We start from the raw sequence: 144,179 nt of genomic DNA on the forward strand, positions 1-144,179 counted from the left end.
ACTACTTATTTTCATAATCTGACATTTTCTAGTTAAAAAACCAGTATGTGATAGACAGGGTACGGTGAGTCTAGTTTAGTCTATCCTTTGTTGTCAATGGAAAAGTCAATTTGTATTTTAAAATTATTTAAGGAAGATAAAGCAGTTAGGAGTTTAAAGATTCTTCTTTAAATATTAGATGCAATTCAATCTTCTGTGTTTTAATTTTTAACTTTTATTAATATTTTTTGCTTTTATATCACCTTCATTTTCATTTATATCTCTCCTCTGTAAGGTTTCCCCTTGTACTAATAAAAAAGAAAAAAGGAAAAGAAAAAGCTAAAGCATTTCTGTAAAACTAACTAACCTAACTTAACTGAAAGTGACAATTTATGTGCACATCCATTTTCTACCATTTCTGAAAAGTACATAGAGAGGTGCATTTTTTACTTTCTTGTCTCAGGCCAAGTTTGATCATTATAAATGACAAATTTTATCATTAATCATAAAATAAATAAATAAAATAAAAATACATTATAAATAAACAAATACATACATTGTTCACTTTTGGGTTTGTTATTTTTCTTCTTATTTTTTTCCATTTACATTCTTCTACTATTTACATTGTAGATATTGTTTTCCTGGTTCTGCTCATTCTGCATGTCAGTTCACATAAGACCTTGCACGACTTTCTGAATTCTTCATACTTATTATTTCTTCTTTCTCTATTTTGAAAATGAATTGAATGATGCATTCACAAAACTATATTCAATATACTAGAACTGTTGAAGAGAGCACCATCCTTTCCCTTGCCCAATTTGCAACATTGGGGTCATCCTTGACTCCTCTCTTACATCACATATTTAATTAATTGCCACATTTTGTCAGTTCTTTCTCTACAACATCTCTTGCATATGTCTCCTTTTCATGAATATAACCAGTAATCTAGTTCAAGACTTCACCACTTTTCTCTTCAACTATTGCAAAAGTCTCCTAATTTGTTTCTATGTTTCAATTCTCTCCTTATTCCAATCCATTTTCCAGTCAGCTACCAAAGTGATTTTCCTAAAATATATGTCTGAATGCATCATCTGTCCTGCCTAATACACTCTAGAGCCTCCATGGTACCTCCAGGCTTGAATATAAAATCTTTTTCTCTTGAAAAATTTTTACAACTTGCCATCTTTCTACCTTTGTAATATTTTTACATTTTACTCCCCTCTATGCACTCTACAATACATCCATATAGATCTTCTTGCTCTTCCTCACACAGGATGCTCCTCTCACTATGTTTTTGGATTGTTGCTCCCATTCCTACAATGCTCTCCTGTTCTACTTCCATATCTTGGAATCCCTGGCTTCTAGTGCCATGCTTCTAAGATTACCTTCTATCTAGTCTGTATTTATGTATTTTATCTTCTTCCATTAGAATATAAGTCCTTAAATGCACGAATGGGTTTTATATTTTATTTTGTTTATATATCTCAGAACTTAGCACAGTGCCTGGCACATAGTAAGTGTTTAATTAATGCTTGTTGGCTGATTGTTTAAAGTAAATTTTTCTTATTAACTTATCTATTTTTTTTCAGAAACATGAAAAATTCCATGGAATCTGATCTATGACATTTTATATGTCATATCTCCTAACTTGTATAAAATTGGTCCCTGTTTTCTTCCCTAACTTTTGTATCATTCAAAATGTCCAGAATATAGCATTCTACATATACTTAGAGCTTAATAATTGTTAAATTGAACTGCTAATTCCTCTTAATGGTATATCAGTAACTCAAATCATTATTTTTTAAACCTATATAAAATAATACATATTATTTAGGGAATGGCATCAATGAATTTTAATTTTTGCAATGGGTCTTTAAATTCAAGGAGAAAAAAAAATTACATTAATGGTTCCTGAACTTTTGCTAATAAATGTCAACACAATGGATTTATTTTATATGGCAGTTTAAAGGGAATTTTAAAAAGTATGAATCACAAATATGTTTTGATTTAATATGATTATAGAAGAAAGTCTGAGATTTTACCATCAAAATGCTGGTATTGTGTAGAACTAGTTTTCAATGCAAATAGGAAAATGAGAAGAATGACAAAGTTCATTTTTTCATATTCCCTTTTCTATCTGTTAGGGACATGATTCTTATCAAGGCCTCTATAATCTATCAGGATAAAAATAAAACACCAGGGATTAATTTACCTGACAATTTGATCTGAAATTGAATACATCTTTCTGAATTCATTAGAATACTATGTAATTCAGTATGTTTTGGAATGCTAATAACTGTTAAGTCAATCTCTCTTTAAATCTCTTTGTTAATGGGGAAAAAAAGGATTTAAAAGGGTGGCTTTTAAACAAATTATGAATTCCATGTATAAGTTACATGCTGGTAAATAATTTTCAACAATAAAAACCAGATTTTTTTTTAAACCATTACTTTTTTTTTTTTTTTTTTTTATTTGAGGCTCTGTATTTTATGAGCATTGAGTAATGTATATTTCTGAGAGTAAAATAATTCAATTCAAGAAACATTCAGTGAGTGCTAATTATGTGCTAGAAACTTAACCTGGCCTTGGGAGGCAAAGACAAACAAGAAACATTGCTTGCCCTCAAGGAACTTACATTCCACCTTTATTCCTTTATTAAAAAAAAAAAAAAAATCAACCTTTTTTTGGAAATAATACCTTTTTGTCTTTGTATCTTTAAGGCTTATCCAACAGCTATGAGCCAGGCCTATCCAGTCTGACATATTAATTGCTTAATAAATACTTGTTGATTGATGTATAAGAGAGGGAAAGTCATGCTATCAAAATGAAAACAGTTAGATAAAAAGTTAATATCTTTTCAAATTTACATTCATTTTTAGCTAATTAAAAGCTTTTGAGAATAGATGAAATGAGTATATGCATGCTATCATATCATACCCCACCCTAATCCCCTGGAGAGAAATGGACACACCTCAAATTTCAAAAGAAGAATTAGAATGACAAGATTTCTTGACTTGAAGTCTGAATAAATACTTGGAGTCTTCCCACGCTTAATATTCAATGATCTTTCTATTTTAAAAATAAATGTAATTATTAAGGAGTGCAAAAAATTTTTTCCCAATGAGAAATCTTATTCACTTTCAGGTGAATAATGGTAAACACATTCTCAGGGGAGTCACTCATTACCTTGGATTCATAGTACTCAGTCTGAAAAAGTGAGGTACATTTTTGGGGGAGAGGGTTCATAAAGACAATGACAGTTCCTATATAGTTTACTCTGTAGAAAAATTGTTTATATTTCAATCAGTCAATAAACATTTATTGTGTACTATGTACCAGGCACTGTCCAAGTGCTGAAGATCCAAAAAAGAGGTAATAGATAGTCCCTATCCTCAAGAAGCTTACATTTTAATACCATTAAGTTGTCATTTCACTAGTTAGTAGGAATAATAAATAAAGTGACAATAATATGGGTGCCTTGAATTGTCATTTTCCCTACAAAGACCTAAGTGAATCATGCATAACATAATCTCATTGAACTTGAGAACAATCTTGTGAGATAGGATGAATAGGTTCTGGAAATGGGAAAGTGAAACACAGAAGTAATTAGGTGGTCAGTTGACCACAGAGCCAGACATGAAAAGAACAAAATAAAACAATATTCACTTGATTTTTCTATCCTTGCTATAGTTGTCTTATAACTTCTGTATTTTGTAGCTAAACACCTCGAGAACACCATCCCCAATAGGGACCTCCATTCTCTCTTCTCTCATTGTCTTCTCAACCTCATAGAATCTGACTTCTGACTTTATCATTTTGCTAAAAATGCTATTTCCAAATTTAGTGATGACTTTTATTAAGGATTTTTTCCTAATTCTCATTCTCTTTGTCCTTTCTTTGAGTTTTGCATTGCTGGCCACCCTTTCCCCATTGATCTTTTTTCTTTAGGTTTGCAGAACACCACTGTCTCCTGGTTCTCCTCCTACCTATCTTCTCAGTCTTATTTGCTGGATCCTCATCAGATCATACCTTATAACTTAAAGGTCATACAAGAACCCTTTTGTCTCCCCCTTTTATATTCTATTATACATCATATCATTATTACTTTACTTAGTAGTTTCATCAGCTACTTGGATTTAATTACCATTTCTATGCTGATAATTCTTAAATCTACTTATCATGCATCTCCCAAACTCCAACCTCACATCTCCAATCACCTTTCAGACATTCAGTACTGGATGTCTAGTAGATATCTGAAACTCAGCATGTCCTGAAACAGGTCCCATTTCCCCCTAAATGCTCCCCTCCTTCTAATTTCTCAATAACTTTCCAAGGTATTACTTCAATTTTATAACCTATTAGTCTTTCTTGATACATACTTTCTCTTAATCCCTCACATCCATATCCAATCTATTGGAAATTGACAAGCCTGTCAATTTCATCTTCATGATATTTCTTGACTATACTCCATTCTCTCCTCTGACAATACCACCATTCTGGTGAAGACCCTCATTACCCCTTGTCTGGATTATTGACTCAAGACTCTATTTCAGTTCATCTTTTATTCAATCATGCACTTGATTTTCCTAAAATGCATATCAGACCCTGTCACCTCACTCTCCCCAACTCAAAAAACTTTATTGGCTTCCTATTGCATCTGAGATTAAATAGAAAAACTCTATTTGAAATTTAAATCCCTTCAAAACCTAGCTTCCTTCTATCTGTCTATTTTTCTTTCTTTTTTTTTTTAAGTTGGCATTTATTAATGTTAATAACAGTGGTGAAAGTAATCATTAGGTTTGGTTATTTCAAAAGTTGAAATCAGTAAAATTTGATGCTTTAATATATATCTGTCACAGACAACTGAGCTTGTCCATTTTTCTTAAACTTTATTCCTTGCCATATACTGTTTTGATCCAGTGACAATGGTCTCCTGGCTGTTTCATGAGCAAGCCTCTACTTCTTGATTCTGGACATTTCCTTTGGCTGTCCTTTGCTCTGACTATTAACCTCTTTGGCTTCCTTTAAGTCTCAACTAAAATCCTGCCTTTTACAAGAAGCCTATCATAATCCCTTAATTCTTTGGTTAATTGTTTCCTATTTATCTTACATATATGTATATATATATATTTTTTTCATACATATTTATTTACATGTTGTCTCCCCTATTAGATTATAAGATCCTTGAAGGCAGGAACTGTCTTCTGCTCTTAGAACAGTGTTTGACAAACAGTAGACATTTAATAAATTTTTAATAATTGATTGAGGTGAATAAGAGAGAGAAGACAGAATATCTAATTATTTCTCTTCCTCTTATCATTTGAGGTGCTTTTTACCACATGGCTTTTGTGACACATTTTAATCTTTCTAAATCTCTTATAGGAACAACTTGTTTCCAAGGCTCTTCCCCCCTCCCTCTTTTTAAAAGGCTATAAAGCAAAAGAGGATGAATGAAAACAAAGATTTATTTGGATTCATGTAACTTATATTAGCTCAGCTATTCTCAGTGTGATTTTGTTCTGGTAAATCTCAAACAAGGATGGTAAATCTTTTTTAGCGATTACTTACAGGAAAATCAAGCAATTGCTTTGGGTATCAGAGATAATGCCATGTTGGGAACAGAGTTGGGCTGCCTAACTGGGACAGAGAAAAGCTCTGTAAAAAAGGAGGGGTGTTAGAAAATGATAGGAAAGAGCTGTATCTAGGATAACAAATCTGGAACATGAGCAACCCTCATTAACTTCCTTGCCTGATGCAACAGCTCCCCATGTGGAGGATGCTAAAGATTGGCTTCTGGGAGAACTGTGATAATGCAGAAGAGAAATGTCTTGGGAAGACCATGGACCATGTGTCGATATTCTGTAAATAGCTTTGGTTGTCTAACCATGTAGTTCAGAGAGGCATTTTTCAATTAGTTGTATAATTGGAATGATTGTCATTTTCAAAAAAGTCTAAGACAGTTCTGAATTCCTCCTTTTAGGAATTTAGAGAGAATTCCTCTGAATCTGTGTCAGAGTTGATAACTCCTCACACTGTGTTTTTGAGAGATTGTAAGGGAAAGAGCTTTAGGGCTTTCTTGAGGCCATGTAATCTCAGAGAAAAGGATGTGATCCTTGTGGTTCTTTGTAGATGAAAGAAAGAAAGTCTTTGACCTTGGGCTCCCAGATTTGGAAATTTTGTTCTATAGTAAATTTTTACTTAAGGCCAACCTTAACCAAACCCAAACATCAGTTTCTCTGGTTTCAGGATCAGGGAACATTGGCTTGGCAAGTACCTGTACCTTTAAGATAGGGGAATGGTACTAGTGGTCCAGCTTAGCCAGGATTCACAAACTGAACTTACTGGCATTTGAGATCTTTTTCTTCTCCCTCATTCCACCATATTCTTGAGCTATGGTCTCATCCAAAATTCCAGTTTTTCTGACATCAACTTGAAAGCTGAAATTCACTTTACTGGCTGAGATATATCAATGGTATAGGGCCTGCCAAAGGGAAGCCCCAGGGAGCGAGCCAGCTTTAAGACAAAGAACTGGGTAGCCAGTATACTCAGCTGAAATGTACTCCTTTGTCACTGATAGTCAATGCATCCTTCCTGCTGTCATTTCTCTTTTTTCACTCCCTTTAGCATTCACACAGAGAATTCATAGCATTGCATTTTTAGAGCTGGAAGACTACTGAGTTCAACGCCCCCTTCCCTCCCCCCCTCCCTTTTTTTTTTTTTTTTTTTTTTTAACAGATGAAGAAGTTGACAGAATTTAGGTGACTTATCCAGGACCACATAGCTATTAAATATCTGAGGCAGAATTCAAAATCAAGTCTTTCTAATTCCCTGCCCAGTGCTTTATCTACTGTGCTTCCTAGCTGGGGGCCTTGCCTCTGGCCAAAACACAAGTGAAGCTTGAGTTTCTAGTTTTTTATCATGAATAATAAACATCCAAGTCAGGGCTGAAGTTGAGAAAATATAGAAAGTAAAAGGAGTGTAAGGAAAGGAAGACTTTTGTAAGACTTTGCAGTTAATTGAACACTCATGCTGATCCAATCAAGCACCAGTGATCTCTGGCTGACTCTGAAAAGAAGACAAATGGCAAGATAAAGCAATTAGGGAAAGGAAACAAAGGTGAAACTGAGATACTAATTTCCAAGCTGATAGTCTGGTCCCAGTGTATAATTCCATTAGTATCATGCCAACTATATTACATGATTTAGCAGTATTCATCAATCATTGATGTTTAGGCCTTGATACAAACTAAGGAAACACATCATACCAACTACAAAGTTCTTTACCTGTAATACAGACAATACTTAAAGGAAAAATGAATGGAGAAATAGAATGGCCAATCTAGGATATCAAATAAAAACCTGAGGCTAAACATCCACAATGAAAAGTCATGAGTATACAAGCATATTGTTAAATATCTATAGCTATTTAGTAAGCACCTTGAAAGTAGCCAATATAACTTAAATCTCCATTAGGTGTTTAAATCCTTTCATCTCAACTTACTTTCTCAGTTGTATTATTTGTTACTGATTTTTATGCATTTTATCATCAGCCTGATTGCTCTTTTGCTCTGTGTTTTTAAGGTACTCCATCTTTAACTCTGATGCTTATAATCTCTGGTTTCCTTCAAAGCTCAGGTCAAATCGCACCTTCCAAAAGAAAGACTAACCCATAGTTGTTGCCCCACTGATTGTCTATATAAATGGCACACATTTTGTATCTACTTAGATGTGTTTGTTTCCCTCTCTCCTTCCATAGAATGTAAGCATTTTGAGAGCAGTAATTATTTCATTTGTCTTTGTATCCCCAATGCCTAGCATAGAGTCTTGCACATAGTAATTTGTCAATTAATTTTGATCGATGAAATGATTGATTTATTTGTTGTATTCCTCAGGAGCCTAACATAGGTTTTTGACATACTCAATAGATCCTTAACAGATATTTGTTACTTTGGTACTGGGATGAAGCTATAATTTCATTGATATGACAAACTCCTACATAGAGGATCTGTAGAACTTCTGAATCCTGTGTGACTCAGTATTTGTGCTCTTTGATAAGATGAGTCAAACCCTTTATTGGTGTTGGAAGTGCTTATGATTTGATGGAACTTTAAAAAAGAGAGTGACTCCACTTTTGCATCTATTCTTCCTTTTTCTCTAGCACATCAAGTAACTCTTTTTCCCCCCCAGATTTCCCAAGAAAGGGTGAAATGGCGATCTTTCTCCCAACCTAGCAGAAATAGCAAAAATTGATGAGCATTTTGGCAGCTAAAACACGATTTACCTTGGGGAGATTGGATCTCAGAATCCTGGTTTTTTCCTCTGCTTCCTCCTGCCCCCTGATTCTGGGTAACCAAACATAGATCTGGAGATAGATGCATTAGGGGTAACCTTGTGAATTGGGGTGGGGAGGTCTGGAAGTTCTTTCTGGTAGCATTTCAGAAATCAACCCCTGCAACCATACCAGTATTGTTAGAGAAGATTACTACCAGCTGGAGAATGAACCCATTTATTAGCCTAGATTTGCCAGAAATTATTAACTTTCCAGGCTAAAGCTGAGATGAAATGTAAAGATGTCTATCCTTTAGTCCCCCAAACTGCCTTTCTGATAAGATTAAAATATGACCTTTTCAGGAGAGTATAAAAGTTATTACTAAATATCATTTTGTTTTTCTATCAATGTATACTTTGTGAATTTTAAACATAATAATATCTTTTTATTTTTAAAAATATATGTAAAGACAGTTTTCAACATTCACCTTTGCAAAATCTTATGTTCCCAGTTTCCTCCCATCCCTTCTACCCTAGACAGCAAGCAAACCAATATAGGTCAACCATGTTCAATTCTTCTAATTTGTGAATGTTTTGTACTTAGTATTGTTTGTGTGTAAGTAAAAAATACTGTAACATATTGTACATTGAGTATATTTCTACTGTTATTTGGAAAGAACTGCGTCAAAATCCAGGCTTTAGAGAAATCAGTGTCACAGACTTACAGTGAGTTGGAAAAAGCCAAAAGCTTTTAGGAAATGGAGCCTAACCCATTTTGTTAGAGACCAAGTTTCTTTCAGACTCAACCTCATCCCTACTAAGTGTATAGTTTCAGAGCAGAAGAGCACTTTGTGGAAACAGAGAAATTGTCCTGGAATTCCAAGTCCACCATCAATTCTAATGTTCATCATGCCCCCTGATTTTCATTGCAGCAAGACACTCCTCTTCTTCCTCCCTAATTGATTCCTCATTCTACTCACTACAATGGTTGTTCCACACTTTCCCATCTCTTTTCAAACTTCCCATGCCATTGACTTCCTACCTCCAGCCCCTCCCTCATCATAACTTAGGATATTCACTCTTACTTCAAGGAAAAAGAGCTTTAACAGACTCTTTCCTTTTTTCCTCATCTCACATATCTCTGACAAAATTCCTTATTATTCTTTTTTCACTTCAGTCTCTGATGAAGAGGTGTTCCTTCCTTATGTCAAGACAAAAGCATTTACATATACCCTTGACCCATAGTTGTGCTAGAGCTACTTATTAAATTTTCAAGGTGAACATTTATTCCATGGAAATCAACAACCTCTAAAAATCAGGGCTTGATTTATTATTTTGGCAATTTTGTAGACTTAAAAAAATGAGGAAAATGTCAACAATGCTGATGAAATTTAAAAAAATGTGTTAAGTACATTTTTCTTTCTGAAGCCAGTTGTTAAACATTTATAATCATACCTCTCTTCATCTCATTCTCATTGGCCTTCTCCAGGAGATTGCGCTTATAATCAGACCTTTTCCTGTTTCTCATATCCTTCTCCTCTAATAACCTCCCTCTGAAGTTACTGTTTATCTACATCTTATATATCTGGTAAGTACTTAGCTGTTTATAGATTGTCCCTCTCATATGAATGAGAATTTCTTGAGGTCAGAGTCGTTGTTCTTGTTTTTTATTTATTTTAACTATTCCAATAATTAGCACAATATCTAGCATTTTTACTAAATACTTCCTGAGCAACCATCTTTCTTATCTTCCTGCTCCATCTCCTGATTCCTTCTCCACTGCTTATTGATAAGACCATATTTCTCCTATCTTTATAAAACCTCTCACTAGATATCATCATGCAGGCTACTTATTATCTTTTTTCCCCTTTTCTTCTTATTTTGCTTTTATCTTTATTTGTTTTTAATTTGTTTTTCTTGTTTTTCTTCTTTTTTCCTGTTCTACCACTTGGTGCATACACATTTAGTATCATTTTACTTCATTATTTACAGTACCTTCATAAAGATGTACCTTCTTTACTTATCTCTTTTTAATAAGATCTGTTTTTTACTTTTGCTTTATTCACCCTGCTTTTTTTACTTTTGCCAAAGCATAATAAATTCTGTTCTAGCTTTTACCTTTACTCTTTATGTATTTCTCTGTGTCATATGTGTTGCCTGTTAAACACCATATTATAGGATTCTGTTTTTTAATCCACTAAATTATTTATGTTTTTTACATTTACATTAACAGTTATGATTACCAGCTCTGTATTTCCCTTTATCCCATTTTCTCCCCTGTATATATGTTTGTTCTCTCTTTCCATATTGTCCTCAGTGACGTGTTTTTTCCTCCATCCCACCCACTTCCTTATCTCCTATCAACCCTTCCCTGCTTCTCTTACCTTTTTTCCCCAGTATTTCTGCCCTCTCTTCTCTCCTGTCCCTACCTTTTCTTTCCTTCTTTCTTCTAGTTGTTTATAGGGTTAGCTAAATTTCTATGCCTAACTGAATGATTAAATAATCCCCTCTTAAAGCTAAAACAGATGAGATCAAGCTTCAGACAATGCTCATTCCTCCTCCCTTTTTTCCCTGGATTGCAATAGTTCTTTGCACTAATGTGAACTAATTTCCCCATTATACCTCCCCTTTCCCTCTTTTTCTAGTACAGACATTTTTCTACCCCTTAATGTCTTTTTCTTTGAAGTTATCACATCAGAGGCCATTCACCATCAACACCCTCACTCCCTGTGATGCTCTCCTTTGTCTGCCCCAGTGACAGATACAGTTCTCAAGAGTTACTGATATCGTTTTCCCATCTAGGGATGTAAGTTTTACCTTTAAATAATATATATTTTCCCTGTTTACCTTTCTATGCTTCTCTTGAGTTCTGTGTTTGTAGATTAAAATTTCTGTTTAGTTCTGTTTTTTTTTCTTTTCAGTAGAAATAATTGAAAGTTTCTTACTTCATTGAAGCTCCTTTGCCTCCCTGAAAGATGATGCTGAATCTTGCTTCATTCTTGGTTTGTACCTAGAATTACCTTCCAGAAATATGGTATTCCAGACACTAGAATCCTTTTTTTGTGGAAGCTGCCAGATCCTGAGTAATCCTGACTGTTGCTCCTTGATATTTGAATTGTTTTTAATCTGGCAGCTTGCAGTATTTTTTTCTTTGAGATTATAGTTTTGGAGTTTTCTCACAATGATCTTTGGGGTTTTCCTTGTGAGATCTTTCCAAAGGGTGATGGATTATTTCAATCAGTATTTCCCCCTCTGTTTCTAGAATATTGGGGCAATTTTCCTTAATGATCTCTTGTAGAATGCTGTTCAGTCTCTTTTTTTTGGGCATAGCTTTCAGGCAGGTCAATAAGGTTTAAAGAGACTGGAGGCTGTCCCCTTGCTGTGCTCCTCTCCTGAGCCAGGACAGAGGATCTTAATTGCTGATGTGCTGTGATTAAGTCTATTTGCCCACTTTCCCTAAATGTATTTGATCTGGGCTGAACACTCTTCTTGCTCCAGTGAGACTGACCTTTCTTGGATTTTTCCATTCTATCTTGAGCTGAAAGAAGCTTCATTCCATCAGACTGTTCAGAAGCTTGATCTCATATGGTTTTAAAGGGAAACAGGGAGGGTTCAAGAAGCTTCCTGACTTTACTCTGCCCACCCCTGGCAGTCTTGCTACTTCTCTTCTCAGAAAGAAAACACTATTGGCACCTCCACTTATTTTCCCCTCACTCCATAACAAATCTGAATTCCAACCTCATTATTTAACCTAAAGTGTTCACCTAAAATTACTAACCACGGTAGGCCTTCACCCAATCCTGGTGAAATCCCCACTGAGAATCCATTACTATTTATAGCACTAAGTGCCTTAAGGACAATGGGCTTAGGTTTTTAGTAAGGGAGAAAGCAAGATGTGAAATGAGAGGTTTGGGATTGGGAAAGAATCAGGAAAAAAACAAGGTTGTAAAATATAAAATAGACATACTTCAAGTCAAATAGCCCCTCTGTGACTGAACAACAGGTCCAAAGAGTCAGCTTAAAAGCAATAGCTTTGATTTCTGACTTGGAGATACGGTGCTAGGGACATGGGACAAGTTTCTTTTGGGGGAAGGAGAACACTTCATTGATTATAGTGGTTATTGGGTCTGATCTTGTATATAGTGATGAATGATTAGATTTCTACAAGTGAAGTCAGTCTATCTGTCTATGTTCCTATCCTTCTATCATCATCATCATCATCATCATCATCATCATCATCATCATCATCATTATCATCATCATCATCACCTCTCTCTTTCTCTCTCTCTTTCTCTCTCTCTCTCTCTCTCTCTCTCTCTCTCTCTCTCTCTCTCTCTCTCACCTTTTTTTCTATTTTTCTACCTTCCTTGATGTCATGTTTTTTTTTGAGGACAAAGGACAAACAGCACCACTACTACCACCAACAATAACAACCTACACATCTCTTTATCCCTTATCTCCTTCTCTCCTTCCCTTCTTCCCTCCCTCTCTCTCTCTCCTTCCTTCTCTCTTTCCTTCCCTCCTTCCTTCCTGCCCTCCCTCCCTCCCTCCTTCCTTCCTGCCCTCCTCCCTCCCTCCCTCCCTCCATTTCTTCCTTCCTCCCTCCCTCCCTTCCTCCTTCCCTCCCTCTCTTCCTTCCTTCCTTTCTTCCTTCCTTTTTCCCTCCTCCCTCTCTCCCCTCCATCTTCTGTTTCTCTTCTCTATTTTTCCTTTCTTTCCTTCCTTACTTCCTTTGTTTCAAACCAATTTCTTTTTCCTTCCTTCCTTCCTTCCTTCCTTCCTTCCTTCCTTCCTTCCTTCCTTCCTTCCTTCCTTCCTTCCTTCCTTCCTTCCTTCCTTCCTTCCTTCCTTCCTTCCTTCCTTCTTTCCTTCCTTGCTTCCATTCCTTCCTTCCTAATGGTTAGTGACTTGCCAATGATCATACAGTGAGTATGTGTAAGAGATGAAACTTGAACATGAGTCTTCTTGATTCTGAGGCCAGTTTTTATTCACTGCGCTAGAGAAAGGAATTTCTTTTTTACCCCTCCTTTTATCAAAACCATACCAGTGCAAAGCATTGATTCTTTGCCAGTGTCATTAATCTGACTTAAAAGTTGCATGAGTAAGAGATCACAAGGCATCTCTTTTTAATTGTAATTAATATTTTGTTGTTTGTGGAGCCCCAGGCTTTCAGGCTCTTTTTTTACCCTCCATTTCCACCACTTCCCATAGAAATGCCATAAGTTATCATCTTATTCAAAAACTGGTTTTGGGTCTAGTCAATAATGATGTGATTTATTTTTTAATGATAAATTCTTCTAATTGCTTTAGCTAATAAAACACCACTGAACTGATAAGCATGAGCAATACTGCTTAATTGCATTTGCTGAAGATAGAGTTGTATAGCATTAGTTATAGTCCTTTTAACTTTGAAGCAGCCACAATAAAAATGACTAGAGTACAGGGTGGGGAAATGATTTTAAGAAACTCATTTAGAAGAGACTACATTTTTACCCTTCTTCAATTGACTGGGAAAAACTATACAAACCGAAACACAATTTTCTGGGATGCTTCCCATAAGTCCATAATAGTCCATTTTCCCCAAAGACAGTAGAGAGGATCTATTTTTAAATTCCTGTTGCCTTTATTTGTTTTGTTTCAGAATCACCTTGGGACCTTCCAAGGAGTCAGATACTTTTGCTTATTAACTGTGGGAACTGACTTTGATACTGTTAAACAGAAATATTTCCCCCTATAGTTTTCTCTATAACCAGAATTACTTGAATTCATTTCAACCTACTTTATTTTTATGGTAATTGCCAGTAATTAACAATTTTGTGACAGCCCTAGCTTGCTGTAACTTCTAATCCTGTTCCTTTTAAACTAATCATTCAAATTGACTATCTAATCTGTTTTTTTTTTTTCTAAATAGTTCTAAAAGTTATTTTAATTCTTTTAGAAGTTTAATGAAAACTTCCAGTCTACTGGATCCAACAAACTCTATGGACATTGCTACTTTAAATGCTATTAGCACCGCTTGTCCCTTCCAGCTTCGTGAAGACAGTTTCCACATCTGAAAAATCCCTAATTTGAGGAAAGGTAGGGTCCTGCTATCTCTGTAGCATAGGCCCAGGGAATTTCTACTATTCCAGATATTGAATTTGAACTTTAAATCCTTCTATCTTCATTAAAAAGTTCTAGGGAGCAGACCGGACACAAATGTGGACATAAATATAGATCTGAAGGTCATGTGGAATTAGTAAGAGGAAAACTAAATATATTCACTGTAGTGATGAAGAAGTGACTTGTAGCCTGTATCTTTTTTTCATGCTGTTGTTTTAGAGTAGGGGAGAGTTTCCCAGCCTGAGGTAAAAGTGGATCTAAATACTGAGGTCTTCACTGATAACCTTGGCCCAGGTGGGAGAAAAGCTGTGATAAGGAGAATAGCCAGGTCTAAGGCAATATGATGAGTAGAGAGTCCCTATCAATGTATCAGAGGATGGATCCACTTTATTTGATCTTAAATACTTTTCTTTCCCTAATATAATATAACTTTGTGAGTAGGGACCTTTTTATTCATTATATTTGTATCGTTATCTCCTAGAACATGGTAAGTATTTAATAAGTGCTTGTTGATCGAATAATTGATAACATAACAATGAGAGATTCTCCCATATCCACATGGGGTACGCTCTTCCATTGCCACTGATTACCATATTACTAGTGGAAGCAGGACATACGTGAAGGCCCATATATAAAGAACATACATAATATATAGGTGAGACCTGGGCAGCTCACACCATGAGTGCTGTAGAACTGCCTGTGTGGCTTTGGAAGGTATGTCTACAATAGGCTAGTTGTTGGAATGGGGTACAGTGATTTTGGAATAAGGAAACATGGTCAAATATTAGTATTACTATTTACTGCTTGTAGAATCCTAAACAAATCATTTAATTTTTTTGAGACTCAGTTTTTATATCTATTAAATGCAAGGGTGGGACTGGATGATCTCTAGGGTCCTTTGCGCCTCTAAATCTATCATCCTGAAATTGTCTCATGAAATAGTTCTTTGGGTAAAAGCCCAAGTGCCTCTAGGCTAATCCAACCCTCATTAGGGGAGACTTTTTTTTTTTTTTTTAATAAACATGCTTAGAACATAATTTTCCTGTTAGGACTAAGAAAGGTTCATGTTGCTTTTAATAGGAGCCATATTCAAAAGCAATAGCTAACTTTCAGCAGTATCTCTCTACCCACCCATTCCTCTTTTTTTACTTTAATCTGTCATCTTGCCTTGCTTGTCCTATGGAACCAAGTGACATGATCAGGCCTTTCCTAGCATAATGCTTCACACAATGCTTGGCACTTAATAAATGCTTGTTGACTTGATTTGAACAAAATGTTTTACTGAATTAGGGCCCACTGAGATGCTTCCCATAATGATACAAGTATATATAATATTTGCTAAATTGCATTCATATGCAATTATTGGATTCATAGCAATCTCATGAGGAGAGAGCAGATATTATCATAATTTTATATGTGAAAAAAATTTAGATTCAAAGAAATCCAATGGCAACTCTAGGTCACTCAACAGTCCCAGAAATGAAATGAGAATCCATGTCATTGGAATTCACATTGGTTTTGCTATCTAAGCAGGGACAATCAATCAATCAACAGCCATCAAACATTTATTGTTTACTATGTGTCAGATACTGTGCTAAAGAAAAAAAGCAAAAGTAGTTCCTGCTTTATGGAGCTTATAGCCCAATGGAGAAGATATGTGTATAAATAGGTATATTCAAGATACATACATTGTCGATAGAAGGTAATCTGAGATAGAAGGCATTGGTAACTGGGAATTTGGAAGGATCTATAGCAGAAAGTAGTGCTTGAGTTGAGCCTTGGAAGAAGCGTAAAGTTTTCAACTCTAATGTTTATTTACACAGAAATAGTTTCTACTCAATTTACTTTAAGGACTAATTTGTAAATTCTGAATATTCAAAAAGGAAACTGGAAATCTTTCAAAGAAAAACTTTATTACAAAGGAATCCAATCATAAATAACCTTCCTATCTTCAGAGGAAGTTCTCTGCTAAATCACATAGTCTTTATTAGGATGGGGTCCTGAATTAAAGACTATCTCCTCATCTGTGGAGGAAAAATTGGCACAGGAATGACTGTATTGGTGCTACCTATGTAGAGACAGCTTAAAAGCTGATAAGCATGGGTGCAAAAGAAATGAATTTCAACTCTAGCTTTTAGGCTTTTAGCTTAAATGAAAAGAAATCTTTCCTAAACGTTGCCTGTGAGACCAGTTCCAATGGTCTTGTGATGAAGCTTTCTTTCTATCTGCACCCAGAGAGAGGACAGTGGGAACTGAATATAGTCACAACACAGAATTTTCACTCTTTTTGTTGTTGTTTGCTTGCATTTTGTTTTCTTTCTCATTTTTTTTTCATTTTTGATCTGTTTTTTTCTTGTGCAGCATGATAATTGTGGAAATATGTATAGAAGAATTGCATGTTTTACATATATTGAATCTGACTGGGGGGGAAGGAGGGAAAAAATAGAACACAGAGTTTTGTAGGGGTGAAAGTTGAAAATTATTCATGTACATATTTTGAAAATAAAAAAGCTTTAATTAAAAAAATTAAAAAGCTTTAATTAAAAAAAAAGTTTTTTTTCCTGAGGCTATGAAGGGAAGTTGTTAGGAATGCATTCTGTTTCTAAAAGTTTCCTAAGTTTTAACAAAAACAAAACTTTTGCTCCCTGAAGCATCTCTCACATTTTCCCCTTCTTTGCATTCATTGGTTACTAGTCTGGTTGAAGTTTTTATGACTTCTCAATTTACTATATAGTAATAACTTCCTAATTACTCTTTCTGCCTTCAATTTCTCCCTTTTCCAATCTATTCTTGGAATGGCTGTTATAGGCTAGGCTTGACTAAAATGGGATGCTGGTTGGGTAGAAATAATCATGCAACAAGATACTTGTAAGTCATCTAATGGCTAATAGATCAATAAGTCAATAAGTGTTTATGAAACTCTTACTGCATGTCAAGCATTGCACTAAGTACTAGAATACAAAGAAGGCAAAAAATTGAATCTTGCTCTCTAGGAATTTACATTGAAAATTGAAGAGACAACACGTAAATAGCTGATTACTTATAAAATATGAGTAGAATGGATAAATGATTATCTAGAGGAAAGTGTTGCTTCTCCTCAGCACCCATGATATCATGAGTGATATATTGATTTGCTCATGAATTGAGTTCAAGTGAGGCAGAGTTACATAAATGGAACAGCTTCACTATTTCTTCCTGAGTCACTAAAGTCCTCTGGCAGGACCAAAGTCAGTTGACTGGCAATAGCCCAGGATACTGGGGATGATTTTGGCATTTTTGATTTCTTACCAAGCTCTAAGTGCTCCACAGTGCCTGCATCTGCTGCATCTATGGCCCTTGGACCAAATTTTTCTCATCTTCTTCTCCTGATGGGAACATTTTCACATGATTGGGCTGCACATCTCCCTAATATGCCAGCAAATTTGAGGTCCATTGGTTCTCCTTAATCTGGTTTAGCTTGTCTGCTGAAATGGTTTCTCTATGTGTGGCCATTGTGCATCCTATAGTTTTTTGAAGCCACAAGTGAGAGTTGGGTGAAGGCAGGTGTGTGAATCAGGTGTACATCTAAGGTAGTTGAGTAGCCCTGAAGAGGGCTCTGCAAGCCTTCACACCAGAAAGACTAGTGCAGGTGGTAATAGAAAGGAATGGATCACCTAGTGTGATACCCATAAATTGGGAAATGGCCGAATAAATTGTGATATACAAATATAATGGTATATTATTGTGCTTTAAGAAATGAAAAAACAGATGATTTCAAAAATGCATTAAAAAGCTTTGTATGAATTGATGAAGAATGAAGTATTTAAAACAGAAGAATTATTTATTCTATAAAATAATTTTTATTTTATATTATATATGTTATATATAATTTATTGTAAAAATTTACAAAATTGAGGATTTGTAAATGTAATGGAGAATGAAATGAGAACAATTTATTTGACAGTAATAACACATGTAAAATAATTTTGTAAGCTGTGAAAACAATGGTTGATATATTGATTGCACATGATTCTAGAGGCCTGGAGCCTGAAAATGATGCCCCTTTCCCAACAGAAGGGTATCTTCTTAAGGATGCAGGATAAGACATATTTTTGAGTCTTGCCAATAAGGACATTTATTTTGCTTGACTATGCATATTTGTCTCAAGGGATTTCTTTTTCTTTTCTTTTTTTTCTTTCTTTCAATGTGATGAAGTGTGGAAGAGAAAACAAATTTATTATTATTATTTATTAGTTAAAAATATAATGTTTTAATAATAAAAAGGCTTCCTGCTAGTAGGGGCAATCTGTTATTGTTCTGAGTAGACAGCATCAAGGGCACCTAGAGAAGAGTAGAAACACCTCTTCATCAGATACTAGAATAAAGAAAGAGATGGTGGGGAATAATGTCAGAAGGATGTGAGATGAGGGAAAGGAGAGGATCTGTCACTGAATGGTCCCATTTTTTTTTCAATGAACTATGAGTGGAAATCCTTATTTTCATTGGAAATTGGAAGAGACAAGTTAGAATGTTCAGAACTGTCACTTTAATGAGTAAACAGAAAGTCAATTAGGTAGATGTGAAGTAATTTCAGAGGGAAAAGTCTGGCAGTGGGGTAACAAGAAGTGGTTAACTTAGAAAATGGAAAGGATCTTCAGCAAGGATGCAATGCTAATTCAGGTAAAAGCAGACCCCTTTGTCTAGATATAGATCTGGATCTGGGTAGCAGGGTGCTGGGACTCCCATAGCAGCAACACCTGCCAGATCTATTCTTGGGTGGCTGGAAAGCTACATCAACAGTTGGAATTTTATACTCCTTGGCAATAAAATCTTGAGGACTTTTTTTTTTTTTTTTAGGACAATTTAGCTTTTTTTTAAGCTCACCAGAATGACAGGGACCATGGTTGACAGTGTTCCTATCATAGTGTGTCTTATGTGAGTCCCTTAAATTCCACTAGATCTGGAAGACAGTGGCCTTTGAAGATTAAATTGAGACATGATTTTGGCACTCAGTACTCTTCGTGGTGTCATCTTCAGTCTAAGCTTCCACGCTTATTCTTATTTACAATCCAGGTGGACTGTTCTTCTTGAAGTGTCTCGTAAATCACACTCCACCATGGTCAGAACTGAATTTAGATCACATTTAAATAATAGCTTTTTATTTTCAAAATATATGCAAAGAAAGTTTTCAACATTCAACCTTGTAAAACCCTGTGTTCCAAATTTTTCTCTCTGCCTTCTCCCATCCCCTTCCCTAGACAGCAAGTAATCCAATATATGTTAAGCATGTACAATTCTTCTATACATAGTTCTACATTTATCATGCTGCACAAAAAAATTCATATCAAAAAGGGAAAACAAAAAAGGAAAAAAAAACAAAAAGCAAGCAAAAAAGAACAAAAATGGTGAAAAAATTATGTTGTTATCCATATTCAGTTCTGACCATTCTCTTTCTGAATGCATATGGGTCTTTCCAACACAGTCTATTGGAACTGGTCTGAATCACCTCATTGTTGAGAAGAGCCACATCCATCAGAATTGATCATCATGTAATCTTCTTGTTTCTGTGTACAATAATCTCCTGATTCTACTCATTTCACTTAGCATCAGTTCATGTAAGTCTCTTCAGGTCTTTTAGAAATCATCCTGCTGGTCATTTCTTACAGAACAATAATATTCCATAACATTCATATACCATAACTTATTCAACCATTTCCCCAACTGATAGGCATCCACTCCATTTCCACTTCCTTGCCACTACAAAAAAAGTTACTATACACATTTTTTTGCACATATGGGTCCTTTTCCCTTTTAATGATCTCTTTGGGATACAATCCCAGTAGAGACAATGCTGGATCATAGAGTATGCAGAATTTGATAGTCCTTTGAGAATAATTCTAAATTTCTCCAGAATGGTTGGATCAATTTACAAATCTACCAATAATATATTAGTGTCCCAGTTTTCCCACATCCCTTTTAACAATTATCAATAGTGACTTGGAACATTTCTTCATATGACAATTTCTTCATCTGAAAATTGTCTGTTCATATCCTTTGACAATTTATCAATTGGATAATGGCTTGTATTCTTATAAATTTGAGTCAATTCTCTAGTTATTTTAGAAATGAGACCTTTAACAAAACCCTTGGATGTAAAGATTTTTTTGCCCAGTTTTCTGCTTCCCTTATGCTCGTCTGCATTGGTTTTGTTTGTATTAAAACTTTTTAATTTAATACAATCAAAATTATCCATTTTGCATTTCATACTGTACTCTTGCTGTTTGGCCATAAATTCTTCCCTTCTCCACAAATCTAAGAGGTAGACTATCCTTTGTTCTTCTAATTTGCTTATAATATCACTCTTTACAGCTAAATCATGAACCCATTTTGACCTTATCTTGGTATAGTATGTTAGGTGTGGGTCAATGCCTAGTTTCTGCCATGCTATTTCCCATTTTTCCCACAATTTTTGTCAAATAGAGAGCTCTCATCCCAGAAAGTAGGGTCTTTGGGTTTATCAAACGCTAGATTACTGTAGAAATTGCCTATTTTATCTTATGAACCTAACCTATTCCACTGATTGACTATTATATTTCTTAGCCAGTATCAAATGGTTTTGATGACTGCTACTTTATAATATAGTTTTAGATCTGGTATATAGCTAGGATACCTTCATTTGCATTTTCATTAATTCCATTGAAATGCTTGACTTTTTGTTTTTCCAGATGAACTTTGTTAATTTTTTTCCCTAGCACTGAATAAGTAGATTAATTTAGGTAGAATTGTAATCTTTATTATATTAGCTTGGCCTGCCCATGAACATTTGATATTCTTCCAATTGTTTAGATTTGACTATTTATGTAGAAAGTATTTTGAAATTGTGTTCATATAGTTCCTGACTTTGTCTTGGGAGGAAGACTCCCAAATATTTTATATTATCTATAGCTATTTTAAATTATTTGTATCTCTTGGTGCTGGACTTTAGTGATAACATATAGAAATGCTGATGATTTATGTGAATTTATTTTGTATTTTGCAGCTTTTCTAAAGTTGCTAATTGTTTCTGGTAGTTTTTTGACTGATTCTTTAGGATTCTCCATCATATATATACCATCATATCATCTGCAAAGATTGATAATTTGGTTTCCTCATTACCTACTCTAATTCCTTTAATTTCTTTTTCTTCTCATTACTAAAGCTAGCATTTCTAATACAATATAGAATAGTAACAGTGGGGACCTTGTTTCACCACTAATGTTATTGGAAATGCTTCTAGTTTATCCCTATTACATATAATGATTGCTGATGGTTTTAGATAGATGCTACTGATCATTTTAAGGAAAATTCCATTCATTTCTACGTTCCCTAGTGTCTTTAATAGTAATGGGTGTTGGATTTTATCAAATGCTTTTTTCTGCATGTATTGAGGTATTCATATAATTTTGGTTAGTTTGGTTATTGATATAGTCAATTATATCAATAGTTTTCCTAATATTAAACCAGTCCTGCAATCCTGCATTCCTATTTGGTAATGGTATATTATCCTGATGATAACTTGCTGTAATCTCTTCTTTAATATTTTATTTAAGATGTTTACATCAATATTTATTAGGGAAACTAGCTTACAATTTTCTTTTTCTGTTTTGATCCTATCTGGTTTAGGTATCAGCACCATATTTGTGTCATAAAAGGAACTTTGTAGGACTCCTTTCCAAATAGTTCGAATAGTATTGGAATGAATTATTCTTTAAATGTTTGGTAGAATTCATATGTAAATCCATCTGGCTCTGGAGATTTTTGATTAGGGAGTTGATTAATAACTTGTTCAATTTGTCTTTCTAAAATGGGACTATTTAAATAATTTATTTCCTCCTCTATTAATCTGTGCAACATTTATTTTTATAAGTATTCATCCATGTCACTTAGATTATTAGATTTATTGACATACAGATAAACAAAATAGCTCCTAATTATTGCTTTAATTTCCTCTTCACTGGTGAAATGTTCATCCTTTTGGTCTTTGATACTAGCAATTTGATTTTCTTCTTTCCTTATTTCTAATCAAATTAGCTAAAATTTTATCTCTTTTGTTAGTTTTTTCATAAAACCAACTCTGAGTTTTATTTATTAGTTCAATAGTTTTCTTACTTTCACTTTTATTAATCTCCCCCTTTGTTTTCAAAATTTAAAATTTGGTATTTAATTGGGATTTAAAATTTTTTTTTTCTAGCTTTCTTAGTTGCATGTCCAAATCATTTATCTTCTCTTTCTCTATTTTATTCAGTAAGCATCTAGAGATATAAAATATCCCCTAAGAACTGTGTTGACTGCATCCCATAAATTTTGGTATGTTGTCTCATTATTATCATTCTTTTGGATGAAATAATTAAATGTTTCTATGATTTGTTGTTTCACCCACTTGTTCACCATCTCTTAATTTTGTGTTTTTGATAGGCTATGTCCTTTTTCTTGAGTGTTCTCCTTCTTTACTTCCGCCTCTTAGAATCCTTAGCTCCCTGAAAGCTTAGTTGAAGAGACATCCCCTATATGAGGCCTTCTCTGGAATCCCTTAGATACTAATATCCCCCTAAATTACCTCTTGTCTCTTGACTAAATATTTCATATTTACTTATAGGCTTTTGAAGATTGGTTATTTGTCTAACCCAGTACACAGCCTGACACATAATGGGTGCTCAATAAATTTTTATTTTATATTTATATAAAAATATATATACATCATATATTATTACATATACATATATAATATATACATAAAATATTATATATCTATACATATACATATAATTTATTATCTTATTTTCTTAAGCAAATGCTGTCTGTCAGGTTAAGAAGATTTAGATAAGCTCTACCCAAAGGAAAGAGATTGAAACATAGAACATGGAATCAGGATATCTGTTTTTAAATTCAGTGTCTGCTCTATATGAGATTCCCTTTTGCCTCAGTCTTCATCTGTAAGGTGATGAAACTGGACTAGGTAATGACTAAGTGCCTTTGTAGCTTTAATCCTATCATTAAACAGTTCTCAATCCTATCACTAAACAGTATAGGATTGTTTCCTGCTCTCTCCATCTCCATCTTTTCACTTCTTTCATCTTACCAAGAACCTGAGTTTTTTAGCCTCCAGCATACTCAACTTCCCACCCTCTACATATAAAATAACAATGATGAATGTAATGAGAGTTGTGTGTATCAAAGGATTTTGCAGATTAAAAAAAATAGTGTGGCAGATGGGAGTAGGTGGTTATAGAATCACATAATCTTGGAATTGGAGAGGACCTCAGAGACCATTTCATCTAACTTGTATCTAAACAAGAATCCCCTCTAATAATAGCTGACATTTATATAGAACTTTAAGGTTTATAACAAGCCTTCCTACAATATTGACTTAATTTTTTAAAAGATCATTTTTCTCATAAAAATGAATGTTGAAATGTTTAATTGGAAATATCTTTTGGAAAAAATACTCTCCAGATAATCTTTAAAAACAGAAAAGATAATTTTGATCTTTAATCTTTTAAAATCCTTTTCAAAGTATATATATATTATATATATATTATATGTATATAGTATATATTATAGTATGGTATACATAGCACATAGCATAGTATAAATTATAAATATAAATCTATTTTTGTAATAAAATATATATATGTATATATATACATATATATATAATACACACACACACACACACACACACACACACACACACACACACCATATGGATATCTACAAATGTATGTATATATAAATTCATTCACACATACACACACACAAAATCCAGCAGAATAGATGTTATTATTATTTCCATTTTACAAATGGAGAAAGTGAGTCTCAGAGAGGCTTAGCCAGGATCTTAAGCAAAAGTCAAACCCATTTTCTTGAATTTAGATCTAGTCCTCTGACTACATTGCTATATATTCTATCTATATCAACTTGACAAGTGGTTACCTATTTTCTTGTTTGTTCTTCATTCTCGAAGAGGACAAATGACATCAGGAAGGTGATGTCTTGACTTGCAGGCAAGTTGGATTTAAGTAAGACAGAGCTGTGCAAAGTCATGAGCCTTACTCTCTCCTCCAGAGTTATTAGGGTCCAGTGGTAAGACATAAGTCAGGATGACTGATGATGACCCACAGGTGGCCACCAACCTTTCCTTGAAAACCTTAAGCCCCCTTCCTGGCAAGGCAGTCCCTTCCACTATGGAAAACTCTTCTTGTTAGGAAGATTTCTCCTCCTCTCAAGCCCAAACTGGGCTTTTTGCAATGTCAATTTTGTCCTGACTTTGCCACTTACTATTTTTATGGCCATGGATAGACACTGGGGTGTTTAGGCCTTTACAAAGGGATTTTTGAAGGAAAAAAATTTAGAATCATTGAACTAGGTAGAATTTATAAGAATTTCAAAGTTCTACGATGCAATGATAGGTGTTCTTTGGTTTTCCTCCTGCACAACCTTTAAAATGCTTTACATCTGAGAATATTACCATGCTTCTAATAAGGGCACCTTGCTGTGTGGGTCTGTCTTAAAGGCAATTAGTGTTGGATGCCTTTGGGCAAAGTCTAGGTGTGAACCTATATTTAGTACACTCAGTAGAGCAGAAGGTTATATTGGGTTCATTCTAACTGCTCTTAGAACTGTCTGGGTCGGAGGAGAATAGAACATTTCATGATCTTCTGTCTCTTTGAGCTTTGTAAAATTCAGGGACTTCTGTGCTCCTCTTTGGAAGAAAAAAATATATATGTATTTTAAAAAGTACATTTCTTTGCCTTTTGGAACACAGCCATTCTTAAGTTAAAATAACATGAGGCTATGGATTCTTAGTTTATGAGTTAGTTCACCTCTCTAAATGCCAGTGTAAAATGAACTGGTGCTAATTGCTAATAAGAATTACAGGTTTTAAGAGAAGAGTGAGGGTAAAAAAAAGCCAAATTAATTCAAATCTAATTTGCATTCCCTTGCCAAGTTTGAACTGGGACCAATTTGCAAACTGAGTTATCTCCCTTGCCTTGATAGAGTTTATAATGGAATGCTGGAGGTTTCTTAACTCATAGGATTGCTGTTTTAATAAAGATACAACCACACAGCTGCAGTCTTGGTGCCTTGTAACATATTGCCAATAATTGGGCTAATAAGATTTTAGAGTTAATTAAAAGGAGAGAGGAAAAAAAAAAGTACTCATAAAGTCTGGTATAGCCCAAGCAGCTTGATATAACAAGCTGACCAAGCAAAACTGCACAGAGGGAAGAAGAATAAAAACCGGTTATTAGTAACTTGCCAATTGTCAAACTTTTATGTGTAAAAGAGTATTGTGGTATTAGGAAACCTTTTTGATTTTTTTTTTTCTGCAGACAAAATGGTGGATTAGGATTAGAAGAATTAGTTGAACATACATATCACTACCCTACAAAATCACATATTTTTTTTTTCATTGCATCTTCTAAGAGAGTAGGGACTTGGTATTTTTGTCCCCCATTACTGCTGGAGAAGATGGAGGTTTTCACAATACTAGACAAGGGACCAGGAGCCTAAGGGAAATTAAACCTTTATTCTCCTATCTTGGGTCTAAGGCTCTTTGTGTCAGGACCTACTAGGGTTTTTCATCAGTTCTGGATTTGGAATCTGACCTGGAGTTCAGATTTTTGCTCTGCTAATTACTCCTGGTTAAACTTTAGGCAAATAACTCAATTTTTCTTGATCTCACTTTCCTCCCCTATAAAATGAGGAGGACTGACTAGATGATGGTCAAGGTCACCACTAAGCCTGAATCCATGATTTAATGAAGATAAAGAATATGCTTGGGACCTACTCAAGGAGATTTTGTCTGACCCTCTTATTTTAGAGATCTCTCCATTGCAACTGTTCATAAGCACTGTTGTGGTAGGACCTTCCAAACTCATATTGGTATGATCAGCCACAATCAGACACACTATGTCTTGACCCCCCAAATGTCATTTTTGGTCCTCTTCAAGCTTGAAGGGCAACAATCAAACCTAATCAACTCAGTAGCTATATTGTTGTACTTCTTTATGTCACATGTAGAAACTGAGGCTTGAGAAACTTAAGTGATTTATTTAAGGCTGAAGATGGAGCAGTTATGGGAGGTGGGATTTGAACCCATGGTCTCTGATTTCAGAGCTGGTTTTCTATCTACTAATAAATGAAGTCTACTTTGTTTCTTGCCTGGTTTGCCAGTGGTTCTGAGTTTTTTCCTTTATTATAAACCCCAAACTGTTTCTTGCGTCCTTTATTTTTATAGAATGTCCTTTTCCTAGAGCCTTATGAAGCATGGGCATCTTTTGATTGATTGATTGATTCACATATTAATTCCTTCCTTCCTTTGTTAAAGAAACATTGCATTAACACTTACAATATACAGCTTCCTGAACTGCAATTGTGGAATGGAGTAAAGAAGGAGAATAAAAAGATAAAAAACAAGGACTCTGCTTTCAAAGATGGAACAGTAGCTGGACTATTGGGCTTTGACTGAGGAAAAACAGAAATTTAAATCTGGCCTCAAACACTGAGTAACTCTGTGACTCTGGGCAAAGCACTTAACTTCTGTCTGCCTCAGTTTCCTCAGCTGTAAAATGAACGTAATGCCAACAACTACTTCACAGGATTGTTGTGAGGATCAATGAAAATATCTGTAAAGTATTCAGCAGAATGCTTGACTCATAGTATATGCTTAATAAATATTTATTCCCTTCCCTTTTTCAAAGAATTTATCTTCTAGTAAGGGAAGGTAAGATGTGAATAAATATAATATAAATGAAAATGCCTTAAGTGCACATAAAAGTATATACAGAGCTATAGATCAGGTGTACCTATAGATGGAGAAGGTGATACTTACGGCCAGGATGATGGGAAGGGACAATTCCAGATCTATGATTTTCACTTTCTGAAGCATAAATAAGGGTAGTAGTCTGCCTAACACTGCTATCTTTCATCTGCCTCTTAGAGAGGGGGAAGCAGCAAGGAGTAGCCATGGTTTGCAGTCTTATTCATGCATGTTTAAAGGGATACAATGCTCTTCCCAGGTTACCAGTCTCCAGGTAACCCAGATGCCTAAAAGCCCCTAAGAACATTTTCTGAGGCTAGTGCATGTCCATTTGAATGTGCACATTGGAGTTCCAGAAGTATTTTCTTTCAAATGTTCTAGGTAAACCTTTTGGTCTCCATTCCCAAGCTCTATTCACCACTCACATTTTATAAAACTGTGAAATAAAATACATCAACCTCAGCTCTGACATGTGACAGCTTGAGGACTATTCTTACATGATTTAGGTAGTCAAATGCAACATCGGCAAAATAATTTCAATTCTTGAATTGAATTCAGACTCTCTTGAGTTTTGATTTTTTTTTCTATCCCAGATGGCCATTAAAGTAATGGAAAAGTAATTTGACCATATGTATGATGAATCCTATCTATATCTGATTCTTTGGGTTCAATCGTCCCTTTCTCGGACCTCTGTTCCTTCCCCTCACTAAACTTCCTCTCCTAAGCTTTGCCTCTCCTGGGTTCCAATTGCTTAAAATTCCTTTATTACACAAAATCATAGTTGGAAAGGAGGTTATAAATGCAGGAACCTTTGAGAAAGTGAGCACTTCAACTTCCAGTCACTCTAAGGTATAAGCAATAGAATCATGGAAATCACTCCAACTTTTTCCATATATATAATGTGTGATTAATGAGGGAGCATATTGTCTTCCTCATTAGACTATTAACTCTCCCAGAGCAGTATCCCCGGCACTTAGCACAGTCCCTGGCACAGAGGTTTAACAGGGGATGTAGGTGCTTAATAAAAGCTTGGTGACTGCCCATTCACTGACTGAGTAACTGATATGATCAATTTAGGGATTTATATAGTGTATTTGTTGCAAGGGTTCTCTTTTCTTTTTCTTTTTTGATGGATAGTCAGAAAAATGGAGAAAGAAAAAATAATTTTTGTTAATAAAATCACTAAAAAATAAAACTAACATATTCATAAGAGATCTCCTCTTACAGCAAGTTTGGATAGAGAGGAGGACCTCAAGGAAGACTATATCCCCATAGGAGAAGTAAAAGGGAAACTAGTCCTTGTCTGCAATCAAAGTTTTACCCAGGGCTAGCTCTCCTTGGGGTATGGGGAGGTAATAGCAAGCAGCTGTTATTGGTAAAAAGGGCAAACTTGAAATTTGGTGGAGGGATTCTGGCAGTGCTCACTCGTTCATTAACTATTTATTCACATTCAAAACACTATGAGGTATGCAAAGGAATATAAGGTGTCATTAAGGTGATTATAGTTTAATTGGGAAGAAAATTAAATTAAATAAAAAATCTGTGTGTGCAAGACACTTATTGGGGAAACAGAAAAAAAAGGACATGGTCTGACTCTCAAGGAATTGGCGTTCTTCTTTTAGGGTGATCCAGTGTATGTAGACAGTAAGTACAAAATATATATGAATTCAGTACTAATTTTTTGTTCAGGGAGGGTGTGCCAAATAGTTTGGGGAAAGGAAGAACAGTGTCATGTAGAAAATGACCCCTGAGTCCTAACTTTGATGGGAGCCAAAGATTCTAAAGCAAGGTGAGGATTGAGAATATACCAGGAAGGGAGGACAGCTTGTTAAAAGGCATGGAGGTAGGAGATGGGAAATAGTAAGTGGACCAATTTGGCTGGAACAGAGGGGAGATGAAAGTACATAATGTGGCATTAGGAAAAAGAAAACTGATTAGGACCAGTCCACAGGGAACTGTAAATAGACTATAAATAAATAAATAAATTTGTATTTTATCCCAAAAGAATAGGGAGTTTTGATACTTTATGTTAAAAGTATTTAAGAATCATTGAAGCTTCTTGAGCAAAGGAGTGACATAGGCAAGTGCATCAGGAAGATTTTTCTGCTAACTGATAGGAGGACTCGGAGGAGGGAGATATTGGACAAAGGGGCACCAATTAGGAGGCTATTGCAATACCGTAGATGGAAAATAATAATAGTCTGAATTAAGATGGTGGCTGTATGAATGAGAAGAAGGGATAAAAGCAAGAGCTATCATGAAGCTAAAATTAACCTTTTTCTGGTGTGTGTATGAGAAAACTTGAAGATGATTTTGAAGTTGTAAACCTGGGTGAGTGGGGAATGAATGTTGGCATCCTAGTCACTGGGAAATTTGTAGAATGGCCACTTAGGACTAAGGATAGGGAACATCTGGATATTTAGATTTGTGATAGAAATTGATAAGACCACCAAGAGAGTATATATAGATATGCATATACATATATACACATAATGTATATATACATATATATCTATATATATATCTGTATATCTATATAAAGTGTATATATATATATATATATATATATATATATATATATATATATGAGAGAGAGAGAAAAGGGCCCTGAGCATATTTATCCAAAAGAAAGTAGGGCACAGATTATGATTTTGCAAAAAGACTTATAGGTGGTTAAAGTAGTAGTAGGAAACCAAAGAGAGAAAAGCCAAGGAAGGAGGGAGAATGCAGGAAAAAAAAAAGGAATAATCCACAGTATCAAATATTATAGTAAAATCACCAAATCTCTTGGGCATGTAGTTGGATTGTTCACCCTTTGATATTTATAACATGTCTACAAATGATCCTAAATAATTAACAAGGCCTATATAATTTTGCTCAACATCATATTGTCATGAGTAGTACATACAAAACTACAGAAGTTTATGAGAGGGAGAGATCAAGGTGATAGAAGAGAAGGATGCATTTAGGAATAGGGACATGCAGCAGATTTGAACATGGATAAAATAAAAGTGAGTAAAAAAAAAGAAGGGAAAGACAGGAAAGAGAGTTGAAGGGATGCTTGCATAACCGTGAGTAGAATCTACTTCTTACTACAATAACAAATAGGTTGAACTGAAACCACTAAGAATTCACTGAAGAATTTGTAATTTATCCTTTAAGTAACAGAGAACTACAGGGGTTTCTTGAGCTTGGCAATGGCAAAAGCAGAGGTATAAGGAAGATAATTCTGGCAGCTGTGTGGAGCATGGACTGGAGAGGAGGAAGACTAGAGGAAAAGAGACCAATTAGGATGCTATTGCAGTGGGTCAGACTTATTAAATTCTGCCTTATGGGTTTGCTCCTTAATTGTCTAATTTTCCAGTTGTCCAAGCAATGTACACAATACCTTCATGCCACCTGAACAATTTCCTTTCCTCCACTCCTATCCCTCCTCCACTGCAGAGGATTTTACCTCTACACATTTCCAATCTCCCAAGTTGTGAGTCCTTATCACCTCTCCCATAGTTTATTGCAATGGCCTTCTAACAGGTCTTCATGTCTCAAGTCTCTCCAGACTCCTCACATTTTTTTTAATGATTTAGTCATAATGGTCAACCAATTATTAAATGCCTATTCTATAAGAGTGCTAAGCAATGGGAATGCAGAGAGGCAAAAGACAATTTCTGCCCTCAAGGAGCTCACAATCTAATGAAGGATCATTATATACACAAATACATACAAACAAGCTTTATATAAGATAAATAAGAAATAATTAAGAGAAGGAAGGCTGGAATTAAAGCGGTTGGAAAAGGCTTCCTATAGGATAAGAGATTTTAGCTGTGACTTAAAAGGGTCTAGGATGGTAGTAGGTAGAAGTGAAAAGGGAGAGCATTTTATCCCTAGAGGGTTAATGGAAAGAATATCCTGGAAGCCAGAGGCATTGGATGGAAGGGTATGTGGTAGAGAGTAAAATGTAAGAAAAAGTAGGTGAGGGAAGCTAGTTTGTGAAGGGCTTTGTATTCTAAAAGAGGCCTTTGTATTTGATCCTGAAAATGACAGAGGCCTGGAATTTATTGAGCGTATAAATATGTGTAGCGGGGCAAGGAAAGGAAGGGTATCACATGGTCAGACTTGCTCTTTTGGAAAATCACTTTAGTGGCTGAGTCTTGATTCAGATTGGAATGAGGGAGACTTGGACGAGGCAGGCCCACCACCAGACTATGGAAATAATCAGGTGTGAGGTGATGAGGGTCTGCCCTAGAGTGGAGGCGAAGTAGAAGAAGAAAAGGGGAAATACTTATGAAATATTGTAAAAGTAAAATTGTTAGTTTTTGGCAATGGAGATGGGAGGTGAGAGATAGTGGGGAATGAGGATGACTCCTGGGTTGTGAACCTGAAGGTCTGGGAGGATGATGTTGCCTTCTATAGTAATAGGGACTGTTTAGGAGGAAAGATAATGAGTATTGTTTTAGACATGTTGAATTTAAGCTATATACTGGACTTCCAATTTGAGATGTCCAAAAGACAGGGAGAAGTGTGAGACTGAAAATCAGCAGAGGTTGAGACAGAATAGATGGATTTGGAAATCATAGGAATGGCAATTAAACTAATGGGAACTGACAAGTGAAGTACTACAGAGGGAGAAGAGAAGAAGTCCAAGAACCGAACTTTGAGAAACATTCTTAGATGTTATGATCTGGATGAAGTTCCAATAAAAGAGACCGGGAAGCACTCAGAGAGATAGGAAGAGAATCAGGAGAGAATGGTTTCCCAAAACCTAGAGAAAAGAAAATAGTGATCAAGGAAGAGAGAGTCAGGGGCTGCAGAAAGGTCAAGGAGAATGAAGAACGAGAAAAGAAAATATGGATGTGGCAACTAAATATTAGTAACTTTGGACAGAGGTGTCAGTGGAATAATAAATCAAATGAAAAGGAAAGTGAGGCACTTGTTGAGGATGACCTTTCCAAGGAGTTTAGCCACATATGGCAAAAGAGAAATAGGACAATTTCCCCCAAGATGAAGGAGACATTTGGGAATGAGCCAGTAGATGGGGAGAGATTGAAAATAAATATTAGAATGTGAGTGAAGAGATCAGGAAGGGGGAAGAAGAGGGAACTCATGGTGAATAGCTTCAATTTTGTTATACGTGAGATTCCTTGAGAATAGCACTTCATGTCCCCACTCCGTGTTTTTGCCCTGCTTGTCCCCCAGAATGCTCTTCCTACAGCTTCTTGATTTCCTTCAAGGCTCAGCTTGGATACTATAGGAGACTTTGGCTGCCTCCAAATCCCACTTCAGAGTGTTCCATCTACTCTGTAGTCTGTACATGGTCCACTTAAACTCAAAACATCTTTATTCCGACTCCCACCACTATCAATGAATTAAGGCCCCAGAGCTTGACTACATTTACCCTTCATGGTTCTAGAGTAACCCTGAAAGGGTAAGGGGTGATTTTTTAATGCCATTAGCTCCAGTTTCCTTTGTATGCTTGTTCTAAAGATTATCACTTAAGAATCAGTCAGGTATTCCAGTTTTGTGACTTAACAATGTAAAGGGAATGCTTAGATAGTGTGTGCCCCTTGAGCTAATGAACAGGGGAGGGGGATGAGGAATATGAACATCTGGCATTGCCAGTGAGTGATTAAGCGACCTTGACTTTACCTCTCTTGACTTTCTATCCCAAATGGGACGTAATATTTCCTGGCCCATAAGGCCTTCCTTTGAATTTGTCTTTTCTGCATTCTTGTATTTGTAGCTAAAATGAATCTATCAATCTTTATAAATCTGGCAAATCAATTTATAAGTGTCTATTAAAATGCATGTGATTTGGGACAAACCACTTTGTTTCCTGTCTGATTCATCGGGGCCTAGGGTCATTTTCATCTTATGAAGTCATTCCAAAATTGCTAAAATTGAGAAAAGAACACAGAGGGTGACATGCCCTTGAGTTAAATCACTCCACTTATTTTGGCCTCATTAATCAGTCAAATCAAAGGCAACCTTGGGGGAGTGGGTAGAAGGCTGGTCTAGGAACAGGGAAGACTAACTGGGTGACCAAAGGCAAATCGTTTAATCTCTTAATACTTCAGACACCTCAGTAAAACTCTAGGTTGCATTCCGGTTGTTAATCTGAATTGGTGGAGTGAATGTGCATACCATGAAATCCTTATACCCATGAAATCCTAGGTCCAAATTAGCAAAAAGAAGTTTGTTACGCTATCCAATGTTTTTGCAAGAAAAAAAAAATCAGAATGGATTCTTTTATCCTTCATGAATAAATTAGTGGGTCAGATGACGTAAGTAGAGGGATGCGTGCTTTTGTAATTAGAAGACATGGATTTGACTCCTACCCCTGTCACTGCCTAACTGCATGACCATGAATAAAACTCTAGGTCGCAGTTTTCTCAAGTAAAATGAGAGGATTGGATTTGATGACCAACAAACTTCCTCTCAGCTCAAAAACTAGGTTACTACGATCTCTCCAGTTCTCTAGCCCTTCCTTTCTTCCTCTTCCCTTCTACTAACCCAATTTCATTAAAGAATTGTGAGAGGAAAAATAGGTTTCTTGGAGGTGTGAAGGGGGAACTTTTTCACATAGAGCAGATTAGAATCAAATGAGAAATTAACCTTCAATAAGCTGATTAACTTCTCTCTCTCTCTCTGATATATATATAATGTAAAATATATAATATACATATTTATTATGTAACCTTAGAGATGATCTCTGATAAAACTCTCAAAAATGGATATTTGATTGATGTTTTTGTCCTTACATCACAATATCATTGTCTTACATCCTCCCAATTGTAAAATATATAGATGATGAAGCAAAATGAATCGATTCAGTGATAGAATTGGATACAATTCTAGAAGGAATCAGGTATTTAGTTCTCGGAGGTCTGGATCAGAATATAAGGGGTGGGAGGAAATGCACAGAGAAGAGGTAGAGCCTCTCTGCCTGCTTCAGGAGGTCATCATGACTTCCCCCTTAGGAGCTTTGGTGATGATTGGGCTTCTGGCCCATCAGGCCATGTGGTTTCTTGGAGCTGAAAGGACTTGATAGGACTTTACTCGTTGGTATGATTGATAGCAAGTCCAAGAAATTTTTTGGTTCTGCCCTTTCCTATGATTTTGGCAAGAAGTTTGGGATACAGTATTGACTAAAAAAGAGAAACAACTTAGCTTGTTCCTTTCTATAAATTCTCTCGAGTAACGATTAGTTCTTTGACTAGACTCCTTATGAGAGTGTGGGGACAGAGATAGTATTCTTTTGCTCCTTCCTCCCCCCACCCCATTTTTTTTTTTTTTTTTGAGAATTAGGATTAAGTGACTTGCTCAGGGTCACACAGCTAGGAAGTGTTAAGTGTCTGAGGCTGGATTTGGACTCAGATCCTTCTGACTCCAGGGCTGGTGCTCTATCCAGTGAGCCACCCATTCTTCTCATTGTGGTGATTGCCCCTACTTGGCAGTTAGAACAGGAAACTTAACCAAAGTGTGTACCTGGGTTCCTTGTATATACACAAGAAAATGTATAACTTCCTTGCTTTTTTTCCTTATTAGTCAATCAAAAAAGGAACTTGATATGGTTTAGAGGTGACTTTGTGACTTTGAAAGTAAAACAATTTATTCATTGGGTGAACGAAAGTCCTGGCCAGAATTGGCAAAAAATATATACTAAGAGATGTTTGAACAGTGCAAAGCTGAGGTGAAATGTGTACTACCCAGTGAGTAGCTCCACAAACCATTTTTATTCTGGAGAGTTTTAATTGTCAAGCTCTTGAGAGAGAATGCAATAATAAAGTTACTGAACCTTATTTTAAGTCTTCTTTTAATGGCTATTTATTATTATTTTATTTTTGGCATTACTTTGCGTGTAGGAAAAAATACCGAACCATATTAGATTCACATCATGTATTTTTACTCAACTTTTTGGGAAGACTCTAAACAAAATCCAAAACCTAAACTTTAAAATTATTCTTCTCCAAGATGCAGTTGTGTAAAAAAATAGCCAAAGTGTCTGAGGGAAAAAAACTCTGATGCCTCATAGAGATGGGTCAGGCTACCTTAGGACTGAATCTGACCTTGACTTTGTATGGGTCCAAACCAGAGGGCTCCGGATTAGAGAGGGAGTATAAGATTAGCCTTGCTCCCTTGGGCCCAACAGAAATTATTATTACTATTAGAAGAGGAATGAGGCTATACTTGGGGACCATTAAATTACTGCTCCTTAAAATTTTGAAGGAATTTTTTTGTACAATAGTTATCTCAGTATTCTAAGTTACAAAAATAGTTTGAGAATAAAAATTTTGAAGATCGTTTTAAAAATGTTTTTGAATGAAAAGTCCAAATAAACATTGTGAATAGGATCATAGATCTAGAAGAGATCTCAATGGCCAGCTAGTCTGATTTTACCATTTCATAGATGACCAAACTAAGTCCCAGGAAAGTTAATTGAATTGCCCGGTGTCACACAAGTAACAAGTGCCGTAGGTAGAATTTGAAAACAAGCTTTTTCACTCCACCTCCAGTGTTCTTTTTACTATACCATATGAAGAACATTTACAAGCAATGTTTATTATTGTTTTGTGTCTGCAGGAAAAAAAATGTGTAGATAAAAAAGAGAGAGATTTTTTTCCCCTTTGCAAGATACTCTAGGGCTATGAATTAGGTTGTTGTATCTTGCTGGTTGCTAGGGTCTATTATTAAGTTCAGATAATTTAGATCTAGAAAGAACTTTGGAGATTATTTCGCCCAACATTTCATTTTATATATGAGGAAACTGGGATTCAGTGAGACTAAGTGGCTGATCAAGGAATAAAACATCTATTCAATCCTAGGTTATCTGACTCCAAATCCTGTGCTTTTTCTTCCTAAGAAAGTATTTTATACACTCATAATGTGGGTCTGGACATGTTCCAGACTCCCTGAAGTAGAGACTTAAGAGAGCTTCTGAGAGAGAAAAACGATGATATGTTAGAGAAGTCCCTTGGAGGGATAGATTTTGGAACATATTCTGTGTTTCGAATACGTAGACATTCCGTGATTGGCTATATACTTAGAAATTAAAATAATGCTATCAGACTTAGTTATGACATCAGTGTCTTTACTTTTCTGCTCTTGGAGAAAAAAAAGCATTACAATGTAGGAGAACAACAATTAAGTGAAATATGGAAAAGATCTGCAAAGGTTTTTATAATGAAATGTTTTGACCATCAAAGATAGTGAAGTCTCTACTGGAATTTAACATAATCCCACATGTACATATTGAAGAAATAGAAATGGCATGGAAGGAAGCAAAGATGGGGAAACAACTGGACCAAATAATTTATATATAGAGAGAAATAGAAGATATCAAATATATGAAAAAAATTAATTTTATTATACAACAGTAACCAGAAAGATCATTAATTTTAACCCATATTTTTACCTTTCAATCTATATAATTAAAAATAATTTAAATAGATTTTATTGCTATCTTTGCTGTTTACAATGCTTAAGTTTGCCATATCTTTCTTTCCCATACCTTCCAGGAAGTTGTTTCTTATAAGATTCTTTTTAAGAAGAGGAAGATGAGAAAAAAAGCAAATCCAATAAATGTATTTTTAAAAAAATCTGATACTAGGTACAATGCTCTGGACCCATGCATTTTCTTCCCAATCTTTGCAGTAGAGTAGATGAAAGTGTCTTACGGGCATCTATGATCAGAGCATTAGATGGGAACAGCCAGACTTTTGAAAGAAATATTACACAATAAACCTCACCTTTACCAATTTATCAAAAGATGTAGAGAATTGAAAACCCTCTTGCATTTATTATTGACTATAAATGAACATCTAATTCAGTAGAGCAAGTTATTATCTTGAAAACTCTTCTCTGATAAAGTTTCTTCCATGTATATCTTAAAATTATACAATATTATTAGAAACAATACAACAGATATAACCTTGTTCAACAATCTTCTGATCAGGGATTGTTTCTTTATATTTGGATTTTTATTGAGTAACAGTGACTAGCATGTAGTAAGTACTTAAGAAATGCTTGTCAATTAATTGATTGGATAATATCAAGAGAGCATAAAATGAGGAGAACGAATTCAAATATGTTTCAAACAAACATATTTAGCCCTTTATCAGAGGGATCTAGCTGCACAGTCAGAGTTGAAAAGAATACTTGTAGGTAGTGAGCTTATCCAGATACTCCTGTTTGTGGATGACATTTTGCTGATTGCATCAAAAATGGAAAACTATAGAATCACCTAAATTTTATGCAGGTGAATGGCTAATGACTAGATCTTGCAAATATTTTGTGTCTGTATATTTTATTTAGACATTGAAAATACATAGTAAATTGGACCCAGAGTAGAAGCATTGCCTTTGGGAAATAATAAATTATTATATTGACCTTGACCATTTCCCTGAATTGAAGACCTGTCTTTTTATTACTGGCATTCTTCTGGAATTGTTGCATGGCTGAGAATAAAAGAACATTATAATCTTTGAAAGACTGAATTTTAAAATTGCTCAAAAGAGAAACTCACAGTCACTATAAGCCAACTATAACATATTATAATTATGGAATGGAAAAGGAGAATCAGTGTAAATAATATCAAATGCATAGGTATAAAGTAATGACATCTGAGTCAGAGGATCTGGATTCATATATTTTTAATCCCTTAAAGTCCTTGGATAACTTTAGTGGGTTAGACTAAACATCTCTAAGGCCTCTTCTTGATCTCTGATTCTAAGAGGAAAAAGAAGGACTGGTTACATGGAAAAAGCAAGGGATAACTGATAGATGGCACCTGCGCTTGATTTATCTTCCTGAAGTCAAAAGAAAGAGAGTATAGCTCACAACACATAATAAGTGTTTGTTGTTGATCCTGACAGTACCTGTAAATAATTCCTGTGGTAAGTTTGTGGTGGAATAAGAGAGGTTGTAGAAGATGGGAAGGCTGTTAGAAGTAATGTTCATATCCATGAAATCAAAGATCGTTTGATTATTTTTATTTTTGCTACCCAGAATACTGACTAGTCTACCGGTGGTTATATTTCTATTATCTATATTGCAATATATATGTATATATATATATATATATATACATATGTGTATGTATTTGTGTATATACAAATATATATATATATACACATATATATATATATATATATATATGTAAATACACATGCATAACTTAAAAGGTAGCAGAATGGTATAGTGAGGAAGAATACTAAACCTGCAATCAAGAAGACCTGCCTTCAAATTCTGCCTCAGATACTTACTAGTGAGTAAATTGCTCAGCTTCTATCTCAATTTTATTCCCTGTAAAATGGGATAATAGTTTGCAAAGTTGCGAAAATCACATAAAATAATATAACATGTACAGTGTTTTGCAAACCATAAAGTCCTATATAAATGCTATTATGATTGTTACTATTATTACTACCCATTGTACTCCATACATTTGTACCCGGAGTTGACAGACATTAAATCAGAGATACTTCTCCATCTTCTAGCTTCATCCACTCCAAGACAGTGCTGATTCAGAAAGACATATTGAGAATATACTGAGCTGAATAAATACATAAAGCATTTGCACAACATCTAAGCAGAGAGGTGATTGCATTGTATGTGGTAGTGTTTGGAGAAAATGGGGGTTGGGAGGGAAGAGAGAGAAATTATCATCTTTTCAAGGGACTATTGGAGCCCCAAAAGGACTCAATAATTCTTGCTCCTTGAGGCCAAAGAAAAAACCGGTCACAATATGCTGGTAAGCAAAAAATAGAAGGTATTATTATTTAACTTTTTTCTTTTCATTTTTAACTTTTAGGGACACAGTTTAATAGGCAGGGGATAATCCAGTGAGAAAATACCAACTCTCACCCTAGACTTGAAGTAACCTGAATTCTCAGAACCAGTTTGACTAGGTTATAATTATGACGTACTGTAATTAGATGATTAGGTTTTTTCCCAGACCACCACAAAATATGAATTTAAGTTTCTAAGTCTGAGACAGAGGTTTTCTAGCCTTGAAATTCCTATTTTCTTTTCTGAATTTCATTTGACTCTTGGGACAAAACACCAAAAAATGCCACCTTCCCTAACCCTTTGCCCCTTTCTTTCCTATGAAATTATAGAGCACATAAAAAAAAAAATCTGAATTTTTCATCATTAGAAATCACTCCTACAGGACACAATTTCCCCTTACTGTGCTGTAAGCCTATCAACTAAGTATAGTGACAAGAATCTTGTCTTGTAAGTATAAGAAAACCTGGTTCAAGCCTTTCTCTTCCTCTTACTAGTTTTTGTCCTTGAATGGCATTCATCTGGATGGACCTCAGTTTCTTCATTTGTTAAATCAGGAGATTGGATAATGTTTTATCTAAGACTCTTTCTAGTTCTAAAACTCTCTACCAGGTGGATGTATGAAGTGGGGAAAAACCCTTCTCATTGTCATGTGTCTCATTTTTAGCAACTCGTTTACATGAACTCTCCTGTGCCAAGTTTCTCTTCATAAAGGTATCTCATAGCCTTACATAAAAGTACTTAGTATCAAGCAAGCATGTGAATATTTTATGCTAAATGCCACCTTGAAGACAGGGAAGAAGACAGAACACCATAATCAAGTCAGATAATTGGTACGGTGAGAGTGTTTAATCGGAGGCAGAGAACTTTTTTTTCCAGCCTTGTACAGTGTCTGTGGAACAAACTAGTACTTTGTGTAATTCTTCAGGGCATTTCAAGGCACTTTATCAAGATCGATGGATTGATTAATCAACCTTCTTGGCGTCAGTGTGAGGTGAGTAACAAGCATCAGTCAGGGGTAGGTATGGGGAAGAGAGATATATAGAGAAAAAAAAGATTTCCCATCATCTCCTGATTAGATGCTAAAGACATGGTTCTCCAAATAGAGAATTCTTTTTCTCACTAGGTCAAAAATCATCTGAATTTCAAATCTGCCAATTTTAAGAGCCCAATGACTTCTTAGCAAATATGGAGCAAAGTTGGAAATTCTATCTAATCCATCTCAGGGGAGCTTCCAGTGGTAATCCAGTAATCATTTCTCTAGTCTGGGTTGAAGGGAAGCTGGAATCCCTACACACTGCCCTAGCTTCTCAATTCCTCGTGGGAAGATATTTTTAGCAATATCAATAAGGATAGATGAGACTATTAAAACATGCACGTGCAGCCTTCAACTTGGAACTTAGGTGATTAGCTTTTAAAAATTAAATAAGACATGACTAAATGATAACATTAAGGAGTCCAATAATTACAAGGATATCTGGGTAGCTAGAATATTGCTAAAGAGTTTTCCAGGCAGTTCAGGTTATTCCAAGGTTATTCTTGGATTTATCCTCTGAGGGAAATCTGCAGAAGTCCCCTGTGTTTTAGAATTTTATCCAATGCATAACATATATATATATATATATATGTATATATATATATATACATATATACATATGTATATATGTATATTCATTCAGTGATACTGTGAAGGATGCAAAAGAAAGACATGACAGTTCCTGCCTTAAAATACTTTCTTAGAGAAGGCACATAATTTCTATCTATCTATGTGTATTTTCTTCATTCATTTCGACCTTCCCACCTCTTACCCCCACTCCCTATATCAAATATATGTCTATGTGCATATAGGTGTATATATATAATATATATATACACACATGTATGTATATATAAGCACATAAATATACATATACATACATATAAATGTATGTGTGCTCAAGTCTGAAAACTTAGATACTTTATACCTAGTGTATAGGGTGTAAGACATAATATAAGGAATAATACTAACAAATAAAAGAGTACGGCGAACATGGCAAATATAACATGGCATAAAAAGTATTGGATTTTGAGACAGGGAACCTGGATTTTTGTCCCTTTTCTGCTGTTTAATTCTCTGTGTTTCTATTTCTGTGTCTGTCTCTGTCTCTCTCCTCTCTCCTCTCATTTTGTTTTTCTCACTCTGTCTCTGTCTTTATCTCTCTCTATCTTTGTTTTTCACTCTCTGTCTCTGTCTGTCTCTACCTTTGTTCTCTCTTTGTCTTTCTCATTCTGTCTCTCTCTGTCTCTGTCTCTCTCACTTGGTCTCATCTCTCTGTCTCTCTGTTTCTTCCGCTCTCCATCTAGCTAAGAAGCCTCTAAACACCAATACCAATAAATACAACATATAAATAAATACCAACATAAATTCTCTATTAACAGTTGGAGAAGACTATAAACTTCTGAGAATGAGAAATTCAAAAAAGAATCAATAGGACTTTTTTTGAGACGAATTGAATGAAGGAGTAGAAGTGAGGACAGCTTCAAATAATGGTGGTATATCAAAGGTATACTCTACACAGCTGGGATTCAGAACTGGTGCCATAGTAATATTTAAATTAGAAAAAATATGAGTTGCAGTTTCGAAAAGATATGATTTCTCCCAGTAAATACAGAAAGACACAATGGAGGTCCCCAAACTGAGCCTTGGGGCAATGCCCACAGTGAAGGAAAGAACTGGAGATCATGGAGCACGAGTTTAAAAGACAGAAAATCAATAATGGAGGAACCAAGAGAGTTTTCAAGAAATAGGGGTAAGTAAAGAATGTTGTCAAAGTCAAAGAGAATGAGGAATGAGAAAAGGCAACTCTGAGAGTAGAGAGGACTCATTTGTCTTTGGAGTCTGATCTGGAGATCTTGGAATCTAATCCTTTTATTTTTCTGATAAATAATCCCAGCTCTGTCCTTGGGCATCTCTACCATTCCATCCAATTTTAATCTTTGACTATGATTAAGTGATGTTCAAGGTCCTTTCATGTAGTTATGAATCTTGTAGAGATTACTTGTGTAGCGATTACTGTGACTAGCCCAAAGTTAGAGAGATATTAAATAGTTGAACAGAGACTCAAATCCAGATCTCCTGATTCCAAATCCAAGATTATTTCCATATCATCATATTTCCCATAATCTCTGGAATATGTCTTTTGCTTCTAGATATGATTTATTTAAATACCTCACCAAGTACTATAGAACTGAAAACATTCTTCTGGGTTTTCCCATTTTTCATTTTATGATGAACTTTAGAGCCCCAGACATTAAATGACTTGGTTAAGACCTAATAGTTCATGGAGAGAGGATTAGACTTTCTATAGTTAGATGCAATACAGAATCCCTTTTTTGCCACTGAAGGCATAAGTTTTTATTTTTATTGACTTGATATTTCTGAACATAAGGAGATCGTGTGTGTGTGTGTGTGTGTGTGTGTGTGTGTGTGTGTGTGTGTGTTTCATATAGTTTATAACATTTATACCTAAATCCTGGTTCACTATTTGACATTTCCACATGGAAATACTAGGTGGCACTGTAACACTGTGGTTAAACATCATTCACCCTGGCGTCCAGAACACTGAGACTGTATTTAGAAATGTGTTTTAAACATAATTCCAAGAGAATCCCTTAAACATTTAGCACATTTTGGCAAATAATGCAATTCTAAAGGATCTCTAAAAATTTAAAATTACAATAAGTCATTAAGTCTTGCATATAAAATGTTAAAAATAGGAGCAAAGTCTCCACTGATAAAAACTTACATTAATGTAGTCCTTTTAAGGTTTATAAGTGTCAGAGCCAGAATTCAAACTCACCCTCCTGGCTCTGGACCCAACACTCTTTCCATTACATTACACTGAGGGGGGTACTAGAGCCATAAGGTAACTCCTCACATCGTGGGTTCACTTATGTCTCTTCTCTCTTTTCTACCTCCCACATTTCCAGTCCATGCTACAGAATCCTTGGACAGACTTCCAATGAGCCATACCAACTCTGAGCTCACTACATCTTAGTGGGGAGGGAGGAAGGGAGACAGAGTGGGTCTCTTTATTTCCACAGTTCTTCCTGGAAAATTATCCCAGGGTTTACAGGAGGCAGATTTTGCAAGTCTGAAATAAAACATGCAACTTAAGATTCAGGGATCATTTGTGGCCCAGACTTCTGCAGTTTCCAGTGCAATTTTAAAAAATACCTTGGAGGTAGCAGAGAAAAGAAATCATGGGCTGTTTTACTGATGCTTTTTCATGAGCTCTCCCTCAATTTCTCCTTCTGGATTTTTTTGTCCTTTTACACCGTGATCCATTTAAACAATGGAACCAATTATTTGATATTTCTAAGAACAGAACTAAAAAACTTAGTTTAACCTGCCACTGGCACCAAAATTGTGTTTGATTAGAAGTATATATATTATATGATATACATATATGTGTACATACACATATACACAGAGATATGGAGCAACAAATCAATCTGTTTGTGTATACACAAGTTATAATGTTATTTTATATCACATTGCAATATATTATACATGTGCAAAATCTATCTATATCTATATGTGTATATATAATAATCATTTAGAACTGTTAGAACCAATGGAAGAAAGAGTACTTTAATGTTAAAAAGGGAAAATCAAATTATCCACAGCTTCGCAGTTAGATTCACAACCTGCCAAGTGGTTCATTAGTACACTGATAAGCTCTTCACACTTCCTCTTAATCCTCTCAACCTTTCATTCCCTTCCTCTGAAAAGAGATGTCCATGTGAATGTCTAACTCACCAAAATGGTGGTTTTGAAGGAGCTTCCTTTCCAAGGCATCTGAATGTTGCTCCCTTCTCTCATCTTACCTGTGTGGTTTTCATTGTTTTTTAAATTCAAAGAAAGAAGACTAGGATATATCTGCATAGGTGAATTATTAAGTCTCCCCTACATCTAGTCTGTTCTTACGTTCATGATGTGCATGCATGTGTGTGTGTGTGTGTGTGTGTGTGTGTGTGTGTGTGTGTGTGTGTGTTTAATTCAGGATTAAACAGAACAGGTACAGATATTTAAGCTTTTTCCAGGCCAGGTGATGGTAATGAAATGATCATTTCATAGGATTGTAGAGCTTTAGATTTAAGGGATTCCAGAGGTCACTCAATCTAACCTTTTAATTTTACAGATGAGAAAACTGTGGACTAGGGAGCTTAACTTGTCCATGACCTATAAGCAAGAAGAGTCAGGGGTAAGTGTCAAACCTGGGTCCTCTGAGTGAATGCTCTTTCCTTTTCCCTTACCTTAGGTTTGCCAAGTACTTCAGATGTGTTATCTCATGGGATCTTACATCAGTCTTGTAAGGTAAGTATAACAGATATAATCCCTATTGTACAGAAAACAAAGGAATTTCAATTTTGCACTTTGCTGGATGCAGTCATAGAAAAACAATTCAGCCCACTGGCCCGAAGTCTAAAAGAAATCAATAAAGTCTTATAAAAACCAGGTTAAGGGCTTAAACAACATTCAGTATACACATTCAGCCAGGTATGGTAAATGTAGGAATACTTAGCATCTTAACATCACTTTTTAAAATGGAAAGTCAAAATAAGGGCTAAGTTCAGTTGTTTCTATCTACTGAAAGGAACACCCTCTCAATGTTGGCAGCTGGGACAAAACCCCAGTCACTCCATCCTAGTTATGACTGGAAATAGATGGGGGAGAATCCAAACTTTCTGAGTTATATAGAAATTCTCTATACATGTTGAATTTTTAAAATAACTAATAATTGAACTACCTAATTTGAGTTATAATAGGCATACTGATTTTTCCGGTATAATTCATGCCTGTTATTACTATTATTTTTATGATAGCATCTACAATGGAATGCTGGAATGGATAAAATTTTGAAAGTGTTCTAAAGATTCAGTGTTTTAGTCTTAAAATGCAATAGAAAGGTGACAATGGCTCTGAAGAAGAAACCATCTTTGGTAGATTAGTTAATATACTTTGCTATGTTACATGGAGAAAAAAAATCCTCCAGTACTGGCAATAAATCATATAAAATATAAGTGGGTAAAACTTGATTTACACTTTTTTGGTGCCTACCTCAGTTTATTCTTTATCATCTTGGGTTTTCAGGAAATTTATCCTGACTGAAATTTCCCATTTTACTGTCACTTTCAGTCTGTAGATGCCTTCTCCTTATAACTGGATGAGTCTGTGGGGGCAATCTGCTACAGATGGTTAATTCTCTCGGTATTGGGGTCTTTACCACTTATGACACCATTTAACTCTCATATAGTGAAGCCAGCCAACCAAAACTCACTGTCCCTTGAGGTTTCCCACAGTTATATAGATCTAGTTCATATAGCTAATGGAAATAATCATTACTAAACAGGGAAAAGAGAATTGACAACTTAAAAAAAAGCTTATATGAGCAAATTTAGTGATTTCTAGTTACATGTGAACAGTTTTTATTACATTTATTAAATTTAATTTCCTAATTAAAGCTTTGAGGTGAACATAGTTTTTTATTTTCTTTACAAAGGGAAAGAGTAAACTATGGCAGGAGACTTAGCTCTTCTTAGTAATTCAGTGATCCAAGGCAATTCCAATAAATTTTGGATGGAAAATTCCATCTAAATCCAGAGAGAGAACTATGGAGATTGAATGTGGATCACAGCATACCATTTCCACCTTTATTTTTCTTTCTTGTGCTTTTTCCCTTTCTGATTTTTCTCTCCCGATATGACTCATTTGGAAATATGTAAAAAAAAATTTATATGTATAACCTGAAAATGAAATTAAAATGACAAAAGGGTAACAAATAGAAAGTTTGAGTTGTTTCATTTTTTTAAAATAATAATGCAAAATTAGAGAAGCTAGGGGAAAATTAATGGAACTGGGTGGTTTAAAAGATTTCCAGTTGCTTTTAACATGAATTTAGAAATCTGATTTATTTCCTATTTATTTACTGATTAATTATAATAACTCACCACCACCCATTTTAGCAATAAGAGATAAATTTAATATAACCTTTGGCTTCAGGATCTGATGTTCTGCCTCTGGCATTAAAATTATATGGAATAAGATTTGGAATTCCAGCTTCTCTATAAGAATTTTTGAAAAGTGTTATTTTGACAAACAAGAGTATTTTTAATAGGAGACACCTAGATATGGCCCATAATAGCAAACAAAAGGTAAAAACAACTTCTGAAAATGCTCATTCCTAAAAGCCCTTGTGTTTTCCTTTTAAATGTGTGTAATACTATGTTTTAGATGTGCTCAGTAACTGTTCCATGGTTCTTTCTTTGAAACCATTTTCATTTTTTTCATGGGATAAATGAAACTGAAGACAAAGGAAGTTTGCAGCTAAATGGAGGGATGGCTCCTAGGCTTTCTGGGAGAGCTGGAGGAACAAAAGAGTTGGCAGAGCTGGTTTCATCAGGAGTCCAAAGGCATAAAGAAACATAATTTCATGGGATGCCTGGTCACCTCATCTTGCAGGGCTCGATGAATATTTGCAAAAAAGAGTAGCAGGAAGATAATTGTGGCTCGTGTACCTTAGAGAACAAAGGAAACATTCTGAAAGGACCGTGTTATACCGGATATGCAGTTTGTTGGCAAGGAAATAAGAAGTGCAGTTGAGGTCAGTTGAATTGACCTTCTCGTGTTACAGATGAGAAAATGGAATCCTAAGGAGGTATTGGGACCTACCTATGACCACATAGGTACTAAGTGGCGGATTCAGACCCATGCCCTCTAATTCCAAAACCAACATGCTACTCCATGACTGCCTCTCAGCCTTCTCATCCAAGCATCTGACAATGTACTGTCTTATGTATGAAACAAATACAGCCAATCTTATGTAAACATTTCCATATGGAATCTCAGATCATTCATGGTGTAGGGGACTTTAGAGGTCATTGAGTCCAGCTCCACAAATTTATAGGACATGTCATGTGAGTAGTTTTTCCTGGACTAATAGAAAGTTGTTTTAATGAGATGGATAAAATATCAAACCCTTTTAAAATAGAGCACCACAGGATTAGACAGCATTGTTTGTTGATCTTTAATGATTGTTCACATAAAACAAATGTTTGCTCTATGCCCCATTTGCAAATAATAACAACACATTGTCTGAGAGCATGTGAATACAGTGTGTGTGCTAACAAGAGATAAAGATGCAATGTTGTGGTTAAAGCAGGACACAAATTCCAGTCAACTTCTACCATAAACTAGCAGTTGGATGAATCTGGGAAAAACACTTTCCTCTGGCATCCTGTTTCCTTATTTTTAAAACAAGGGGCTGGCTTAGACATTTTTCAAAGTCCCTCCAAGATCAGGCATTTTCTAAGAACATTGTGGAAAGGGAATTTTATGTGGTCCATATTAAAGAACGTAAGTGAACCAGGAAAGAATGACCGTGATAGATATGAGTTCTAAGGTTCATAGAAATGGTGATAGGGACCAGGACAGTATAAAACAGTATCAGAGTGTTTCCTGATGCTGGTGATCTGGAGATTCTTTCTACATTGAAGCTACTTTCAGTATTTAGCTTGTTGGAAATTTATAGATAATTTTTCATAATTTGGCAAGACCTACAATATCCCAGGAAAATACTGTTTTACATGCCTTTGTTTGGTATCCTTCATCCCTGGTCAGAAATCTGTCATTCCTATAAGCTAGTAATTTATTACTCAGGTTATTCATATTAGGTATGGAATAATAATAGTCAAATTAAAACCAAGTTTGATTAATTAAATTGATTAAATTTCAATCAATTTAACCTCAGAGAATAGATGATTAAATATATATTTTTGTCTTTTACATAAAGAAAGAGGAGAGAACATATGTCATGTGAAACATATTATCAAATACAAGTCATCATGCTATTGATTTTGATTATTATTTTTTTCTAATAAAGATGTATTTCACATAGGCTATCTTGGGAAATGATATAATTTTGGGAGGGTTAAAATTGTATTTTAAACTTAAATGCTATATAAGAAAAAAATTGTCATGTGCACAGCAGAACATAGAAGAGGATTCAAAATATAAATTAATTATGATTTCAAAAAACTTATATAATAAAAACTACACATTTTGCTTAGAGCAGTTTGTCTTTTGTTCTCTTCTGTGCTCATTTTACTTTATTTTGCCCCTGTCTTCCCCTCTTCACCTTGAAGACTACAATATCTATACATACTTATATCTATAATTACACACATATCTATTCATGTACATATAACACTGTACTTTGCTTATTTTCAGTTGTTCTTTGTTTCTCTGAAGTTGGATAGTATCTTCCTTCCTAAATCCAAGTTTTTCCATATCTTCTCAGTCTACTGGCTCATCATTTCAGGCACTACAACAATATTCCAACCTTATACTGTCAAGTTATTTTAAATAGTCTAAAACAATATTGATTAATATGGCAAACATATAGTATAGTCTCCATATTTTTCTCTTGATTAAAGCTATTTTAGTTTTAACTTTGATGAGATTATGATTACTACCCCTGCTCTTTTTTTACATAATAAATTCTACTCCTGATTTTATGTCAGTGTGTATTTTTCACTTTTATAACATTCCCTGAGAGCAACATATTATTGAATTTAAAAGTTTTAATCTATTATTTATTTCCATTTTATGGGTAAATTAATTCCATTTACATTCTAAGCTATAATTACTTATTATTTTCCTGATTCTCATTTCCCCTCACTATTATTCTCACATTATTCCTATCCCTCCTCACTCCTCTCTTGTCTTTCCCTCCTATACCTTAACCTATCCATCCCTCTAAGAATTCCTCCCATTTCCCCTCTCCCCCATTCACAGACATATATTGTTCCCCCTTTAACCCACTCCAGTTGAGAGCAGCATTTCAACACTTTGCCCTTCCCCTTACTAACTTCTTCTGCATCAGTTTTTTCCTTTTGTTATCTTATTTGTTTGAGATAATTGCTCCTTTTTTTATCTCTCCCTACACAGTTTTATTTAAATTTTTTTAGAATCATCCACTCATGCTCAGCTTAAATCTTTCTTTCAAACTACCCAAATAAAAATGATAACAATAAAAGAACTGATAATATTTTCATATATAAAATAAATGATTTGACCTTATTGAGTCCCCTTATAATTTGGTCTTCAATATTTATATTTTTCCTTAGTACTATATGTCAAAATTTCCCTTAAAGTCTCTTTTTGTCAGAAATACCTAAAAGTCTTTCAGTTCACTAAATATACATTTTTAAATTTCAGGATTTTACTTAATTGTGTTGGCTAAGTTTACCTTTGATTGTAATCTTAGTAATACAGTATTGGTCCTATGTTCCTTCAAAATAGTAGCTGCTTGGTCTTATGTAATCCTTATTGTAGCTCCATGATAGTTAATTTTTTTTTCTTGTTGTTTACAATATTTTCTCCTTTATCGGGAGCTTTGAAATTGTAAGTTTTCTACCTGGGTTCTCTTTTAGGTGAATTTTCTTTTCTTTTTTCTATTTCTGCTTCTTCTTCTAGAACTTCAAAACAATTTTCCTTGATAATTTTTTGTAATATCATATCAAGGCTTTTTTTTGAATCATAATTTTCAAACACTTTTACTATTCTTATATCATTACTCCTCCATCTGTTCTCCAGATCAGTTGTTTTTCTGATGACATGTTTCATATTCTCTTTTATTTTTTCTTTCTTTTGATTTTGTTTTTTAATTTCTTTGGGTGTAAGGATATCATTAGTTTTCCTTTGCCCAATTCAAAGAATTATTTTCTTCCTCAAAATTTTTCCTTTTCTATTTCAAATTGACTTTTCATAATTCTCTTGATTTTCTTGAATTGCTCTTATTTTTTTTTTTCTAATTTTTCCTTGATCTCTCTTATTTGATTTTTAAAGTCCTTTAAAATTCTTCTAAGAAATCTTTTTGGGCTTGGGTCATTTAACACTTCTTATTGAAAAAAGAATGGAATTTTAGTTTCATTACCTTCATCTGAATATGAACTCTGATCTCTATCCCCAAAGAAGCTATCTATGGTTGGGTTCTTTCTCTTTTGATCAATCATTTTTATTTTTATTTCATTTTAAAAAAATTTTTAGCAGCTATTAATATGATCATGTTCTGATCCAGAGGTATAGGGAATAATGCTCTAAGTCTCAAGTCCTAATTGCCATTATTTTCTGAGGTTAATTCTAGAGCTAAACCTGCAGCTCCTCTCTCCAATCCTAAGTCATAGCTAGAGTCCCTAGTCATACTGTTCTACCCATGATCTTACTTCTTGTAATCCCTCTCTCCTGTCTTACCTGGAAGAGACATCTCTGCTCACTTCAAATGCCCACAGTCAGCAGGGTTCCTGTCTCTCTGCTACTGCATTCACCAGGTGTGTGAAAAGTCCCTCTTCCCTGTAGTAACAGCCCAGCCCAGGATTTATCTGGTCAGTAGAGCTGTCCTTGGCATCCCTTGGCAGTGAAAAGTCCTTCAGGCATCTCCTTTTCTTCTGTCAGCCCCCCTTACACACACTGTCCTTGAGATGAAGGCTGAGGCTTCCTCCATGACCCAGCTACCCCTAGGGCTTTTTTGTTGATTCTGCAGAGTTGCCTGGAAGTGTTTGTATTTCATTCAGGCAGAACCTCTGCCCCATGAGGTCAAGTCTTTCCTGGGGTCTTCTTAGGTTGTCTTAGGAGAATAACTGTTTTAGCTTGACTTTTGTTTATTTCTGTTGCTCTATATTTCCTTTGAGGCAATGTTATGCCTTTTTGAGTGAAGGTAATTTGGAGACCTGAAAGGTTTCTGACTTGTTCTGCTATTTTCCCAGAATATTTTCCAAAATGACTATAATTTAAAAGGAAATACTATCAACAAAATTATGTAAAAGTAAAAATGATAGGTGGTGAACTAATCCTAATTATTAATAATTACAATGAACACATATAAATCTTTTAAGATTAACAGTCTCTTCCTCAGTGAAGTAGGCAGTAGAGGCTAAAGAGAATGCAGGTTAGTGACCCAGGAGAATAATGGTAATTAAAGAGGAATTTTGGCTAACTCATATAAACCTTTAAAATTAGAAACCCTGAGAAAGAACATGAGAAAACAAATTTAAAACAAAGACCTAAATGCCTAATGGTATGTGTGCCTTTGAGAAAACACATATTCTAAGGGAATTTTTAGCTTCTGACCTTGGAATTTTCCTCAAGTGTCTGAATTCCCAGTTATGGCTCCATTTTCATCTCTGAAAAAGTAACTTAAGTGAATGGGGTGAGAGGGGGATATGGAAAGAATTTGCATCTGAAGACCAATATGTCCCCAAGTACCTCAGCATTGTGATAACTCACCTTAATCCAAAGTGCATGAAGGAAGCACTATCCAATGTTTTCCTTGTAGTGACCAAATATAGAAGTATTTTTAGACAGCTGTTTGGGGTCAGGGATGTGACTTACAGTAAAAATCAGAACAAGATTGACTGGTCCATAGCAGAATTAAAATTCATGGCTCCAGTCACAATTTTTATTGATAGATTCAGAGTCTATCTTTTACTTTTGAGTTCAACTTTGATACTCATGCTTAAGTGCTAATTCTACAAAGACACTAGAGGTCATATAGACTATCACTTTATAGGTAAATAGCCTAAGACCTCACAGAGAGGCCATAAGACTGATTACTGGCGGTCAAGATTAGATTCCCATTTTCCAGTTTAATATTCTTTCTACTACAACTTAGGCTAAGCAGATTTGTAAGACTATGTGAAGCTACTAAGTTGTTTGGTTGGTATGATTTACTTTGACCTGTCAGATATTGCTTATTTTATATCAGGTGAATTCAGTGATTTAATTCAATTCAACCAATATTCACTAGCTGTATTAAAGCAAGTCATTTAATCTCTATTTACCTCAGCTTCTTCAACCATAAAATGAGGATAAAAATAGCACCCACTTCCCAGGGTAGTTGTGAAGAGCAAGCATAGATGGGTGCTCAATAAATGCATGTTTTCTTCCTTTCTTCCCTTTAAGGAAACTACATTCTATTGGAAAAACTATGAGCAAGCAAAGATATAAGCACTAATTTTCAATAAAACCAATTAGCATTTGAAGAAAGAACTAACATATTTACAGGCTCTCTATTTCAATCATTCAGAAGAAAAAAATAAAAAAACCCCAAAAAACAAAACACAACCCACAAAAACCCATCACTTCATAAATCCATTGAAGCTGTTCTCATTCTGCCATTCAAAGAACAGGGAATTACTTGGTGAGATTGATAAACGGATGTCTTTGCTCGAGTACCGACATTATTGCTTATATAACTCACTGTACAATTATTTCTTATGTCCTAAAAAGGACTTAGCTTGTTTATTTCAGCCTATCCAATCTTTTCGCTTTTGAAAAATGTCCTTTATGTGTTTGCTTTTTAAAATAGAGCAAATGCCTGAGCTGGGAGGAGGTTTTCTGTAACCTTCATGAAAATACTATGAAAACTTCATTTTGAAAGGCTTTGATAAAACAATGAATTAATTCTTTGTGTGTTTGTCACCAGAGACCAGAGCCAGAGAAACCTAATTTTTTTTTGCAGCAATTACATTCTCTGAGAATGTAGCTGATAGGAAATTATAGTAGCTTTCAAAGCAATGTTAAAACTGGTATGTGGTATGTATATTTGTGCCCCCCAATTTTCCAGTATACCATAATAGATTACTTCATTATCATTTGGTCTCCAATGGTCAGACAGAATAGCTTCAATTTAATTGCATGTAAAAATAGACTTCTGGAAAAAAACAAGATTATAAAAGAAAAAAAAAACAAATTAGATTTTAATCCACTTATAAATGGTATAAAGCTGAGCATACATTTTTTTTTTTTTTGCTACTTGTATCCTGTAATTTCAGTGAATGCCTCTGGGGAAGAGAGCTATTCTACAGTAAAAGTATGTAATCTGGTAATTGGGTGCAATTCCAAATAATTGTTTGTAATTCCTTAGGGTTGTAGGGGATGCTTAAAATTTATTTTGAAATCTTTTGTATTTCATATTTTTACTAGTGAAAAAAAATAAAGAATATGTCCATCTCTAATACATGATACTTTAAAAATATATGTAAGTGGGGCCAGATTAGATTGACTTTGAGTAGAGGATTTCACCATCTAATGATGTTATTATAGAAATATGAGTGGAGATTGATAAATGTATCTCAAATTCTTAAAGTTATACTTTGAATTGTCCAAATGGGCAGGAATTCTCCATACTTACCTCAGTAATAATGCAGTAAGCAATCTTGCAGCATCTTGAAACCAGAAACAGTTTGTGATGCTTTTAGAAATAAGGCATTTTGGAAGTCAACATAGCTGAGGACAAATAGTTTATCAACTCTTCTACAGAGAGTTCCCACATTGGTGAGATCACATATTATCTGAAATATTAAAGTTCAAAAAGAAATGGTTACATACAATTCTTTAGTTTTTAAATGAGTGAACATACACCTTTGCAAAAAATCTTGGGGTTTCTTTTTTTGGGGGGGGATAATCAATGAGTCAACAGCCAGTTAACAAGTAATTATAATATGTTAGCCACTGCACTAAGTCTTGGAAATACAAAGAAAGGAAAACCTCCTAGAATCTCTGCTCTCTAGAAGTTTACAATCTATGATTAGCATCTAGAAAAATTCTCTGCTGAATTTTCATATAAAGTTCTGGCTTTTGGTCCTTGCAAAAGGGAAGGAAACTATTTGCCTAATTACTTTAATTAGCAGGGTGTATATTATTAATAGAATGGGTACTATCAGAATAAAATTCTGCTCCTTTTTTTCTCCTGTGTGAATCTTATCAAACTGATAAGTGGCATATGGGATAGAGTGCTTGACTTGAAATCAGGAAAACTCATCTCTGGGATTTAAACCCTGTCTCAGATACTTCTTTAACTGTGTGACCATGGATAAGTCACTTCTCTCTATTTGCCTCAGTTTCCTCATCTGTAAAGTGAGCTTGAGAAAGAAATGGAAAGCGACTTCAGTATCTTTGTCAAGAAAAACCCAAATAAAATCACAAAGAATCAAATATATATGAAGATCTAAAGAGAGGAAAAAAAAAGGTAAAAATGTGGTAACTAGTCAAATAGTGAGACAATATATAAGCAACTAAGTAGATACAAGATATAAATAGTATAAATGGGAGATAGTCTAAGGTTAGGGACAGGATTAGGAAAAGTCTCTTAAAGAAAGTATGATTTGAATATTGGAACAAGACAGGAAAGGTAGGAGGTAGAAATGAGACAAATCTCAAATATAATTTTTGAAAAAAAAGTATCAGAACAACACTTGGCTAGGATCTTTCATTATAGTCCCATGATCATGTTCTGTTGTCAGTCATATATACCTTTGATATTTTTTAAAACATTTATTTGGAAATATTTCATTACCAATAATGTATTAATATCTATGTACATACCCATCATACATTTTTCCATTGCCGATTGTGTCACTTAAAATTTGATTTTTCTGTGATTGTGATGTTCAAGTCATACAGAATTCCTAGGAAGATATTAGAGGTTTAAAAATGGGTTTGGTAGCAATGGGCAGCTTGGGATCATAGAAAGTTTAGTACAGCTTCCCAAAGGAGATCCAGTGCATCTCCTCTTATTCAATTGTGGTCTCAGCTGCAGAACTCATCTCATAGAGTATGTCGAGGGGATACTCATTAAGCTGCATATTGTAATCTGAGCAATATACATTTTTCATTAAATTTATTTATCCTGTGTGGGTGGTTAAATCAACTTCTTTTAAATCATAGATTTAATTGAAGAGCCTTTGTGCTATCCCAAAGCTTGCTTGATATAATGTCATTTAAGAACAGGTGCATTTGAAGGTCACCACAATCAATGGGGAGTTTGGTTTGGATTCCCCATATAGTAAATATAGAGAAGAATATGCGAAATAAACTATACCTAAATTTAAAAATGGAAGATATCAAAAAGAGAAAGTTTATTACTGATTCTTCTTAATGAGTGCAAATTTCTGTAACTGACAAAATATATCTAGTCAAATGATAAAATGTTATTCATCAGTCAGGATATATCTATTTGATGCTTCTTCTCCTATCCCTACCCCCAGAAAAAGAAAAATTTAATCTACATCTCACATTTTTTTTCACCAGATGATGCTATGTATTACATTTGATTGGTTTTTATTGCCAATTTTACTGAATTGACCATAGGTTATTAAAATTGGAGTAGAAGTTGGTGATTATATAGTCCTATTTAATCATTTTAAAGAGAGAGACATTGCAGTCCATAAGGATAAGATGAACAAAGTATATGAATAGATAATTTTTCAATATATGGATTTTTATTAATATCTTGTTTTCACATTTCTTAGTTTCCCTTCTCTCTCTCCTGCTCCCTCTGTTAGAGAGCTACCTTTTATAAAGAATAGATTTTTAAAAAAATAAAATGAAAAAAGCCCATCAAAATCTAATAATAAGTGAAAAAGTCTATTATATATAATATTCAAATTCTGAGAATTCCCATCCCTTGTTTTTATGAAGAATATTTTCTTACAACTTGCTTTACAATTTACAATTTTGACATTCTTCTTCAATTGTTTCATTGTTGTTTTCCTTCTCAATTATTTTGATGTTGTCATCGTGTAAATTGTTTTCTTAACTCTGATTACTTATTTTTCATCAATTCATGTTTCTCTGTATTCATCATATTTGTCTCTTTTTAAAGCACAGTAATACTCTTTTACATTAATGTATCATACTTATTTTAGTTAGTAATCAATGGGCATCTACTTTATTTGCATTTCTTTGTTATCGTAAAAAGTGTTGATATAAACATTTTCTGTATATGGTGCTTTTCTTTTTTGTCAATGTCTTCTTTGGGATATATGTCTAATATGGGAATCTCTAAGTCAAAAAATATTTCCATTTTGTCTATTTTATTTCTCTAATTCCAAATTGCTTTCCAGAATTATCCCAACTACACCAACAATTCATTTAGTGTGCTTTACTTGATAATATAATTCTAACAGTAATTATTCCCACTTTTGTCATTTTTCTAAGTTTGTGGATCCAAAGGGAGAAACCTCAGGAAATGTGCATTTCCTTTATTAGAAATTTAGAGCATTATTTTTTAGGATTATTAAGAGTTTGCAATTGTGCTTTTGAGAAATGTTTATTCATATTCTTGGGCCACTTCATAGGTAATTTTCAAAAGGCAAAAAAACCTCATGAATTATTAATTGAAAAAATGTTTAATCTTCTTAATAGCCCAGGAGACACAAACTAAAGTAACTTGTAATTACTACTTTAGAAATATCAAATTGGCAAAAATAATGACAATCATTGTGAAGAAAAAGATAAAACTCATTCATTGTTGATGGAATTGCAAACCCATAGAGTTATTTTGGAGAACAATCTGGCAGTGAAATTAGAAATTAGGAAAATTAGAAAAAAAAAACATCTCTTTAAATAATTATTCAATTGTTGAAAATACACTATGGATGTGTAATTTAAAGTGTAAATTTAAATTATATGATTTAAATTTATTTTACAATAAATATCTGTAATAAACAGATAGCATAATCTATCAAAGGATTTGTATAGCAACATCATTTTTAATTGTGAAAAATTAGAAGGAACTTAAATTTCTAAAATTAGGGAAATGGCTAAATAAATTTTGATGCATAATGTAGTCAGGTGGCCTGGTGTGATGGATAGAGAACTGGCCCCTAAGTCAGGCAAACCTAAGTATTAGTTCTGTATCTTAAATACACTAGCTAAATAATCCCAGTGAAATAATTTTCAGTATCCACAGTTAAACAACCCTTTAAGCTCTGTATTACAGAACTGGTGCCAACCTGCACTGATAGAAAGAATTCCCCAAAACAAAGAAATCTCCATTCTATTCTAATAACAATTGAATAAGATGATACAATTCACTCTGAATTGTAAAAGAAATATAAAGAAATACAGAAAGACCTTTATTAAAATAATGTAAAATAAAAGCAAACCTATATTAAATATTTAAAAAAACACATTGAAAGAATACATTGAAATTTTAATTAAAATAATTATTAAAAGCTACCAAGTTTAATTAATTTGTAATAATTGAATGAGATTAATTGCACTGATATTCAGTATTTCTTTCTTTCTTTCTTTCTTTTTTTTTTTTTAAGATTGTGTTTCACTGGGAATAGAAATGCAGAAGTTGCTCATAGTCCTGATCCTAATACTGATTCATACAGAGATTTTAACAAGTCTTATTTTTTAAATCTGGGTCATTTTGCCCCTTCTTCTGCATTCTGGTGGTTTGTATGGCCTTCCTGGAGCCTGCCATATTGGTTTTTGACTTTTGCCTTACTGTACCTTAGAACTTCTAAATTCAAGAAATCTGCCCTGTTACTGGATAAAACTGAGTCTGATGGATAGTTTGAATCTAGGAATTCTGAACTGCAGTAAGGCTAAAGCCAAATTCTAATACAGTGAATCCCACACTCAGACAATTCACATTTCAAAAAAAAAGAAAGGATGACCAAAAAATGAAATTATTTTTCTCAAGAACACATAGCAATTTAGTGACAGGATGAAGCAGTTGTAGATTAAAACCTTCTGGGTTCTATAAGCATTACAGTTTTAGGGGCCTGTCTTCATAGTTTGTAATAAAAATACAACAGTGCAACTATTGTAGTATACCAAACTTCTTTTTGCAATGTTCTAATACTTTAAAAATGGAAAATGGAAAACACTTTGTAAAGTTTAAAACACTACATACATGTTATAATTTTTATTTTATTCACAATTTTTTAGCATTTTAATTTATTTAGGATTGAAATATAAAGTTACCAATATAGCTCTGTTTATATTTTTAGAATTTAATGAATACTTTAGAAAAATTGGCTAAGAAAAACAAATATATGTATATATATATGAATGCATGTATAAATTGAAAAGTCTAACATAAAGTCATTATGTGAAATAAAAAAAATTCATGACAAAAGTAATGGATTTTTCAAAGTACATCAGAATGAGGAAGTGAGAGGAGAGAGGGAGGGAGAGAGACACAGAAACAGGAAAGACAGACACAGAGATGGAGAAGATATAAGCAGAGACGGAGAGACAGACAGAAGCAGAAAGACAGAGATAAAAAGAGAGAAACAGAAAGAGACAGTTACTTCTTTAGATAGTATATGCAGAATTCATTCTGGCTCAATTTATTTGTGACTAAATGGTGGGTGGAGTACACATGAAATGCTGTAAAATCATGATCTAGATACATTTAAAGACTGATTATTCTTTCTAAATAAATGTTGAACATGGAAAACACAGAAAAGCTTTTTAAGTGCTGCAAATATTTTCCTCTTGTCTCTTGGATTGCTTAGGATCTCTTAAATTATCAAGAGTACAATAAATTCTGAATATGTCCATAGAGACTGTGTGGTATAGAGGAAGATGTAGATTCAGGAGATATGAATTTGAAAGTCAGTTCTGATACTGGCTGTGTGACTATGTTGTTGTTTGCTTTATTAAGGTTTCAGAGTTCAGTATGAGAGAATAATTATGAGAAAATTATCAATTCTCCCATGAGAATCAATTATGGGAGAAAGCCAGGTTTTTCCACTCTCCTATTTCCTTGTTCAAAGCCCAGCCTTTGAGAATTACTGGCCTCAACCAAAAATTTATCCCAGCTAGACCATTTATCTAAGGTGAATTCTTAGTTGTGTTTCACTGAAGCAAAGTTGATGGAGATACTTGGTTGTCTAGATTACCCAAGAGTGAGTGATGGTGGTCTGGGTGAAGAGATAGGCTCTTTGTTTAAGAGTGACAGATATCACTCTCTCAGGTCCTTATTAAAGTAGAAATGCTATCATTAATTGTTAACCAGAGTTGATTGACACCCTCTGGATTAGTATTCAAGAATGCTACTTATCTTTTTTATTAATAAAATGATTATCCAGAAACTATGTCTCTCAAACTTTTAAAATGTCACAAAAGTCAACTTTTGCTGCACTTGCCCATTTGTGTGTAACTATACAGGCTTTCTATCTACTTTCCTTCTTGGTCATATCAACATTGCATGACCCACATTGCAACACAAAATTTGCAAGAATTTTTTTAAAAATTGGTTGATATAGTAAGAATATGAAGGCTTCAACTCTCCCTTTTGTTTTTGTTTCTAAGTTTATTTGCATGTGATTCAGAGAGAATTGTAAAAGTTTTGGGGAAACCAATTACCCCAGCTCCACAAAAACTTATGCCTTGTTTCATGGAGTTCCTGAAATGGTTTTTGGTGATATTGAATTTGCGTTTTTAGGCAGTTTATAAAATCTGGAACTTAGAGTTAAGAATTCCTGAGTTGAAATCCTGCCTTAGATATTTCATAGGTGGGTGTCACCAACCAATATAATCAGCCTTTCTATGTCTCAGCTTCTTCATCTATAAAATGGGGATAATGATAGCATCTCTCTCACTGGGTGGTTTGTGAAGGTCAAATGAGCTCTTTGTAAATCTTGAAGTATTATATAAATGCTAGCTATTGTCATTCATAATCATTAAAAATTTAACAGGAATTAAAGGGAATTTTCTATCTGCTACTCAGATAATTAGCTTGGGCTAGGGATTTCAAGTGGTCAAGAATAGACATGTGACTAAAAGAATAGATGGGCAATTTTAGCCTGTGACATTCTGCTGGTTTTTGCTGTCTGGTGGAGTGCAATGTTTTATAGCCCTTGGCTAAAAAAGCTTTAGTTTTCCTCTGCTAGGAGGCTGACTAGCTGCCAACATCCCAGGAGATAGTAGCCAAGAACAGCCTAAAAAGGCTAAAGTCCAGCATATGGCAGCAGAGACTAAGTTAGGAACTGCCAAGGCAGTATAGGTACCTTAAGAGAAGATGCGATGGAGAGCAAAGATAATGGAACTCCTAGAAGAGAGCAATGTGATGACATTACCAGAGGACGCTCTTTTATAGTGGCAGAGATTTGTGCAAGCCATGGTCTTTGATCACAGGATCTCAATTGTTTCTTCTATTTATATTTTTCCGTGGAAAATAATCCCTGTGTGCATGGTAGAAATATTTTTTTGTCATTGATTGTATTTAAAATTAAAATTTAGTTAAATGTTTTCCATTAAATGAACAAATTCTTTTTTAATTTTAAAAATTTTTTTTATTTATAAATTTTTTTGACAGTACATATGCATGAGTAATTTTTTATAACATTATCCCTTGTATTCATTTTTCTAAATTATCCCCTCCCTCCCTCTACTCCCTTCCCCTGATGACAGGCAATCCCATACATTTTACATGTGTTACAATATAACCTAGATACAATATATGTGTGTAAATACAATTTTCTTGTTGTACATTAAGTATTAGATTCCGAAGGTATAAGTAACCTGGGTAGATAGACAGTAGGGCTAACAATTTACATTCACTTCCCAGTGTTCCTTCTCTGGGTGTAGTTATTTCTGTCCATCATTGATCAGCTGGAAGTGAGTTGGATCTTATTTATGTTGAAGATTTCCACTTCCATCAGAATACGTCTTCATACAGCATTGTTGTTGAAGTGTACAGCGATCTTCTGGTTCTATAAATGAATGAATTCTTATTTTGGATGGTCAAAGTACACTCATCAGTAGAGTTTCATGAGCTAGAGTTCTGAGTTGGTGTTGACCCTAATTGCCTGGAGTCTGGAGTCCCCATAGGAGAATCTGAGTATTATTTATGTAACTTCAATCCTCCAGGTTGATCTTTGTTTATCCATGTCCAGTTTTTTTAAAACCCTGAAAGAAGAGTAGCATTTCTAATTCCAGAACACTCCCATGACTATGTGGTGGTTTTTCCTATCTGGATATAATGGAACTAGCTCATTCTCCATCCCACCCCCGCCCCAGCCCCAGCCCCATATAGTCATCACTGACTGCCAATCAGAAAGACTTTTGATAGAAGGAAAAGTTTTTAGCTGTTTCACTCATATTCCTAAGCAAATTACTTAAGATTATTGTTGTTCATTTTCAACTCTCCATGATCTTATTTAGGATCTGCTTGGCAAAGATACTGGATTAATTTGCCATTTCTTTCTTTAGCCCATTTTACATATTATCTGGGCTGACACAGCTAGTAAGTGTGTGAGGCTAGATTTGAACTCAGGAAAATGAGCCCTGCACTCTAAACACTGTACTACTTAGCTGCCCCATGTACCGTCTACCTACTGCTTACTAAATATCCTACGTCAAGCACCAGGGCACAAGCCTGGAAATACAGATGAGTAAATAAATAGTTGATAATTTTTTTTATAAAAAGGATATCATCTCAAATAAAAATCAGAAAAAGCCCATCTAACACATGAGTTACCCCCAAATTCACTCCTTCCTTTCCTTACATTTAACTATAGTTTTTTTTTTTTTCAAATAATTTCAGTGGTGAGGAACACAGTATCTAATACATAGTTGGTGTTTAATAAATGCTTCTTGACTTGACTGGATAATTCTTCAGTGGAACCAAGTGTTTCCTTTAATGATATTGATAGGGACAAATATCCTATCCACAATGAAACAGGTCTTTTTAAATCTTAAAGCTTTTTCTAAACATTTTCCCCCTAAAATCTTTCCTTTTAACTTGACACTCATAATTGCTACATGTAAGGTTCTCCCAACCACCCCTTTTCCATAATTGATTATTATATACTGTTATTTGGGCATCCAGATTCATTTCTTCATTGGATTATTTTATCTTTGTCTCTCTGGGCTTAAACATATGTCTTAAAAAAAAAAACATGTAGTATATAGAAGGCACTTAATAAATGCTTGAGAAATTGCATTCTGTCAGGAAACTTGCATGTGCATTGAATCTTAATTCTCCATGCTTCTGTTAAGGTACAGAGTATTACTAATATATGACTCCTTTATAAATCTATTTGGGATTTAAATGTCTACTCTAGAGGAATCCTCCACCCAATGGGTCTTTAGAAAGATTAACAGAAAAGGATGACTATTTACATTTCTATTTACTATCTTTTTTATGAGGCTGAAAGAAATGTGAAAAAGGAAAAAAGTCTGTGTAGAAAGTATAAGACATTGCATTAGATACAGGAAAATGTCTGCACCTCATTTGGGATTGATATCATGTTTCTCTGTCTGCCAAGAATTATTTAAACAATTGTTTATTTCATTGTGCATTCACAACATCTGCCCCTCTCTTCTCGACAATAAAAAACTCCACAACATGTGGAGTTTACTGTACGAAGGATTCCATTTTTCAAAATCACTTTGCTGAAATATAGCTGTTGCTATAAACGCTGACAGTCTCTTAACTGAAGTTGCGATAGTGACTGTAGCTATAATACAAACAAATAAGATTAAGAGATTTTTTCCTGGGGTTTTATCTCACATTCTTTTTGCTTTACCTCAATTGGGTCTCTTCTCCCTGTCTGAATAAAGCAGTGAAGAGTTTGCCTGGTCAGCTGTCTTTTGATAACAAAGCACTTGAGACATTGAAGATCGGTAGGCATGTCTGCTCAAGTCAACTCAACAAAAAAATTAAGCTAGTATTGTTTGCAATCTTTATATTAAATTCTAGGGATATTAAGACAAAACCAAGTCCCTGTTTACAAAGTGCTGAAATTCTATACCAGGAGGAAAGGATATTGCCTATACACAAAGAAGTAAATGCAAAGCATTTTTATAATTTGTCTTCAAGTATAAAATGTAGGTAATTAAAATTATCAGGGAAACTTTTCCATCCAAATAGCCGGGGCAGGGACTTCACCTTAAAGCACCCGGAAAGTATCCAGCCCAAGAGGGAGTCTCCCCTGTTTGCTCCTTTTATAAATAAATTCATACAAAGGGCTTTCAAAAGGGAGAAAGTATTTGTAAGGTAGTGATGAGACAAATCAGGAAAGGTATCATGTGGGAGGCAATATTCCGCATGAATGTGAGCTAGGTAGTTGGCTGGAGAGAGTGCATTCCAGGCACGAGCACTATCATCTGCACAAAAGACATGGAGGTGGAAGTTATATAAAGCAACCTTTAATGGAAAAGACCTACAAATTCAATAAAAAAGAACATGCATTTTTTAAAAAGCATTATTTCATGGAAAGCATGGTTTGTTGGTTATGGACTCTTTTGCTGAAGGATGGTTGTTAATACTAATATACTTTAGGAAGAAAATAGTTCCAGATTCTTTTTCATGGTTAAGGATTAAGTTATTTTAGAAATGTACATTGATTGACATCTGTTCTGCACTAACTGAGGATAAAATTACAGTGCTCAGTTGATGTCATGGTTTAATTAAAGAACTGTACTCTTCATGTTATATTTGTACTTATTGGGTGGTAGTCCCTATTTATTAAGCTTAAGACATAATGGGAACTAACATAAATGATTGCAGATAGTTCTGACTCTGAAATAATTATTCTATGTAGAGCTGTTAATCAGAGATTTAATACAATAACAATGGCATATTACCTATGTGATTCTTTCCCTCTGAGATGTGAAATGCTCCTAACCGTTGGTCTCTTCTAAGAACATTACATGAAGTTACAAGTATTATGATTACTGTGTTCATGTGCAATATTGTTAAGTAAATATTTGTATCAATATGCAGCCATTTTCACATTTCCTGAGGTGTAAGCAGTCCCCAAAGGTAAATAATTAAAGGATATGCTTTCTTGGGTAGCACAAACCAGTGCTTGATATAGGTTTGATTATTTCACTTGTCTCTTTGATAATCCATAACTGTCCCTTGCAATTATTTTCATTGTCCAGCCAAGCAAAGATAAAAGGTGGAACATGTTTCTTTCGCCTACTCCCAAGGAAACTCCATTATCCTTGAAAGGTCATGTGACAGGGAAAAAACCCAATCGGGTCTAAAAGAAGTAGCCCACAAGGACAAGCTTAGAGGGAGCAGAAAATGAAGTTGTTACCAGACAGCAAACTGCAGTTCTCGGTTCTTATGAATATTTGAATGAGTAACTAAAAACAGCTCAGTAAACTCTAAGCAACTGTGACAGCTGAAACTGCCTGGGAAACGAGCAGTCTACAAGGACCATGATGAAAAGATCACCAGCCACATTTCTACCCCACACTACTTCTGGTCTGTGGAGGAATGGTATCAGATCTATTTGCCTCAAATATAAGTTATGAAAAATCTGATTTATCCATGCATTTTCATAAGCTGAATAGCCTCCAGAATCTCTTGTGTTATTTTGAATTCATTAAAATGCAATGATTTCTAACAATCTTTTCAAGGCAAGAGAATGGCCGTGTTTTCCAGACACTGAAATATTGATGTTGCTGTTGTTTTTACTCATAGAAAATTGGCGCTAGTGAATCTTTCATGAATATCTTTCAGCTAGTTCCACGTGGGAAGAAAGATGATGAGAACAGTTTCCCTGAAGCCAGAGTGTTTGGAATAATTCTTCCAAAAGCTCTAATAAAGAGAGTTACCAAGGATGTGCTTTATTTTTCTAAGCAAACATAAGTTACAGCCTTGCTTAAAAAAATCTGTTGATGCCTAAAACTAGGAAGCCCTGGAATAGATTTTTGTCATACAAAGTTCTAGAAGATATTTGTGGAGGATGCATTTTAAGAGAAAGAGGAAAAAAGCCCTCATTTTCCTTGACCTCTCTGGATATGTGACCCAAAGATTAATGCCTCGACTATTATCTCCAATTTACTGGGAAATTCGCTACAGTTCATAATTTTTAAGCCGGTGCCTTTAACTGGAAGAAGAGAGTAAGTTATTTAGTTCCTGTAAGTGTATATTGTAAATCTGACTTAAATCCAGTAGTTTGGTACATTTTGATGAATTGTTTAAATAAAATGGAGCCTACTTAGAGTAGATAAATTCCTAATAAAGAGAGAACCTCCCTTTAATAGTATTACATATATATGTAATGCTGCAATTTAAGCCCACTCTGGCATGGGAAAACTGGTTGAAGCTAAAAAAAAAAGTTAAAGAAATATTCCTTTGCATCACCAAAGATCCATTCATTCATCCACCCAGCTACCTATCCATTTATTCCTACAGTATTAATTAGATCTACCCATAGTCCAGTGACTGGACAGAGACATCAGGAAGAGCTATAAGGTAGTATATAAGTTGGCTCTAGAATTTCAGTGAATTCTAGATGAAATCATAATTTCTATTTAAATAACTACTGCTATGGCCTTTTCCACCAACACAGATTCTGAATGCGGACTGACAGCTGTACTAGCAAATAGAAGTCTGGAGATCTTGTTCCTGGAAAATATTCAATAGGCCTTAACCTATTTCTTCCTATTCCATACAATGGAAATATATCCCAATTTGGTAGTCAAGAGTGCCAGTAATTATAGGCTAGAGAAGTTGTAAAGTTTTAAATATTGACACAAACACACACTCACACACTCATATACGTATTCATATATATATATATATATACATATATACATATGTATATATGTATATGTGTGTGTGTGTATATATATACATATTCCTGATTTCATATTGACATTGAGGAGAGACCAGCCTTGGGCAAAACAAATAATATAATGCATGAATATGGACTATATCAAAGGTATCAACAAAATACTATAGAAATGGTGCAATGACATCTCATCTGCATAGAAAGAAATGATAGAAATTCACTTTAAGATTAACCCGGTTCAATAGTGAATACATTAGATCTCATATCCAGTTAGTATAGTATATTGATTTAGAGGATATATCAGGATGAATAAAGTAAAAAGAAAACAGAGATAATATGGTGCACTGGGAAGAGGGCTGAACTTAACAGTGGACATCTAGATCCTGATTCTTCTGTCAGCTACCTGTGTGACTTGAGGCAAATTAATTATCCTCCCAATTTGGGCCACAGTTTCCCATCTATAAAGGAGATTCCATTTGAAGTTCTCCTTAGCTCTTACTCTGTGATCCAGCTATTCCCCATTCAGACTTTTGGAATAAGTTGGTAGTTATATTCTGAATGTTTCCAGCATCAAGTACCATTAGGATAATCCTTAATAGCTAGTGGTTCAAAATGCCAAGTTCAATAAGATGTTATTCTGTGCTTATTATATCTAAGACTCATAATCTCTTAATATTGATTCATTATTTATACTTATAGGAATTGCACATATGGCTTTTCACACATGGATTCGAGGACTGATTCTATCTTGGATGAATTGATCAGTGTAAAATTATCTTTCATTGAGAAATTCCATGATATACAGTGACATATAGCAATGTAGAAGCATAACTTCATGCCTACACTGTGTTCAATTTTAGAAAAAAAAAATAATTTGGCTATTCTTTGTGGTCTATGAAGGTTTTGTTTATATGTAAAGAGTGCTTTCCCTTCACATTTAAGGAATCAGGGCTACAGCTGCTGTCTTTTAAGAGGTATATATTACATATGGTATGTGGTATAACTAATTCTAATTTTTTTTGATTCATTTTGAGAAATGTATGTGCATACAATTCCAGGATTGGAGATGCTTCAGATTGGGGAATGACCTAGGGTGAATTTCCACAAATAACAAATTCAAAGATATTTGAATCTTTAAATTGCTGCCTTAAGTCAGTCGGTTATGTAAAATGGTTTCATCACAAAGTCATTCCAAGGTCAGAGGTTGCCCATGGCAGTCATTACAATGTTTTGGGGATTATATAGGTAATTCTGTTGTGGATTTTTCACTGAAACTCATTTTTATTTCTCTATATCATCTTCTTCCATGTCTCATGCTGGCTTCAGGGGTTGAAAGAAAAATAAATATGCTCTATGCAGCCGCTAAAATGTGGTCACTAAAGCCAGAATGATTTCTAGAACTATTCAAGGCCCAAATGAAGTCAGATTATTTCATGAAGACTCACAATATTTGGATTAGCCACATTAGATATCCAGGCAAGAACTTTTGCTGTTAAGAAACTGAGTTGAAGAGAGAACAAATTTTTTAGCAAAAGAGAGAACAAATTTTTTAGCAATGGCAGTAAACTTATTTTATTGTTGTTGTTTTTTCCTTTAGCCATGGGTTCTTCATGGATTCATAAATACAAAATAAATATCACATTACTGAAACAGCCCCTATATTTAGAAAAATACTTGCTTTTGAGAAATTTGCAACGTAATGGATCAGATGGAACAAATAAACAGGATAATACCCATAAAATCTGACAAATTCAAATTGTATAGTGATTGAACCTTACATACATACATACTATATATATATATACACAAACACACACAACACCTACATATATACACACATGTGTGTATATATTTAGATGTATTATATATATACATATATATGTGTGTGTATGTGTGTGTGTAGGTGTGAATATGTATACATATACACATATAGGCAGTGGGGACAACTGGGTTGAATGTAGTATTCTTTTTTTCTTCCTTCCTTTTTCCTTTCCTTTCTCCTCTCTCTTCCTTCCCTTCCCTCCCTCCCTCCCTTCCTCCCTTCCTTCTTCCCTTCCTCCTTTCCTCCCTCCCTTTCTCCCTCCCTTCCTTTTTCTTTCTTCCTTCTTTTTTTTTTTTGTAAAATAACATTCCTCTCCATATTAAAATGTAAACTTCTAGAGGGCATTCAATATTTTCTTTTAGTATTTGTAACTCTAGCACCTAGTCTAGCATATCCCCTAATACATCATAGATGTTAAATAGGACTTGCTAAATGTGCTTAAAATTTAAATTGCTCAAAAAAGCCAAATTAAATTCTTTTTGGTTTTGTTTTTATGTTTCAATCAACAGGTACTTGGTAGCTTGATAAGGCAGAGTAGCTTCTACAATACTTAAAAATGGAAAAAAAAGAATCAATTAGATCAAAAGTCAAAATTAGAGGAAGGTAGAAAGCTGGGAAAGAATTTTCCAGGAAATTTCTATGATAAATGCCTCATTTCTCAAATATATGGGCAACTGAGTCAAATTCATAAAAGTAAGAGCCATTTCTAATTGAAAAATGATCAAAGAATATGAATGAATTACCAATTTTCAATAGATCTCAAATTTCCCCCTAAATTATTGATTAGAGAAATACAAATTAAAATAATTTTTGAGGTACTGCTTTACACCTATCAGACTGACTGTTATTGTTGCTCATCCTTCATTTTCAAAGACTAATGATCTTATGGTTGATATCTTGACTTTTAACTTGAGCAAGAATTGTAATTAAGTGAGCAAGAGTTGCATAAAGTTGTCAGTCTCACTCTTATTTTCCAGCTCACTCTTTCTTCCATAGTCACTGATGTCCTGTGGATGACAATACAGAAAAGAAAAACAACAAATGCTGGAGGAAGTGTGAAAAAGTAGGGACACTAATGCATTGCTGGTAGAGTTGTGAAGTAGTCCAACTATTATGAAGAACAATTTGAAACTATGCTCAAAGGCCTGGTTTTATAACCAGGCATACATTTTGATCTGTATCCCAAAGAGAAAAAAAGATAAAAGATAAGGACCCCTTTTTATATTAAAAAACATTTATAGCAGTTCTTTTTGTGGTCTTAAAAATTAGAAATTGAGGGGGATGCCAATTAATTAGAGAATAGCTGAACAAATGATGTTATATGATTGTGATGTAATACTATTATGTATAAGAAATGACAAGCAGATCTCCTTTGGAAAAAACTTGAGAAGACTTATGTGAACTGATGCAAAGTAAAATGATTAGAAATAGCAGATTGTTAGACACAATAGCAGCTATGCTGTACAATGATTATTATGAATGGCTCAGTTATTCTCAACTGTAAAGTGATCTAAGAAAATTTCAAAGGACTCATGATGAAAATATATATATATATATATATATATATATATATATTATTTTTAAAATCTTTTTCTTCTGAGGCAATTAGGGTTAAGTGACTTGCCCAGGGTCACACAGCTAGGAAGTGTTAAGTGTCTGAGGCCAGATCTAAATTCAGGTCATCCTGACTTCAGGGCTGGTGCTCCATCCACTGTACTACCTAGATGCCCCAATAATATATTTTTTTAAAAAGGAAAAGAACTATAATAATTCCATTTGGTATGCCAAATGTAAGAGCTCTGTTAAAAGCAACCTTCAATTTCTTGCTTATCAAGGATGGGCACACTTCATTTTAATGCAGAAATACTCTAAAAGATATTAATTTTAAAAATCAATCAAGTGAATGGTTCTTGTTTAAAGAGATGAGCCAGCATGAAGTTAATGTTTTAAATAGCATTTACTGGGCTTTTTCATCCAACAGGAACTGCTAAATAAAGAAAGAGATAACTCCTAAGAAGCAACTAGTTTATTCTTTTACCTCTGGCCCTTCATATATTCAAAGATTCAGTGATTTATTAACAATAAAGTATATTTCTCTCAGCTGTAACACAACTCTACAGGCATGGTATTATGATGGGGAATGTTGAACTCTGCCATCCTAGTCCTCACCCTAGTAATTATAGTTAAACATCTTTGTGATCTTTTCCAGTGTCTGTAGGATCATCATCCCAATCCACATGACAGACTTAGTTTTTCTTGCCAAATTCCACTCAATTCAAGTACTATCGATTGAGTGACATGAGGGTCTCTGATTCTTTTTAATTCTGTTCTGTTCCTAAAAAGAGGGACTAGGGGTTTCTTTCCCCACCATCTTGTATACCTTTATAGACCTGTGTAACAGGAAAGGATTGATGAGAGACTAGATAAGAAATAATCAACAGGAAAGAACATATTATTGTAGTAAATATCTACTTAAATTTGGCTTGGGAAAAAAAGTGACAAGCTTTTTCTACAATTTAAAAATAATTAGCATGAATTTTTTTGTACTTAATATATAGGATCTATTACTGATAAATAACTGAGGCAGGTTGAAAGGGGAAGGGGGTCTCCATACCTGCAACAATTGACATTTTAAGGTAATTTAAATCTTTCACACAGTAGGCATTTAATGCTTGTTGATTGATGAATGATGATAGGCATTTTCCTTGGAATTGCAGTCCACATATCACATTAAATGATGACAATAACACAATTCTAGTCAGAAGGAACCATAGACACAATGATTATAATAATGGCTAACATTTACATGGCACTTTAAGATTTTTTTTTTTTTTTTGAGGCTGGGGTTAAGTGACTTGCTCAGGGTCACACAGCTAGGAAGTGTCTGAGACCAGATTTGAACTCCTGAATTCAGTCCTGGTGCTCTATCCACTGCACCACCTAGCTGCCCTGCACTTTAAGGTTTGTAAATCACTTTGAATATATTATCTCACTGGATCTTTATAATCAGGTAAATGCTATTATTACGATTTTGCTGATGAAGAAACTGAGGTTAATTAATTCAATCTCCTCATTTTACAGAACAGAAAATGGTGACTTTGTAAGGTCAAAGTATATAAGAGTTTAGAGCTACCTGAAATATTAGAAATCATCTACGTCAACGCAACTATTTTATAGATGAGGAAATTGAGACCCATAAATGGAAATACCTTGCCTAGGGTCACACAGATTATATGGGACAGAACTGAGATTCACACTCAGATCCTCTGACTCCAAATGCAGCTTTCTACTATAGCATACTTGCCCCTCCCCATTCTTCAAGCTCATTTTTCCTGAATGGTGATTATTATTATTCAGAAAATATGTTTTTCAGACAACATAATATGAGCAGTTCTTTTTCAAGAAATAAATTTCCATTAGGTTAGATATCTAATAAAATCGTTGGATATATACAATCAGCAATAAACAAAGATTTATTCTTCCTCAGAACTAAGTGTTTATCTGCCTCTGCCCCCAGAACCAAAGGAGACACTTTTTGCCAGAATACTGAACCTTGTGGAGCCACAGAAAAGAGCTGGTTATATGATTATGGAAAGGATGCCCAGGAAACATTTGTTCTTAATGGACAATAAGGCAGCAGATTTTTAATCAAACAATTTCCCCAATAACATGTAAAAACAATTTTTAACATTCCTTTTTTTAACTTTTAAATTCTTTCTCTGGCTCTCTTTCCTACCATCTCAATGAAAAGGCAAGCAACTTGATATAGGCTATACATGTGCAGTCATGCAAAACATCTTTTCATATTAGTCATATTGTAAAAGAAAACAGACCAAAAAAGTCAAAGAAAAATAAAGTAAAAACAAGCACACTTTGATCTGCATTCAGATTCCATCAGTTCTTTCTCTGGGGTTGGTTAGAATTTTTCATCATAAGTCCTTCAGAATTATCAACTAGACGGGAACCAACCTCTAACCTTTGGGTGGCTGGAGCTAAGCAGAGCAGGCCAGAGAGAGGGGAATAAAACATAAGTTTAACTTCAAAGTGAGGGAGACAACTTGCAACAAGGAGACAGATTAGTCCTATGTCTAGGGACCCTGTCCCTGGCTGAGGTGTGTGTGGGGAAACTAACTTTAGTGTGAATAAGCCTTTAATTATATACTTGTGGCTACACAAGAAGTCAAACAGTGTAGAATAGCAAGTATAAGTCGGTACAACAGCAATAGTGAGACAAGATTGTCTTGTGACAAAAGTCTTCTCATAGCAGGGCTTCCTGTCTGGGCTTATTGGTGCTTGTCTGAGCTTAGGGACCATCAGTTCTAGATGGTGAGTTCAAAGGATTGTTACATCAGCCTCAGGGCACAGCTTGCTTTCTGGGTTTTAGCTCTAGAAATAGGGTCTCTCCTAATATCTTGGAACTGTATTTTTGAGAAGAGTGAAGTCATTCACAGTTGATCATTATACAATATTGCTCTTACTGTGTACAACGTTTTCTTCTTTCTGCTCATTTCACTTCACAACAATTCATATAAGTCTTTTTGGAGTTTTCTGTGAGCATACTCCTCATCATTTTTTAATACAAAATAGTAGTATTTCATCACAATCCCTAGTGGATGGACATCCCCTCAATTTCCAATTTCTTGTGACTACAAAAGGAGTCCTATTAAATACATATGTATCTAAATATACATGTACAATATCTATCTATACATTCCCTCTTTAAAAAAAACAAACTTTGAGATACAGATCTAATAATAGTATTGTCAAATAAGAGGATATGCAGTTTCATAGCCCATTAAAGATAGTGCCAAATTGCTCTGCAAGAATGACTGCTTGAATCAGTTCAAAACTCCACCAACAGTGCATTAGTGTCTGTTTCATTATATTCTTGAATCATTGTCATTTCTTTTTTACAATCCCCCCACTCCCACCTCAGTTATTTGACTTTTAAAATCCTTCTGAAGCTCTTCCAAGAATTCTTTTTTTAGCCTGAAATCAATTCACATTTTTCTTTAAGGCTTTGGAGTGTAACAGTTTTGATTTTGTTTTCTCCTGAATTGTGTATTGATATCCTTTTGTTGTTGTTGTTGTGTTGCTGTTCATTTTACCAGCCTATTTAGTGACTTTTAATTTTATGTTAAAGTTGAGCTCTGCTTCAGGGATGGTAGGGACACTGTCCCTTGCTTAAGTTTGTGTGTGTGTGTGTGTCTGTGTGTCTGTGTGTGTGTGTTTTTTCAGAACTAGGTGTGGGAGGAAGTGTGTCCTATAAGTTTTCAAGTGTTACAATCCAGGGAGAGCCATGTTTACTACTCTCCTGGCCTGTGCTTTGGTCTGTAAGTGACCAAAAACACTCTATTCCACCCTGGAACTCGGACCAGCGTCTCTGCTTCTCCGAGACTGCAAGTTCTGGTTTGCTAGTGATCCTCTTCCTCCTGGGACTATGATTCAGGACTTCATCCTAGAGCTATGTAGGATCAAAATCACAGTCCCGTACTCAGAGCCAGAAAAGTGACTGCTGTATTCTCCTCCTGAATAGTTGTCTAACTCTTTTACTATCTGTGGGCTGATGTTAAGGACCATGCCTAAGTGAAGGGGCAAGTCAATTCTCTGAGAGCCTGCACAGCTGTGAATCATAACATCTGTAGGAGTTACAAAGCAGCCTTCACAGATGTTCCTTGAGAATTGGGAATTAAATAAAATAAATTGGAGGGAAGAGGGAAGAGGAGGGAAGTCAGACAACGCAACTGCCTCTGAGTCTCTTTGTATCATCATTCTCCTCTCACATGAAGAGATCATAAGCTGCTACTGTCACTGCTGATTCAGTCATCCCAACACCTGCTGCTGCTTTGCTATGGTAACAGCCTGTGGGGGTATCGCCTGTGATGGATTGCACTCCACTCTTACCCTGGTGTGACAGATGTTCACTGCTAACCTTATAAATTGTCTTGGGCATCCTTTTGTGGATTCTTTCATTCCAGAATTTATTTTGAGGAGTCATTTAAAATGCTTTGGAGGAGAATTTGAGAGAGCTCAGTTGAATCCTTGCCTTTTTGCCTCTAGCTTGGTTTCTCTGTAATCTGAATTTCTTCAAATGCTCTATTCCCTGCCTTTTTCTTAAGTAATATTTTTGCTCTATTACCCTTACAAGACAGTGCTGTGTAAGAGGCCTTGAGCCTGGACTCAGTAAGATCTGAGTTCAAATATCACTTAGTGTGTGCCTCAGTTTTATCAATGATAAATTAGGGATGATAATAATAGTACCTACCTTTTAGGATTGTTGTGAGGATCAAATGAGGTAATATTTACAAAGCACTTAGCATAGTGCCTGGCCTACAGTAGGTACTGTATAAATGCTAATTGTTAATAAGAATTATCATTTTTAACCACACTTCTCAGTCTTTGTTTCTTCATAGCAAATGGGGATAATAATAGCTTGTTTTAAAAGATTTTTGTGAGTAATTCATCTGCTCAGAGGATGGACATATTGAAAGTAGCTATTTGAACTCTTCCAATGAAGGTTCATCCTGTTCCCCTTTTCCTGACTAATAATGCATGTAGAGTACTTTGCAAACTTTTGAAGTAGTATGAAATGCAAATTATTATTATTGTCATCATTTATGATTATTAAGATATTTACTGCCAAAATGTCTTTAGACTTCCCAAAGAAAAGTGATTTTTTATCTTATAATTATATACTTTATGTGGAAAAACATTAGGAAATCATGTTTAATACATCAGTGAACCAATAATCCTATGGATGTGGCTACTTTTTCCAAAGGTAAAGCTTAAACCCATCTTTACCTGCTTTGTTTTCTTAGGATGATCATGACCAAAGAGTTCTTTGATGATCAGTTAGCCTATAGGTGCTGAGTTTTCCCACACTTCGTTAGGTTAGTGTGAAATCTAACATTGTTGCATGCTAGAGTAATTCTTAAATCCTCTCTTGCTGGGTAGGGTTTGCCATAGCCTCTACAATATTGCCACAGCTTTCCTCAGATCTCAAGGAGGTACTGAGGAAGGACTATACAGTGGGGGATGGCATGGGGCATTATTCTTTGTTAATAAACAAAGAATTTCCACTGAGAGGTTTAGTGACTTGCTTAGACTCACATTTGAAGTTGGGACTTGAATTTGGGTCTTCCTGGCTCCATAATCAGCTCCCTATTTAGTAAGCCATGCTATCTCCCCTTTCCTGCTAAGCTTCCAAAATAATTCTCTCCTAGCATCTTCTATATCTAGTGATGATGCTGCCATCAGCAGGATGTGAGCTGAGAGTTGTGACTTCCTGAGTGGTGATGGATTATACCCAGACTTCTGCAAACTCTCACTTGGCCCAGCATGGATTTTCCAGAGTTTCATTAGGAGAGGCTGAATTTCTTTAATTTTGAGAGATATTATCTAGGGGCCTTGTGTAGCACATCTACTGACATTCTCTCATTAGAGAGACATGGGTGGGTGTTGTGGTCCAGATCCTTTGGGCTTTGGCTGTGACTTTTGTATAAGCATTATTGAAGTCAGAGAGACAAATTGCTTTTTCATTCCAAATCTATGATCACAAGCCAGAGGAACGAATGTAGATACCATCAAAATGTTCCTATAAAGAAAGAAAAATTCTTTAGAGTATAGATAGAACCATTATCCAGGGATGGCTGAAAGCATTCTGAAGATTATAAGAAATACCATGCATTTGTGAAGTGCTTATGTTTTCAGAACATTTTCATTTTCATTTTGTGCTCACAATAGACCTGTGAAGTTATGAGAGCAGGTATTTTTGTTCACATTTGACTGATAGAGAAACTGAGACACAGAAGGCTTCAATTTAATATGAATGTGTAGGCAAAATAGTAGACCCTGAGAACACACTAATAAAAATAAAAGTCTTGCCCTTAAGGAGTTTATATTCTATCAAAGAGATAATGTATATATTTTTAATCTCATATCTTCAAATGCCTTTCAGAAATATCAAACTGGATTTGCAGTAGACATCTTAAATTTTATCTAAAACAAACTCTATCCAAAACTCTATTTAGTGAGAATATTTCTCCCTAAATCCTTCCCTCTTCCTACCTTCCTTATTACTCTTGAGGGCAACACCATACTCCCAGTTCCTCAGGCATACACTCTAGGAGTTATTCTGGACTAATTATCTCTACTCCCTTCTCCTACCCCAATTACTAAGTTGCCAAGGTCTGCTGATTTCTCAAATATACTAATTTCTCTCATCTAGCACCACTGCCATTCTAATGTAGACCCTCATCACCTCATGCTGGTATTAGTGAAATAGTCTGTTTCTGGGTGTGCTTGCCCATAGTCTCTTCCTGCTCAAAATCATCCTCCATTCAGTCACTAAAATGATTTTCTTAAAAAGCATATCTAATCATGTTACCCTCCTACTCAGTATATGAATGGCATACTTTTGACTCCAAGAGCAAATATAAAATGCTCTGTTTGGCATAAAACACCCATCACAATTTCCTTCTTCCTATCTTTCCAGTCTTTTTACATCTTACTCCCTTACCATGTAATCTTTCATCCAGTATATTGATCTTCTGGCTGTTCCATGAACATTTCTTGGTTCTAGACATTTTCTGTGGCTTTCTTTTATGCCTGGAATTCTTTTCCTCCTCCACTCTGATGATTTAGCTCTCTGGTTTTCTTTAAATCTCAATTAAAATCCCATCTTCCACAAGAAATCTTCCCCAAACCTTCAATGCCAGTATTTTCCATCTTTAAATTATTTCCTGTATATAACTTGCCTTGTATATATTTGATTTCATATTGTCTCCCTGTGCATTATAAGCTCCTTGAGAGTGGGCACTGTCTTTTGGTGTCTTGGGCACTTTACACAGTTCCTGGAGCTGTATTATATAATAGAAATTTAATGAATATTGATTAATTGAATCATTCTTCAGTCATGATTTTAGTATTATTAGTCTTGTCCATGTTCATTTATGTTGCCCTTTCTACAAATTCATCTTTGGCTTTGTTTGTAAATCTTGGCTAAGATCTGAAGCCTGGGTCTCAAGGCAAATGCTTCCAAAACTGTCTTTTTTAAAATTAATATTTTAATTATATTTTTTGACAATACATATGCATGGGTAAATTTTTTATAACATTATCCCTTGTATTCACTTTTCCAAATTTTCCCCTCCCTCCCTCTACTCCCTCCCCTAGATGACAGGCAATCCAATACATGTTAAATGTATTATAGAATATCCTAGATACAATATATGTGTGTAAAACCAAATTTCTTGTTGCATGATAAAAATTGGATTCCGAAGGTATAAGTAACCTGGGTAGAAAGACAGTAGTGCAAACAGTTTACACTCATTTCCCAGTGTTCCTTCTCTGGATGTAGCTGTTTTCTGTCCATCATTGATCAACTCTTCCAAAACTTTCTTGCTTTCATAGTACTTACTCTCTTAAAAAGCGGGGCTAAAAATATTTGTGGCAGCTCTTTTCGTAGTGGCTAGAAACTGGGAGATTAATGGATGTCCATCAATTGGAGACTGGTTGGGTAAATTATGGTATATGAAGGTTATGGAATATTATTGCTCTGTAAGAAATGACCAACAGGAGGAATATAGAGAGGCTTGGAGAGACTTACATCAACTGATGCTGAGTGAAACGAGCAGAACCAGAAGATCGCTGTGCACTTCAATGTTGTATGAAGATGTATTCTGATGGAAGTGGATATCTTCAACATAAAGAAGATCCAACTCACTTCCAGCTGATCAATGATGGACAGAAACAACTACTCCCAGAGAAGGAACACTGGGAATTGAATGTAAACTGTTAGCACTACTGTCTATCTACCCAGGTTACTTATACCTTCGGAATCCAATACTTAACGTGCAACAAGAAAATTGGATTTACACACATATATTGTATCTAGGTTATACTGTAACACATGTAAAATGTATGGGATTACCTGCCATCGGGGGGAGGGAGTGGAGGGAGGAAGGGGATAATTTGGAAAAATGAATACAAGGGATAATGCTATACAAATTTCTCATGAATATATACTGTCAAAATTTTATAATTATAAAATAAAAAAGTGGGGCTAAATATTCCTTCTATGCTTTAGTATTCAAGATTACCTCAGTGAATACTGCCTCACTGTATGTAGGTTGTATTTTATGCATGTCATAGGAGATGTTCTTTATAAATGAATGAATACAATTTAAAAAGCATTTATTAAGCATTTACCATTCACCAATCACTGTATAAGCATACTGGATACAAACGAAAGGTGAGATAATTTTGGCCCTCAAGAATTTTAGATTCTAATAGGAACAAAACATTTTATAAAGTGGTAGTTAGGAAAGGGAGTTTTGGTCTTGTGAATAATAGAGATAACGGACTGATTCCAGAAGCAAAAATAATAGTGACTTGAGAATGTGAGCTTCTAAAGAGCAGGGATTGTTTTTTTATCTTTTTGTTTCCTATCTTCAACTCTCAGCACAAGGCTGGCATATAGTATGTACTTTTAAAATGCTTATTGAAAATTACCCATGCATATATCTAGTAAATAAAAAGCTATAATAAAAAGGACAATATATGTGAAGTTATGCAAAACATTTCCATAAAAGTCATGTAGTGAAAGAAAACATGAATCTCCTACCCTAATGAAAATAAAAATCCTCAAGTACAATAAAATTTTTAAAAGAGAAAAAAATGCTTATTGATTGATTTTCCACATCTAGTAATTGGTGGAGCATCATATATACAAAAATAGAAGAAACAATAAAGTCTAATCCCCTCATTTTCAATGGAGAAACTGAAGTTATATGATTATGTGATTTTCCCCCCCAACGTTATATAACTAATAAGTGGCTGATGTGAGAAGACACAAGTCTTCTGACCACAAAACTGCTCCATTTTTCATTGTTCATTGCCTCTTCCTGGACACATATGATAAGCAAGCAGATGGAAAGATGATCTGGGTAGTAGGCTGGAGAGGATATGAAAGATGGTCTGTTCTAGTCTGAATGGGTAAGCTTGTCTTGGATACTCATCAAGAAGGCACAGCTCCAGGGCAGGAGTTCCAAAGCCAAATGCCTTAATGTATCCTGGGTCTATGGGCTTGGATTTTGGAGAACTGGTACAGAGGATAATGATTTAGGTGAGATGAAGCAGAACCAATGCCACAATGATCTAGATCAGTATCTGGTGGGATGGACATCATTCCATAGCCAAATGCATTCATTTCTTGGTGGGCCAAAGTTCTAGTGATGAGTCTCTGGATTTAGTTAAGCTGATCTATGGACAACAGCCACACAGTCATGATAGCACCACATAGCCTTTTTCATTTAGAAGATCTGTTAGTTTGTGTCTCACTGACATAGTCTTCCAGATAGCAGGGTCACTTCTATACCACTGAGCATAAAGGCTAGGACTTTAGTGGAGAGTGGCAAAAAGATATGGCTAACTATAGTCTTCTTGTCATTCATCTGGCATGAGTTTGTCTGAAGCACTGGATATACAGAATCAGTAAGTTTTGCCTTTATTGGGTATTAGGGGCAGAATAAACTATATACATTACATGGTCTTAGTCCTTCAAGCTTTAAATCTTAAAATAGGATAACATAGGGGTTTTATTGCAGCAAAATGTCCATTGCTTCTTATTTTCCATTTCTTTCCATTTAGTTCTTTTCAGTTTAACCCTATTTTTTTTTGGGGGGGGAGGCAAAGATCCTGGAAAGATTTGCCATTTTCTTCTTCATCACATTTTATAGATGAGGAAACTGAGGCAAATGAGATTGAATGACTTGACCACTCAACTAGTAAGTGTCTGAGGCCAGATTTGAACTCAGGAAAACAAATCTTCCTGACTCTAGACCTGGCAATCTATCCATTGTGCTACTTAACTGCCCATTTCTTGTACTTTTGTGACTTAAAGTCAATAATTTAATTATTGTAATTATTATCATATTATTATGATACTATACTATGCTAGGGAACAGAATAATGGCTACAGCTAAGAAGAGAAAAGAGAAAAAAGCCATTGTCTTTCAGTCATGTTTTGTGATCTTAGGCAAATCACTAGATCATAACTGTTTTTTCTCTCTTCTATTTGCCTTGCAGGAAAATTGTAAAAATAAATGAGGTAATGTTTTTAAATTGCTTGGAGCTCCTCTTAAGGAAGGATCTGTGGAAATACTAGAGGGTGATGATGGTGGTGGTGATGAATGAGAACCATCAATGGTTTTTGTATACGTCAACAACCCTAGCTCACTCAGACAAAAAGGAAGAACAATATTTTCTCATAGGATTATGCAATAATGTGCTTCCTTACAACTGCTGAACACTGAGTTTTTATTTTCAGAGAGCCAAGGCATCATCTTCCACCTCATTTGCCTCTTCAGGACTGAAAAATAATTGTATGTAGCTGCCGTGGGAGTGCAAGATGCTCTCTAGTCATCTGCCCAGAGAATGGACATTTAGGAGTATATTCATTTGACTTTCTCAATGAAGGCAATCAATAGCCTGCCCAAATTCATCTTGTTCCCCTTCTTCTGATTTGTAGTTTTTAGATACTCGAGAGTCAGGGTGAAAAATAATTTTATAATCCATAGTACCTTTCAGAGACACTTACTTTACCTCTCATTGCAGGCTACTTCTACTGATAAAAAATAATAGTTGCATTAATACAGCACTTTAAAAAGCAAGAAAGTGATATTATTAATTATCCCATAATGCAGAAATCTTGCATCTTCAGGGCTGAAATTGAGACTTTTTATGCTCTCTTTGGAGAAACAGAGTTAACAAGATCATATCCAATACTTGACTATTCAAAATAAATACTTGTGAAATAGGGAAGTGGAATTTTCTAATATGCATATGTTTACATTTACTAAAAGTAGTATCAAGAAATCTCTCCTTATATTGTTACCCCCACCTGACTCCCACAGTTTTTCTTTTCAGTTCTATGCCATTTCCTATAGTGCATCTTTAGAGCAGTAAAGAACCTATTTTAATTTTTCATTTTTATTAGAAAATCATTGAGTTTTAAATAGTGTCTTTAGTCCTGACTCCAAAATCCTGGCTCTCTATTGTCACTGCAAGCATCTCAAAAAAATTTATCATACAGTTAGTTGTATCCACAGTGCTGTAATCATAAGGAGCATACAATAAATATTTGCCAAATATGAATGATAAAAATAAGTTATTTTAGAAAAGGGGTACATAGGCTGGAGGAGAGCACCCCAAAACCTAATCTTCTTTAACTTCTGTCCAGAGTCTGCTGTTAGAGAATTATACTTATCACTTTTCCCTTGAAGTCCTATATTAATGAGTTTATTGTTGTTGGTGTTATGGTATATGATTCTTTCACAGGAGAATTTATTTTTAACTTATGCACTAAAGGTAGATGAGTGACTCAGTCTGCAATATCTACACAAACCACCAGCTAGTAACTCAAGTTTGAGCTATTCCAGTTTATTCCCACGGTGCATGCCTGTGTAGTTCCTAGGTTTCAGACTAGAGAAATTTAATTACCTACAACTGAACATATTCAAACTACAGCATCTCTTTGCCTCTACCTACAGTTATCTCACCCCTAATATCCATGTTATCTAAGGGATATAAAAACTTCCATCAAAATTCATACTTCACTTAGCTCATTTACCAACACTTCCTAATCTGTTTTCCAATTTCATGTGACCCAAAAAGATAACTCACCTCTATGTAGGAAATCATAATAATAATAGTAGCCTCTACATTTCAATCACTAGCATTTATAGTTATATATAACGATTATATACATAATGTATTGTTAATTAATAATTAATACATAATAATAACATAATTAATAACTTTAGCCTTTAAAAGCACTTTTAATTTTAAGCATATAAAGTTTTGAAAGTGCTTTATAAATATTATATTGTTTTAACCTCATAACAACCCTAGAGGGAGGTAATAGCTATTATTGTGGGTATTTTACAGATGACAAAACTGAGGCGGACAGAAATTAAGTGACCTAACCAGGATCAGATAGCCACTAATTGTTTGAGAACAGATTTGAACTGGTCTTCTTTATTCTAGGTCTAATGATTTATTCATTGAAATAGAAAATGAAATTAGAATGTTAAAACTTCATGTAACTTGAATAAGTTACAGAGATCATTTAAATCATCAATAAGAGAATTGCTAATTAAAGCAATTTGAAACTTATTCTTCACATCCATCAAATATGCATGCATATCCATGCAAATTTGCATCCATGCAAATATGACAAAAAAAGGAGAAAAATGTATTATTCAAAAGGTGATGGGAATAATAGACACATGTACATTGATAGTGGATCTATGAATTAATCCAGGCATTCTGGAAGGTAATTTGATACCACTAAATCGTATGTCCTCCTTGATTCAGTGATATCACTACTGGGCCTATACTTGAAATAGATCAAAGAAAGCAAAAGTAGATCCTAGGGGTGAGATTTGTATAAATATATTTTGATAGTTCTGGGTTTTTTTTGTTTGTTTTTGTTTTTTGCTGTGAATAATAGAAATTAAGGGGTTATCCTTCAGTTAGGGAATGACTGAACAAATTATGATGTATTTGTTTAATAGAGCAGTATTTTGTCACAGCAAATGACAAAGGATATAGCTTTAAAGAAATTCCTTAGGAAATCTTATGTCAACTAATGCAGAGTGAAGTGAGCAGATCAGGAGAACAAATATACAATAACAATAATGTAAAGAAAAACAATTTTTAAAGACTTAAAAATTCTGATAAACATAATGATTAACCACAGAGGAGCAATGATGAAACATCCTGACAGAGAGGTGATATGGACTCAATCTGCAGAGTAAGACATGCTTTTCTGAACATGATCAATGTAGAAATATATTTTATTTGAGTACAAAAATTTGTTACAAGTATTTTCTTTCTCAGTGGAGGTGGTAGAAGGGAGAATGAAAGTAAAATAATTTTTTAAAAGAATGAAAAGGTCATTGATTAATTATTTTAAAAACATTTTGAACAAATTTTAAAATTTATTATTTCTATATTTAAAATTTAAAAGTTTATTTCAAATTTATTCAATCTTTAGAGTCCCTATTCCTATAGAGAAAGCAAGCATATATCACTTGTACATGGAAAATCATGTTATTTCCATATTAATAAAAAACAAATAAGAAAAGTAAAGAAAGTTTAAAAAAGTATATTTCAATTTGTATTTATAGTTCATTAGTTTTTTCTCTGGAAGTGGATAGCATTTTAACATAATTTAAAATAATTTTAATTAATTTTAAAATAAAATTCAATTAATTAGGTCCTTTGGAATTGTTTTGAATCACTGTATTACTGAAAATGGTTGTCATTCACAGTTGATCATTGTACAATATTTCTGTTAAATGTATAATGTTCTCCTGATTCTGCTCATTCCACTTTGAATCAGTTTATGTAAATCTTCCCATTTTTTCTTAAACCATCTGCCTCAACATTTCTTATAACACAATAGTATTCATCAGAATTCTATACCATAACTTGTTCAGCTATTTTCCATCTCTGCTCAATGTCCAATTTTTGCCACCACAAAAAGAGCTGCCATAAATATTTTTGTACATATGAGTTCTTTTCCTTTTTTTCTTTGATCTTTTTGGGATACAGATGTAGTAGTGATTTTATTACATCAAAGGTTATGAACAGTTTATAGCTTTTTCAACATGGTTCCAAATTGCTCCACAAAATAGTTGGAACAATTCACAACTGCATCCACACAATGCATCCTGTGTCTTTGCTTTTCCATATCCTCTCCAGCATTTATCATTTACCTTTTCTGTCATATTAACCAAATTGATAGGTATGAGTTAATTGATACTTTAGAACTGTTTTAATTTGTGATTTTGAGAATTTTTTATATAACTTTGCTTTCTTCTGAAAATTGCATTTCATATTATTTAATTATTAATGAATTAGAGAATAGCTCTTATTTTTATGAATTTGACTCAGTTTCTTGTATATTTAAGAAATGAGAACTTTATTAGAGAAACTTGCTGTAAAAAGTTCATGCTTTTCTTCCAATTTTGTCTGTATTGCTTTTTTTTTTATTTTCAGGAAATTTAAATAGTTCTTTTTACTTCCTGTGATCATCTCTATCTCTTGTTTGGTCATAAACGCAAGCATTTTTTACATTCACAGAAAAGAAGAAAGGGAAATTTAAAGGGAAATAGATAAACAAGATAATATTTAAAGTAACATATTGAATTTATTATGTATTTTCTATATTTATTTTTCTAATTTATTATATAATCTATTATATATTTTAAAAGAAAAGCAAAACATACAAAATATAAGTTGGTAATTTCACATACAATTCTCTTTCCCCTGTCCTTTTATATCTATGAAAATTTCCATTTTATTTGGCATTTGTTAGGTTTAGAACAAAAGAGAGTTAATTTTGTTTAAAAAATTCCCATAATTAGAAAGATGCAAGAGAGTTTGTTATTTTTAAAAATCTCAGTGGATCGTGGAAGATTTGTGCACCCTCTGTCCTTTCATTTAATGTATTGATTCTAAGTATCCCTATGGTCCTGATCTCTGGCAACTTCAAGATACAGATAACACAAGGGAAAATACCATCTGTACAAGCAGAAGCTACCACAGGAAGATACTGTTATGCTTATGATTATTATCATCATTATTTCATCTCTTAATGAGACATTGTACATAGTAAATGGAGAGCTATACTCAATGCCAAAATCGATAGGGTTCAAGTCTCATCTCTGATATGTTCTGGCAAAACATGTAAATAGGAAGCTATCTCTAAACCATATGTAAGGATCACTAATGGTGCATATTGATCTAGATACCACATATTATCATCTTTATCTTATTGTATTTTATTTATTTAAAAGCTGCTGCTGTCCCCTCCCACCAGGACTGGGGCAGCAGACAGTGCCCTCGCCCCCCAGTAACCACGTGTGACTGAAAGGTCATAATCAGAAATATGGACATATCGGAGGAGATGCAGCAGGACTCGGTGGAGTGTGTCCACTCAGGCCTGGAGAAGTATAACATAGAGAAGGATTTAGCAGCCCATAGCAAGGAGGAGTTTGACCAGAAGTATTGCATAATAGGGAGAAACTTCAGTAGCTAAGTGAGACACGTGATAAAGCACTCCATCCACTTCTACCTGGGCCAGGTGGCCAGTCTCCTGTTCAAGTCTGTTTAGAGCATGGTCTCTGCCTCCTGCCCCGACAGCCAGCTACATCACAAGGATTGTAGCCTAAATTCAAATACCAGAGACTGAACTCTCTTCAGCATTGCCATGGGAACACCTGGAGCTTTAAGCCTTTATTGTGTTGTTGCTATACAGGGCGTCCCATGTACCAGTTTGTTGTGGTTATAAAACATTTAGCAAAACAAAACAAAAAATATTTCCCAATTTCATCTTAATCTGGTATAGGAGTGCTAATAGGCCTATGTTCTACATATCTATTGCGGGTAAAACTTAATGACTCTGTTGCAGAGAAAAGTCCTAACCTGAATTGAGAGAGGGAATTCCCTGTACAAATGAAACCAAGGGTCCAATCTCCCTTCCTTATTTCATCTATAGATCCAGCCCTTTGCTTATTTTTCATGTTTCTTCATGATATCTCAGTTTGGATTTTGGAAATTTACATGCTCTAAGCAGAATTACATTGAATTATCATTGTCTGTGATCATATTGACCTTCCAAATAGAATGTAAGTTCTTGAGGACAAAAGTATTTTGTGTTTTTATACTCTCAGTACAGAATTTTGTAGAGGATATATCTACTCAATGTTTGTTGAATTATTATATCATATTCTTCTGCTTTAGAATAGAAATTCTTTCCTCACTTTAGAATAAAAATTATTTTCAGTAGAGAACTGAATTCATTATTAATCCTCTTTATACTTTTTTCCTTTCTTTTTTCTTTTTTGTCTGTGAAGGATGATAAACATAGATAAGGAAAGAAATAACTCCCCCCTTTTAAAACTATATGTAATATTTAAAATCATGAAAATGCTTCTTTTAAAGTTACTTTAGAATCCCCCCAAGATTCAAAAATTATTAAAATCATAAATGAATTAAAATATGATACACCCTTTTTAAAAGGGAGGAATCTACATTGACCTATATAAATGCCTTAATATAATTGCTCCATTTCTTCCTTCACATGGACATAGTACATCTTCAGCCATAAGCAGAATGAAGTCCAGGCTTCAAGAAAAATCTCTTGCTCCAGAGTTTCCATTTTCAAAGGGCAAACTTTTTCCTTCCCTCAGGCATGTTAGCCTCATGATTTGTTTCTGACACTTTAAAAGTTCCTTTAAAAAGTTTCCCAGAAATATATTAATGAAATCTATTTGGAAGTAGGATCCAAATCACTTTTGTTTCAAAACTATCTCAAAATGGAAGATAATGACTGAAGGAACTGAAGACAGGGATGTATTCAGCTTGGAGAAGTAATTGAAACATATTAATGTTAAGAGCAGGAGCTAAGTGGAAGGTCCTCTGTGAACTAGAGAAAGTCACTAAACAATATTGTAATCAAATGCTTAACCATTAGTTGGCTTCATGGCCAACATGATGTCTTTCTTCAGTACCACAGGAATTAGTGCTTTTGCTGTATCTCCAAAGTGCTTCCTCCCTCCTTCTCTTTCTCTCTGTATATGTTTATGAATGTATATATAAATGTGTACATATTTATGTGATGTATATGTATATATTTATGTACATATATGTTTCCAAGTTTTATCTCTGATTAACATGTAAGTTCCTTGAGGGCAAAAGCTACTTCATTTTTGTTTCTGAATCACAGGACCTAGTACATAGTAGGTGCTTAATAAATGTTTATTTATTGATTCATTATCTTTTTACATTAAATTTCATTTTTCCTCAATTACAAGGAAACAAAAATTTCTAACATTTGTATTTTAAAATTTTGTATAGTAAATTCTTTCCCTCTTTCCCCTTGTCCCTCCTTGAGAAGACAGTTTGATACAGATTACACATGTGCAGTCATGAAAATTAGTTCCATATTAGCCATGTTACAAAAGAGAATGTAATCTAACCCCCACAAAGAAACAAAGAGTGATGTAGACAGTTTTTTAAAAGTATTTTTCAATCTGTATTCATATGCCACTAGTTCTTTTTCTATAGGTATATAGCATCTTTCCTCACAAGTTCTCCAGAACTGTTTTGGATCACTGTGTTGATAAGAATAGCTAAGTCATTCACAGTTTATAATTGTGCAGTATTGCTGTTATTATGTATGATATTCTTCTGATTCTACTCATTTCACTTTGCATCAATTCATATAAATCTTCCTAATTTTTTTTTTCTGAAGCCATTCCCATCAACATTTCTTATAGCATGACAGTATTCCATAACTATCTACTTGTTTGGTCATTCCCTAATTGATGGGCTACTCTCAATTTTCAATTTTTTGTCGCCACAAAAAGCTGCTAGAAATGTTGCTTTTCTTTTTTCTTTGAACTCTTTGGGATACAGAAGTAGTATTGCTGGGTCAAAGGGTGTGGAAAGTTTTTATAGCCCTTTGGATATAGTTCCAAATTGCTTTCCAGAATGGTTGGATCAGTTCACAATTCTACCAATAGTGCATTAGTATCCAAATTTTTCCACATCCCTTCTAACACTTGTCATTCTCTTTTTCTGTTATGCTAGCCAATCTGATAGATGTGAAGTGGTACCACAGGATTGTTTTAATTTGCATTTCTTTAATCAATAGGTATTTAAAACATTTTTTCATATAAATATAGTTAGCTTTGATTTCTTCTGAAAACTGCCTGTTCATATAATTTAACCATTTATCAATTGGGGAATGAGTCATATTCTTATAAATTTGACACAGTTCTCCATATATTTGAGAAACGAGGCTTTTGTCAGAGAAACTTGTTATAATTTCTCCCTTCCCCAGTTTCATTTTTCTCTTCTAATCTTGGCTGAATTTGTTGAGTTTGTGCAAAAACTTAAAAATTTGACAATTAAAATTAGGGGGTAGCTAGTGACTCAGTAGATAGAGTATTGGGTCTAAAGTGAGGAACACCTGAATTCAAGTCTGGCCTCAGGCACTTAATATTTGTGTGACCCTGTGCAAGTAACTTAATTTCTGCCTTAATTCTCCGAAAGAAATGTCAAAGCACTATAGTATCTTTGCCAAGAAAATTCCATGGACATTATGGCATTCTGTCCACTGATTCACAAAGAGCCAGATACAACTGAACAACAATCAAAATTAATTTATACATTATTTTATATATGTAGACTTTGTAGGGCTAACATTTATGAGGATTTTATTTCCTCCTAAATATTGTGACCATAACTTGACAAGTTGCTACCTGGTTGGTGGTAGTGCTTCAGATGTGATCTAGTAGTCCAAACACTTGGGCTTTTCATAGACATTTAGTATAATTCAGTTCAATTTAACAAATTTTTGTTTAATGCACAAGATACTGTGGGTAGCTTTGGGGACACAAAACCAAAAAAAAATGAAATCACCAATCAAAAGACTTGAGCTGACCACAAAAACCATAGCAGTTGTATTTTTTCCCCAAAATTGGGAAAAGAAGAAAGGAGAAGGAGAGGAGAAGAAAAGAAAATTGTAGATCTTTTTGCCACTGACCTCTGAAGTCATGCTGAGGATTGACCCAATTACCTCTTTCTTCTCATTTTCTCAAAATTCTTGCTATATAGGGGGAAAAAGGAAACAAACAAAATGTCTTGACCTCAATCCAAATCTCACATTAGATTCCTCTCTTACCAACCTGGGGGAAAAAAAGAATCTGAAAAAAAGAATCCAATTACTATGTTTTGATGCCAGCTCTAGATATGTGTTGGTTTTGTGTGTGTGTGTGTGTGTGTGTGTGTGTGTGTGTGTGTGTGGTGTTTATACATACAAAGTAATTTCAGGAAGAAGAGTGTACTAATTACTAAGGGATCAAGAAAATCCCTATGTTGAAGGAGGCATCTGAGTTAGGTTTCAAAGGAAGATAAACCTTCGGAGAAGATATGTATTAACTGTATTTAGCATGCTTTTCCACTTATACATTTTTGGGGTGTAATATGAGTATGTGCAGGTCTCATCAACTTGCTCAGATGATGTCTCCACATTAAGATAGTTGAGAAATGCCATCTGCCCTCCAGCATCCTCTATGGGGAGATGCCATCTGAACAAGCTCCTTAATAAAATATTTAAGTAATACTATTAAAGTCATATCATATTTTAAAGGAATATACATTATAGAGCAAGCTCTAGAGAAAAATTTTAAACCACTACATATAATTAGATACATTATTAACAAACCCTTTAACCATTTTAATTTACTGCTTGTTCTATTAGTTTCCTCTAGGCTGAAGTAGAATTAACTCACTTGCTAGCACAATCAGGGAGGCAAGATGACTGAACTTTGAGAGGAAGAAGGTAGTAGTTTTTGACAAAAGCACTAATAAGGCTACTCTCATTGTGAGACTATGTATAAACAGCATTATAGAGATAAGCAAAGGAGGAAGAGTCCAGACTTTTGGGATGATACTTTGGGATGAACTGATGGATCTCTCTGACTCTCTTTCTCTCTGACTATCAGTTGGTCTGTCTCTCTTTCAGTGTTTCTGTCTCTAAAACCCTTTTAGGAAGTTGTGGTATATGAAGATAATGGAATATTATTGTTCTATAAAAAGTGATGAACAAGATAAATTTAGAAAGGCCTGGAAAGATTTACATGAATTCGCGCTGAGCAAAAAAATTCTAAGAATACATTATACACTAATACCAAGATTATGGGATGATCCACTATGTCATACTTGGTTCTTCTCAGAAGTTTTGTGATCTAATACAATCCAAATAAGCTTTGGATGAAAAATGCCATCAGCATCCAGAGATAAAACTATGGAGACTGATTGCAAATCAACACATATGATGTTCACTTTTTCCCCTTTGTCTTTTGTTTTAATTTTTTTCTCATGGTTTTTCTCTTTTATTCTCCCAACATGATGCATAATATGTAAAAGGTTTGAATTTACATGTATAACCAAAATATGTATTTTTTAAAAAAATGTTTAAAAAGAAAGCTACTTATGAAATTTTGCTCCCTAGAATTGCCAAGGTCTAACTTAGCTTTCAAGTTCTCCATTTTGTTAATGCACGATTCTTGTCATAGTATACACAGATAAAGACAGAAAAAGAAACAGAGAGAACAAACTACTTCATTATTCTTAAATTTCCTCATCCTAAAATGATGGGATTAGGTTAGATAAGCAACTGAATCAAAATCTCAAAACACAATGACAAGATAGAAACGTAGGTTGCATCTACTAAAATGAAATTTAGAAGTGATAAATATGAAGTCTTCCACTTGGATTCATCAAATCAGCTTTGCCAGTATAGAATTTGATAGATGTGACTAAACCATAGTTCATGTGAAAAATATCTGGAGATTTTTAGTTGATTCTAAATTTGATATGTTAAATGTGTGATATTACAGTTGAAAAATGTTAATGAAATCCATAATTAAGAGAGAGTGTGTCCAGAATAAAAGTGGTGATAGTTATGACCTAGCTAGACTAGTCTTTTACATTATAGTACTATGTTCAGGCCCATATTGCCACAGTTTAGTAAGGATGTTGAAATTCTAGACTGTCTTCAGATAATGAAGAAATTAGAAATCATAGTATATGAAGTTTTTTTGTGAAAACTAGGAGTGTTTCGTCTGAAGAAGGTTTTGCTGGCATGTGGTGACTGACTTTATGGAAGAGGAATTAAACTTAGTATGCTTGGCCCCAGAAAACTAAAATGGAAGCTGTGGATAGGATTCTGAGAAAGACAGATTTATGGGAGGAACATCACAGCACACCTGAATAAAATCCAGAACCATGGAAAGGGTTTGATCCAACAATGGAAATTTAAAAAATGCAAGTATATGAAGAATATATATTGAACAAATTACAACATGAGAAATCTGTTGAATTAGATTATTAGTATATACATACATATATGTTTATATATACCCATGCCCATATATATGTGTGTCTGTATATGTATGTAAGTGTTGAATAGGAACTTACATACAATCAGCTGAGTCTAGAACTACATAGAAAAAGAGCAGGTTCAATTATATTTTAAAAACCATGCTATGCTTTTAACACTCCTAAACTGTGCCTTACCACCATTTTTGACATAAGAATTCTTCTGAAAAGTTATTTTGCTGAGATTTATGAAATATCATAGTTTGAGAATGATGTAAGTAAATTAAATAATCTACATTGTATAACAGAAAATGATGAGTAATCATGAAGTGCTTTTAAAGACATAATTGAGAACAGATATAATTGAAAAAGAAAATAAGCATGTTCTATAGTGACAGTAAGGTTAATAGTTGTACAGCCCAAGTTTTATGTTTATATATTTGAAATATCAAAAACTCAATGTCAAAAATTTTTTAAAAGCTCAAAAAAGGCTTTTGATGTTGCATAGATTATCTATGAAGGATTTACGTTAGGACATGGACACTCATCACACAGAATGAGAAGGATGACAGATGAGCCATATTGTGGACTCATATCAACGATATCATACATTTATCTATATAAGTTTAAGGGAAAACTTTCTAATAGTTAATAGATGTTTAAAAATTGAATTACTGGCTCAGAAGCTAATGGATTCCTCTTAACTGGAGGGATTATAGTAAAAACTGAATGACCACTTAATGGATATGCTGTAGATTGGATTTCTATTCAGTTAGGGGTAAGTTTTGGGTAATCACTTGGTTGTTGTTGTCCCTTTCAAATCTGAGTTGATAGGAGTCTGATTTCTAATACCCTTATCAGTCTTAAAAGTCCAATGAAAGGAATACATACATGCATGTATGTGTGTATATATGCATATGTGTATATATAAACATATACATTATCTGTCTATATTTATATCTTTTGAGAGGGAAGGAGAGAGAGAGAGAGAGAGAGAGAGAGAGAGAGAGAGAGAGAGAGAGAGAGAGAGAGAGAGAGAGAGAGAGAGAGAGAGAGAGATTGAGATTTTTTTGGTTTTGTGATTTTGTCAGGGTAAAGAAAAAAAAGTGGGGAAAGGAGTTTCCCTTATGAGGAAACTTGCTTCTACCAATATAGGTCAGTTATTTTTCTTCACTTGAATTAGAGAATTGTTTGGGCTTATTGAGAGGTGAAGTGACTTTCATAGAGTAACAGCAGACACAAGACTTAACCTAGTTCTTCATTACACTGAGGATGGCTTTCTATTTACTATATCAAATTCCTTCTTCACATATACTTTTAAAAAAGGCTCCATTGGATATTTATTCTCATTAGGCCCACTTTTTTGGGGGGCAATTAAGAGAAATAATTTGGCCATTACCATCTGAAACCCTGCCCCCAAATAGAACTTTTGGAAGAGGAAGAAGATGCTTTTATGGTGGAAAGATACTTAAGTAAAATACAACCATAGTACTGGGAATTATTGTGATGTGTTGTTAATTGTTATTGTTGTTGTTAGGGGTGGTGGTGGTAGTGATGTCATTGTTGAGTTGTGTGTGTGTGCGTGCATGTATTTGCTTGAATGGTATAGATTAGCCATGTGGTCTCGGCAGATGGAAATGGCTCAAATAACAACTGGCTGTTTATAAATGAAGTCCTTGACTCCAAAAAAAAGTCTGTGTTTAGTCTTATCTGACATTCTCAAGACTAATGCCATCATAAAAAGGCTCTAGTTCCCTTTGTCTAACTCATAGCCATGTCTCAAACCTTATAGCCCTTAGAATTTGTAGACTGTTGGTAGTTGCAAAAAGTCTATATTCTGTCAGCAGAGAAAGGGGTGGGATGGGGAAAGAGTATTTATTATGTGCCTAATGCTAAACAGTCACAATATAAAATGCTGAAGATTCAGCTACAAGCAAAAGATACAAAAGCCAGTTACTATTTTCAAGGAACTTATATTCTAAAAGGGAAAAGGAGCTGAGAAGGGAAGGGAAGGAAAGAGAAGGGAAGGGAAGAATGGGGTCAGGGCACTGAATCATCCTGGGACAAAACAGAAAAGCCTGGAGAATCATGAGCAGAGCCAGGGGGGAAGTCAAGATGGATGGCTTGAGTTTTTCATGAAATAGAGTCACCAGCCAGGAAATGGCCAATCAGAAGAGAAGCCACAGGGAAGAAGAATCTTCCAAGTAAAGAGGGCTGTCGGTGCAGAAAAGTAATCAGGAGCAGAGTTGGGAGAGAAGCTTATAAATGATCCTTGTCCCTGGACCAAAAAAGATGGCAGTCTGGCATTGGACAATGAATGATGTATGCTTGTATTTTTGGACCTTTCATATATAAATAATTATGCCCTCGTGGATTGTGTGCTATTCAGTAAACCTTGTAGCAAACTTAGTGAGTGACTGTTATGTTATTTGAAATTGCAAAAATGTATCACCACAAGTTTTCAATTAGACTAAATTGTACTCTTCATTAGGAACATCAGATGAACTGCTTTGTTATTGGCCATAGGACCTAGTAGCATCTAAATAAATACTTGAAATACCATTTTGACTAAGGGATTTCTATGTGAATCACACCCATGTCATTATTATTGTTTAATAGTTATTGGGTACTCATGATAAATTCATAGCCTGTTAACATGTAATCATATTTTCTAGGGTTTACCCAAGTCATTCATAAAATGTCCTTTTGATTCTAAATTCTATCGTCAGTCATTTCAAAACCAAATTTCCACAAGCTGTTCATCTTTTCATTACACTGACCCCAAACTCAAACAATCAAAATTGGCTGAAGTAGTGAATTAGCAATTGAGAAGACATAAAAATATTTCTCAAAAATAATCATCAGGCAAACCACATATATGAACTAGGGAGGATCTGAAATGGGATGCAGATTGTTATTCTAGTCTAAAACAATGAGAAGTTTGTTTATGGAACAATCATCCTTTGATTTCATTATTTTTATTAAATTACATTCATAAAGAAGTGAATAGAATGTCCTTTAGAAATACAATATCCTCATAAGAAAAAAATTCCACCCTTTCCATGTACATTTTAATGATTAGAAAAGCTATCATATGGTTTGGATAGAGGCCCAGGAAAAGATCCAAATAGGATTATATTTTCTTAATCTATTAGGGTAATGTATGACTTCCCTCCATTCTCCACTCTACCCCATTCTAACTTGGCAGACATTATTAGTATGCCCTGCAAAGTAAGATTCCAGAAACAGGCTCACATGTACTTTATCATCTCAAGATGCTGTTGGTGTCATAACCTGAAACCTTACAATGAATACACTACCGACTCTGAAGGGCACGTATGTATTTGAGAATTTGATTGATTAGAAGTACCCAGCTAGTAGTTAGTCCAATCAGCACTATGCAAACATAGAAGGGATTATGATCCATGCCCTCCTTGGGGTACTAGTCATGCTGATGACTATATATATATATATATGTATATATATATATATATATAATTTATATACTATATATATATATAATTTTCAAAACTATACTAATTTATGAAAGCTGAAAAAACCTAGTGTATGAAACTGGAATCTTTTGTACTAAAGAGAACATAAAATATGTTGAGTCTAAAATAATGGAGAAAAAATGCTGAATAATGTCAAATTCTAAATTTGTCATTTTGTCTGCCTATCTTGAATACCTAAAAATGGCACCAAGCTGGTGTGGGAAGTTATTGTGAATTCAAATGAAAATGTTGATGGAGCTAGTATTTTCATTATCTATGAAGGAAGAAACAAGTATTTATTAAGTATACTTTAAAAATATCTCATTTGATCTTTACAAGAACCCTGGGAGTTAATCCTCATTTTTACAATTGAGAAAACCAAGACAGACAGAAGTTAAGTGACTTGTATAAGCTCATAAAGCTAGTAAGTACTGAGGCTAGGTTTGAACTCTGGATGTCCTGATCCCAGACGCAGCACTTATGCACTGTTTAGCCACCTTTCAATTTCATGGGATTATATAATTGTAAAGTACTAATTCTGTGTTACAGCCATTGACCTTCCTAAGATTGTGCCCTGCATCTAGTCATTCTTGGTGTTATTCTTCATATATGCACCTTTCTATCTCTTGTCTAAATGCTTTTGCATTGTCTTTATATCTGGGATGCTCTCTCTCTTCATGTCTATCTATTGAAACTCTTGGCTTCTTTTAAAGGATCAATTAAAATGTCACTTCCTTTAGGCCCAAAGAATATAAAACTGCATATCCTTTGATCCAGCAGTCTCACTATTGGGCCTTTATCCCAAAGAGATCATAAGAGAAGGAAGAGAAGCCACATGCAAAAATGTTTGTAGCAGCTCTTTTTGTAGTGGCAAGGAACTGGAAACCAAGTGGAAACCCATCAGGGAATGATTGTAGGTAATGGAATATTGTTGCTCTATCAGAAATGATGAGCAGGCTGATTTCAGAAAAACCTGGAAAGGCTTACATGAACTGATGCTGAGTGAAGTGAGCAAAACCAAGAGAACATTGTACACAGCAAAAAGATTATGGGATGATCAACTGTGACGGACTTGGCTTTTCTCAACAATGGGATGATATAAGGCAATTGCAATAGACTTAGGATGGAAAATGCCATCGCTATCCAGAGAGATAACTGGAGACTAAATGTGGATCAAACATAAAATTTTCACCTTTTGTTTGTTTTTTGTTTTCTTTCTCGTGGTTTTTCCCTTTTGTTCTGATTTTTCTTGTACAACATGACAGATATGGAAATATGCCTCCTAGATGGCAAGTAATCCCATAGATGTTAAACATGTGTAATTCTTTTATACACATTTCCACAATTATCATGCTGCACAAGAAAAATCAGATAAAAATGAGAAAAAAATTAAAAGCAAGCAACAAAAAGAATGAAAATACCATGTTGTGATCCCACATTCAGTTCCACAATTCTCTCTCTGGATACAAATGGTTCTCTTCATCATAAGACCACTGAATCATTTCAGTGTTGAAAGAGCCACGCCCATCAGAATTGATCATCATATAATCTTGCTGTTGCCATATACAATGATCTCTTGGTTCTGCTCACTTCACTTATCATCAGTTCATGTAAGTCTCTCCAGGCTTCTCTGAAATCATGCTGTTGATTGTTTCTTGTAGAACAACAATATTCCATAATTTATTCAGCCTCTCTCCGACTGATGGGCATCCAATTTTTTTTGCCACTACAAAAAGAGCTGCCACAAACATTTTCGCATATGTGGATCCCTTTCCCTCCCTTTAAGATCTCTTTGGGTTACAAACTCAGTAGAAACACTGCTGCATAGAGTTTGATACAGAGTTTGAGCATAGTTCCAAATTGCTCTCCAGAATGGTTGAATCAGTTCACAATTCCACCAACAATATATTAGTATCACAGTTTTCTCACATCTCCTCCAAAATTCAGCTGACTGATTCTTTAAAAATAGTATATAAGCATTTACTATTTAAGTCTATTTGGCTCAACCTCTATCTGTGAAGCTGCTAAAACTTTTGCCTTCTATGCATATTTAGGATGACTTCTATGATTTGTTGACTATTGGCTTTTTTTTTTAACTTTCTCTTTGACAGTTGTAGAGAGATCTTGACTGAATGGTATCAATTGCCCAGTTTCACTTGAGCCTTTCTTACAGTCCTCTGTGTGTGTGTGTGTGTGTGTGTGTGTGTGTGTGTGTGCGCGCGCGCATGTGCACATGTATGCGCACATGGGCGAGTTGTGGAAGAATGGTGGTCATTAAAGCAATTAATTACCTATCATTGTCATTAGACTTAGAAAATAATATATATATAGCAAATACTTAGCAACTCCTGCAAACCTGTTACAAGTTAACATATTTATTCAATGCTTTCTCTAGGCAGGGCACTGGGCTAAATGCTAGGGACATAACAAAGGAGAAAAATAACCAGATTCCAACATCTGACATGAACCTTCTAAGTCTTCTCCCTCTCCTCCCCCCAATGGGGGTTGGAGTACATGATCTTTTTCAGCTCTAAATCTGTGGGATTGTAAAGAGGATCCTTGCTCTCTCTTGGGGAAGAATATGGAATAAGTGACCTCTGAGGTTTTCCCCCAAGTCTCTGACTGCGTGATTTTATGACTCATGGATTTATTTTACCACATACTTGAACTCCTTTGGCCAGGAAGATTGTTTACTGACTGGGCTGAGTTCAGGGATGGATTCTGAGAGTCTAAGTCAACATAGTTGTCCACTATGCTTTCTACCTTGCCAATGGCATCTCAAAAGTTCATTTGCCAGATCAGCTTTTTAGTGATGAACTTCCTTTCCTGTGTATATTCCCAGCAAATGTTTGAACCAAGTGATTTGACATAATTTCCTCAATATTTCTGGGAGATGCAATTTCTGGGAAGAAGCACAATGATGTGTTAGAATTTTAGGATGCAGTCAGTTTAATTCATTTAGGACCTATTCTACATAAGATGGGGACGACAGGGAATATCCAGTTTTTAACATCCCAGATCCCTCTTCTCATTTGCTTTTCCTTCAACAGAGTAATAAATAGGCCATTGCAATGTAGGGGGGAACAATCCACACCTATCAAGCCATCTGGTTAAGAGAACTTGACTAAAGCTGGTTAAGTTATTGTTCTCTTAGGGGCTATTTGTGCCGTGGACTATCTACTTCTCCTTTAGATCTTTAACCTTTAGACAAGTCTGCATGTCTGCCATGATTTATTTTCGGTATATTTTCTTGACCTTCTCTTGGCAGATGAATTTAACATTATCTGCCTTGAGAATGCTGCTGACACCAGCTTGAGAGATACAATTGTGTTCTGTTTATGCCATGTTGAAAACCCACTGTCCTTTTTTGGATGCTGTCGCTATATATCACTGTCAGGGTTCTGAACCACTAAATTGTTATTAAAAATTCAGGGGCAATAATCCATTTTGAGAATAGCATGAGGGAGGTGAATCCTGTAATAACTGATTGACATTTCAGGAACAACATAATTCAAGGCATGCTAATTCCCTTAAACCCCACTTTCCTTGGATAAGTGTACACTGTATAAATAACTTTGATTTCCAATCCCTTCCCAGCAATCCCTTTAGAGGAGGCCTGGATTTTAAAAAATCAGGTTAAATGAGATTTGCTTGCACTCTCTGCAGTACTTCAGCCAGAGAGATATGCCAGATTTCATGGCTCTGATAAGTGGACACCCTAAACAGTCCCCTAGTATCTTGTTTTCAAAATGACTTTTTATGATTACTTTAAGAAAATTAGTCCTTTTAGTAATAGTATCTGAATCTTCTCAAAGAGTAGTACTCAGCATAGTGTAGTATGACAAGCTTTGGATGGGGAGACAGAAAACCAGACTTTTAATTCCATTTAGGCTATGATCTTTGGCCAAATTATTTTCCCCTTTCTGGACCTCAGTTTCCATGCTTGTGAAAAATATTGAGTGGGGGAGGGGCTTTAGATTAGAGGCTGATTTCGATCATTTCACCTTTATTGGATTTTAGTTTTTCCCATCTATAAAAATGGAAAGATCATCAAATATAAGTGATCTCTAACATTTTTTCCATCTTCAACAGTCTATGAGTAGCTTCCAGCTCTAAAATTGTATCATCTAGTATTTCAACCACTAGCTTGATGGTGTTATTGTACAAGTTACTTAACTTGTTGGCAGCAGTTCCAACCGGCTTGGAGAACTGGTTTTATTTTCAATATGAACATTTAAAGCTTGCAGATTGGTAAATGTTACATTTACTTTATAGTTTTGTTGACTGTAAAGATATAAGAAAGTGTTGTAAAAGTGTTAATGATGCTAATTACACTTAAAAGTGTGTCAGGGGTAAGTTTTAGGAAGGGGTTTGGGGGAATCAGGTATCCAAACTCTGATTTTACCTCTCTGATTTAAATCTCTCTGATTTAATCCTTTATAAGGGATTGAGTCCTTCCTCTGAAAAATGAGGAGTTGGACTAAACAGTCACAATAGAATTTTGTAGGTCTATAGATGAGTCTCTAAGTCTAAGGTCTAGGTTCTTACTGAAAGATAACTATTGTTTTCTGCTAAGGTGGACAAATATTCCCTTATTTAAGAGGTTTTTGGATATTTTCATCCACTGACCATCCTCCTAAATAAAAACAATACACCAAAATTCCACAGTTTATTTCATCTGCCATACTAGTCATTAAAGCATCATATCATATGAGTTTTGGCTGAAGGAACTAGAGACATTTAGTATAGAGATGTGTGTGTGTGTGTGTGTGTGTGTGTGTGTGTGTGTGTGTGTGTACAAAAGTAGCCTTGAAGTACATAAAGGGTTGTCATATCAAAAAAGAATTAGACTAATTCCTCTTGGTCCCAGAACTCAAATAAGCAGTAATTAAGTGCTCACATTTTGTTAGGTACTATGCTAACTACTGGGGACACCAAGAAAGGCAAAAATGGTCTCTGACTTCAGTGAACTTACATTCTAATTGAGTAGGCAGCAGGTAAGTACATAGAGACATATATACAAGGTAGATGGAAAGTGACTTTCATGGGAAAGCTCTAATAGCGGGCTGAATAGGTGGGAGTGTAGCAGGAAAGAACACCTGTAGAAAGTGGCACTTGAACTGGTCCTTGAGGGAAACCAGGGGGAGATTAGGAGGGAAAATACTGCAGGAATGAGGAACAGCAAGGTTTATGTTGCCTTCCCTCCAAAATAGGAACAGCAATGGCTGACAATTACATTGTATTTATAGCATTTAAAGGTTTGTAAAGTATTTTAGACACATTATTGCATTTGACCAGAAAGTATCATGTAAGAATATATTCATTATATAGAAGTCAACCAAAATTATGCAGTGAATAGAATGCTGGGCTTGGAGATGGGAAGATCAGAGTTCTAACCCCCCCTAGTTATTAGCTGGGTAGCTGAGGTAAATTGCTTAACTTCTGTAGGTCCCAATTTCCTCATTTCTAAAGTGTGTGTGTGGGTCCCTTTCATAATCCTAGACAGAAGGTAATGTTCTATACAAAATATTGTAGCACCCAGAGGAATGTAGCTATCCATTTTTGCGTATGTATTTTAGAGGACAGAGGGAATGATGAAGTGACTTTTATGGAGATTCTCTGCCTTTTTAACCTACTTTTAAGGCAGTAGCTGGATTTACTTCAGTGTGTCCCAGGATCACACTAGGGATAGTGCTTTGTCTCTATTGCCATTTTGTCCTAGATTGGTTCTGCTCGGTACATTTGTCTGTCTCCTGTCCTTTATTGATTTCTTTCACCTTTACAGATTTAACGCTTATCCTTGGCAACTTGACAGTTCTTGCTAAAATGAAATAAGTGTGCACCCCTCTTGGATCTTGAGAGGATCTGTTGAATTACCAATGGATGGTGAGATCTGAGTATCTTGAAGATGGGAAGCTCTAACAGGACAAGCTGTGGTTATTAGCATCTTTAGAATTGAAATGCCTGCTGATAGAATAAAAAGTGTCTCTAGATTTGGAGTAAGAGATACTTTTAAAGGCATTTCCATTTATAGATGAATTTATCTCTATCAATTCAAACTTAATTTTTTGCCAGTTAATAAACTGGAGAATCATCTATTTTGTTCCCAACAATCAATGGACCCTCTCTAATGCATGAACAGAAGATAGTAACAGTGTCCCCTTCTTGTAGCATAGGTCAGGAACAAGAGTTGACTGATAAATGAGAGTTAAGCATTTTGTAAAGAGAGCTATAAAAATGCTAAGTAGTAATAATCATTCCCCCAGACAAATAACAAGTTGAGCCCTAGAACAAACACACATTCATTCTTGCTGTGGCAGTTTCTGAGCTTCTTAGATAATTCCACTGAGGGCTGAAATCCTTCTTTTTAGCCCATTTCTATGAAGGAGAAAGGTCTTTTAAAATCCCCCATTGGTCTTCCTTCCTTCTTATGTATTCATCCTCCAACTTGACTTACAACACATTCAACAGAAGGACAGGGGACTCAAAGGTAGTTGGGGGTCCAGCAGGTGTCATAACATGTTGGCAGGAAGGTACTTTCCCATTTTTTGGTTGTATCCAAATCATTCCCATTGGCTTGGGATAGAACATTTGCTAAATAGGTACTGGCTGTTAAAACCTGGCATACTTTCACCTGGTATGTTCTATCCCTGAAATAGTACTTTGATGCCAAGAACAGAAAATGTTCAAGGATGAGCAAGGTATCTTCTAAATGCAATTTAATGAGTTATTCCCCCCCCTTTAAAGGAGACAAGCCATTTTATTTTGCTTTTAAGAATGAACAAGAATTCAATTCAACAAACATTTTTTGGGTGTTTACTGTGTGGAATCAGTTTTACTAACAGAATCCTTGTCCCCTTGTCCATTAATTCTTGTTCATTCTTATCCTCAAGAGTGATTAGAGAGGATTTTTGTTTAAGCATGGCCTGGATTAGATATTTTCTAAGGCCCTTTCCAACTCCTTCATTCTATAATTTTGTGAAGGAGTTTACCTAGAAGGAAGAGAAATGTACACAAAAGGCTACAAAACAAAGTAGAATGTGCGAAGCGGGCAGTGTGTTACAGTGGAAAGATTAATATTTTTGAAATTAGAGGATCTTGATTTTAAATTCTGGCTCTGTCACATATAGACAAAGAACTTCACTTCTGTGGACTTAGTTTCTTCAAGTAAAACATAAGAGAATTAGACAAAATAAACTAGAAGCAATCAGATTAGCATTTTAAAAACTCCTACCAAGTGCCCTTAATTGTCTCAGATGTTGGAACACAAAAGCAAAACTGTTCTTGCTTTCAAAAAGCTTGCATTCCAAGGAAGGAAACAATATAAATAATATAGGCTTATATAAAACATATATACATAAATATATATGTACAGACAAAGATAATTTTATAAGAAAAATAAGTAGCATTTGGAAAAACATCAAATGTTATTTTTAAGTTATTTTAGTCATATTTGATTCTTTGTGACTCCATTTTGGGGTTTTCTTAGAAGAGAGATACTGGAATAATGTGTAACTTCCTTCTCCAGTTCATTTTACAGATGAGAAAACTGAAGCAAAAGGGTTAAGTTACTTGCTCAGATTCACACTGTTAGTAAGCATCTGAGGTCACATTTGAACTCAGGAAGATGTTTTTTTTTTTTTAATTTTTATTTTTTTTTTTATTCTAAGCCCAGTGCTCTATTCATTGCACTACCTTGCTGTCCCATTGTTCTACCTAGCTGCCATTGAATGTGTTCATGCAAAAAAAAAATAGGGAGGGGGGGGACATTAGGTGAATCTTGACTAAAAAAACAAACACACACAAATGATTCCAAAACGTAAGGACTGAGAGGATTCCAGGCACGGAGGGCAGTAAGTGTTAAGACATAGAGAGAGGAAATGGAGTGCTTTGTTTGAGGAGTAGTAAGTAGATCCTTATGGTTGGATCATAAGGCATAATTTGAAAAAGTAGGATGGAGCCAAGCTGTGAAGAGCTTTAATTGCCAATCAGAGGAACTTATTCAAATATTATCACTTGGTTCTAGAAGTAATGGGGAACCATTACAGTTTATTAAGTAGGGATTCAGAGTCATTCCTGCACTTTAGCAAAATCACTTTACTGTGTTGAATTGGAGTAGGTAAAAAGTGCTTATCACAGAGTAGGTGCATACTAAAAGCTTGGCTTCATCTGAGGGATGGAGACCAGTTATTGTAATTGTAATTACTATTGTGACTCTCCAGGTAAAAGACACTGAAGGATTGAATTAGGGTGGTGGCTATGTGAGGGAAGCAAAAAGGTTTGTCATAGAGATATATCTGGAGAGTCAGTTAGATGGTGTACTGGATAGAGCACTGGCCTGGAAGTTGGGAGAATCTGAGTTCAAATCTGACATCAGATACTTAAAATTTACTAGCTATGTGATCCTGGGCTAGTCACTTAATCCCAATTGCCTCTTAAACAAAAATAACAACCAGAAAATCTTAAGTTAACAGAAGCTGAAGTAAAAAGGAGGCATATTCTGAGAATGGAAAAAGGCCAATACAAAGGAAAGACTGTTGTGTATCAAAGAACAAAGAGATTGGTTTGGCAAGATCCTGAAGTTTGGGGGGAGATTATGTCTGTAAGGCTGAAAAGATAGGTTGGGATCTCTTTGTTTAAATGCTAAACAGAGGAGTTGATATTTTACACTAGAGGCAATATGGAACCACTGGATTTGGTAAAGTGGGAGAGTTATATGGTCAGGTCTGTACCTAAGGAAAACTACTTTAGCAATGGTGTGTTGGACAGACTAGAGGATGAAGAGAACTGAAGTAGAGAGAACAGTTAGGAGTTTGTAGTAAAAACCTAGATAAGAGATGATAAAGCTTGAACCAATATGGTAGCAGCCATGTGAGTAAAGAGAAGAGGTGAAATTCCAAAGAGATTCCAGAGATAGAAATGGAGTCCTTCAGTGATGGAGATATAAGTTAAGCATACTGTAAGCTATGATAAGGCATATGTATCTCATACTTTCTTGAGCATTTATCAGTTTCCTCTTTCATTAATAGATAGGGAAAGGGTCATGTTGAAATCATGAAGAATAGTGCTACTCTACTCAAGAAGAATTTAGATGCTCGTGATTTTTGTTATATACTGTCTCATACAAGCAAAGGTAGCAAAACATCTGGAAGAAGCAAATATATAGGCAACATCCTTTGATAATGCACAAGTTGAATTGTATACTATATGAGCCTCATATGTTAGTGGAGAAGAAGAGGGGCAGAATCAATTATTTCTACATGAAAAGATAAACTGATTAAGATCTGAGTCTTGAACTAAATAAAACCAATATTAATTTATGTAGTTACTTGCTAATCCAGAGTACGAAGAATAGCCTTGCTATGCCATATTAGTTGATATGGGTGAATTCAAACATACCCAAGAACCCCAATAAATTTGGAAAAATTTATAACCCAATCTGAGAATTTGACATGCCAAGAGAGGGAGAAATATAATTTCAATGACAGAGTTAAACAGCTCTCACATAATATTTATTAAATGTTCTCATTCAGCTAATATCCACTTGACATTTCTTACAGGTTTTTCTAAAGAAACCACGATAAAAACAGGAGACATTTGAATATCCACTGACCTACTTATTTGATGCATTTTTTAAGTGCTGCATTTTGCTATCCATTTCAACATCTTTAAATAACTGGAAATGGCTGACTTCAAATTGAACTTCTTGAGGAATGATTTCTTAATCGAGCAGCTTTAAACCTAAATTAACCTCGCCAATGACCATTCCTTCTTCCATAGCAAGTATAAATGCGACTTTTAAAACTCTAGCCACATTTTTTTTTACCAATTATGTGGAAAGGACCTCAATTTTCACAACTAAATTTTTTTGGGTCTTAATTAAACTCTTACTGAAGACCTACTCTATTTTCCTCCTGGGACTGTTGCAACTAATGAAAGCATCAGTGTATTTGCAAGCATCTCTGCTATTGAATTCCAGCTACAAATTGAATGGTAGACTAAATTGGTTCCAGAGGGAAGAAGAGAGAGGAAGGAAAGATAGCTGAACTAGGGAGTCCTCTCCAATTGTACAACAACAGCTGATTTTTTTCTCTTTGTAAACAGTTGCTAGTAACTACCAGGCCTTTCAAGACAAAATTATAAATGAGGGGAAGCAACAATACCCTACAAGATATGAGGGAGCAGAACCTCACACCCAGATCTTCCCTGATGTGCCTAAGGCTGTTGACACAGTGAACTGAGCACTAGATTTGTAGTGTGTAGACCTGGGTTTTTAAATACTGACTCTGATCCTTATACTTATGTAAGAAGCATATATTCATGGTTACATCATGTAAAAACTGAATTAAAATTTTGATCTTTCCACATCCTATTAGTGTAACCTTTAATAAGTTGCTTCACTGAACTCAGATGGCTCCAGAGGAAAAAGGAAGACTGATGACCATGTACAGCTCTCCCTCTCTCAAATCCAATTCACTTATACATCATGGCATCACCTCCCTGATGTCATGGTCATCTTCACTGCCACTGAGGACCAGGCAAGGAAGATAGTTAATTTTCTTCTTTCCTTGCTTTGCTTTTTTCCTTTTCTATCTGGATCTGACTCTCATTGATCCAAAGGTCCCAATCCAAGTCCAGTTGGTATTTGTTGTGGTCCAGATTGGCTCAGACTGAATGTAAATAGAAATTGTTTCTGTTTTGGCCAGAAAACCTGAGCATCTTCAGCTCCCAGACTGATTTTTTTTTTTTGGACTCAATAAAAGAGGCCAGTCTCTGCCCATTTCTTATCTAGCATTAATCACTGAATAGGTGTAGCCTCAGTCAAACTGAGACCCATTGAAGACCTTAGCTTAAAAAAAAGGCCAAGTTTTCCCATTGCCACCTGGGCCATCTCCAGTCATCCTGATCTATATCTTGTCACTGCAACCAAGATAGTTCCAGGGGAAAGAATGAGGCTGGCAACTTTGCACAGCCCTCTGTTTCTTCAATCCAATTCAACTTGAGTGTCATAGTATCATCTCCCTGATGTCACAGTATTCTTTGAGATCGAAGGAGGAAAAACAACTTCACTTACAACAAGTTAATTTAACTTTTAATTTAGAGTTAACTTAATCTTTAACAAATTAACTTGATATCTAAGTTATCTTATTTGTAAACTTATTTGTATTGGACTCCATGACCTCTAAGGACTATTCCAGCTCTTGGCTCTATAAGTACTAATTACTAGGTATAACCTTGCTGCCATGGACATTTTCAGCAATGAAATAATTTCATAGGGCATGGAAATGATACCAAATTATACTTTGGTGGATCTCATTCCTTAAATGATATAGACTGAAATCCTCCCAGATATTTTCATCCTGCTTGATTCTAATCCTCCATAGAGGATTTTTATAAGCACTCAAGCTCATATTTTAGGACTTTTGATATTTTGTGGAAACTTTGGAGACTCATGTCATCTCTTGACCTCATGTTTGGCCCATATAAGCAATAATATTTGAAGTGAAAAAAATCTATCGTGCTTACTATTTGTATGACCCTGGGAAAGCTATTCATTCTCAGCCAGGGAAAACTCCTGATAAATATATTGCAATCTGGAAATTAGAGGGAATTCTTATGCTAGAAATGTCCAGACAGTCAAAAATCACAGATTCTTGGTGGAGGGATTAATGCATAATAAATGTAATAAAAGGCATGATCAAAGACATATATAACTGGAAAAGAATATGACCTGGAATCATGTAATTAAATTTAACTTGCTAAGCATTGACAACCTACTATGTGTCAGGTACTATGCTAGATGCAGAGAATATTAAGAAAAATAAAAAACTAAACATGAAAGATTGCACTCAATAGGTTTACGTTCTGAGGTGGGGAACTTGTAAACGAATAGAACAAATCTCACTTGACAATCCCTCAGATGTTTGAAGACTGATGTCCTCCCCTTCTCTCTCTTTCTTTCCTTTTTTCCTCTCCTTCCTTCCATCAGGCTTGTGATTTTAGGGGCTTAGGGAATTTTCAGGAAGAAAGCTGGCTCTACTAATGCAGATTGACATCTGCTTTACAACTTAAAGTTTTAGAGAGTTGCCTGAAAAACTTATTTGTAAAGAGACTTAGGCAGAGCCTCACAGTCAGAAAATGACCCAGAAAGGCCTGATTCCAAAGCCAGTTATCCCTTTACTCTACCATATCTGCCTCTGTTTTCAGTGACAGTCCTCTCTATGATTACAAGGAAAAAGCAAGAAAAAAATTTTTAAAGGTATCTATTGCTGTCCCCATCACAACTGAATGAGGATATTATTTATAGGACTTGATTTATCTTAGGTTGGGGCCAGCAGGTAGCATGCTTTGTGTATATCTTCTCTACTAAAGGTGTCCCTTTATATTCCTTCCTTCCTCTCCCAAAGACCTCTCCAATCCACCTGCCTGCCAAGTGCCTTAAATTTCTATCTCACTCCCTTGGCTGGGTGATATTGCTAAAGCAACCCTTGCTGAAATGATAAATATTGGCTGGAAGGGGGTGTTTTGTAAGCCACTGTGGGCTGGACAGGCTGACCAGTTCAATCCAGCATCTCATCACCTAACCTACTTCTTTCTCAAAGCTTCTGGAGATTAGTGCTGTCACCATGGTGATAGGCAGAGGTCGGATGAGCCACTGGCTATATGGTGTCATGGTTTCATAGGTTCAGGAAAGGCGTGAGAGATGCTGCAACCCCGATACTTTGTCTGTCCAAGAGTTGCTGCATTGGCTAAAATTAATACTTTACCTCAAATGAACTTACCAGATTAATCAGCCAGTCTCCTAGCTAATGCCTGAAGGAAATGAGAGGCCAAAAGAAAGCTGGCATGTGTGCATGCTGTCCAGGAGTACAGGTTGGAATCTTGGATGGCTACAGAGCATTGGGAGGTTACAGAGTTTATAGAGATAAAGATTAATGTTACCCAGTCTGCCAAGCCAGCCTGGACAATGAATACGTCTTGTTTAGACCCGTTTACTGATTCATATGGTAATAAGTAAACTCATCCTCATCTCTACCAAAGCACAGGAAAAGACTGAAAACCTGGGAACCCTACTCTTAGTAATCCCACCTAATTAGCCTAGTTGGATTTCTTCACATTGAAATCAGGAGATTTGTTGTTGTTGTTGTTGTAATATAACTGATAGGAATTGGAACAGAACTGGCTGTCATTTGCTGAATCAGGGAAAGCAATCATAAACCTTGCTGAGGAAAGAAGTCCCTTTTGTACTGAGGTTTTGTTCAAAGTGAATTTTCTTGCTAAAAACATCTCTGGGGTCAATGTTGATTATTATTGTTATGTGTGCCATGGCTGCTAACAAAAAAATTCACTTCATGACAAATCTGCAAAGCCTGTATGCAATGATGTAGGCTTAAATTCCACATCTCTAAGCAAAATTATACAAAAGCCTATCTCTGTTCCATTATCCCCAGAAATGACTTTGCCTACACACAGGGGTTGCTCTACTAGGACCTACTTATGTAGTAGCTATAGTTACCTGTACGTGAAAAACAGAACAAATACTTCAACAGGAACCTATAACGAGGCCAGGGCAGCTAGGGCTTTGCCCAGGTTGCAGGAAATTTAAATAGTACTGACAGCACTTACAGCAGGAAAACAACTGAGTTTAGCACCTATTTAATGAGAATAGCTAGTTAAAATAGGAAGCTATCTGAAGGTGCTTCCTCTTCTAAATGAGCTCCTTCATTTCCTTGCTGGAAATTTCTCAGCAGATGTCTTACAGTTTCTTAGTATCTTTGTCTCACCTCATTCTATACATACACATTTTCATTATATATCTATACATATATATGCCCATATGTATATAGTATACATCCATCCATCCATATATATCTATGACATACACATATATATCTATATGCACACATTTATAGTATGCATCCATATATACAAACATTAAATATCTATGCACATACATATATGTATATGTATATATGTGCATGCACTTACAATATACATTCTATACATACATTATAAATATATGCATATATATGTATCTATACATATACCTACAGTGTATATTCTATACATACAAACAACACACTGATACACTATATTTATTCTTTTAATTATTTTTATACTTTGTAGATGCTTGTTTCCTCATTAGGATGGAAGCTTCTGGGTAGCAGAGACTTATTCATGATTACTTTTTGCATTCTTAGCACTTTAGGGTACTATGCTCAATATATATTTGTCCAACTTGACTCTGAATTATAAAAACAAATTGCAGGCTTCTGGTCAATCAAAAGACTTTGGAAATGATACCAAAGATAGAAGTAAACACAATTTGCTTATAGGCAGAGCAAAGAACACTATATCAAGGTGGGTAGAACTGGGTTCCATGAAGCTTGAATGTTTCCCAAGGCAAATTTATGTAGTTTACCATTTATGGAACATTTGGTAAACACTGAACAATGCAGAGAATGTATATTCACAAATCTCATCATGTTGCCCACATTTCAATAAATTCTAGTGACTCTCTATTATCTCTTTCTATCTTTCCAGCTTGTTACACTTTTACTGCACCTTCATGGTCTCCTTGATTCAGTAATTTTGGTCTCCTTATAATGTTCTTCACATCAGACATTCCATTGGATGACTCCATGGGCTTTCATTGGCTCTTTGCCATACCTGCCATTCCCTATCATCCATCATCAAGTGTCAATAAAAATATCTCCTTTATGGGAAGCCTTTCATGATCTACCTTAGGACTAGTATCAAACTCTTATCAGTAATGTTTGATGCAAACTTTTTTTTTTTCAGATTGATCTCTTCCTAATTGCTCTTCCTGCTCCTAATTTCTGAGTCACTTAATCCATCCTCCATAGCAGAAGTGTCAAAACATGCCTGCTGCCAGTCCTAGTGCTATTCTTGAACCAGGTTAAAATAAAACTGAAAAATATTTGGTAAAATAAAATGAAATGTAATATATAGCATATTTCAAAGCTTGTCAATTTGTGGCCAGCAGGGAGCCTCACATAAAAATTTGTTAGCCATGTTTCTATTTGAATTTTATACCAATTCTCTACAGAGCTGCCAAATTAATATTCCTAAAATGCAGATTTGATCATGTTATTCTGCTGATAAATCTTCATGCATTGAATCGCTTCTAAGAGTGTGTATGGTACATTGTTGAATAGTACTGTGCCTGGAGTCAGGAAAATTCATTTTCCTGAGTTAAAACCTGGCTTCAGACATTTATTAGCTGTGTGACTCTGGGCAGGTCACTTAATCCTGTTTGCCTCAGTTCTTCATTTGTAACATGAGCTGGAGAAGAAAATGACAAAACCACTCTAGTATCTTTGCAAAGAAAAGTCCAAATGGGGTCATGAAGAGTCAGACATGACTGAAAACAACTTAACAAAATTGCTTCTAAGATAAAATACAAAAGATCTCCAGAATATAGTTCCAACCTTTCTTCTTCACTTTATTTCAAATTATTCTTTTTCATAAACTGTGTAACAGCCAAACTAGTTGTTCCTGGAAATAAATGTTGCACCTCTTCCCTACATCCCTTTATACAAGCTGTTGCTCAGGCATTTGATGTAATGTGTCTTTATCTTATCCTCTCAGAGCCCTTTTCTTTCCATAAGGCTTTCCATATCCTTTTGTTATTTGTTGTTGTTTTCTGTTCTTCTTAACTCTTTGCTATCACATTTTGGGTTTTCTTGGGAAAGACACTGGAGTGGCTTATCTTTTCCTTCTTCAGCCCCTTTTATAAATGAGGAAACTGAGGCAAATAGGGGTAAGTGACTTGCCAGGGTCACAGAGCTGTAAGTGTCTGGGACTGGATTTGAACCCGGGAAGATGAGTCTTCTTGACTCCATAGCTAGTGCTTTTTTCACTATATCCCTTTCTTATTAATCTTTCATTTTTTCAAATGACAATATTGACTAATCTGTTGTTTTATCCTTCAAATAGAATGTAAACTCCCTGAGAGTAGGAACTCTTTTATTATTGTCTCTGTATTCTAGGTGCAGACCAGCACAATGCTTTGCACACAGTAGGTGTTTATTGTTTGTTCAACTAAATTGTTTGCAGTATAGGTTCAGAAGATGATTCCAAAAAAATATGAAAAATATTTTGAAAATGATGACATTGGTGATGACAGATGCTAGCATCTCATCAAAATCTCTGTTTTCTTCTCTTTGTCTGTTAATAAAGGTAGGTTTTAAAAAGATCTTTCTATATGCCAGTGAACATTATAGACTGTCTCCTTCTGTTAGTTGGTCTTACTAGAGAGATACTAACTGAGGGTATTAGGGCTTCCTCTACTACCTTATAAAAGGTAAACAGGAAAGTAAGACTACTCAAGGAAACTCTGATTTCCTGGGCAATTCAGACAAGGGAAACATGTCTTGGACCAAGAATCACAATTCTAGGATTCACAGGCAGACCACACAAGCATCCCTACTCTTAATAAGTGGCTCAGAAAACCAATCAGCCAACCATTCTGGAAAACAATTTGGAACTGTGCCCAAAGGCTATATAAAATTGGGTATATCCAATTAGCAATAGTGATTGTAAAAAAAATTGAAGCAAGTTTCTCTAATGGAATATTATTCTCTGGGAAATGATGAGCAGGATGTTCTCAGGAAAAAAAAATAATAACAACCTGGAAATTTCTCTATGAACAAAATGAAATATACTTTATACAAAGTAATAGCAATGTTCTGGGATGATCAGTTCTAAATACTTAGTTATTCTCAGTAGTAAAATTATCCATAACTACTGTATGGGTTTTATGATGAAAAATCCTATCCATACTCAGAGTGAAGCATTTTATATTTCTCTCTCTCTTTATTTTTAACTTATTTTTTTCTTGAGAGTTTTATTTTCATTAGGGTAGGAGATCTTTGTTTTCTTTTACAACTTGACTATTATGGAAATGTTTTGTATAAATTCACATGTAATTTCTTAATTATGGGTGGGGATAAGGGAGAAAAACTAGAACTCAAGGTGCTCAGATGCTCTGGATAGGCTATAAACCTTGAGTACCCAACCAATGGAGAAACTGAAACAGGAAATGAGAATAGGAAACAGAGAATAAAATGCTATGTATTTATTGTAATGTGTGTTCTATATTTTTGAACACCCACTCTTGCAAGAACATTAATAAAAGTTCTTTCTGGTTCACCAGTGACTTCATAGAGTTCTTGGTAAGACATTTGTTTCTTATAGATGAAGTAACAATACAGATCAAAGTATAACTTTTTTAAACCTTATTTTTCTTTTGACACGTAGATAATATGGAAATATAATTCACTTTACTCCATTTGTACAACGGATACCAAATTGCTTGCCTTCTCAAGGAAGGAGAAGGAGAGAGACGGAGGAAAATGATTTGGAAGTCAAAATTTTGAAAAATGAATAATAAATTTTACTTGTAATTGAGAAATATTTAGCAAAATAAATTCATATATGTATATATACTAACATATTCACACACATACATATGCATGCATATGTATCATACATGTGTATGTATATATGTAAATGTGTGCATATGTGTGTGTTTATATCTTTCTCTCTCACATACACACACACACACACACACACACACACACACACACACACATTCAAACATAGCTGCAAGGAGCCATATCAGTTCTCCTCTAGGGACTGCTTTCTTGAGATACTAGTAAAACTCAGGGAGACAACTTCCTGCCTTCTTAGCATCTAGATGGCCCAGTGATAGAGCTCTTAGCCTGAAATCAATAAGACCTAAGTTCACATACAGCTTCAGATACAACTGTGTAACCTTTGGCAAGTCATTAAACTTGTTTGTCTCGGTTTCCTCATTTGTAAAATGGGGATAATAATTGCACACATTTCCCAGGGGTTTTGTGAGGGTCAAATGAGAGAATAATTGTATAATGCCATCACAGAGTAAGTACTATTATTCGAATTCTTCCTTATGTGCTAATGCCTGAATAAATCAGAATTCTCAGGGGATCAAGTTTGTAGCTAGGTGTGGCACTGCTATTGCATATTCCCCCAGCACTGTTTCTGTAATACTAGCACTTCAAATTTTGAAAATTGAATTAAACTTCCCAAGGTGACTACTTTAAAAGGAATAGTGCTTATTTGGGTGTAGACAATCTGGATCGTTTATTTAAAAGTTGATTTTGTTACCTTACAGTCATACCTTGCATTTGTTGGAGACAGCTTCCTTTGGTATGCAATTCCTTTTAGCAAAGAGCTAAAAAAAAAATTTTTTTTTGGTACCTGGCTTAGCTACTGGCAGGGCTCATCTTTAAGTACCCTCATCTTTCATCTGAAATGGTTCTGACTGAGAACATTGTTTTTTTGAAGTAAACATTAAATCATTCTGCTTGATTTTCAAAGATATTCGGCCCTTTAGAGAGCTTTGGGTGGCTGGGTCATGCCTTTGTGCACACTCTGTCTGAGACATTCTCTAATCTGCTTTTTTTAAAAAAAATATCTTGCCTCAATAAGATTTGATCTTTTCTAACTTTTTTTTTTAGTATTTGATGTAGTTTTCAAATTGTCTCAAAGTATAAAAATATGCCCTCCCCCCACTTCTCCTGGGTGAAAATCTGGGGGATTTTAAGAATGTGTCTGGTCTTAAAAATATGAAATCCTTTGTTAGTCTTAGAAATGTGAGATCAATTACTTATTCTTGTAATTCCCTAGTTCTTTAGTGGTCAACAAGAAAGCCAGACTCGGAAAATAAGACTAGGCTTTGCACTTGGACAAAGAATCCAACGAGCTCCTGTGAATGCATATGCTCCCTTTGGTGATGGGTTTAGACTCCACTGGACCAATAAATCCCTCCTAAGTCTCAGCTCTTTAAATCCTTCAAGGAGGACTGGAATAAGGGTCATCAGTCCACTCCGAAAGATTCTATTCCTTTTATGTTCAATAGAAATAGTTGTAAGAAGTAACAGAACTATCGTTCTGTACTCAAAAGAGTTTTGTAGCATTGCTTTCTTGGAAGTTAATGATCATTCAGAGGCCCACACATGTGCACATGTGCACCTGGCCCCCGAGTCTTAGGTAAATCACCTTTGGAGAACTGGTCCAAATATAATGAGTCTGCTTCTCCGAATGTCTATTCATGCTACTATTTCCTGTACTTATCAGCTTCTTTTACATCTTCAATGTGAATTGGATCCCAGCTACAATATTTCAGGAGTTGAATATATTGTTTAATGAAAATATTGTAATCTAACCTGTATTTTCACTCTCAGTCTAAAATATATTAGGAAAATCTTAAAAGATTAGATCCATTCAGGTTATTGGAGAGAATACAAATGTTTAATTTTATGACTCTGGAGTTGTTCTCTTTATACTCCTAAAAATATGCCTTATTTATCATACTATTACCCTGCCCTGGAATGCCCTCCATATCCCTGCCTTCTCCTTACTTGGACAAACAAGGTGATTGCAAATTCAGACTCATGGAGTAAAATCATTTAATTCCTTCTAAAATGTACAATATCCATAATGCTATGAAAGTTAGCTTGGATCTTCCTATTGCTGACAATGACTAAAAGTCCCAGAGTTCCTATTATGACATGGGATATTCTGTCAGTAACGAGTTTCAGGATAAAGTTGTGAAATTAAATTCTGAACATCTTAGACTAGCTATTCCTAAGGTATTCTGAAAGTAATAAGTATATTTTCATTGTTTGCTGTGCTGTCATTTATCCTCAAAAGGCATTAACTAATTAAGCCTCCTAACACTCCTGAGAACAGCCAGGTCTTGTCAGTGGGTTCTTCCTTCAATATACTTAAACTTTAGTGAAGACAATCATGTCTCCAAGGACTTTTTGGGCTACTTTGACTTTGAGAGCCTTCTTATTCCAAAGAAAATCTGGTCCTGTGATGATTTTCATATTAGAAAATAGACAAAAATTTACTAGAAAATAAATGGATGAAGAGGAGTAATGGGAAAGATCTAAAAAATAGGTGAAAGCCAAATAATAGAGGGCTTTAAATGAAAAGGTATGGATTTTTATCTAGAAGTAATAGGCAGCTGAAGGTGTTTTATCTAGAGAATGATATGGAAAGGCCTGCATTTTACAAATACTAATTTTGTAGTTCCAAGGAAGTTGGCTTGGAGATTGATTGGAAGATGAAAGATTAATTAGGAGGCTGTTATGGTAGAACAAATAATGAAAATCTGACCTAGAGGGATGCCTGGGTGGATGGAAAGGAGGAGATAAATTCAAGAGAGTCTATGGATATAGGACTAAGACATATATGATTAAAGGGATGAAGCTGGTGAGGGAGAGAGGAGGTGAGTTTTGAAGGGGCAAACTTGGATGATGAGAAGAAAAAGGGAAGTTTGGAGGAGGAGGAGTTGATTTAGAAAAGAGAATGACATTGTTTTGTGAAACCAATGGAAGATTCACATGGAGACAGCTAGCAGGTATTTAGTAATGTATAATTATAGCTCCTAACTCGGTCATTGTGTGGACCTTGATGGTTCAGAGTGAGTCTAAATAATAATATTTTTTCCTGTTTTGGACAGAAATCCTGGCCTTCCCCTCCCAGATTTTTTTTTCTGATTAGGTTAAAAAAGGACCATTCTTTGCCTTATTTCTTATCTAATTTTAATCACTGATTGGGTATTGTCTCAGTCAAACTGAGTCCTGAGAAAGCTCTTAACTTAAAAAGGCCAAGGTCTCCCATTGCATTTAGGGTGTCATCTATATCTTGCCTCTAGAACCAAATGAATCTGGAGGAGAAAGTGAGACTGATGACTTTGCACAGCCCTTCCTCCCTTAAGTCCAATTCACTTACATATCATGGCAACACCTCCCAGATGTATGTTCTCTCTGAGAATAAAGGTCAAACAATTCTAGATTACAAAAGAGATTAGAGTTGGATTTGTAGGTCTTGGAGTACTTTGTAGAGATGATAATAATACTCATGAGAGCCTGTGTAATCACCCAAAAAGGAAGTGCACAGAGAAGAAGAAAAAGAAGAGAGCCTCAGGGGGCTTTAGTGAATAGAAATTTGAAAGAATGAAGATGATAAAGTGAAAGAGGATGAAGAGGGGCCAGATTAATAGCATTAGAGCCAAGAGAGAAAAGTGTCATGGAAGTTGAGGGAAGAGAAAACATTTTAGAAGATGGAGAAGGTTGTTGGTATCAAAAGCTGCAAAAAAGTCAAGAAAATGAGGGGAAATCAGAAGATTTAACATTAAAGAAATTCTTGATAAATTTAGAGAAAGCAGCTGAATGGTGAGAAGCCAGATTGAAAGAATTTAGACGTGCGTAGGAGATGAGAAAATGGAAGTGAGATGTGGCTTGTTTTGGATGTTGTTTGGCACTTTTTTGTCTTTTAATACCCTCCTTGAATAAATTACTCATGTATATTAGAAAATTCTGAATTGTTTTTGAACCATTGGCCTTTTTAATTTCTTAATGTTCTGTTTCATTTTCCTCCATGTTATCTCTCTCTTCTCCAATTCTCTTGTTTTCCTTGAAGTCGCTGAGTATTTGGATATACATTGACTTAGTTTGGAGAATCTCCCTGAATTTTCCATGATATTTTTTTTCATTTCTTATTCTCTATAACAGATGGTTGTATGTAAGCTATAATTTATCCTCATTCTCCTTTAACTTATATTTACACATGTAGGTTGGGTCAATCAATCAGTCAACAAATGTTTATTAAGCACTAACTTTGTGCAGAGGATTATATTAGTCCCTGAGGAGACAAAGGAAAAAAACAAAAACAATACTTGACTTCAAGGAGCTGAAATTTTGATGGAAGAGTCAACATGAATAAGTCAGAACAAAGAAGATAATTACAGACTAGAGAGAAAGTCACCTTAGAGGAAATGATGTCAGTGGCTGAAGAAATTAGGAAAAGCTTCCTAGAGTAAGTGATCCTTGATCAGAGTTTTAAATGAAGTCAAGGAATCTTACATTTAGTCTACTAACAGTTAAATAAATGTTTATAGATGGTCTAAAAGAATGTATAATTCATAGTATCCTATGCCTGCTTTTCCACTAGTTCATTGCTATAATTTCGGAAATGAAAGGGGGGACAAGCTGAACTGGGGATCATATTAAGTTTTCTTTGTTTCATTGGTTGCAATAGGCAAAACACTTGTTACCTAGGAGGCAACTTACTAGTGTTTAGCCTTTACTTAATGAGTCAAGTCCTTAGACAGTAGATACCATATTTCAATGGAATCACATCCTAAATCATTCTAATATAGCAGAATGTGCCAGAACTTACATTCTATTGACATAGTTTTCAAGAACTCAAAGGCACTTTAATGTCATCATAGACTACTAGATTATGACTTTTGAGAAGGTTTACTTAGCTTTAGTCTTATGCTCTTAATATCCTATTACCCAGTTTCATTGTATCATCAAATCTTAGAGTTAAAAATGACCCTAGAGATCATCTTGACCTTCCTTTCACTTTAAAGATGTTCTGAATTGGCAAGACCTTCTGTTGTTTGTATTCTATACTGGAATAAAATGAAGCACTGACAGGCCATTTGATAGTTGATAAAAAAAAATTACTTAACCAAAGTAGGAGAAGGACATTCACCAACGATAGTCATTGGAAACATTATAAGTAGCTTCAATGGATTGAAGGTTCCTTGTTTCTGAGTTTCCCATTATGGTCCACTAGTCAATAATAAAAGCATACCAGGGACTCCTGTGAGCTGCTTTATATGTTGATGATCAGAGCCTTTAGTCCCATGAACCAATCAAATCTTGAGTATGGTTCTGATACTTTTCAAGTATTACTTGCAAAAGGGATGTAGGGGAGTAATTACAACATAGCTCCCATCACAAAAGCTGAGTAAACAAAGAAGAACAAAATCAAAATGAGATAAATAATTAATTATTGGTAGACCAGGACCAAAATCTAGATCTTATAACTCTCCAGTTTGGTGCCTTTTCTATTATAATCCTGGCTCCAAATGAATTGTTTCATGCAGAGCCCATCAAAATGTACAACTTTATTAGGCTGGATTGTTCAACAGTCTGGTGGTTTGTCCATCATCTTCAACTGAGTCTGGCACCATTTTAATTCAATAGACGAGCTATCTCACAGTGTAATGGATAGAATGCCTCTTAAAGTCTCTCTTTTCCATTGAAATGAAATTCAAGCACCATATTCTTTCCTGATCCCTCCACCTGCTAATGGCCCCCCTCAAAGTATCTAACATTTAACTACTTTGAATCCTTGAATTTACTTATTGACTCCTTATTTATGCTGTTTTTATTTATGTACAAACTTTTTTTTCTCCATTAGAATGTAACCTTCTTTTGTGTAAGAATTGATTAATTCTTTAGTGGCGTATCCTTAGCATCTGGCACAGTGCCTGACACATAGTATGTATACAATGAATACTGAGTTGATTGGAGCTGGAATCAGGAATCCTCAGATTCAAATTCTACTTCATATGCTCAGTAGATAAACGACTCTGAAAAACTCATTTAACACCTTTGTGCCTCAGTTTTCTCATCTGTGAAAATGAGACATTGGATTGGCTGGCCATCTTGCTCAACTCTAAATCTATGATTCTGTATGTATGCCATATTTGGAGAATGAAGGAAAGAGGAAACTACACATATATGTATTTTAGCCTAGGAGAAGATTATGTTGTTAGATGTACAAAAATGATTATGGAAATCAGTATGCAAATGAGGTTAAAAGGGGCATTGTTATAGTACTTCTAACCCATCACTTGTGTCAGTCTAGCACTCTTCCCTGGAAGAAGCTGAGAAGTGCTGTGTTAAGCTAATATTGGCTTACACAGACTTTTTCAGTGTGAGCATACAGTAGTTATTAACCCATCAGAAGATTGTTTTTAAATATAAATAAGCCAGAAGTGTGTCATCTGTTTCCCTTAAATTATAGACATTTCACAATTATGGGGAATACTTGGCAAAAGATTAGTTGAGGGTCTTATGAGTCAAAACCATTTGCAAATTAGTTTGATTCTCAACTCTCCTCCCCCATTAAAACAAAAAACAAAACGATACTCATTTCTGGTCTCTGGTTTTTCTTTACTGTATATCTCAATTATTTCTGTCTTTGGCCTCTCCATTTGTTGATCGGTTGTCATCAGAAGACAACAACTCTCACTTTGGACTTGCTTTTTTATTTTTAAAGTTAAAATCATCTCATTTCACATACACACACACGCAGAGCACCTAATTTATTCTATAAGCAAAGGAGACAGTTATGCAGATGAGGAAGCAAAAGATGAGACAATTTAAATGACTTTCCCAAAGTTGCACATCTAGTCAAAGAGTACAGCTGAAAGCAGACCCAGATCTTACTTATTTCCAAATTTTGTATCAAGGTCTGTTCATTCTTGGAAATGCATATTCTTCAGTGTTGAGGATGAAGGAAGATGAAGATCATTTATTTCAGTGATTGCATTTGAATATGACTAATTTAATTTATCTTTTGCTAATTCCTCCCATCTCTAATGAAATTCCTTTTTTATGCCTGACCTTGTCATAAAGATCATCCTGGATTTGCAAAGACTATGTTAGTGGACTGCAATCTCTGGCAAGTCACTAAATCTCTCTGGGGCTCAGTTTCCTTATGAAAAAAAAAAAAAAGTAAATTGGGCTAGATGTTCCCTTCCAGCTCTTGATCTATGTTTCTATGAGCTGGAAAGACTTCATATATGAGGGGAATAAGCCTAGTTTAACTCCAACAAAGGTCATCACCAGAAGGTTGGCTGCCAGTTGTGGGGTTTTAGTAGTGGACAGATGCAGAGCCTGGAATCAGGAAGACTTATTTTCCTGAGTTCAAATATGGCCTCAGATACTTACCTAGCTAGTAAGTAGGTGACCCTGGGCAAGTCACTTAACTCATTTGTCTCAGTTTCCTCATTTGTAAAATGAGCTGGAGAAATGATAAACCAGACCAGTATCTTTGCCAAGAAAATTCCAAATGGCATATAAAGGGTCAAAAAAAACCCTGAAAATTACTGAACAGCCACAATCATAGTTTCTCAAGATTAGAGGAGTCACTACCATTGTATGTGTAGGAAATAACCTCACTAATCAAATCAGTTTAACATCTACTTAATACTAAAATTCTTAATATTCAAAACATTGAAGAAGAATGTATGGGACTGAAGTAAAAAGAACATCTGGCAATGATTGATTTCTGTTGAAACAATCTCTCCTATTAAATAGCATTTGCATATTAAGCTTTATATATGATATCTCATTTGATTCTTTGTAAGTTAAGTCCTGGCATTATTATTCCAATTTTACAGATGAGTAAGCAGAGAGAGGTTAAGTGATTTCTCTGGGCTCACAGCAATATTTGAACTCAGGTCTTCCTGACTTAGTCTACCACCTATCTACTATAATACTGAACTGCTTATCTGCTGCAGTACTGAGCAGTTTCCTTACCACTGCTGCCAGTATGGTGACGATGGTAAGAAGAGAAAAAAGTGGTTTACTTCTGGACTCCATTTCCTCTTCTGTGTTCAGTGAAGAAGTCATAAGAATAGGAAGAGATTGTTCTCAAGGGAGTCTAGCACAGATAGAGATAAGTATTATAAATAAGCAGGAGAGGCAGTTTGGTATACTTGACAGAAACTCAACTTTGAAGTTTGTAAGCGTGGGTTCAAGTCTCTCTTCTGACATCTACTTTTCCTTTGACTCTGAGCAAGTCTTTTAATGTTTCAGCCTTGCAGTTTCTTAATCTTAGTCTTTTAGTTTCAGCCTTTTACCCAGAAACAACTTTCCTTTTTTTCCTAGAGAAATTTATTTCTTTTTAATATACATTGCTTTATGAACATGTTGGGAGAGAAAAAATCAGAGCAAAAGGGAAAACCATGGGAGAGATTAAAAAAAAAAAAAAAAACCAAACAGAAAAGAGAAGTGAACATGACATGTGCTGATTTATATTCAGTCTCCCTATTCTTTTTCTGGATGTATTTGCATTTTCTGTCCAAAGTTTATTGGGACTGCTTTAGGTCGATGAACTGCCGAACCAAGTCTTTCAAAGTTAATCACCACACATTCTTGCTGTTATTAAATACAAAGTATTTCTGGTTCTGCTTGAGAAATAACTTTCTAAGAACATCAGTTACAGAATAGTTCCTAACTTGCTTCAGTGGAGTATTTTACTCATTGGAAGTTTCCTATTTCTACAATAATGAAATTCTAACTCTGGCTCCAAATAAATTAAAATAAGATTCTCTGCATAGTCAGACATTTAATACATGTTTGTTGTTATTGTTCGGTTGTTTCACTTGTGTCCCACTCTTCATGATCACCATTTGGGATTTTATTTTTGGCAAAGATACTATAGTGCTTCACCATTTCCTTCTCTATCCATGTGCCAAGTTCTATGTGCATAGTAGAGTTTTAAATTCATTTTAGCTCTTTGGGATTCACTTTCTTCATCTGTAAAATGAGGAGGTAGACTAAATATTATGTTATCATCTCTAAAGTCATGATCTTTTGAGAATAGTGAGAGTTGGGGGTGGAAAAATCAAGTCTATTTGGAAAGATTAAAGAAGGCTTTGTTGTGCCACGGTTCTCTTTTATTGTTCTACCTCAGTTTCCCTAAATTGTTCTGCCTCAAATTCTTAATTGTTCTGCCTCAATCCCCTTAGTTGCAAACCCCAGTCCGGTTCATTAAGACTGGTATAACTCAGAGGTTATAAATTGTTAATGTGTAAACTCAAAAAGGGGGAGTCCAGACTTTTTAGCTCTAGCTCCCAACCTGTCAGAACCAAATTAATGGTTCCTGCCTGGAGATTCCTGCTCACCAAAGTTTGGACTCCACCCCCTGCCTTTGTTTAGCTACTGTGTATAAATATGTCATGGAGAACTCACATTGGAAGCTGGATGATGGATTCTTGGAAACCATAGTCTCATTCAGCCCTAGGACTCAACCATGGATCCCTTTAGTCCCAGTAAATCTCTCCCTGTCAAATAAAATATTAAAAACTCTCTAATCTCTATCTTGCCTCAATTTCTCTGGCATTACAGCTTCATGGAAGAGGGAAAATGTGAACTAAACAATGAACAAAAAGAATACCAATATGAATATTTGGGGAAAATCCTTTGTAGAAATGATCTGGGGAGAATCTGAAAATATCTAGAAGCAGGAAATGTTGGGACAAGATCAGAGAAGAGATAATAGTTCATTTTGGATGAAATACTGGGTACATGAGGTATTGTAATGTGAAGAAAAGGTTATAAACACAAAATAGTCAAACTGTGCATGGAAGACATATTACCACACTAGAGAAGTTTGTGTTTTCAAGAGGCAATAGAGAACCATTGAAGATAATGAGATCAGATTTGTACATCATGAGGATTACTTAGACATCAAGGTAAAGAGTAGACTGGAGAAAGCAGAAATGAGATGCCAATGGTCAATCCAGAGGCTATAAATCAGTTGAAGTGGGTGAGGTTTACTTCTGGACTTCATTTCCTCTTCTGTGTTCAGTGAAGAAGTCATAAGGATAGGAAGAGATTGTTCTCAAGAGAATCTACCACAGATAGACTTATGTACTATAAATTATCATGAGAGGCAGTTTGGTATACTTGACAGAAACTCAATTTTTTTTAGGGGAAGGTGATGAGTTCAGTTTGGACATGATGACTTTGAGATGAAGGCATCCAGATAAGGGAGACACTGCCAGAGTCAGAATTCTGGGTGTTTGTAGAGGGCTGGTCTGAAGCTACATCTTGGAGCATTGCCATTGGTCTTTCTCTTTTCCCTATAGGAAAGGGGTATACTTTAGTGCACGCCTAAGAAAAGAAGCTGGATGTCAGATTAAGCTTAATCCAATAATATATGACATGGGAGTGAATAAACTGACAAAAGATAAAATAAAGAAGATAAAAGAAGTAAGGACACTGTTTTGGGGGAGATGGGAGGATGAAGAGAAGTTACTAAGATTGAGAGGCAGGGATATTGGGAAGAGGATAAAAGTCAAACAAAGAGAGAGTATTAAGAAAGAGGGAGTTGGCGTGTTAGATGTTGCAGAAAGAAAAAGGAGGATGGGGACTGACAAGAAAGCAATGGTTTGTCCATTAAGTTGTTATTAGTGACCTTGAAAAGAGTAGTTTCTGTGTGGTGGAATGGTCAGGAGCCACATTGTAGGAAGCTGAGGGGCAGGTTAGGTTAGGAAAAATAGACAGTGATTGTAGATATCTCTTTCTAGATTTGACTCTAATGGTAAAGAGGAAAGAGAAAAAGACCAAGATTACAGTTTAAGAGGGAGGGGAAGATGTTTCCCCCCTCAGGATAGAGGGAATCTGAGCATGTTTATAGAGTTAAAGACAGGATTGTTTTTCAATATAAAAAGCTATAATTGCTCTAGAATTGAAGTTCTATGATTGCTAAGAATCACATTTGAAATATAGGGGTTGGGAATTTAGATGAAGTAAATTTTGGCTAGAGCATGCTGAACAGCACAGGGTAGGACCTAGAAGAGAATATGCAGAGAGGATGATGTAGTGAAAAATTGAACTAGCTTCTCATGTAGCTAATTTGTAGACACACAAACTAATAGGGTGACTATGAATAAGTTACTTAAGTTCTAGGAGACTCATTTTCCTCATATATAAAATTAGGTGATTGGATTGAGATGATGTATACATTTCTTTTCATCTCTCAAAATTTGTATACCTAAGATAGAAACCAAAGATGGCTGTTTTTTTTCCCCAAATATGTCTGATTCTTAGGTAATATATATATATAAATCCCTCTCTGAACTTTAAGGCAAAATATAAATTCTAGTCATATTTATCATTGTTGATTTTATTATTACTATTTGACTAGTCATGAGATTTAGAGCTGACCAGCATTGTTTAATTCAATGTTTTTATTTTATAGATATGGAAACTGAGGCCCAGAGAGGGCAATTAACACTTTTAGTGTCACACAGCTAGTAAATCCAGATTATAAAAAAGGCGCCTTAAAACCCAAAGTCAGTGGCTTTTCCCACAGCTCCAAGATAATCCTTTAGAACCAAAGGTGAATGGTAAACTCTGGGAGGACAGAGACTTTTTTGTTTTTGTATCCCTAGCAACTCATGTTTTGCTTGGGGTTATTGTAGAAATTTAATAAACATTTGTTGAAGAACTGAATGGATGAAAATGGTTGCTAAATAGAGAATTAAAATAGTCGTACAATTTTACCCAATATTTTCCTCTTTGCTGTTCATTTAAGCCTGTTTACAAACAATCAAGGCTACTTGGAGAAAAGGTGTTAAATAATTACAGTGTTATTAGGGACTTCTTTTTGGTAATTGACACCACTGCTATGTTGGAAACAAAGAGTGTTAATTCTATTTTAAGCTTTTGAGGAATGAAAGAAAACAGTAATTTTCCTGGGGCTACCAAGCATTTTGTGTCTGCTAGGAGGCTGGTACTGGCTAATATCTCCAAATGGCTCTGTAACCTTGCTCAGACCCCTCTTTTCTGGAAAGCCATCTTTTTAGCAAGCTCCAGGTCTTCTTCAGCTCGGTAGCCTAATCATGACAGAATAACACCACATCTGGGTTGTTTCCAGTTTATCTTCCAGCTGTAGACATTTGACCAGGTCAAAGCCCAATCATTGCATCAGTCATTGCAGTTGGCTTTATGGTTTATCCCCTGCTAATTCCCACTTATCTAGAGATCCTCCTTTGCCTCCAAGCATCTTCTAAGAGCATACACTGGGAGGCTGAGGAAGATTTAGAGAATAATGAGTTGAGAAGAAAAATTGTCTGAGAGAGAGAATATATATATATATGTGTATATGTGTATATATATGTGTGTGTGTGTGAGTATATATATATATATACATATATGTATACATATAAAACACAAATGTTTATATACATTTATATATGTATAAAATTATATATATATGTATATATATTGTATCCCCATCCACTTAATGTACTTATATATGTAATATATAATAAATATATAAAAATAAAAATATCTCTATCCCTATAAATAAGTGGACTTTCCTCTTTCCTCCCTCCACTCAAATATCAAAAAATCAGAGATTTAGAGGGACACAAGTCTAACCCCTTGATTTTCAGAGAAGGGGAAAATGAGACACATAGAGGTAAATGCTTTTCAGAGTCACACAGGTTTTAAGTGTTCAAGGCAGGGGCTGGACCCGGGTCTTTCTGACTTAGGACACAGAGTTCTGCCCACTACTTCATAATGGTGTAAGGCCTGGAATCACTGGGTGGGATCAGGGCCTTGAGTCCGCCCTTAATCCACATTTGGGCCGATCCAATTAACCGCCCCCATTTTCTTCTGTCTGCTTTCCTTGCTCTCTTTGCTCCCTGACAGACATTTTAACATCTTGCTTCCCTGCAAACCCTCAATTGCCACAATCTTCTCTCTTCTGCTTGTAGGGTTATGATCTAACTGCTAGACAGCAGGGGGCCCCGTCTGTATGTATTGTCCTCAGGTAGGGCTGGTGGTTACCCGGAAAGCGGGCGGGCAGCTTGCCTAGACTTTGTTCTCTGTGGGTATTGCGCTGGCTGCTCCTTCTTACACTTCCCTCGCTTAATAAAAACAGCGTTAACTTTCCCCACATTTGTTCTTGGCTTCCATTACCAAACAGCCCTACCCCCCACCCCCAACCGCACGACTGCAGACATTCAGCCGGGCTGTTCTGAATGTCAAGCCTCCCTGGCCCTTGGAGCTCCTTCCCACGCACGTCCTTTTGGTGGGCTTCACCAGATCGCATCTGATTGCCCGTGTGGAGCCCGGGGTGGGCAACGAGTGAATGAGTGAGCTGTCAGCTCCGGCCCCTCCCCTAAGTTACCCTTTAGGCAACTTTTCAAAGAGAAAATTCAAATTTCCAAAGGATTAAAGTACATTTCAAACCCACAATCTCCCAGCAGTTTAAAACCTCTTAAAACATTACCTTGGATCTGCTCCCTATGTGGAGCAGAATTGGAGTACTTGAATAGCTCAGAGGGCTACCATCTTAATTCAGGCTTTCATCACCTCTCCCCTGCTCTATTGCAATAGCCTCCCAATAATTCTCCCTGCTGTAGTTTTGCCCCCTCCCCAATCCATCTTCCGGGCAGTTTACAAATTGAGCTTCCTAAAACACAGATTTGTCCATGTCACCTCACTACTCAAAGACCATCAATGGTTCCTTGTTGCCACCACGACAAAATAGTCTTCAGCTTAAAGTCCTTCACACTCTGGTACCCACCTACCTTTCCGGGCCTGATTGCATTTTATTCTCCATCACACACATTCCATTCCAATCAAATGGGCCTGTTAGATGTTTCCCATGAAGACTGTTCTATTTCACGGGTTGGCAGACTACTGCCTAATGGCCAAATCTGGCCTTCCACTTGTTTTTATATGGCCCCTGAGTTAAGATTGGTTTTTTTTTTTAAATCATTTTAAAGTACAATAAGACTTTATTTAAAAATATAAGAATTAATAAGAGGTTTTTACTGTTTTAAAATATAATAAAATTTTATTTAAACATATAAAAACATTCTCAGCTCACTGGCAAGATATATATATATATATATATATATATATATATATATATATATATATATATATATATATATATATATAGGCATTAAGTTTGCTGATCCCTGTTCTATCTCCTGACCCAGCCTATATACAAGAGATTCTCATGCCTAAATGCTGATTACTTTGACTCCATCCTCCCAGATAAAGTGTAGCATCTCCTCAGAGTTCTAAGATATTCCTAAGGGGTTGGGTTATTGGTCTTTTGAATACCGGGCAAGAAGATAAATCAAAAAGCACCTTGAGTTTCTAGTTACCTAATAGGGTCATGAAGAGTCTAATATGACTGAAGAATGATTGAATAACAACAAAAAAGTTAACAGACACGGGAGGTGATGGAATGCAGGAAAGTGGGGTGATGGTAGCTAGTATTTGAGGCCAGATTTGAACTCAGGAGGATGAATCTGACTACAGGTTGGGCAATCTATTCTCTGTGCTATTCACTGACCTTATACATAGTAAATGCTTAATAAATGTTTATTGAATGAATTATTAATAGTTGAGACTTTTCTCCCTCCTTTCCTTCCTCCCTCTTCCTTCCTTCTTCCCCCTTCCTTTCTTCCTTTCTCCTTCCTTCTATTCCTTTCTTTCTTCCTTCCTTCCTTCTATTCTTTCCTTCCTTCCTTCTTTCCCTCTATTTCTTTCCTTCCTTCCTTCCCTCTATTTCTTTCTTTCCTTCCTTCCTTCCTTCCTTTTTTCTCTTTTCCTTTCTCCCTCTCTCTTTCATCTTTCTTTTTTTCTTTCTAGAATCATTTTTAAAAGTCTTGCATTTAGCATATTTTTTCATTTCCTAATACACCCCAATAAACCATTTCCTAATATAGCCTTCCCTTAAAACAAAAATTAAAAAAATAAAAAATCCCAACCAATACATTGATTGTTGTCTATCAGCACATATATCATTCCCTACTTTCTTCCATGAACTACCATTCAAACCAGTCAAGCTCTCCATTTCTGGAAAGCACTTCCTCTATATTCTGAGCAAGTTAATACCTATGAGGTCTCCACTAAAGAGTAAATACATAAATTCAAAGAGAAATGTGAATAAGTGTAATTAATCTGTACATGATCGCCTTCTTGTTACTCTCCATTCATTTCAATCTCCAAAATGGCCTTTCCTTCTTCTGAACTGAGATCTCAGTATTCATTGTCTCTCTTAGATGGAATCAAAATTTCTGTTTCAGGCTCTCAGACTCAAACAAGAATTCAGTGCTCATCTAGCACACCCTTTACCTGACATAGATTTGTTTCTGGGTCCCATACACCACAACAAATGCTTACCCAGTATTTTTCTTGAACACCTCCAATAAGAGGAATTGCCCTTTTTCCAGAGCAGCTTTTCCATTTTAAGATAGGTTTAATGGTTAGGAAATATTCTCAAATATAGTGAAAAATCTACTTCCAAGGTACTTTTGTCCTTTGCTTTCAGTTTTATCCTCTCGGGTCAAACATTAATTTTAATCTTTTTTCATATCACTCCTCAAATATTTGACGACAATTATTATATTTTTTAAACTTTCTCTGAGGTAAACATCTCATTTTTTTACCCCATAGGTAAACTAGCAGTGATTAAGCACTTACTCTGTGTCAGGCACTGTGCTAAGTGCTGGGGATGTAAAAAAAGCAAAAGCCAGTTTCTGTTCTCAAAAAGGTCATGGTCTAAAAGACAACATTTACACAATTATTTACAGCACTATTTACAAAGAAGCCACAGGCAGAATAAATTGTAGATAATTAGCAGAGGAGGAAACTATCATTAATGGAGTTTAGAAAGTGGGATATTAGCAAGGACTTAAAAAATAGGGGAGCAATAAGAAATGAAGAAAGAGAGCTATAGACATGAGAATTAGCCAGGGAAAATTCTCAGCTTTAGGAGATGGAACAGTAAGGAGTCTGATGTCCTTGAATCTGAGTATGTGAGAGTGTGTAGGGTATTAGAAGATTAAAAAATTAGAAAGGGACCAAGTTATGAAAAACTTTTAAAAAACCCAATAGAGGGTTTTATATTTGGTCGTAGAAGTGTTGGAGGGGGTGACTAGGTGGCTCGGTGGATAGAGTCCTGTTAGAATCCTCATCTCCTTGGATTCAAATCTAGCCTCAGATACCTACTAATTGTCTAACCCTAGGCAAGTTACTTAATCCTGTTTACCTCAGTTTCCTCAATTGTAAAATTATCTGGAAAACACAATGGGAAACAACTCCAATATCTTTTCTAAGAAAACACCAAATGGGATCATGAACAATTGAACACAACTGAAAAACCAGTGAACAATGACAAAAAAAAGTAATAGCCACTGGAATTAATCTAATATGAGGAGTGGAATGATGGTATTGACATTGTCAATCCTGTACTTTAAGAAAATAAATTTAAAAGCCTCCTGGAAAATGGATGGGAGTAGGAAGACTTGAGTCATGGAAGTGAAATGAGCAGAGCCAAGAGATCATTATACACTTCAACAATACTACATGATGATCAATTCTGATGGACGTGGCTCTCGTCAACAATGAGAGGATCCAAATCAGTTCCAATTGATCTGTGATGAACAGAACCAACTACACCCAGCGAAAGAACACTGGGAAATGACTATGGACCACAACATAACATTTCCACTCTTTGGGTTACTGTTTGCTTGCATTTTTGTTTTTTTCTTCTCAGGTTATTTTTACCTTCTTTCTAAATCTGATCTTTCCTATGCAACAAGATAACTGTATAAATATATATACATACATTGTATTTAACATATACTTTAACATATTTAATATGTATTAGACTATCTGACATCTAGGGGAGGGGGTGGGGGGAAAGAGGGAAAAAGTTGGAACAGAAGATTTTGCAAGGGTCAATGTTGGAAAATTACCCATGCATATGTCTTGTACATAAAAAGCTATATTAAAAATAAAATTTAATAAAAATAATCCAGGTATAAGATGATGAGGCTTACAAGGCCTTTGTATCAGAGGAGAAAGGGTAGATAAAAGAGATGTTAAGAAGTCAGAAACAACAATATTTGACAATGTGTTAGATAAAGAGTAAAGTGAAAGAATATGGAGTCAAGGATGATATTTATGTTGTAAGTTTAGCTGAAAGGGGAGATAGATATCCTTAACACTGTCAGAGAAGTTAGAAAGAAAGGAAAATTTTGGGAAAAGAATGATGAGTTCAGGTTGAGACATGCTGATTTTGTCTATGAGATATTCTGGATGCCAATAGAGAGTTGGAGATACAAGTTTAGAGATCAGGAGACAGTTTAAATGTAAGAATTATCTGCAAAGACATGATAATTGAATCCAAGGGAGCTGATAAGCTCATCATATGAAATATGAAGGGATAATAGAAGAAGACTCAGGGTAGAGGAACATCCATGATTAATGGACATGACCTGGATGAAGGCCCAGCAAAAAAGATAGAGAAGGAATGGTCAGACATGTGGGAAGAGAAGAAGATAAATGTCACAAAATCCTAGAGAGAAGAACATATTGAGGAGAAAAGTGTAGCTGTCAAAGGCAACAGGACTGTCAAGAGGAATGCACATTAAGAAAAGGCCATTAAATTTGTTCATGAAGACATCATTAATGACTGTGAAGACAGCAATTCAGTAGAATAATGAGGTTAGAAACCCAACTGAAGAGTTAGGAAGAGTGTGAGAATTGTTAATTGCAGGTGATATTCTCAAGGAGTTTAGGCTGAAAAGGGGGAAGAGCTATGGGATGATAGCTACTGGGGATAGATGGACCAAGAAGGAGATTTTTGAGGATGAAAAAGACAGATATATTTATAGGCAGTAGGAAAACAGGCAATAGAGAGATTGAAGATAAATGAGAAAGAGGGGGAATTGATAAAGGAGACTATATGCTGGGGAAGATGTGATGGAATGGGAAAACTTGCACCTAGCAAAGAGAAGGGCCATATCTTTATGTGAAAACAATCCCTTTAGGGATTGGTCACTATTTTCCTTACAGCCTGTTACCCTCCTTGTTATTCTCCTTCCAGCTTCTCAATGTGGTTCATAAAATGTGGCACCCTAAATGGAACTTGATATTCCAGATGTCATTTGATTTTATTCTGAACAGATATGCTTAGAAATCAGAGGAACCATTACCTTTGTTTGGAATTCTGTTCTATCCTATCCCATTCCTTATTGTAAAGCTTTGGAGGATATCCTAATATGCTAATCTATCATACTGAGTTTATTAAAACCCTTATCTATTTTTTCTGATGAATGTATTATCCACGTCTTATCCTATATTATACCTAAAAAGCAGATTCTTTGAATTCATGTGCAGACTTTACATCTATCTGTAAAATTTCATTCTATTAGCATTTACTATATAATTTAGATATAAATTTGTTAATCCCAAATTTAAAAAAATATTGTAGGATAGAACCATGAATTGTGATCTTTTTTCCACCCTCTTGGTAATGAGATCATTTGGGAAGTTGAGTGTTTGTGTTTCAACTTATCCATAGCAACATAACAATTTTGATTTAGCATTGATGTGGAAGCTTTGAGTATATCTATGGACTTTCCATTATCAATTCAGGATCCAAGAAGCATTAAAATAAAGTGTTACTGTAAGAAGTCCTATCTGCTTAAACATTTCTCAGAAGAGCACTGTGTGTTTGAGATGGGCTGGATGCTCAACCTTCCCATTTTCATGAGTAAGAAAAAAAAGCCCCAGCCCTCTAGAACTGAAGCTTTTTAATTGATTATAAAAACAGCAAGAGAACAGCAGTGGGGATTGTTGGCAGGGCTTTAGAGCAAGTGGCAAATCATTGCATATTCATTTGTTTCTCATTGGCCAAGATGAATCCTCTTTTGGTATTCAAACAAATGTGCTGTGAAGTTGTGGAGAACAAGGTTTCACAACTTTTCCTGGCTAGAGGCCTGAGTAGTTTCTAGGTGAAGTGACAGAGGGCCAGAAACTAGTGGCAAAATATCATAGTCAGGGGTGGGAACCATAGTATACTAAAACAATTCTTGGAGAATGAGGAAAAAAATGTTTCATTTGGAGGTGTAGGGAATGAAAAGTTAGGTGATGGTCACAAAATAAATGGTGACCTTTGAGTGTGGAGAAAAGATTTTGAAGGGGGCAGATGAAGGGAAATAATAATTGTTCAAACATTTGCAGGGCCATAATGTTGAAAAAGCATTTGATTTCATCTGCTTGGTCCCTGAAGAGAGACATGGAAGCAAAGGGGGAAAGTTGCCAAAATCAGACTTAGAAATGAGGTAAGGTTGAATTTCCTAACAATTAGAGTTGTGCCCAAATGGAATCAACTACTTTGGGAATAGTGAGTTCCCTTTCCCAGAGAGATTCCAAGCAAAGGCTGCTTATAGAGGGAGCTATTTTTAGGCTATTTAGTCTTCTTGTTTCATCTGTACTTTGATTATCTCTTCTTGTAACCTGGAATACTCCTCTTGCTCCCAGTCTACATAAATTCTCTCCAACCTCTTACCTCAAGCTCCATTTCCTCCATGAAGTCCTCCCTGAGAGCTTAATCCATGCTGAGCTTTGAATTTCTATTGCATAGTCAGCACACATAGTTAAGGACTTAATTATTCCATGAATGTAAATCTTTCCATATTTCCCATAATTCCTTAGCATAATTCAGCACATATTTGAATGTAATATGGATTTGATTTATTCACTTACCAATGAAATCACAGTTTCCCCCCAAATGTTGATGTAAATATATTGCTAGTAGCAAAACTATAAGAGAGAGTGGAAAAGTTATTTGGGGCTTAGTGATGTTGTTGGTATGTGTAAAGCATTACCAGTCTCTGGACCTCAGTTTCCTTATTTGAAAAATGGAGTTATATGGTAAATTGGAAGTCTGAGGATGCTTCCATTATTACTAATTTATGTAATTTGGCTAGTCCATAAAGTTAAGCTGTAGAAGAATTTATTGATAATACAGAGATTGTTACACATTTTTTTAAAATAAGAAATTGGGGAGAAAAAGAAAAAAACATATATACACAACCTAGTTATAGGCAGTATATTGCAAACTAACCAATAAAATAGCATATATCATATTTTAAGATCACAGCAGTCTGGAAAAAATCCACAGTGCATCTAAGAATTCTTCTCTGACAAAAATTCCAGAAACTTAGGATCATTAGGAGCCTTGTCTATCTCTATTAATCTACATCAAAGGAATGTTTTTTAGTGAGCAATTTTTAGCAAAATCTTATGGCACTGAAAGAAGCTCAGAGGAGTTAATGACTTATCTAGGGTTACACAGCTTAAAAAATCAGCTTAACCAACATTTCAACTCATATTAACTAATTTTTTTAAATTATAGTTTTTATTTACTAGATATATGCATGGGTAATTTTACAGCATTGACAATTGCCAAACCTTTTGTTCCAATTTTTCCCCTCCTTTCCCCCACCCCCTCCCCCAGATGGCAGGCTGACCAATATATGAGTAACTAACTTTTAATCTAATATTCTTTCTATTGTACTGTAAAGCCTCTTTCCTGGAAGAGTATACAACTATTTGGGTAGGGATGGATAGGCAGGGTTAGAATTTTTCCTTTCAATATCTTTCTAGAATCCATTCTTTCTGCACATAAAAGATCAACAGGAAATGAAAGCATGATCTGGATGTGTTGATAATTGTTTAACTGGATCACTGAAGAAAAAAAAAGCAACAAACCAACTAAACTCTTGACTTTTACTTTAATCTACATTTCCCCTTTTACTTTCTTAAGTCTAGAAATCAACAAAACAACAATTTGAGTCCTGATTTATAGTGTTTGCCAATTTCTGAAGTGTAAATGCTCACATTGAAAATTCAAAAATTGGCACTCTCAAACCTATTTGGGCTGTTTCCAACATATCCCTACATAAGACTGCAAGTCTGTAGGTATTGTGAACAAATAACTCTACCCTTTTCTCTGTGGATTTCAGTTATTTAGAGACGTTGATGCTGTTTTTTTTAAATCACATTTTCTACTCTGGAGGGAAGGATTGACATATCATGATTCCAAGAGTGATAAGCAGGTGATCTCATGTGCAAAAATATATTACAAACAAACAAAAAACTTCCACTGACTAGTTGATGTCTTAAATATCAGCTTTTCTTCTTTAGCTTAAATATGAGTCTTCAAATGAAAACACTCCTAAAAGCGGATAATACTTTAAGCTACTAGCAAGGTTCTCTACTTTAATCTGAATTTTACATTAATTTGCTCTAGCAAACTTTCTTGGCAAATTGAGAAGCTAGTTGAAGGGAAATAGAAGAGGAGTTTTTGGTAATTTGTCCCATGTAGCCTGGAAAATGATATAGAGAAATAATAAAGGTTCATCAAAGATACTTCAGAATTGGGACAGTCCTGTTAGGATGACTATTGGTCCTAGAAGAGGAGAGAAGATGCAGGAATCCAGAAATTGTTCTATTCTTCCCTTTCCTTTTCTTTCCAAACTAGAATCAGATAATTGGTAATAGTCATGGAAATAATAATACCATCAAGAAAACCTGGTTTTTCTCAGGGTTAGAAGATTTTCTTAGTTCCCAAAGGCTGGTGCATGGGCAGATGGTGGTAGGTGGTTTCTACCAGAAAAACTGGAGGCTTTAGAATTTTGCTGAGGAGTCTGTGAGTACAGTCATTAGTCAAGAGTGGTAGATTTTTCAAATCCATCTGCTGAGATGACATTAACTATGTTGCCTTTCTCCATTTTCTTATTCACAATGGTTTGAGTGGGGATAGTGGAGGCAGCCACCTCCAATATTCACCGTTCTGGGGGCTAATTATTCCAACTTATCTTCAAAAACATACAAGAAAAATTTAGAGGAAAACTCTACAGTATAGAAATAGGTAGCAAACCCCTCACAGCTAATAGGAAAGGGAGACGTTTTCATTCTTACCATCACTATTCACATTATGGTGCAGTGGGAAAACAAGCAAAGTGAAAGACAGAAGGTCTGAGTCCTAGGACTCAATCTGATATTTCTTAGCTTAGAGACCTTAGACAAGACCCTTCACCTCTGTAGACTTCTGTTTCCACATCTGTAAAATGAATGAGATTAGTTTAGAGGATCTCTAAGATCCCTCCTACCTGTAATATTCTATGATCCTCTCCAAACTTGTAAGCCATGTTTCCACTAGAGCTGGATTTTGCATTGGGTATTGGCAATGGAGTACAGGGGAATGTTGAAACTTGGTCACATGCAAAATGGATTAAATTTATTTGTTCAGCCTGAGAAAGAAGCAAAGGTGGAGATTGCAAAGAAGTAGACTGTGCCTGATCTCTAGAAAAGCTTTCTAAAAATTAGGGATATCCAGTACTTGAACAGGAGGTCTTCAAATAGCTTATGGATTCCCATTCACCAGATTTGCTATAATAGGAATTTCTTTTATGGATGAATTGACCTATTTTACTTGGGTCAAACTGCCACTAACCTATACATAAAGATCTGTGTGGGCCACAAGCATTTAGGAAATTTGATGATCCCTGGCTGAGTTTTTGGGGACTAATGGGAAACTCTGACAATGTCTGGTAGCAGCTAAACTATCACAGAACAGAGTAGGTGGAACCACAGCCAGCAGCCAGCTCCAGCAAGGAACTTTCCTCTCTGTAGTGTGACTCTGTGTTCCTTTCTCTCTCACCTTACCACCAGTTTCCAGTGCTTTTGCACTAAATCATTTCCTCTCCTGCTGTTCCATGCAGTGGTAGTAGTAGGGTGGGGGGACATAGCACTGTGCTTCTGACTGGTAGCTCAGACTATGCATAAGGCTCGATCCTGTGGGCTACTTCTAGGGGATAGGACCACCTAGCAAGCATTAGAAGATGCTAATTCATTTCACAACCCAATTCTTTTTCTTTCAAAGGTTTTTTTCTTTTGGATTTATAGGGTATAACTTTTTAGAAGACCCTCGTTTATTTCAAAATTATGGTCTGTGACCAACATTGTTGATAACATTTTGAAGAAGGGTAAATTAGCTTCATTAAAAAAATCATATCCTCAATTTCTGATCCCTCCCACTTAGTCACTGATTAAGAGAAACCTTGCTAAATATTATTTAGGGTTATAGAGAAATCAACTAGGAGGGGGGAATAGGGAAAGACAGACAGAAGGAGACAGAGAGAGACAGAATGATTGAGACAGAGAGTTCTTGGTGTTAAGAAAACTCTTAAGTCTTTGATATGGTTGAGACTTTTTTGTTGTTGTTTTAAACAGAATGTGTTTGACAGTGTTAGTTAATCGCCTTGGGGCATGGACATTGGCCAAGCACCCACCCTCAGGCTATTGGGTCTATCCATCCTCCTTGAGTCACAGCTTCATATGCTGGTAACTTGCCAGTGAGGTGAGAAAGGGATGGGAATGGAAAAAATTTAACTTCATTTTTCTGAGAAAGCCAATTTATTTGAAACACCTGGAGGAAAACCATAAGAAACCACAAACCTCAAAATCATTAATATTTCATTCCCACCCAGCTCTACATATACTTCTGATTAACTTCTGGCAATACTGTCCATGAAATTGATAGTATCCTTGTGATAATTGAATCCCCCCATAACCTCCAATCCTGATCCTTCTCTCCTACCCTTCTTGTGAGAAAAAATTCACTTGGACCCCTACTCTACTCTAATCAGGATCCATCAATTTGATATGATTCCACAGTGGTTAGTGATTGTAAGTTCTGTATATTAAGCCCCAGAGCTATGAGCTCAAGTTGTAAGATCACTTATTCAACTGTAGGAAACTAACTAGAGGCCCCTCTATCCATCTGTTTTTCCTTGTCATGATGACCAAGCCCAATATGGCAGAAGTGACTCAATTATAAGGAAAGTCTTCCGACTTATTTTTGTACCTCTGAATCATTCTCTCATGTTCAACACAAACAAGTAACCATCCTATGACCACTTATTCAGTGGAGACACCTTAGCTTCACCCAATCTGTGACACTTCCCTTCCCCTGCTAATATGTCATTTTTTATCCTTCAAGAGCAAGGTCTGTCAACCAATGGTATTATGTGTTTCATCATGCATCTTTTGTGTATTTGAGTAAAAAAAAAGCCTGTAAAAATAAAGTCTCAGAAGAATAGGTCATCTCTAGAAGGGACCAGGGACCCTTTAATAAAATGTCATTTGGTCAGAGCTCTGTCTCAGTGTCTTTTATTGTAAGTTGGACAATTTTAATATCCCTTTTCTTCTCCCTCCTTCTCTGTCTTTACTTTCTTCTCTCCTCATTATCTATTGGTCTCTTGTTCCACCTCAATCAGCAAGCTCCAGTACTTGATTGGTCCATGGTCCCTACTGATTATATAGCTGCCTATATCTCTGTCTTCATTTTATCTATTGAATAGCATCCAAAGCATTTATATATCACTTTTCCTCCTCCCCCACCCCCATAAATAGTCCTCCATCCTTTAACTAAGTGTTTAAAAGATTTTACTAGGGGCAGCTAGATGGTGAAGTGGATAGAGTACCAGTCCTGAAGTCAGGAGCACCTGAGTTAAAATCTGGTTTCAGACACTTAATACTTCCTGGCTGTGTGATCCTGGGCAAGTCACTTAACCCCAATTGCCTCAGCAAAAAAGAAAAAAAAAGGCTTTACTAGAATCATCATGGAGAATGGGGATAGCAATAACCAATGAACGGGCTTATAATTCCTTTTCTATAAATAGTCATTCCTCAATATGAATTTATAAGGAATTAAATTTGGCTCTTTCCTAGTTCTTCATCCTTTTATCATGTGGACAAACTACTTCTACTAAATCTCTTCAATTCTCAGTCTATAGTTAATTCCATTTGTCAAAGATATAGATGTTTCAGCCCTTTTAATATTCCCTTTATTAATTCTTAGACCCCTACCAACTCAGTCAATTCAAAGGAAGAGAGACCTCCCCCTTTCCTTTGCTTCATTCATTGGTTCTGGATACAAGGAAGAAACATGCCTTTGTCTTCTGGCTATTTAGATGAGAAAAACATTTTATCTCAGACTCCCTAACATTTTTCCTTCATTACTTTCAGTCTTAAGGACAATCTTATGTTGTTTCACTTTTTTAAAAAAATCAGTCAATAAACATTTATTATATGCTTACTATGTGCCAATTACATGATAAGAGCTAAGAAGAAAATAAAAGCAAAATCCTGACATATTCATTGCGAGAGGTCTTTGAAAAGTGGTAGTGGGTTCATCCTTCCTGGAGGTCTTTTCAAAGTCTGATAATTACTGTGTTGGTTACAATACAAAAATAGCTAATTGGCAGTTCCTACTGAAGATAATCTTGTTCAGGTTTAGCATTTACTAGATGTTCACTGAGGTTTCTCCTAGCTTGGAGATTCTATGATGTGTCTTCTAAACATGGAACAGGCCATAATCCATCTAGTGATGTTTAAGTTCAATCCTTTAGGCCTATTTCTACACATAACAACTTAGGGAATCTCCTGGATTATTTTTTCGAAAAAAATTACTGTTGAAATTCTATTTTACTGTTAAATCGAGTTAAGAATTATCTCTACTAGAAATATTTTCATTTTGGATTGTGAGGCAAAAGATCTTGTCCCCCAGTAAAAGAATTCCAGGCTTGAGTTAGCAGAAGTATTTTTGCTTGATAGAGCTTTATAGCCTCTGGAATCATAACACTTAGGCAGAATACCACTCAACCTGATCATATCTCTATCTAATTGAGACAAATCTGATCCTTATGTAAATAAAAGTGCTTTATGTTAATGCAGGTACCATGGTCATGGAGTTAAAAGAACTCTGCAATTGGTGTCAGATGACCCAGGTTTAAATCCTAGTATGGGATTTAAGTATATTCCCCATGTGGCCCTGAACAAGGCTTTTCCTCTCTGGGGGTCCAAAGTTCTTTATACAATAAAGGGTTTTGCCTAGCTGGTTCTAATTTTCCTGCTAACTCTAAGCCTGTGATATCTCTATTTGGACTAGGGGCTTAAACTACATGTGAGATATCCTTAGGATATCTTCTGGGAAACTACTTAAAAATTAATTTTTTTTCACTAGCACAGATAAATATGCATTATTATTAAATATCGGCTTTAAAATTTCTGGTTTTCACTAGCACACAGGCAGATATTTATTGTTATTAAATACTGTCTTTAAAAAATTCCATTTTTCTCTAGCACATAAGTAGATATGTCTTTAAAAATTTGTTTTCACTAGCACACAGGTAGATATTCATTATTATTAAATACTGTCTAAAAATTCTGTTTTTCACTAGTATACAGGTAAATATGCATTATTAAATACTATATTAACAAATTCTATTCTGAATGTTTAAATTATAGGAAGGATGATATAGTTTGAGAACCTTCTTGGTTAGAGGCTTATCATTATACAAATTATTAGCACCAACTTTTAATTAGTCTGTTAGCAAGCAATTAACTGTCACAATGCTAAGCTATAAAGGGGAACAAAAAGACAATCACTGCCCTCAAAGAGCTAATATTTAAATGAGAGCATCCCTAGCCACTCTTTTTCTGAGGCATCAGATGCCTACTGCTACGGCACAATCTCTAAAAAATTCTGCCAAGCTCGAGGGCTTCCAGTAATGGATAGAGATGGATCGTTATCTGAGGACCAGTCAAATTAAGCTCAGAGAACCTCCTCACTAGAAATCTGGTTATTAAGTAAAGGCTTAAAAAAAAAATCCATATCAACTCATGAAACTTGCTAAGTTATTAAAGGAACTCCCAGGATACATACACACATGAAGAAATACCCCATCCCTATATGTATAAAAGATTGTAATATATTGTACACACATGTACATATATGTATATGCACACACAAACACAAATAGTATTTTAGATAATAAAACACATATGTTATGATTTATATAACATGTATATATGAAATGTATTCATATATTGCATAAATGTATATATATACCCATTAAACATAAAGGCTCAATAGGTCATACATAATATACATCAGGTTAATTATTTATATAATATCTTATATACCACATGCACAAACACAAGAATACATATGTATATGTATCATATACTTAAACACTATATATGTGTGTGCACGAATATGTATGTATATACACACATACATACAATATACATTCTGCTTAAATATATGTTGTGATACTCTAAACACTAAAGCAGGTTGCTACAAGAAATTAGGGAATTAGCACATACATGTTTATATTGCAGTCTGTATATTGTGTGTACATCCATTTGTGCATACACAAAATATGGAATGGACAGTAAATATATTTACATTCTTATATATATATGTATGCTTACATGAAACATGTAAAATAGAAATTTAGACATTGCACAATATTCATTTACAGAAACATACATGCATATATGTACATTCACACAAAAATACACGTATTAGATTCTCACCAATCTATATTTAAACAGAGTGTGTGCAGTTTAGGACCTTTTCTCTCTGTTATATTCTCTGTGAAAATGGTAAACAGATGGTTAGCATGCTCCATGTAATAATCAAGGGACTTGACTCCTCTAACCTTTCTCTGTAGGCTATATTTGACACCCTTATCATTATTTTTTATGATTTTGATGCTCATTATTGGAAGGTAAATAATCACAACAGTTCAGTGGTAGTAAGTGAAATCATAGTCTATTTCTGCATGGAAAACATTTTAATCTGTTAGGAGCTGTCCTTTTTTAGTTAGATATGGTTCACACCTAGTGAAGGTCTCCTAGTAACTCAAGGTTTTACTTCTGTTAGAAACTGGAGGATCCTTTTTTCCATTTCTTTTTTCTTTCCTTTTGATGTATGTGAGAAGAAACCAGACTAGAAATCTTTACAAGTGGTTAGATGTAGGAAGCAGAAAGTTCAGAGAGGGAAGGGCTAGGTCACCAGACCTCAAAGACCTAAACATCTTCTAGAAATAGTAAGCCCTTGAAGAGTATTCCTAAGGAGGTCTACTCCAAGGAAGAGTGATAAAATGTAGCTTGGATTTAGCCACTTAGAGCTTATTTTGTTTGGATCTGAAATTGAGCCAACAATTGTGCTTAGAGACCTTTAAATATTTCTTCTCCAATATAAATTATAAATATATTCTCTAAGCAATTCCATGACTTCTAAACAGCCTCTCATTTTTTGTCTGTAAAACTACCAAAGCTCATTTACAAGTTGGTTTCATGTTTTCTATTATTTTATGCTTTACTTGAAAAGTACTTGTTACATTTTTAGTTTACTTGTATTTATACACAGTTTATTTTTTCAGTTTAGGTGATCACTTATTTCTCTTTTTTTCCTTTTCTTATTTCTTGCTTTCTTGGGGGTTATTTTTCAGCTAAACTTCTGGACTTAAAGGAGTTGCTTTGTATCAGGGTCTCCTATGTCTCTCTTACTGTCTCTCTATTCACTAAGCCAGAACTGGCTCCCCTATTTGTAGTCTTAATGGTGACTGTAGACTACAGGACATGTGGAGACTTTGTTCTAAAACGCTCAATATAGAGAAATCCATGGTTATACAACTTTCAACTTAAAGAATTGATTTATGGTATATCACAGAAAGTTGATCTGGAAGCACTCCTGACAAATACTGGCTGTGAGCCCCTGGCAAATCCATATTATCTGTGATTGCTCTCTGCAACTAAGGTTACAGAGGAGGGTTTCCTTTGCAATAACAGAAAGATTTTCCTTAAGGAAGGATGTTTTTATCTGGAAAGTCATAAGGATGATGAATGGAAGAGTTGGGATATTCATAGACATGCCTTTTACCTTCCCAGAAAAGAGGTAGAAGGCAGGGATGGGGTGGATCCCTCAAGGGTATTGTGGGATTTGTGCTGTGGCAGTCAGGAAATGTCTAGGGTATGATGAAGATGCAGAGTACCAAGAAATGCAGAGCTCTTTGGCATAGTGTCTAAAAGTCTACTTGGGGGTAAGGTGGGGAAAAAGAGCATTTAATATTATTCAATAGCTAAAATTCAGTTAAATAATAAAAAGGTGCTATTATTAATGAGGATGGAAATGAGTTGATTTTCTCTGTCTATCATCACAGAGGACCATTTTGATAGGCAGAACTGATTTTTTTGGGTCTTTTCCCTCCCTCACTGTTCTTATTTTATCCTAAAGAAAACTGCAATCCAGCATGTTCTAATGACTTTGGGTGTGTTAATTAATTATTTGAGCCTCAGTTTCCTTATGTGTGAATTGAGAAGAGTGGTTTAAATAATTGCTAAGTCCCCTCCCAGTTCTAATATGTCACGGGTCTAAGATTCCATGAATTTCCATATTTAGTTCAGTAATATTTTTTAGAGAAGAATCCATTAAGTGGGAAAGGGGAGACGTATCAGACCAGGAGGAAGAGAGAATTACTGCAAATCCCTCACCTCCCCAACACACACACACACACACACACACACACACACACACACACACACACACAAACACACACACACACACACACACACACACACCCTGAATCCTATCCACAATGGCTTTTAATTTTAGACAATACAGTAAAAATAGACATCTGAACAAAAATTAAGGGAAGTATTATATATATGTATGCATATATATATATATACACAAATATATGTGTATATATGAGAGAGATTGATGTGTTGTACAGCACATCTTGTTCTAATTAAATCTTTAAGGCTTGTAGATAACATAAAAATGTCTTTGGAGGACCCTAGTGGTCTTGCATACCTTTTGAAATGTTTGAAGGGAACTTGATTTTTCATGAACTTAGTATTCCAGTATGCTGACACCATAACTGTTCATAACCCAGGAGAGTAAGAGTAATTGAGATTCGGTTATTAACACAACAAGCCTGGCTAATTTGTTTTGAAGGTGTTTATATCCAAGGACAAAGTAACTGGACCCTTTATTTTTGAATATTTTAAAATAATTTCAATGAAACATTTTATTTTTAATTTATGGAATAAAAAAGCAATTACATGATAGTACAATAAAAAAGATTACTGTACATGAAACTACAAATTTACTATGCACAACTTATAATACAACAAAAGTATGTAAATTTCTTTTTTCTTTTTTCTTTTTTTACTTCCCCTCTCCCACAATAGAAATAACTACCATTGGACACACACACACACACACACATACCCACACACACCCACATAATTATTCCATATATGCTTCTATTTATTAGTTCTTTCTCTGAATACAGATAGCATCTTTCTTCATATGTACTTTGCAGTTAATTTGAGTATTTATAATAGACAAAATAACTTATTTGCTCTGTCATTCTAAAACAATATTTCAATAACTGTATACAATATCCTATTGGTTCTGCTCATTCCACTCTTCATCATTTTGTGCAAGTCTTTCCATATTTTTCTAAGACCATTGAACTCATCATTTTTCATAGCACAGTAGTATTCCATCACTATCATAATCCACTACTTGTTTAGCCATTCTCAATTGATAGGAAACCCTGCAATTTCCAGTTCTTTGCCACCACAAAGAAAGCTACTATAAATACTTTAGAACATATAGATTCTTTTCATTTTTTCTTAATCATTTTTGGAAATAGACCAAGTAGTGATATTGCTCAGTCAAAATAACTTTTTTAATGGACAAATCTGACTAGGTCACTAACCTAAGTCAAAAATCCTTAACATTTCCATATTGGCTAAAGAATAAAATACAAAACCCCCAATTTAGCATTTAATCTATAATTTCTTGAATCTACTTGTTCAGACTTAGATCACATTATTCCTTTTTATGTGTATCATTTTCTTAATGTGCCTACTCCAAAGAAATTAGGATGCTAAAGATAAATGGCCCCTGGACAGGAAGGAAGCCCCTTTCCAAATCCCAAGACTTTTTCCCCCTTGACCTTACAATAAACAATAAGGGCTCTTAGGTGGCAAAGTGAATAGAGCTCTAGGCTTAGAATCAGGAAGTCATCTTCCAGAATTCAAATTGTGTGACTCTGAACAAGTTACTTAATTCTGCCTCAGTTTCTTCATCTGTAAAATGAACTGGAGAAGTAAATAGAAAATCACTCCAGTATCTTTGCCAAGAAAGCCCCAAATGGAGTCATGAAGAATTGAAAACAATTGAATAACAATACAAACAACTGATCCATAAACAATGGATCCATACATCTGTCCTTCATATCCTAAGGGATTGTGGGAAGGAAAATGGCAGCTTAGAGATTGTAGAAGGAAAATTTTTCACAAAGGAAAGCCCACAGAAATAGTCAATACTGGATTCTGCTTTGTTTTCCATCTGTTTTTTTTTTTTTTCTATTCTGGGTAATTTGTCTGTTTCCCCTGGCCATTGGTACAAACTACTCTTTTTTTCTCTACTCCTCTTATTTATTTTACTTCTTTTTCTTTAATAATCACATCTCTTGGGGAATATCAGGAAGAGTGTTAAATCCCTTGTATTCTCCTCTCTGCTTGCACAATTTTTTTTCCTTCTTTGGTTGCTGCACTTCTTTCTCTACTATTTCCCCTCACTTTCTTTTTTTTTTTAATTTTCTTCCCAGCTTCCCCCTCCCCATCGTAATTCTATTTATTCTGAATTGTTTTTTCATTCAATTTCTCTTTTTTAATCCTCTCTTTTTCTCTCTCTTCCACCCCCTTTTCCTTTTCTCCTTCCTTCCCTTCCTTCCTCTTTCCTGCCCTCCCCCACTTCTCTCTCTGTCTCTCTGTAGATATATAAATAGTTGGGACAATCAGGGTTAAGTGACTTATCAAGGGTCACACAAAAAGTGTCAACTGTTTAAAGCAAGATTTGAACTCAGGTCCTCCTATCTGTCCTTTTTTCTATCAATATTCTTTTTCTTTTTCATCTCCTTATCTCCCTTCATTCCTCCTCTGTCTCTCTTGTTTTCTTAACTTTTCTCCCTCCCTCTCCTCTGCCCTCCTCTTTTACTTTCTTTTTGTTTCTCCATTTATTTTCTTTTCTTCCTTTCCTCTTTCTTTTTTCGTCTCATTTCTCTTTTCCTCTTCTTTTCACATTTATCCTCCTTTATCCAGATGAATACAAATTCTTTCAACAAATTCAATTAATATTCAAGCTAAATAATCCATACACTGGCCAAATCTGTAAATGTGTGTTATTCTATATCTCAGGTTCCTCACTCCTTTGTTAAAAGGTGGGTACCATTTCATTATCAGTCTTTAAAGATATGGTTGGCTATTGCAGTAATTAAGGTTCTACAGACTTTCAACCTTGCATTTGTATGTTTAGGGATTGTACATCTTTTCACTGTACACTGTACAAACCAGTTTTATTTTGGTCACTTCATCCTGCATCAGTCCATACAAAACTTCCCATGCTTCTCTGAATCTGCCCTATTTGTGATTTCTTACAATGAAACAATATTTCATTAATCTTTGTATCACATTCTGTTCAGCCATTACCTAGTTGATGGAAACATACTTTATTACAACAAAAATTACAATTGAATAAAATTATAATTGCTACAAAAAGAATTGTTAAAATACTCTAAGAAAGATATACTTTTCCATTATCTTTGACTCCTTTTGGGGCTGCTGGTGAGTGTGATGCTTAGAAATGATATTGTTGAGTCAAAGGTTATGTGCAACTTAGTGAATTTAATGTAGAGTTGAAAATAACATAATCATCAGGTGAATTCATAGCTTCATTTATTGTCCATGAATGTACGTGTACCTGTCTTTTCATAGTCCCTGCAACAATGGCCATTACATCTTTTATCAAATTTGTTATTTGATGGGTATGAGGTAAAATTTCAGAGTTCTTTTAATTTGCATTTTTCTCATTGTCAATGCTTTGAAATCAGTTTCATATGGCTGCTGATCACTTGAGTTTCTTTTTTCTTTTCTTTTCTTTTTCTTTTTCTTTTTTTTTGAAAAGTTACTGTTTATATTCTTTGGTCAGTTATCTTTTGGAGTGAACATGCAATTTTTCATTTTTGTATCACTGACAATTTGCATATTGTCTTGTTCATATTAAGTGTTTAATAAATGTCTGTTGAATAAAATTACTATTTGAAAGATATTTTGGGAAATTTAGCACCTTGCCTTATGCTTCACCTATATGAAGTCTTTCCTCAACCCTGTAGCTAGTGTTTCATTGCCTAATCATTCTCAGGATCTATTATATATCTATGTGTATAAATATAAATG

The 144,179-nt window shown here is 35.0% G+C and overlaps 1 pseudogene; it reads left to right on the forward strand.

Annotated features, from left to right (window-relative positions):
* Positions 1-46,517: 46,517 nt before the first annotated feature.
* On the forward strand, positions 46,518-84,296 carry LOC141561871 (dynein light chain 1, cytoplasmic-like; annotated as a pseudogene).
* The last annotated feature ends 59,883 nt before the right edge of the window (positions 84,297-144,179 follow it).

The sequence above is a fragment of the Sminthopsis crassicaudata genome, chromosome 3, assembly GCF_048593235.1.
Source record: "Sminthopsis crassicaudata isolate SCR6 chromosome 3, ASM4859323v1, whole genome shotgun sequence".
Classification (NCBI taxonomy): Eukaryota; Metazoa; Chordata; class Mammalia; order Dasyuromorphia; family Dasyuridae; genus Sminthopsis; species Sminthopsis crassicaudata.